The 121,896-nt window shown below is 43.5% G+C and overlaps 9 protein-coding genes, 2 non-coding genes and 2 pseudogenes across 17 annotated transcripts; 4 read left to right on the forward strand and 9 right to left on the reverse strand.

The window, feature by feature from the left end:
* The first annotated feature begins 6,355 nt into the window (after positions 1-6,355).
* On the forward strand, positions 6,356-11,547 carry nlrc3l1 (NLR family, CARD domain containing 3-like 1). Its single transcript, XM_029700642.1, has 7 exons — positions 6,356-6,610; positions 6,728-7,008; positions 7,108-7,212; positions 7,483-7,560; positions 7,772-7,889; positions 8,019-8,259; positions 8,506-11,547. Exons 2-7 carry the CDS (start codon positions 6,806-6,808, stop codon positions 10,119-10,121), a joined length of 2,361 nt encoding a protein of 786 aa, XP_029556502.1. The 5' UTR covers positions 6,356-6,610; positions 6,728-6,805; the 3' UTR covers positions 10,122-11,547.
* Positions 11,548-16,030: 4,483 nt separating this feature from the next.
* Positions 16,031-17,791, reverse strand: LOC115154438 (uncharacterized). 2 transcript variants are annotated; one of them, XM_029700651.1, is made up of 6 exons: positions 17,689-17,791; positions 17,308-17,373; positions 17,127-17,171; positions 16,983-17,048; positions 16,641-16,770; positions 16,031-16,408 (listed from the first exon to the last, which is right to left on the reverse strand). In XM_029700651.1, the coding sequence occupies exons 2-6, from the start codon at positions 17,330-17,332 to the stop codon at positions 16,120-16,122; spliced, it is 555 nt and encodes a 184-aa protein (XP_029556511.1). In that variant the 5' UTR covers positions 17,333-17,373; positions 17,689-17,791; the 3' UTR covers positions 16,031-16,119. The 2 variants fall into 2 exon arrangements, with proteins under 2 accessions (XP_029556511.1, XP_029556510.1); XM_029700650.1 differs by lacking the exons at positions 17,308-17,373; positions 17,689-17,791 and having other exon boundaries at positions 17,127-17,301.
* Positions 17,792-17,930: 139 nt separating this feature from the next.
* On the reverse strand, positions 17,931-26,611 carry LOC115154437 (RING finger protein 121). 4 transcript variants are annotated; one of them, XM_029700645.1, is made up of 9 exons: positions 26,456-26,611; positions 24,924-24,961; positions 24,529-24,670; positions 24,067-24,221; positions 23,466-23,573; positions 23,133-23,253; positions 22,916-23,049; positions 22,100-22,201; positions 17,931-18,791 (listed from the first exon to the last, which is right to left on the reverse strand). In XM_029700645.1, exons 1-9 carry the CDS (start codon positions 26,525-26,527, stop codon positions 18,671-18,673), a joined length of 993 nt encoding a protein of 330 aa, XP_029556505.1. In that variant the 5' UTR covers positions 26,528-26,611; the 3' UTR covers positions 17,931-18,670. The 4 variants fall into 4 exon arrangements, with proteins under 4 accessions (XP_029556505.1, XP_029556507.1, XP_029556506.1 ...); XM_029700647.1 differs by having other exon boundaries at positions 26,340-26,465; XM_029700646.1 differs by lacking the exon at positions 26,456-26,611 and adding an exon at positions 26,276-26,401.
* xndc1 (xrcc1 N-terminal domain containing 1) lies at positions 26,577-32,651 on the forward strand. Its single transcript, XM_029700643.1, has 9 exons — positions 26,577-26,787; positions 27,009-27,150; positions 27,279-27,434; positions 29,071-29,240; positions 30,984-31,069; positions 31,190-31,455; positions 31,552-31,639; positions 31,767-31,912; positions 32,036-32,651. Exons 1-9 carry the CDS (start codon positions 26,743-26,745, stop codon positions 32,275-32,277), a joined length of 1,341 nt encoding a protein of 446 aa, XP_029556503.1. The 5' UTR covers positions 26,577-26,742; the 3' UTR covers positions 32,278-32,651.
* Positions 32,652-43,208: 10,557 nt separating this feature from the next.
* Positions 43,209-49,900, reverse strand: LOC115154439 (ribonucleoside-diphosphate reductase large subunit). The gene is made up of 18 exons (XM_029700652.1): positions 49,749-49,900; positions 49,035-49,123; positions 48,746-48,923; positions 48,386-48,546; positions 48,249-48,288; positions 47,895-48,057; positions 47,575-47,716; positions 47,250-47,333; positions 46,874-47,035; positions 46,609-46,688; positions 46,317-46,518; positions 45,575-45,724; positions 45,229-45,450; positions 45,004-45,080; positions 44,732-44,867; positions 44,483-44,578; positions 44,136-44,324; positions 43,209-43,857 (listed from the first exon to the last, which is right to left on the reverse strand). Exons 1-18 carry the CDS (start codon positions 49,765-49,767, stop codon positions 43,669-43,671), a joined length of 2,379 nt encoding a protein of 792 aa, XP_029556512.1. The 5' UTR covers positions 49,768-49,900; the 3' UTR covers positions 43,209-43,668.
* Positions 43,927-44,044, reverse strand: LOC115155122 (uncharacterized; annotated as a pseudogene).
* Positions 45,874-45,957, reverse strand: LOC115155112 (small nucleolar RNA SNORD83). The gene has a single exon (XR_003868006.1). It is a non-coding gene; the product is annotated as a small nucleolar RNA SNORD83 (small nucleolar RNA).
* On the reverse strand, positions 47,125-47,203 carry LOC115155111 (small nucleolar RNA SNORD83). The gene has a single exon (XR_003868005.1). It is a non-coding gene; the product is annotated as a small nucleolar RNA SNORD83 (small nucleolar RNA).
* On the reverse strand, positions 47,427-47,542 carry LOC115155123 (uncharacterized; annotated as a pseudogene).
* An 11,065-nt stretch (positions 49,901-60,965) lies between the features above and the next one.
* On the forward strand, positions 60,966-68,385 carry slc6a7 (solute carrier family 6 member 7). Its single transcript, XM_029700653.1, has 14 exons — positions 60,966-61,229; positions 62,851-63,079; positions 63,640-63,771; positions 63,923-64,130; positions 64,493-64,631; positions 64,773-64,907; positions 65,074-65,177; positions 65,266-65,390; positions 65,652-65,764; positions 65,861-65,998; positions 66,061-66,160; positions 66,334-66,452; positions 66,969-67,142; positions 67,403-68,385. The coding sequence occupies exons 1-14, from the start codon at positions 61,161-61,163 to the stop codon at positions 67,595-67,597; spliced, it is 1,980 nt and encodes a 659-aa protein (XP_029556513.1). The 5' UTR covers positions 60,966-61,160; the 3' UTR covers positions 67,598-68,385.
* A 415-nt stretch (positions 68,386-68,800) lies between these two features.
* Positions 68,801-106,109, forward strand: rb1 (retinoblastoma 1). Its single transcript, XM_029700654.1, has 27 exons — positions 68,801-69,113; positions 70,275-70,395; positions 70,601-70,704; positions 72,688-72,822; positions 73,070-73,108; positions 73,294-73,343; positions 73,603-73,713; positions 73,953-74,098; positions 77,108-77,185; positions 77,895-78,004; positions 78,117-78,191; positions 79,419-79,506; positions 79,641-79,757; positions 80,240-80,296; positions 80,389-80,420; positions 80,579-80,655; positions 80,938-81,155; positions 94,133-94,248; positions 102,302-102,447; positions 102,569-102,714; positions 102,825-102,929; positions 103,098-103,211; positions 103,352-103,500; positions 103,787-103,817; positions 103,919-104,061; positions 104,935-104,981; positions 105,195-106,109. The coding sequence occupies exons 1-27, from the start codon at positions 69,007-69,009 to the stop codon at positions 105,263-105,265; spliced, it is 2,733 nt and encodes a 910-aa protein (XP_029556514.1). The 5' UTR covers positions 68,801-69,006; the 3' UTR covers positions 105,266-106,109.
* LOC115154442 (lysophosphatidic acid receptor 6) lies at positions 90,578-92,961 on the reverse strand. The gene has a single exon (XM_029700655.1). It carries the CDS (start codon positions 92,112-92,114, stop codon positions 91,014-91,016), a length of 1,101 nt encoding a protein of 366 aa, XP_029556515.1. The 5' UTR covers positions 92,115-92,961; the 3' UTR covers positions 90,578-91,013.
* Positions 106,110-109,840: 3,731 nt separating the features above from the next.
* LOC115154443 (uracil phosphoribosyltransferase homolog) lies at positions 109,841-121,528 on the reverse strand. 3 transcript variants are annotated; one of them, XM_029700659.1, is made up of 8 exons: positions 121,403-121,528; positions 114,609-114,651; positions 114,406-114,475; positions 114,208-114,270; positions 113,816-113,977; positions 112,947-113,045; positions 112,718-112,805; positions 109,841-110,510 (listed from the first exon to the last, which is right to left on the reverse strand). In XM_029700659.1, the coding sequence occupies exons 1-8, from the start codon at positions 121,492-121,494 to the stop codon at positions 110,426-110,428; spliced, it is 702 nt and encodes a 233-aa protein (XP_029556519.1). In that variant the 5' UTR covers positions 121,495-121,528; the 3' UTR covers positions 109,841-110,425. The 3 variants fall into 3 exon arrangements, with proteins under 3 accessions (XP_029556519.1, XP_029556516.1, XP_029556518.1); XM_029700656.1 differs by lacking the exon at positions 121,403-121,528 and adding an exon at positions 115,198-115,718; XM_029700658.1 differs by lacking the exons at positions 109,841-110,510; positions 121,403-121,528 and adding an exon at positions 115,198-115,714 and having other exon boundaries at positions 110,592-112,805.
* Between the last annotated feature and the right edge of the window lie 368 nt (positions 121,529-121,896).

A 121,896-nucleotide genomic window follows, 5' to 3' on the forward strand; every position in this document is an offset into this window, starting at 1 on the left:
TTACAGACTCAGTCAGGGAGAGGTTGAAAATGTCAGTGAAGACACTTGCCAGTTGGTCTGCGCATGCTTTGAGTACACGTCCTGGTAATCCATCTGGCCCCGCGGCTTTCTGAATGTTGACTTGTTTAAAGGTCTTGCTCACATCGGCTACGGAAAGTGTTATCACACAGTCATCCAGAACAGCTGGTGCTCTCGTGCGTGCTTTAGTGTTGCTTGTCTCGAAGTGAGCATTCAAGGCATTTAGCTTGTCTGGAAGGCTCACGTCACTGGGCAGCTTGCATCTGGGTTTGCCTTTGTAGTCCATAATATACTGCTCAAAAAAATAAAGGGAACACTTAAACAACACATCCTAGATCTGAATGAAAGAAATAATGTTATTAAATACTTTTTTCTTTACATAGTTGAATGTGCTGACAACAAAATCACACAAAAATAATCAATGGAAATCCAATTTATCAACCCATGGAGGTCTGGATTTGGAGTCACACTCAAAATTAAAGTGGAAAACCACACTACAGGCTGATCCAACTTTGATGTAATGTCCTTAAAACAAGTCAAAATGAGGCTCAGTAGTGTGTGTGGCCTCCACGTGCCCGTATGACCTCCCTACAACGCCTGGGCATGCTCCTGATGAGGTGGCATCCGCCAACTCCTGGACAGTCTGTGGTGCAACGTGGCGTTGGTGGATGGAGCGAGACATGATGTCCCAGATGTGCTCAATTGGATTCAGGTCTGGGGAACGGGCGGGCCAGTCCATAGCATCAATGCCTTCCTCTTGCAGGAACTGCTGACACACTCCAGCCACATGAGGTCTAGCATTGTCTTGCATTAGGAGGAACCCAGGGCCAACCGCAGCAGCATATGGTCTCACAAGGGGTCTGAGGATCTCATCTCGGTACCTAATGGCAGTCAGGCTACCTCTGGCGAGCACATGGAGGGCTGTGCGGCCCCCCAAAGAAATGCCACCCCACACCATGACTGACCCACCGCCAAACCGGTCATGCTGGAGGATGTTGCAGGCAGCAGAACGTTCTCCACGGCGTCTCCAGACTCTGTCACGTCTGTCACGTGCTCAGTGTGAACCTGCTTTCATCTGTGAAGAGCATAGGGCGCCAGTGGCGAATTTGCCAATCTTGGTGTTCTCTGGCAAATGCCAAACGTCCTGCACGGTGTTGGGCTGTAAGCACAACCCCCACCTGTGGACGTCGGGCCCTCATACCACCCTCATGGAGTCTGTTTCTGACCGTTTGAGCAGACACATGCACATTTGTGGCCTGCTGGAGGTCATTTTGCAGGGCTCTGGCAGTGCTTCTCCTGCTCCTCCTTGCACAAAGGCGGAGGTAGCGGTCCTGCTGCTGGGTTGTTGCCCTCCTACGGCCTCCTCCACGTCTCCTGATGTACTGGCCTGTCTCCTGGTAGCACCTCCATGCTCTGGACACTACGCTGACAGACACAGCAAACCTTCTTGCCACAGCTCGCATTGATGTGCCATCCAGGATGAGCTGCACTACCTGAGCCACTTGTGTGGGTTGTAGACTCCGTCTCATGCTACCACTAGAGTGAAAGCACCGCCAGCATTCAAAAGTGACCAAAACATCAGCCAGGAAGCATAGGAACTGAGAAGTGGTCTGTGGTCCCCACCTGCAGAACCACTCCTTTATTGGGGGTGTCTTGCTAATTGCCTATAATTTCCACCTGTTGTCTATTCCATTTGCACAACAGCATGTTGCATTTATTGTCAATCAGTGTTGCTTCCTAAGTGGACTGTTTGATTTCATAGAAGTGTGATTGACTTGGAGTTACATTGTGTTGTTTAAGTGTTCCCTTTATTTTTTTGAGCAGTGTAGTTTTCAAGCCCTTCCACATCCAATGAGAGTCAGAGCCGGTGTAGTAGGATTCAATTTTAATCCTGTATTGATGCTTTGCTTGTTTGATGATTCGTCTGAGGGCATAGCGGGATTTCTTATACGCGTCCGGATTAGTGTCCTGCTCCTTGAAAGCGGCAGCCTTTAGCTCGATGTAGATGTTGTCTGTAATCCATGGCTTCTGGTTGGGATATGTACATACGATCACTGTGGGGATGACGTCGTCAATGCACTTATTGATGAAGCCAATGACTGAGGTGGTATACTCCTCAATGCCATTGGATGAATCCTGGAACATATTCCAGACTATGCTAGCAAAACAATCCTGTAGCGTAGCATCAGTGTCATCTGACCACTTCCGTATTGAACGAGTCACTGGTACTTCCTGCTTTAGCTTTTGCTTTTAAGCAGGAATCAGGAGAATAGAATTATGGTCAGATTTGCCAAATGGAGGGCAGGGGAGATCTTTGTATGCATCTCTGTGTGTGGAGTAAAGGTGGCCTAGAGTTTTTTTTCCTCTGGTTGCACATGTGACATGCTGGTAGAAATTTGGTAAAACTGATTTAAGTTTGCCTGCATTAAAGTCCCTGGCCACTAGGAGCACCGCCTCTGAGTTAGCATTTTTTTGGTTTGCTTATGGCCTTATAGAGTTGGTTGAGTGCAGTCTTAGTGCCAGCATCGGTCTGTGGTGGTAAATAGACGGCCACGAATAATATAGATGAGAACTCTCTTGGTAGATAGTGTGGTCCACAGTTTATCATTAGGTACTCTACCCCAGGTGAGCAATACCTCAAGACTTCTTTAATATTAGACATTGCGCACCAGGTGTTATTGACAAAAAGACACACACACCCCTATTCTTACCAGACGTAGCTTCTCTGTTCTGCCGGTGCATTGAAAATCCCTCCAGCACTATATTATCCGTGTCGTCGTTCAGCCACGACTTGTGAAATATAACATATTACAGTTTTAATGTCCCGTTGGTAAGATAGTCTTAATCGTAGATCATCAATTTTATTTTCCAATAATTGCATGTTAGCAAGTAGGATGGCAGTGGGAGTTTACTCGCTCGCCTACAAATTCTCAAAAGGCAGCCTGATCTGCGTCCTCTTTTCCTTCGTCTTTTCTTCAGGCAAATGACTGGGATCTGGGCCTGTTCCCGTGAGAGCAGTATATCTTTCTCTTCGGACTCATTAAAGGAAAAAGCTTTTTCCAGTTCGTGGTGAGTAATCCCAGTTCTGATGTCCAGAAGTTACTTTCGGTCATAAGAGATGGTAGCAGCAACATTGTGTACAAAATAAGTTTAAAAAAAGTTACAAACAACAACAACAAAAAAAGAACTAAATAGCACAATTAGTCACGGGCATGTAAATGTCAGCCATCCTCTTCGGTGCCATCTTGATCTTGAAGCACCTTTGACAGCGATTACAGCTTAGAGTTTTCTTTATGTTTGACGCTACAAGCTTGGCACACCTGTATCTGGGGAGTTTCTCCCATTCTTCTCTGCAGATCCTCTCAAGCTCTGTCAGGTTGGATGGGGAGCGTTAGCGCACAGCTATTTTCAGGTCTCTTCAGAGATGTTCGATCAGGTTCAAGTCTGGGCTCTGGCTGGACCACTCAAGGACATTCAGAGACTTGTCCCGAAGTCACTCCTGTGTTGTCTTGGCTGTGTGCTTAGGGTCGTTGTCCTGTTGGAAGGGGAATCTTCGCCCAGTCTGAGATCCTGAGTGCTCTGGAGCAGGTTTTCATCAAGGATCTCTCTGTACTTTGCTCCGTTCATCTTCGCCTCAATCCTGACTAGTCTCCTAGTCTCTGCAGCTGAAAAACATCCCCCCAGCATGATGCTGCCTCCACCATGCTTCACCGTAGGGATGGTGCCAGGTTTCCTCCAGATGTGACGCTTCGCATTCAGGCCAAAGAGTTCAATCTTGGTTTCATCAGACCAGATAATCTTGTTTCTCATGGTCTGAGAGTTTTTAGGTGTCTTTTAGCAAACTCCAAACAGGCTGTCATGTGTCTTTTACTGAGGAGTGGCTTCTGTCTGGCCACTCTACAATAAAGGCCTGAGTGGTGGAGTGCTGCTTAGATGGTTGTCCTTCTGGAAGGTTCTCCCATCTCCACAGAGGAACTCTGTTGCTCTGTCAGAGTGACCATTGGGCTGTTGGTCACTTCCCTGACCAAGGCCCTTCTCCCCCGACTGCTCAGTTTGGAAGAGTCTATGAAGAGTCTTGCCAGTTCCAAACTTCTTCCATTTACGAATGCCACTGTGTTCTTTGGAGCCTTCATTGCTGCAGACAATCCTGTCTCAAGGCTCTACGAACAATTTCTTTGACCTCATGGCTTGGTTTTTGCTCTGACATGCACTGTCAACTGTGGGACCTTATATAGGTGTGTGCCTTTACAAATCATATCCAATCAATTGAATTTACCACAGGTGGACTCCAAGTTGTTCAAAACATCACAAGGATGATCAATGGAAACACGATGCACCTAACCACAATTTCGAGTCTCATAGCAAAGGGTCTGAATATTTAGGTAAATAAGGTATTTCTGTTTTGTATTTTTAATACATTTGAAAACAATTCTAAAAACCTGTTTTTGCTTTTGTCATTATGCTGTAGAATTTGATACATTTATTTAATCAATTTAAAAAAATGTTTCTTTCAAAAACAAGGACATTTCTAAGTGACCCCAAACTTTTGAACGGTAGTATACCTACAAAAGTAAAATCAGCCTTCAGTTTATTACTGTACTCCTGGCGGCACGATTTTGCTAAACTTTGGGAATATCTATTTTTTTAACACTCTAGTGCAGTACAACTGTTTTTCACACAGCATTGCAACCGCCTTTGAAAAAATGTGTGGATAATTTGTGGTATTCTATTGTTATTATTGTTATTATTATTATTATTATTAATTATACCAACATTTATTTTGAAAGTTTACACAAATACTGCTATGCTGAAAGCTATTGTGTAGGTTAGATTTAAAGAAATACACTTTTAACAACATACAAATATATGTCATTGGAATTTCTCAATAGTCTGCAAAAACTTAAATTGGACTCTTGTGTTGGGTGATGGGTTAAATACAGAGTGCTCCTTACTCAACCCACTCCATTCATTGCAATGTACATGGGATACACATTGGGTTGTAGAGAGAAAAATACAGCTGTCTCAGCTAAAGTGGGGTGGAAAATATTCATTAGGGTCTCTACTAACCAAATATAGTTTGTTTTTGAGGGAGGCTGTGTCCTGCTGCTGGCTTTTTACTCCACCCCTTCCATAGCACCCAATGCAAGACACTATATATTAAATACATATTGGGTTGTAGAGAAAACTTTTCTACCTGTCTCAGCTTTTTTTTTTACCAGGCAAGTCAGATAAGAACAAATTCTTATTTACAATGACGGCCAACCCCGGCCAAACCCTAACCCGGACAATGCTGGGCCAATTGTGCGCTGCCCTATGGGACTCCCAATCACGGGCGGTTGTGATACAGCCTGGAATCGAACAAGGGTCTGTAGTGACGCTTCCAGCGCTGAGATGAAGTGCCTTAGACCGCTGCGCCACTCGGGAGCAAAGTCTCACCTAAAGGGAGAGGGTGGAAAAGTGCTGCTGGATATGTATGACACAGTCCCCCTCCAAAACGAATCATATTTGGTTAGTAGACGCTACTAATTATTTCCCACCCCTTTAGCTGAGACAGGTAGTAAAGTTTTCTCTTTACAGTTCAATGTACTTAACCAGTGTCAACATTGTATTTTTCCATTATTAGTCTTTAAAATAATAATAATTTAAAACCATATTTTGTATTTGTTTTCATAAATTACTTATCACCTTTTCTTGTTGGCACAATACAAGTGGCCATTGATATAACATTCAATACATTTTTAATCAGTTAATGATATTACAATGTGGGCTTTTATTTTGAAGGTTTCATAATTTCATCAAGGTTTCGTCAAGAAAGAAAGTGACGTCATCGTGTTTGCTACTGGCAGAATAGTTTATAACTAAACCAAGATAGACCACAGCCTGTCGTTTCAAATGGGAACAAATTAGCCATGGTGGGCAGAACAAGCAAGGACGTGGGCAGAGCCAAGCATGAACTAGCAAGATCCTATTGGCCCGTTCTAGACAATATTTTCATATTTCCGTTGGGGAACGCCTATTCTGTGAAGTGCGCGTGTGCAATAACTCAATTCGCCTTTGCGCTTCTTCTAAACAACGCGAATTTGTTAAACTTTGGCAAAGGGTAAAGTTCACAAAACTTAGTCCACTCTGTTTATAACAGATTGTAGTTCTGGGAACAGAAAACTTGAGATCAAACGTTTAATCAATGAGTAAATGATTAGAATGTCGGCCAAATGTATCTCGTTCCATCTTCTCCCACTGCTGGCTATTGGGCTTCCTCTCTACCATATTTGGTAGTGAGCGGAAACGTCAACCGGATGCTTCATATTTAAACATCCGGGAAATATCTGTCTCATTGTTCTATCTGTGATAGTACTTTACAGTTCCTGTTGGTCGGTGTCAAAAGTTAGTGCGGCCATGTCTGTGGTCTATATTTAGTATTTTAACCGGGAACATTTGCCGTTTATTAGCTCTAGGGATATGTTACGTGTATTTTGGATGCGTACACATTATGTTTTAGTACAGTGAATCGCCATAAATGAGGCAAACAGGTGAATTTAGTAGGCCAGAGGTTTCAAAACAAGATCGCCTCGGAACAGAAAGCTTGGTCTTGGTAAGAGAGACCTATTCGCAAGTCGCAACAAGTCTGTAATTGTTCTAGAATTACTTATGATAATGGTAAAAATGTGATCGACTGGTATGCGTGTTTTTGTATTTTCTTGCAACACAGGTCTGGCAACATTCTAGTAGCCATTGACGTCAGACTTTGAACTGTGACCCGGAACCTGTACACCCGAGGTCCTCCAGGATGGCTGGGCAAGGCAGTGACGCGATGGAGCATGATGGAGGGGAAACTATATCAGATGTCAGTTTTCCCTTGGGAGAGGGTGTGTCTGGCCGCGGAAGAAGTACAACCTCTATGTCTGAGGGAGAGGAGGCTTTCTATGTGCCTGAGAGGAGACCCTCCCTGGACCTGGGAGATGGCCTGAGACCTATGGACACTACTCACTGGTGAGACACTGACCATACCACAGCACATGTCATGTGCCCAGAATTAAGCTTGATCCTTTCCCCATCCTCAATCATTCATCGTTTGTGTGTGTTTGGCAGGCATGATGTGGAAAGGGCTCAATCCCCGGTACACAGCTACAATTCCGTAAACAGTGATACCCAATTCTGGCCATCGGATGAAGAAACTGAGCTGTCTGCTACTAGGTACACTAAAATATGTTGATTTCTAGACACTCATACACTTACATTAACATACAGTACAATGAAAAGCATTCAGTCACACAAAATACATACACTTGCATTACATTTTGTTTTTCTTTACAAAGTATTAACACGAAACAGGAACACAGACCGTTAAAGGACTACAGTACATCAAGATATTTGTTATATTATGTGGACAACGGCTCCTTGAAGCAGCACTAGTTCATTACTGCTGCTGATTTATTCATTTTCCATGTGATGTTCTATTTACAGAGTCCAGCTGGAAAGAACAGAGTCTTACTCCAGTGGCTACTCCGTGGACAGTGATGACTGTGAGACCAGAACCAGGAAGTAAGACAAGTCATCCATGTTTGATCAGGCACAGACAGGATGCAATCTGTTAGTGTGTTATTAGGGTGTAATTATGCATATGTTTATCTGAGTATTGTTTCCTGAGTATAGTGTGGGTGTTGGTGCATGCATGTCCATTTGTTTACAAATGGTCAAATCTGTGGATAGGCTCATGCACTAGTATGTGTAGCAATAGTTAATCTTCCACCAGGTCTCAAGGGGCTGCACCTAAAGAAGAGGGTCCTGCAGTGGAACTTCCAAGACCAGAGCTGATCAAAAACCCAGACGAGAAGAGGCACCCTGCCCTGACAGTAGACTTCACTTTCAAGGTGGGCTCAGACTTCACTCTAGTCTAGGTGACTGTATGTTCAGCAACAAATGTCAACATGTCCCTAAAGTTAAGTGTAGTGGATGAGAATTGCTTTTCTCTTGTTTTAATTGTATTCTGTGGACCCCAGGCCATCAGGAAGACCCTGGAGAAATTGGGGAAGGAGGATTTGAGGACATTTAAGTTCACGCTGTGGAAGCGTTACCCAGAGTCATTCAGCTCTCCTCCCCAGGGCATGGACATGGTGGACCTGGTGGATAGACTGCTGGAGTTTTATGACCTAGAGGTGGCCCTGCAGCTCACCAAGGCCCTGCTCAAGGACATGGGCCTCAAACGCCTGGATGCCTACCTCACGGACCTCTGCAAGAAAAGTATGCACGTTGGCTTTATTTCATTAGATTCATGTAATATAATGATTAAAATAACAAAAATGTATACTTTGAGTTATGATAGGGTAATAGTTGAGCTATGCTCATGATGCATTTATACGTTATACAGTACTTCAAGAACCAATGGGTTATACACCAAAATTGGTAATTTAAATGGCCATTGAACAGGAAATATACTAGATTGTGCCTTTTTTTTATGTCTGTGTTTTCCCTGTTCTCTCTGTGTAGATGAGGTGCGTTATGAGCTGAGAGACACTCTGTTGAGGAAGTATAGCTGGATGTATGAGGGCTTTGCCCAGCAGGGAGAGCATAAGGCCTTTGACAGTATCTTTAATGAGCTCTACATAACAGACAGAGGCAATGCTGGGCCCAACATCGAGCACGAGGTCAGAAAGATCGAAAAGCTGTCCACCAATCGCAAGGAAGAGAAGCGTATCACCTGTAGCCAGATCTTTGACCCCAATGTGATCTATGAGAAGCATGTGAGCCATATAGTGACCAACGGCATCGCCGGGGTAGGGAAGTCTGTGGCCGTGCAGAAGTTCATCATGGACTGGGCAAAGGAGCGCGAGCACAATCATGTCTACTTCCTGTTCCCACTGCCCTTCAAAGAGCTCAACCTCATGCTGAACCTGAAGATCAGCCTCCTGGAGATCGTCCACACTCTCTACCCCGAGACCAAGGTGCTGCCCACCTTCGAGTGCGACGAAGGCAAGGTCATGTTCATCTGTGACGGGCTGGACGAGTATGCACATTCCCTGGACTTCCACCGCACCGAGATTTGGTGTGACAGCACTGAACCAGCCGCCATGCACGTGGTGGTAACCAACCTGATTAGGGGCAACCTGCTCCCCTCGTCTCTCCTCTGGATCATCTCTCGCCCCCTCACCTCTAGTCGGCTGCCCCCAGAGTCTGTGCACCAGGTGTTGGAGGTCCGTGGCTTCACCAACGAACAGAAGGAAGAGTACTTCAGGAGGAGATTTCAGGACCCGGCTCAGGCTGATAAGGTGATTGCCCACCTGACCTCCTGCAAGACCCTCCACATCATGTGCCATCTGCCCATGTTCTGCTGTGTGGTGTGGGAGGTTTTCCAGCGCACGTTTAGGGAAAAGGGGCCGGATGCAGAGCTGCCCAAGGGGCTGACCCTGATGTACACTCACCTGCTGCTGGTGCACCTGCATGTGCGTGGTGCCAGGGGCTCAGCCTCCCGCACCCCGGAAGAGGAGAGGGAATTCCTGATGAACCTGGGCAAGCTAGCCTTTACGATGCTGGAGAAAAACCAGATGGTCATTGGCAAGGCCGCCTGGAAGGACTGCGGGGTGGATGTCGCTGAGGCTGTCACCAAGAGCGGCCTGTGTATTGAGTTCCTGATCGAGCAGTTTGTCATGTACCAGGAGAGGATCCAGACCTTCATCCACCCCACCATCCAAGAATACCTGGCTGCCCTCTACGTGTTCCTCACCTGGAGGTGTACGGGGCAGAACGTCCTGCAGCAGCCACGGAATAGCAAGTTCTCACGCATGTTCAAGGACCCCGGGCTGCTGGACATGCACCGTAGTGCTATAGAGAGAAGCTTACAGAGCCCCGATGGAAACCTGGATGTCTTCCTGCGCTTCCTGTTGGGCATGGCCCAGACGGCCAATCAGGAGCTGCTACAACGCTTCCTACCCGATAAGAACAAATGCTCGTCGGCCTCTGAGGAGACAGCCGCCATTATCAGGAAGAAGATTAAAGAGAACCACCACCCTGACAGGAACGCCAACCTGCAGTGCTGCCTGGACGAGCTTGGTGTTAGTGCTGAAGCTCCCAGAAGGAGCCGCTCGAACTCTTTGAAGAACCAATGACTGACCTATACTCTGACTACAGTATTTATAAAGATGTATATATTAGGTTTGAAATATGGGTTGTATAGTTAGACACACTTTTATAAGGGAATTGGGGAAGAAAGATATGGATACTTCAGGGTTGCTTTGTGACAATACTCAACTGTGGTAGTAAGTGGAAATATGTAATGAGAAAAGTAGCCACAAGGTGGCAGGAGCATTACACTACTATACTACTGAGACACAGGCAGTAAGTCACTCAGCTACTGTGAGGGGTTATAAAAAGAGTAAAGGGGATGTGACAAATTACATATTTATAGGCAGTCACATGTATTGACTGTATACTTATTGATGTTTTACACCAGGTATGTGCAAGTGATGGGGGGTGGGGGTCACAAAATCTTAACTCACGACAGGCCGCAGTAGCGCGCAGGTCTGTGTACCCACAGCCATACCCACACATGCAGTCAGAGCCGACCCCAAGCCTTTTGCGGGCAAAACATTTTAGTGGCCCCAAGCCTTTTGCGGGCAAAACATTTTAGTGGCCCCCTCGACAAGGAAGAGAAACAATTTAATTTCCTGCAATTCTACACATTTTGCCATGGGGCTTAGAGCAAATGTTAAAGTTTTAAAGCAAGTTTTCTTCAATTCTACACATTTTGCCATGGGGTGGAGAGAAATGTTAGCAGGTTTTTTATATGATATCTGAGTGAGAGTTACTAACAAAATCAATAGGGGCCCCTGGGTGGTAATTTGACCATGATTACTACAACATTTACATTTTAGTCATTTAGCAGACGCTCTTATCCAGAGCGACTTACAGTAGTGAATGCATACATTTCATACATTTGTTTTTTTTCCTGTGCTGGCCCCCCGTGGGAATCGAACCCACAACCCTGGTGTTGCAAACACCATGCTCTACCAACTGAGCTACAGGGAACTTTAGATAGCTGGCTAGACTTACTTACCAATCTAATTAAGTGACTGACAAGAGACATTTCAGATGCACAACCAAATTTCAAAATGGCACCTTGCAGGGTTGGGTCAATTCCATTTAAATTCAGAAAGTAAACACAATTCCACATTTTCCTCATTGAAAAGCATTAGAAGATAATTGGAGTTGGAATTTCATTGTACTTCCTGAATTGAAATGGAATTGACCGCACCTTGTGTATTCTACTATTCTAACTCTCAACAGCAAGTTGAGATCCCGACTGAGTTTCTAAAAAAAATCAATAATACAAAAACACTTGGAAATTGATTCGCAGGCCTACAGAAGGGGGGCCTCCCAGCTTTACACAATGGTGAGCTGATATAAATGCATTATCAGTGTTTTATATGTGCTTACAAGGTGCACACAAATGACATGATGCAACCTTATTTGCCATGGCAGTCTACTTCCAGAACAGTTGTGGTCTCACTGTCAAATAAAACACAATTGAATCAATTTCTAACAGATGTGAAAAAACAAGGGCAGATGAGAAGTTCCCTCTGAACTAAATTGTCTTTAATCTAAGTTACAGAGTCCATGGCAAAAGTCAACAATAATGTATTTATCTATCCCTATTATGTGAGTCCTCAAGATCGCATTAGAATCCATATTTGACTATTATCACTAGATGGAGCAATAGAAATGCTCCGTGGTACAAAAAGTACCCAATTATCATACTTGAGTAACTTTCTATTAAAAGGTAAAAGTCAGCCATTAAAATACTACCTGAGTAAAAGTCTGAAAGTATTTGGTTTTAAATCTACTTAAGTATCAAAAGTAAATGTAATTGCTAAAATATACTTAAGTATCAAAGGTAAAAGTATAAATCATTTAAAATTCCTTATATTACGCAAAGCAGACAGCACCATTTTCTTGTTTTTAAAATGTATGGATAGCCTGGTGCACACTCAGACATTATTTACGAAAGTTGCATGTGTTTAGTGAGTCTGCCAGGCCAGAGGCAGTAGGGATGACCACATGTTCTCTTGATAAGTGCTTGAATTTGACCATTTTCCTGTCCTGCTGAGCATTCAAAATGTAACAAGTACTTTTGGTTTTCAGGGAAAATGTATGGAGTAAAAAGTACAATATTTTCTTTAGGAATGTAGGGAAGTAAACGTTGTCAAATATAAATAGTAAAGTACAGATACCCCAAAACAGTACCCCTTTGAAGTATTTTTCTTAAACATCAACACCACAAGGGTTTTGTTATTCACCCAATGTTTGCAGGTCTGATGGACCCACAACATTATTGGGTTAAAACAGCCATAACAATTTGTAAAAATACTTAGTAGACAGCATACATGGTTAACATTTGCCATTTACCTCTGCTAGATCACACATCATTAAAAGCGTAATTCGTTTTTTATATATTAAAGTGATTTTTGTGAATAAAAAATAAATGATCAAGACATGGGTGGAATAAATCATGTTGATCTTGAACAAATAATAGTGATAACCTTGTTTCATTTGAGGTTTATTGCTTTGAACTGAACCAATTGGAAGGATACATTTTACATACAGTATTTTATGGAAATTATAAATGAGCCCCATTGAACACATTAAGGCCAGTCTACACACCACGAGGGACAGAGTTTTACTGTGTGTGTGTTGCAAATGTATTTCTTGCACTTGATGCATGTGTACTGTCTTCCTGTCCTTGGGTCAACACACATTGCAGCGCTTTTACTTGTTACTACCGGCTGCAATCTAGAATGATGAAAACACTTAGTTCAGGAATTTTACTAACATCTCACTCACATACATAGTTACAGCAGGCCAAGGTAGGAGGGTCAGACACACACACATGCAACATCACCACTCACACTTCCGGTATTGGAGTTATTGTTTCCGTGGGTCGGGCAGATGGGGCACCAGCATCCTCCTGAATCCTCCTCACAATGGCGGCAGCAGCTGGGGTCCTTGGGATATGTTGCGTCCTCTGGATTTGAAGTCTTACCAATGCCTTGCCCAGCTCCTCGAGAAAGAGTCTCCTCTGGAGCTTCCCTCTTCCAATCTGGGTTCAACGCCATCCAGATGACCAACGCATTGTACGCCAAGATGTTGAAGAACACAAGTGGCCAGCAGAGAGTTCTTCTTTTGCAGCTGTAGCCAGTCACCAGCTTGTCTAAATTGTCCACCCCTCCTTTTGTGGCATTGTAATCCATTATGATTTCTGGTTTTTCATGTTCCTGGCCACAGATTTTCCCATCCCTAAGCAGCGTACTCATGAGTACCACATTTTTGCCTTTGGCACATAGTACACTAGAGACGTGTCGGCCGTGAACACAGAGGAATTGATAGGCCTGTTCCGTGTATTCAACAACTGAGGTGGGAGCTCTGGCTTGTTTTTTTCCATACTGTTCCTACCATCATCAGCTTCCTCTTGAGCTCCTGTCTCAGCTTGTGCAAAGTAAAAAAGTTAGCGCATGTGATGTGGCCACAGAGTCCCTGTATCTCATCCAGGACATCCCGCATCCCTTGGTTCTTCTCAGGTGCTCCTCCATCTGGCCTCCCTGTATACACTTGCAAGTTCCACGCACACAATGAAGCAGCAGCCCAAATCTTGATTCCATATTTTGCGGGTTTCACGGTATTTACTGCCTGAAGGGGCAGCGGCCCCTAAATGGCATAATCTGCTCATCAACAGTAATGCTGGGCCCGGGGTTGTAAAACGGGAAGGCGGTCCACCCACTTGTCCCACACTGACCTGATTGCAGCTAGCTTGTCTGGTGTCTCGGTTATCAAAGCGGATAATCCTGGAAATAATGGTGTTTTCCAGAGATATTGTTGCAAGTAAAAGTTCCCTGACAGTTTTTGCATCCCACAGGGATTCCTCATTGGATCTGAAAACACCAGCAAAGGAGAAGAACCCCAAAGTATGCATGTAAATGAGTTTGGTCCATCTCGCTCCAAAAACACACCTCCCTCTAAATTAGTGCAGTCCAGAATGATTTTCTGGATGGTGTCTGGGATGAACAGTTGAAAAGAAGACTATGTCCTGCACATGAGCAGTGGCGATTTTAGCATGTAAATCTTGGTAGGGCAAAAAAAAAAAAGTGGGATGCATGCCAGCAAAGCCACAACACTAAACAATACATTAATTGCACTATAACGGTGACAAACGGTGCCCACAAACTGTTAGAGCCTTCAAAAAGCTGTTCCAACAGCAGTCCCAACACCTTACACTGCTACACCTGGCCATCAGCGGAGACTTGTCTGGCAGTGAAACAGTTAATTCAGCCTCATTTACTGCCTTTTTAAAAAAACATAGCTGATATGGCTGACTTGCTTAAACAAATGTGGTTCCTACTGACAATTGTGATGTACAAACTATGGCATAAGAGGACAACAAGCAGATAAGAGGCAATCCTTAATTTCGTTTGATATTAATGAATGAGCTAGGACGGACGTAGTCAATAGAACTATTTGTTCAGCACTTTTGAAATGTACAGCGACAGAATTCAGAACATGGGCCGTTCTTAGTGTTCTTTCTCCCTGTACACCAAGTCAGAACCGGCTTGAAGTTTCTAGCTCTACCCTTAGACTTGGCAGTGACAGAACACTGACCAATCATGGCGCAACACTCCGTATTTTCTGCTGGCTTGCCCCACCACCACAGAAAGCACTGAGCTAGCCTGAAACACCTGCATTTTGGAGCTGCCTTACTCAAAAAAAAGAGACCTTTGTTTGTATGTGGCTTTATTAACTCAATGATATATATTTGGTACATTGTGAAAACTGATGTGACACGTATTAATGCCAAAATAACATGCAAAACAGGCAAGCCTGTTTTTTTTTTTGCTTAAAATATGTGGCTCAAAACACAGTGTAACAATGGAGGCTCTGCCTAACCTGCCCTGAATGACGAGTCGCCACTGCACATGAGTAACCGCCATTCGCGTTGGCCCTGGTTGCATCCTTATCACACTGGCAGCCATGCTGGGTGGCTCATTCCGTGGGCAAGACTATTCAACTTCAATTTTTTTACATCCACATTTCTCCTCCTGCAGGCTGCTGATGAGCTGGTTGCTGACAGGCTGGTCCTGGCTGCTGATGGGCTGGCTCAGGGTCAATCTCATCCTCTTCTTCCAACTCACTGTCAGACTCCGTATTGACAGACATGATACTCATTCTGAAAATTATTCATCTTCCAAAGTTGAAGACGCTCGGTCCACACTAGCTTCTCTCTCTGCAAAAATATTTCCTAAGGCCCTCTGATCAGAGATTATTTCTGCCATACTGTTTGATTGTGGAAAGGAGCCACACATACAAAGCTATTTATTTGAGATTTCCCTCCCCCAATTTGCACCTGGCTGGGGTAGTGTGGGAAAACACTGCATTTTTTACAATGTATTGAAATAACAATGTGGAGGTTCCCGCAAGACAGTGTAGTTTCACACACTACAAAGTGTAAAGAGTGTGAGAAAAGTGGGAGATATTCACTGGACCCGAGGGTAATAAAAGTGCCTCGAACACCACATATGTAATATAAATGTGTAGGGGGGTCCAGAACACCACATATGTAATATAAATGTGTAGAGGGGTCCAGAACACCACATATGTAATATAAATGTGTAGGGGGGTCCAGTGGACCAGAACACCACATATGTAATATAAATGTGTAGGGGGGTCCAGTGGACCAGAACACCACATATGTAATATAAATGTGTAGGGGGGGTCCAGTGGACCAGAACACCACATATGTAATATAAATGTGTAGGGGGGTCCAGTGGACCAGAACACCACATATGTAATATAAATGTGTAGGGGGGTCCAGTGGACCAGAACACCACATATGTAATATAAATGTGTAGGGGGGTCCAGTGGACCAGAACACCACATATGTAATATAAATGTGTAGGGGGGGTGCACAGTGTGCACTCAATGAAAGTGTTATTTTACATGTTCTTCATAGAAAATTAGCCAAGGACAAGTCTCAGGTTGAAAAAAATAATTAAATTGTATCATTAACCCACACAAGGGTTAAGTACTGGACTAAAACCATCCATCTAATCTCATTTCTTGCTAGCGTGGTTTTGTTTTTTTCCCCTGATCCTTTTTGCTAGGTTTCTTCTTAAATTCCTTTCTCGGTTTCCCCTGGTGTTTTGAGTTGGGAGTGAGTGAAGGACGAAGGGAGAGGACATGAGGTAATGAGGGAAAACTAGCCTTGTGATTGGGCATCAGTGTGACAGTCCTTCGGTCAAGCCCAGCTAGGCTGCTTATTACACAGGTGAAAGTGGACTTAAAATCCTCTGCAGTCACGTTCTTTAACACCAGACTCCTCTGGATCACCCTGCCGTCCTCTGAGGCTGATCTGAAAGCACCACATTTACAACTCTTAGCCAACACTCCCGCCACAGTATATAGTACACCAGCTCAACAGAACTCACACTGTGGACTTTGCCTACTCTACATGTGTGGTTGAAATATAAAAACAGCAGTACAGTATTAACAGCATGGTTAAAAGAGAAGAAAGTAAGGGACATGGTTTAGTGTGGCTTTCAAAGCTTCCAATAAAGTATGTGAAGACAAACCCCAGTACTTACACCTCTGTTTCTGATACTCTGCCATCAGTGAAGGCTACCTCTGGGAAGGTGCTGTTGACCAGCCAGTAGACATGGGTAAAGTCATCAGGAAGGCCTGGGTCTGCTTTACATTCAATAATCAACTGCTCTCCTGTGTATGACAAACAACACATCCTGTTTGTTAAAAATGGTGGTTCCTAACCAACACCAGAATAGAATTATCTGACCGCACACCCAGCACACAGGAACACTGGAGGTGAAGACCAGGTAATCCTCGAGTTCAAACACTCAAGAGTATCCATGATTAATGAGCCACTTTCATGAAAACTCAAAAAGAATAACTGAGATGGCAGAATTCTTTACCTTTAACAGCTCTTATTTTGGACCTATGGGGCTGGAGGATTCTGGGTGACGGCACCTCTGTGGAATCTAGACAATATCAACTGAAGTTAGAGACACTTTGAAACATAAAAAAATGTATGCAGGAAGATAGACGGACACACACACCTGCAGCGGCCTCTGAGCGCAGGACCCCAAAAAAACCCGCGAAGGCTGTAGAAGAGATGGAGCACACCCTCAGCCATTGCGTAACACAGGCACATACACACAGAAATGTAAATACATATGCAGCAGAAACATCCACATACATCAGTGAACGTGTGTGTGAGAATGTTAGAGGATCTCTTACCTGTGAGAAGAATCGTCAACTGCATACTGGCTTCTGTCCGACTACTGTGCGAGTTGGTCAACAAAGCTAGTTGTAACAACACCGTCTCATTTACTTAGTATATGCACAGTTACTTCCCCTTAACCCACCCACGCTGACCAAGAACACACAAGGGAATTCCCTATCAAGTTATTTTGCGTATTTATGTTAGACACAATCAAGACTAAATTAGTTACTAGACTCTTTGACCTCAAATGTTACTTTCACATTTGCAGGTCACATTTCTCATGTGTAATATACCCTCTACCATATGACTTAAGTGCGACTCATTTAACACATGGACATGAATCATATAAGAAATGTGAAATATTGTGGTGAAATACACATATTTTCACTGCTTACCTGTATTCTTCACAAGAGCAGTCTAAAAGAAGAACGTCATATTTCAATGGCCACACCCAATCCTAGTCCAGGGTGGCATGACTGGCATCAGTCTGGTATCTTTCTTCATATGACGAGAACTATACTGCATCTTAACGGAACAGGAAGTATAATATTCTGGAAATGATACCCAAAATCCCCCAGGTCATGAATGGTCTATACTAGTGGATCTGGTCTGAATTAAGTAAGGTCTACACCTGATCTTGACTGTGTCACGTTTAATAACAGACAATCAAAAGAACAAAAACATGACAAAAAAGTAAATAGACAATCAAAATGATCAAATTATATTCACCTTTTTGCATAGTCTTTTACGGTACCTATTTCTTGAGAGTCATCTGGGCTGAACACAGACACGTGCGGCCGTCTGAGGGAGGCGTGAGGGGGACATATTGAAGTTCCCCTCTTAAAGAGATGAAGTCTGTAGTAGGATAGGACACACTGTCTTGAGCCCAGTGCTCCTGAGGGACTAGAAACCCTCACCCCAGCAGCTACATTCAACCAGGACCTCTACTTACAAAAGGTGCAGATTTAACACACAAAACGAAGACCGGCACTCTACAACGCTCCACTCACATATCTGGGCCATGTTAGCCACTCATTACCGTAGAAACCAAAAGTTAAGACAAATTACTTTTGAAAAAGCATCTCCAAAAAACTGAGGACCATTTTACTAAGCAATGAAATATACACTGCATTTGTTTAAAAACTTGTGATTGACTAAACAAAAATACAATAAAACAGACATCCAAACCCAGGTTACTAGTCAAATTCTAATACATCTTAAATACAGATACTATGTGCCTATAAATATATACAAATAGTACATGTATAGACACAATTTATAATAGATGTTCTTATAGTCCATGGTGAGGCCTCCTAGTCAGGCCAGTGCATTATCTACCATCTCCATATGGCTTGTATGCTTCTCCACTCTCCCAGGTCACTCCAGCCCCAGGATGTAGTTGATGCCTTGCACAAGTCCAATGATTACTGGTTGCCAAGCGACAAGGTAGCGGAGCCAGTCCAGGAGTTGTCCATACATGACATGTGGCCTCTCCCAGCTTCAGATGGGTCAAGGAGGCAGATAATTAAGTGACTACCCCACCCCTGATTCCAACCGATCTGACCCAACCAAACCTTAACTAAGCAATTCATTTAGAGTTGTAATAAAACACATCCAGCCTGTGACAATATGATTATTATAGATCCTTCAGGACACTACTAGAATCAGGCTGGATATTGGGGAATGGATAACATCTTCCCAATACTACATACAGTGCATTCAGAAAGTATTCAGACCTCTTCCCTTTTTCCACATTTTGTTTTTGCAAATGTATTCCAAATTAAAAAATGAAACACCTTATTTACATAAGTATTCAGACCCTTAGCTATGAGACTCGAAATTGAGCTCAGGTGCATCCTGTTTCCACTGATCATCCTTGAGATGTTTCTACAACTTGATTGGAGTCCACCTGTGGTAAATTCAATTGATTGGACATGATTCGGAGGACCTGAGCCCTAGGACCATGCCTCAGGACTACCTGGCATGATGACTCCTTGTTGTCCCCAGTCCACCTGGCCGTGCTGCTGCTCCAGTTTCAACTGTTCTGCCTGCGGCTATGGAACCCTGACCTGTTCACCGGACGTGCTACCTGTCCCAGACCTGCTGTTTTCAACTCTCTAGAGACAGCAGGAGCGGTAGAGATACTCTCAATGATCGGCTATGAAAAGCCAACTGACATTTACTCTTGAGGTGCTGACTTGTTGCACCCTCGACAACTACTGTGATTATTATTATTTGACCATGCTGGTCATTTATGAACATTTGAACATCTTGGCCATGTTCTGTTATAATCTCCACCCGGCACAGCCAGAAGAGGACTGGCCACCCCTCATAGCCTGGTTCCTCTAGGTTTCTTCCTAGGTTTTGGCCTTTCTAGGGAGTTTTTCCTAGCCACCGTGCTTCTACACCTGCATTGCTTGCCGTTTGGGGTTTTAGGCTGGGTTTCTGTACAGCACTTTGAGATATCAGCTGATGTAAGAAGGGCTATATAAATAGGCACACACCTGTCTATATAAAGTCCCACAGTTGACAGTGCATGTCAGAGCAAAAACCAAGCCATGAGGTCGAAGGAATTGTCTGTAGAGCTTCGAGACAGGATTGTGTCAAGGCACAGATCTGGGGAAGGGTACCAAAAAAATGACTGCAGCATCGAAGGTCCCCAAGAACGCAGAGGCCTCCATCATTCATAAAATATAAGAAGTTTGGAATCACCAAGACTCTTCCTAGAGCTGGGCGCCCGGCCACTCTGAGCAATCGGGGGAGAAGGGCCTTGGTTAGGGAGGTGGCTAACAACCTGATGGTCACTCTGAAAGAGCTCGAGAGTTCCTCTGTGGAGATGGAAGAACCTTCCAGAAGGACAACCATCTCTGCAGCACTCCACCAATCAGGCCTTTATGGTAGAGTGGCCAGACAGAAGTTACTCCTGAGTAAAAGGCACGACAGCCTGCTTGGAGTTTGCCAAAAGACACCTAAAGGACTCAGAACATGAGAAACAAGATTCTCTGGTCTGATGAAACCAAGATTGAACTCTTTGGCCTGAACTCCAAGTGTCACATCTGGAGGAAACCTGGCACCATCCTTACGGTGAAGCATGGTGGAGGCAGCATCATGCTGTAGGGATGTTTTTCAGTGGCAGGGACTGGAAGACTAGTCAGGATCGAGGGAAAGATGAACGGAGCAAAGTACAGAGATCCTTGATGAAAACCTGCTCCAGAGAGCTCAGGACCTCAGACTGAGGCGAAGGTTCACCTTCCAACAGGACAATGACCCTAAGCACACAGTCAAAACAATGCAGGAGTGGCTTCGGGACAAGTCCCTGAATGTCCTTGAATGGCCCAGCCAGAGCCCGGACTTGAACATATCTGGAGAGAACTGAAAACAGCTGTGCAACGACGCTCCCCATCCAACCTAACAGAGCTTGAGAGGATCTGCAGAGAATAATGGGAGAAACTTCTCAAATACAGGTGTGCAAAGCTTATAGCGTCATACCCAAGGAGACTCGAGGCTGTAATTGCTGCCAAAAGGTGATTCAAATAAGTACTGAGTAAAGGGTAATGAAAAAGTCAAAGGGTCTGAATACTTCCGAATGCACTGGATATCCTAACCCTTTCTTAACATCAAATAACAACTCTGCTCTAGGGCAGCCGTTCTTAAAGTATAGTCGCGGACATGTTAAATGGTGGGCTGCAACATGTCAAAGGAAGAAATGATTGATATATCAAAACATTTTGGGGGGTGGGGACTCAGTCGTGGTCTCAACTTCCTGTTGAGAGTTAGAATAGTAGAATACACAAGGTGACATTTAGAAATGTGGTTGTGCACCAGCAGTTTCTCTCTTGCTATGTCAGTCACTTACAATTTTTAGATTGGTAAGTTAGCTGGCTAGACTAACTAAACTTATACTAATCATGGCCGAATACCAACCGGGCACGTGCCCAGGGGCCCTGATCGCCATGAGGCCCCTGGGGGGCACAAATCTCGCTTCGGGCCCCGAAAAGGGGGCATGTTTTCATGAGCTTGGGACACGGGAAAACAGCCAATTTCTCATTTGAGTCCCAGGCTGAGAAAGTTTTAGAACCCCTGCTCTAGGGTGTCATTTAATAAAAATGGTGTGAAATTAAATATGGTATGTATGCTGTTGGTCAAAAAAGGATTTGTGTATTGAGTGTTTGCAATGGAAACCCCGTCCCCTAAAGCAGAAATGGCAGAAAGCTGCGTCTGTTGAGTTTTTACTGCAGCAAAAGAGGAACTGGAACTACTTTATGCAAGGTCTCCATGAAGACAGCTATCAGACAATGGTTAACCTTGTTTTCAGAGGACTTCACCTGAGGTCCCTTCCCATAATATCCTGTTCCAGTTTGTGTTTACATATCAATGTGGGTCAAAAGTCCCATGAACAACATCACTGTGTAAATGTGCCAATGCTGCAGCATTTACAGGAAACAACTTATTCCCATCACAGCCAAGGAAAATAACTCGGCCTCAACATTTGCCATCTTATGTGCTCTGGACTGTGCGAATTCCAGTCATGCTGACAAACAGAGGGAGAGTGGGTGAAACAAAGGGTCACTGAGTGAGACCATCTGAATGTTAAAAACACACACAACACAAAAAGGTACCACTAAGACACACTACAAGAGATGTAGGATATTACTAAACCTGTGTCTTATATGTGCTGTGCTCGCTCCCTGACAGGTCGTCATTGTAAATAAGAATTTGTTCTTAATTGACTTACCTGTATAAATAAAAGTGAAAACTAAATAAACACACAAACATGTCATATGAGAGCAGAAGAGTAAAGGATACGGGTTACTGAACATCCTTTTCAGGTCCACCTTCTCTTTGCAGTACGGGCATATCTGCTTCTTTCCCACGATGCACCATCCTCGTATGCAGAATTCATGGAATCTGAGGCAGAGAGAGTTAAGGGAAAATTCCACCCCAAAACAATATTTTGGTATTTGTTTCAGTAGCCCATTGTTGACATAGTCCCAAAAGGTTTTGCTTGTCAGCAATCAAGTTAAGATGTATAACTTTCAAAATACAGAAATCATGTGTATGTATTCAACCCTAAAAACATGAGAATAACTGCAAAATGAGGCCAAATATGAAACAATAGGGGAAATTGGGTCAAATGCTGTAGGCATAGTAAAAGGGCATACTGGAAAGTTTCTTCCTACTTCCCTGTGGCACACTAATAACCATATCAGCAACATCACCAGTAAGCTATTCAAATCTGATATCCTCAAAATGTGAACATAGTTACCACAAATGCCATAAAACGTGACATTTCACCTCATGGAAGACTAGTACAGGCAGTCAATACAGGAGATGACATAGGGCAACATTATTTACAGAAACAGGAAGTGAGACGGGATCATGGTACAGTGTTATTGAGTCATACGAACAACAGTCACATCTCAGAAATAAAGTTCATGCACACGTTTGTTTGGTCAATTTCCCTTTGGTGTTTGTGTGCGTACACCACCTGTTTTCCACGACTGACTGCCAGTTACGGCTTTTATGCAACAGATAAATCAGTTCTACCACATCAAGCTCCTATGTGTTATTCAAATATGTTCATATTTATCTAGAGCATTTTTCTTAGATGAAAAAGAATACACATGGTTGCAGGATAGTCTGTATGTGTTCTCGATGATTCCCTCTTCGCTGACATCAACCAGTATGGGCTGGCCACACACAGCGCAGATACTGTCTGAGAGGTGCTTGGTGGGCATTCCAGACGCACTGTAGTACTAGAGAAGTCAGAGACACAATATAGTGTGGCTGGACAGATTCACAGCCTTTTCTTAAAAAAAACAAGTACTTGTATACTCACCCCCACTGTCGATGCCATGAAGTCTGCACACATTTCGGCAAAGTCCCTACCCAGGACGCCATAGTACAGACCATAGAACAGCAAGGACACGCCAAAATCCATTGCGTCCTCTGGCTTTATTCTGGAAATAAAGCCATACAAAAGCATCATCAATACTATTAGCATGATCAACATGTTACTACTTCTCAAAGAAAGCTCTGGCACCTCCTCTAAAAATCTAAACTTATTTGAAGGTTTTAGAGAGAAAGTTACTAACTACACAAGCACGATCCTTGTAAACCACTGGTATTGTCCATAAATACACAATTGGGCCTAGAAATAACCAGAACATACCTAAATATCAAGTTGATGCCAAACAGTGTAAACATGACGACAGTGTAGCCCACTATCCCTGTGGCATAGCTGATCTTGTAGAGGAGGAGGAACCATTTGTAGACCAGCCTGTCCAAAGAAACACAAGGGAACATTCAGACATATTTCAGCTAACTGGCAGAGGTAATGTGAAGAAACATAGATCAGTATTTTGCCTAGAGCAGCACTGGCTGCATGACAGGTTAGATTTGGGACTTTGGATTGGTGGCCTTCTTACCATGACCATTCTATCATGCATCACCTAGGCATTCGTATAAAATAATTAGGTGGGTGCTTACATTTCTCCTATTCACACATGTACAAGTGCAAATGTGTTTTTTTTGCATATCCCACTCCCCCTGACACACCCTCGAAGAGTGGTGTCAGAGCAAGGTATCAGCTATTATTGGACGGCAACCCTGGAGCAATTAGGGATAAGTGCCTTGCTTAAGAGCACATGGACACATTTTTCACCTTGTCGGCTCAGAGTTTTGAATCAGCTACCTTTTGATTACTGGCACAATATATGAGGTGTTATATGGATGTGTGTAGACACTACCTGGGCTTGTGTATGGGGCCTTACCTGGGCGTGGTGCACGCCAGGGGCTTGCGTGTGGCACGGTAGGTAACGTATGCAGTGACCACAGAGAAGATGAACCACGTGACCAGAAACCTCCACCAGTGAAGCTTGGTGGTGAAGTACAGAGGAACCACCCACATCTGGAACAGAGTCACCAGCTACAAAAATAAAAAGAACACACATTTTAAAGTACAGACACACATAAGGTAAATTTGAGACTGAATAACACTGAGAACCAGACTGTGTACAGTGGAAGAAACTGGTCTGTGGACAGTTTGTCTATACAGTATGTGAAGTGTGATATGTATGATTTGCCTGCAGGCATGCTGTGTATTCCCTCTTTCTGCCCATAAGAGAGCATGTGTTTGTGTTTGTGTCTGCACAGTCATGCATGAGCATGAGCATGAGCATGACTGTGCAGTGTGTATGTGTGTGGGTGTGAGAGAGAGAGTGAGATTATTTTACATTGTAGGACTTGGGGTGCCTCTGTTTCCATTGCACAAGGACCAGCTGGGCGATGACCAGGGTGACAATGAGGATAAGCACCATCTCAGCGTGCATGGACTCATGGCCCTTGTGTTTCACATGCATCCTGGCATGCTCCAACCTACAGTATGGACACACACACAACAATCAACCTACTGCTCAGGCCTGGGTATCTGGATAGATTCTTATAAATCGACATATTCATAACACATTACCAGTTTTCATTGGAAGGAAACATTGTTGAAATACTTTAGAGCCTTTAGCTTATCAATTAGGCGTCATGATCATGTTCAACTTCACTTGACTTTTGTGATTCAACGTGTGACACAAATCTAATTTGCAGCCAGAATGAATAATTGTGTGAAGAGACTGACCTCCACTTCTCCTCCGGTGACAGATGGGATAGGTCGACCTGAAGTGAGAACAAGCCAAACAGACAAACACGACAGTTCCAAAGGCTTCTAACTCCATTAGTAATGTTCTACATACATGAACATACATTCATTTAGAACCTTGTAGATAAACTGTCACAATTAATATACTAAATACAATGATTGCATGCATAAAAAATGGCTATGTTAACAAAACAGTCTGTAATCTGATCAGTGATCATGTGGATTGGGAGGCAGTTGATAGTGGACAGATGTGAACACTAAAAGAAATTAACACTGCTGTCCAACAAAGAGAACATGCACAGTTTCTGTCCATTAGTGCTAAATGGTGAAAGAAATTGGCCTCTGGTCCAAAGCATTGATTAGAGAGCTCGAGCTGCCAGGATATGACCTGTGACTCAGACTGCCACATCAACGCTTGTATGGCATGCCATCTAATGAGTGCTAGCTAAAATAGGGTTGTCACGATACTAGTATGCAATACTCAGCGGTATCTTGGCCATGAAACAAACTACTACATTTCCTGAGGAAAGCAGTCCTAATGTTGGAAACAAGCAGCCTTGTGTGTCACCCAGAATCACATGTTTCTTTTCCAAACTATAGCACCCAATATTTGATATACAGAAGTTTTTTTTAAAGGACCAAAAAGTTTAGTCTGCTTTGTGTTCTCCTTTATGTGTCATGGAAAATAAGCTATCGCGATACTGGTTTCCTGACAACCCTAACGTTGCTACATCATTGACTCACTTGCTGTTGTAATATGAGAACAAAAGGGTTGTCAAGTAAAAGTAGCGAATTCGGGGCAGGTAAACCAGAATGATCCATTTAACTATCTGTGGCTACCTAGCGTTAGCTACCACGTAAAGTACAAGGCAAGGGCGTGAGGGTGGGTATACTGTGTTACATTACAACAGGAATCTGTTCCAAAAACTTCGTAAAGTACAAGGTTGCCAACAAACAACGCATACAAAGTAGCATGATACATTCACCTAGCTAACGAAAAGGCTTCAACTCACCACGTAGCTTATTCTTAATGTTTGTCCATAGGCTACCAGAGTGAGGACAGACATTTTTCGGAATAAACGTGGTGAGTGAAAACCTTAATGAAATAGCCCACTCCTACCCGGTATCTTATTCTGCCGCTATACAACTTTGTATGCGTTGTTTGTTGGCAACCTTGTTATTTACTTAGTTTTTGGAACAGATTCCTGTTGGAACGTTCCACAAATTATACCCACCCAGGGCGTGATGATGGTCCTTGTACATTTGTCTTAGCTGACTGCACTATAATTGGATATATACTTGGTTTCCTAATGCACTCAATGATAGCCTACCTGTCTGGCTAAAATGGGAAGACAACTGGTATGTTAGATAAAACTAACACCGTATGACGCTTACTCGCCGGTGAAAGAGACAGGTCTATTCCTTATTGGCAGCAACGTGCGCACTTTACAATTCACGCAATTCTTTTTTTTCTTCTGATTCTACAACCGTAACACCTGTGGCACCCTAACCTGATTTGGTTCATCGTGGTGTCCATGATCGTGTTCTACACCATCAACCTCCACCTCAAACACCCCCGCCATCTTCGGGAGTGCTGTGAATTCCTAGCGCATGCCATTTCCGGGTTGGAAAACCGGAGGGCCAATCTGAACACTGCCGGCGAGTTCCTTTTCCGTTTGTCAACACTCACAGCGGTGGTTGTTTTCTGGTGGCGGGAAAAAAGTACGAGTAACAAACTGTTCAGCGGATAATCTCCTGAATTTTACATAAACAGACAGCTAATTCATTTGATCATAATATGGCCCCAGTGAAAATTAAACACGTCGTTTCATTCACGTCACAGGTAAGTTCGTGTATTTAACTGTCAACTAACTTGGCTTACTGCAAGTAGACTAGGGCTAGCTAGCAATGAGTAGCTAGCTAACTATAGTTAGAAACTCAGTAACGTTAGGTAGTTAAATTATCTAGGCAGCTAGCATTTGGCATGATGAGAAAGGTTCAGCTACTGGGTTGCATCAGTAGCTATACATGTCGCTCCTAGCTAATTGTATTGAAATGGTGCAGGACCCCAAGAACGGTGTGGAGAACCTGTGTGTTGTGGGTGGAGACAGCAGGTCGTGGCTGTGCAACCCCCAGGACCGAAGTGGAGTCCTCAGAGCAGAACTGCAGCTGGAGCGAGCCTCATACTTTGGATACATCGATGTGGGTAAGGCTCATCAAGATTGACAACGAAGTTTATGTATTGTAGTAAACACACAATGGGACACTTATCGTTTTGTTTTGATGTTCCATACAATTTAATGACCGTTTCCCAACTTGCTGTGTTATTTGTAGGGAACTGTGGATCTGCGTTCATTCAGATTGATGTCGGCCGGTCCTCTTGGCCCCTGGACCAGCCCTATATCACCCTGTTGCCAACAGCAACACTGATGAGTCCAGCAGAATCCCGACAGGGCACTGGGCTGACAGGAGTGAGAATGTTCAAGAAAGGTGAGACCAGATAGACTGGATGGATCTCAGCCCTATGACAATAGTAGGACTGATATGTCATACAACATAGATAAAGGGAATGAGAATCAGTGTCCGAAGATGCTTCTTTAGTAACCCTCCTTTAGTCGGCAGACTTAGTAGCCTTGGTTTCTCAAACGATTGCGTCGCCTGGTTCACCAACTACTTCTCTGACAGAGTTCAGTGTGTCAAATCGGAGGGCCTACTGTCTGGACCTCTGGCAGTCTCTATGGGGGTACCACAGGGTTCAATTCTTGGGCCAACTCTTTTCTCTGTATACATAAATGATGTCGCTCTTGCTGCTGGTGAATCTCTGATCCACCTCTACGCAGACGACACCATTCTGTATACTTCTGGCCCTTCTTTGGACACTGTGTTAACAACCCTCCAGACGAGCTTCAATGCCATTCAACTCTCCTTCCGTGGTCTCCAACTGCTCCTAAACACAAGTAAAACTAAATGTATGCTCTTCAACCGATCGCTGCCTGCACCTGCCCGCCCATCCAGCATCACTTCTCTGGACGGTTCTAACTTAGAATTTGTGGACAACTACAAATACCTAGGTGTCTGGTTAGACTGTAAACTCTCCTTCCAGACTCACATCAATCATCTCCAATCCAAAGTGAAATCTAGAATTGGCTTCCTATTTCGCAACAAAGCATCCTTCACTCATGCTGCCAAACATACCCTCGTAAAACTGACCATCCTACCAATCCTCGACTTCGGCGATGTCATTTACAAAATAGCCTCCAATACCCTACTCAACAAGCTGGATGCAGTCTATCACAGTGCCATCCGTTTTGTCACCAAAGCCCCATATACAACCCACCACTGCGACCTGTATGCTCTCGTTGGCTGGCCTTCACTTCATCATCGTCGCCAAACACATTGGCTCCAGGTCATCTACAAGACCCTGCTAGGTAAAGTCCCCCCTTATCTCCGCTCACTGGTCACCATAGCAGCACCCACCTGTAGCACGCGCTCCAGCAGGTATATCTCTCTGGTCACCCCTAAAGCCAACTCCTCCTTTGGTCGTCTCTCCTTCCAGTTCTCAGCTGCCAATGATTGGAACGAACTACAAAAATCTCTAAAACTGGAAACACTTATCTCCCTCACTAGCTTTAAGCACCAGCTGTCAGAGCAGCTCACAGATCTCTGCACCTGTACATAGCCCATCTTTAATTGAGCCCAAACTACTACCTTTTCCCCTACTGTATTTATTTATTTTATTTATTTTGCTCCTTTGCACCATATTATTTATATTTATATTTTAACTTTAACTTTCTTCAAACTACAAATCTACCATTCCAGTGTTTTTTTTCTTGCCATACTTTATTTACTTTGCCACCATGGCATTTTTTTTTGCTTTTACCTCCATTATCTCACATCATTTGCTCACATTGTATATAGTCTTACTTTTTTCTACTGCATCATTGATTGTATGTTGTTTTACTCCATGTGTAACTCTGTGTTTTTGTATGTTGTCGAACTGCTTTGCTTTATCTTGGCCAGGTCGCAATTGTAAATGAGAACTTGTTCTCAACTTGCCTACCTGGTTAAATAAAGGTGAAATAAAAATAAAAATAAATAAATAAAACAATTGCCCCCCCTCCTCCAGGTGATTTCCTGTCAGAAGGTGCAGAGGACAGCTGGGACCGGTTGAGAGTAACCTGCACTCAGCCTTTTAACAAGCGCTCTCAGTTTGGCCTGTCCTTCCTGCGCATCCGCAGCCCCCTGGAGGAGAGCGAGGAGGGCTCCACACAGACTGGCAAAGAGAGCCAGGGTCAGGTGTGTGTGTATAGACTGAGGGCTTGGCAGTGAACTCTTCAGAGAGAAAGGTACAGTAAATCGCAGAGAACACCTCTGGGCCCGGTTTCCTGATAGCAGTAGACCTTGTTGCATCTTTCTTACAAAGGCCAAAGATATAACATGCGTTTCCCAAACACCATGCAGAGCGAACGATCACTAAGTGCGTTGTTAGAGCGTGTGTCGATACTGATAGGATTAAAAGAAAGGGAGCGCTGCTCTCGGGTCAGCTTTCTCCACTCAAATCTTACCTTAACATTAGAATTATTTCACAATACTTGACGACGGAACAGCTACTAGAAAGATATTACCACCTACGGCTGCAAATATCGAGGTGGCTTATTCTAATGCTTACCCTATAAAAATGCACTAAATCACCAATTTGTCACATCATTGCCCACATGTTAGACTACACATAAAATATATTGAGACTTACAGACCGTAGCCTACAAGTAGCAGAATATAAATAAAATGATTGAACATGAGTCTATAGCTTACTGTTAATATTTTCATTTGAAGTGTCTTTTTATACATGACTTTGTATCAATTGCAAAGACATTGGCAACTTTGTATTGTAGTCAACTTTTTTCTGGTCATTGGTGGTCACAGAGAGACGGATAAACCACGTGATTCTATGTTTAGCGGAGATCTTCTCTGTATAAAGTGACATAGGAGGGCAAAAAGCATCTTAACAATGCACTTGGTTGTTCTACGAGTGGTCTGAGGCAGGGGTTACATCACAAGCGTTTTCAAGTTCAACGTTAATAACGATGGTTTTGGGAAACAGCTGAGGGATTTAACATAGCTCCTATGAAGGTTCTAACAATGAACTTAGCCTTAAGATGCTTTTGGGAAACCGGGCCCAAGTCTCTTGGTCCACCCACCCCTACGGGAGGTCATCTCCCGCTCAGCCCAGTCCAAGCTCTTCTCTGTCCTGGCACCCCAATGGTGGAACCAGCTTCCCCCTGATGCTAGGACAGCAGAGTCCCTGCCCATCTTGCGAAAAAGTTTGAACCCTACCTCTTCAAATAGTATGTTCAATAAGCCCTCTGTCTTATTCCCCCCCCCCAAAAAAATGTTTTGTTCTGGTTACAAGCATCTGCTAAATGACTGAATTATATTTAAAACAGATAAGAGTTGTAGATTTGTCTTATGTGGTTGTTCCATATGATTGTAATCACTTTCACTTTTACCCTTTTACCCTATTCAAGAGTATACTGTGTCTCAACTGATAACGGGCACAACACAAACACTTTAGATGTAAGGGTTTAAGCTACAACATTTGTGAAAATCTGAGTTAAGGTGATTGAAATCATATGGCACGACCCTATGGTGATGGATTTGGACTGTTATGAGATGAGGTAAGTGTGTGTATTCTTAAGCAGTAAGGCACAAGGGGGTGTGATATATGGCCAATATACCACAGCTAAAGGCTATTCTTATGCGCGATGCATCGCTGAATGCCTGGACACAGCCGTGGTATATTGGCCATATAGCACAAACCCCTGAGGTGCCTTAATGCTATTATAAACTGGTTACCAACATAATTAGAGCAGTAAAAATAAATGTTTTGTCATACCTGTAGTATGTCAGCCAATCAGCATTCAGGGCTCGAACAACCCAGTTTATAATTTGGGAATATACAATAGTATTATTGGTAAACATCAGAGGCCAGAAGTGTTTGTGCTTGTATTCTCACTCTCCTTTGACCTTCTCTCTATTCAGACAACCCCAGACAAATCGGCATCAGGCGTGAGAGAATGGCTGTCCAGCCCTGCTGTGCAGAGAACCTTCTTTGGGGGAACGAAAGGGTAAGTGGAGGAATTTTGAGTTTTGTATGAGGCACTGTCAAACAGATTAGACGGCATTGAATGAATAAATACTTTTACAGAAAAGGACTTACACCTTGGTTTGTCTCCCCCTGCTGTCAGGGAGGGTGTGGTTCTGAGCCGGACAGCTCGTATGGTCCTCACAGCGTCCCAGGCTGCCAGGCGTTCCCTTCCCCTTCCTTCCACTTCCTTGTCTCCCAGTCACACATCATCCTCTGGCACTCAGAATACAGCAACCTCTACCCCTCCCACAGCCAAGCCAGATGCAACTACCCATATCCCCAACCAGGGAAAGCCAGGGGCTCATACAGCTACACCCAACAAAGGCAAGCCTGTTGGAAATATGGGAAATATACACCCTCACACAGGTAAACACCTCAGCTCTCAGAAATACCATGCATTTTGCTTGGTAAATTGTTTGGCAACACTAAGCTTGACAAATGATAAGTTGTGATGTTTTTCAGCTTCAATAGCTTGTTTAAGAACAGTTCGCAGCTCCAAGGAAAATACTTCTCAAAGACACCTGAAGAGAAAACCAAACTCCAAAAGCAGGTATTCCTCTATACTCCACCCCATGGATCATTTTGGGAGGGTAAGCTTATCCTGGATCTGCACATAGGAGCAACTTCTAGCTCACAAGTATCTCTCAGCATGAATCTGTCATTTACCTCCCTCCCAGGCAGAACCAGCTGAATGGCACCACCTCTAGTAAGCAGGGAAAACCTGCAGTCAGTAAGAGGCCTATAGCTACGCTACAACACACTGCCACAGCCCCTCATCCTCAGGACACTGGTGACCTTGAGACCACATGCCCAATATGCGGAGGTGTGTTTATGTTGGCTTCTTATTCTGTCTCTTCATGGACTGTATGACATACTGTATATTGATTCACTGTTACAATCAACAGTAGTATTGACACCCGTTGTCTGTTCTTTCCCTATGCTGCAGTGTTCTTTACTGCAGAGTACCTGCCGCTCCACGCCGCCTCCTGCCAGCGGTTGGAGACCAGGAAGCTCCCTGGGGGGATTGTGACCCCTGTTCCCCGCCCCTTCCCTGTCTCTCCTGCCAGCCCAGAGGAGTCCATGGTGCCCTGCCCTCTCTGCTCCTTCAGGTTCCCTCTGTCCCACATCCAGATGCATGCCAGCACCTGTGGAGACCCCGTGGACCCCCATGTTATCTGGGTGGACTAGGAAAGAATGCATTGTATAGTAACACATTTTTGCTTTTGATCAGTGGGCAGTGCAGCAAACGTGGACAATCTTTTGTTTTTAATATACTATATGTATATTTGTATTTTACTGACTTGTTCTGTATCTATATACCTGGAAAAATAATGAATCTCTCTCTGCCTACCTCTATTCCCCACTCTGCTCTGAGTGATTGGTTCTCTCCTGAGGTCATTGAAGGCTGTATGTTCTTGCACTGTTTACACATGCTATGACCTAATGATGACCTATAATATATTGTATACTATAAACAGCATCAATCATAGACTGTGTTCAGTACATCTTTTTTTGGAACTTATCACATAATTGAAATGATCAATTAAATTAACTGTGATTTATTTTGCCTTGTTGGCTGTTCCTTGTATTTTTTCACCACTGAACTTGTTGCACAGGGAATATTAATTACTCCTGCTACCTGTTAACAGCGTCTCATCTGCAGCGTTTCCACTGGGGAGCATTTCCAGTGATAATGTTAATAGAGGCTTGGTATGGAAGGCAAGGGCCACTCCCTGGTTTGGGCCTTGCCATGCGTGTAACACTGAAATGGTTGCTTTTTAATTAGTCCTGTCCCAGGGGAGTAGAGCTGTGTTATTTAGTTTGTGGCAAGACATTCTAACCAAGCTAACCTGTGTAGTCAGCCGAGAGCACATTACCACAGTGAGCCCAAACAGCAGTCAGCGGATGTCATTGCCGTTCTCTCCTACCAACCTCTTAGCCTCAAGAATAACCAGGGTGCTTGGATTTCCACCGATTAATGTGAGGTTACCTTCACACTACAGACAACAATTACTGTCTGTCACTTTCACTAAAGAAACAATGGGAAACCTCAAGGTTAGTGTATTTGAAACAAACTTAGCAAAGAAAAGATGTTAAAATAGATTGAAATATGATGTAAAATGTGTCACAAATGCATGAATTTTGTAGTAGAATGTAAGTCAATTTAGTTTATAATACTGCAATAATAAACTTAAATTGTAAAGCTTCTTTCATACATTATTTGCAGCTCAAAGTGCTTTACAATGAGACTACAAATTATTTAAAAAGCAGTAAACAAAATACATACAATGAAAAGAAATGACAGGAATGAATATGAACAGATTTACTAGATTAGAAACCTATTATTGCTGATGGTCTTGATAGTATCTTGCAATTTCATCTAGGGGTGGTCCTCATAGTAACATTACATTTTGTCTACTTATGTCTTCATAATGTTTATTCCTGATAATTTCTCAGATTATAATGCTATTTTGTCCTGTCATACCTTGATACTGCATGGTACTCACAAATTCCCTTTATGAATATCTTAATGTTCACATGTAGACTACCCAGTGCAAACAAATTATTTAATAGTGATTGTATCATATTGCAGTTTTACTCTAAATATTTGTATTAATTAATGGTTTGGATTCAGAAATTTCAAAGCAATGAACTCTCTGTGTCTCCTTGTGGTTTTAGCTGGAGCAATGGCAGGAGATGGTGAACAAGAAGAGGCGTGGATCAGTACCATCCAGGATGGGAACATAATGATGGTGTGTGGCCTGCTGAAGCAGGCGACGGCATCATCCGTCAGCTGGAAGCCCTCAACCTGTCCATCCACCTGGGCAACAAGTTTGACTTCTGCCAGATCCATGAGGCTCTGCTGGTCGCCGTCGACACCAACCAGCCCTGTGTGGTGAAGAGGCTCCTCGACTGCCTGGACCAGGAGAAGGGCAACAAGATGGATGTGCAATCCTTCTCCCTGGCCATCTTCGACCACTCCGTTGATGACTTGCAGTTTGTCCCCGGCATGATCCCGCTGACCCTGGCCTGTCAGAAGGACCTGTATGAGATTGTCACCATGCTGACCTAGAAGGGCCACGGCCACACAAGATCACCTGTGCCTGTCTAGAGTGCTGGAATGGGCAGCAGTATGACCTGCTGAAGTTCTCCCTGTCTCAACACCTACCGTGGCATTGACAGTATGGCCTACCTGTCCATCACCTCATACAATGCCATGTTCAGTGCCTTCGGCCTCGGAAGGGAGATCAGTAATCTTCCAAGAAGGAACGTGAGCTCAAGGTCAGATCCTGTTTGTGCTTATGCCCATATAGTCACTATGCACAAAGTATGTGGTGCATTACCCTGGAACTAATCTCTCTTGGACAGACTATATAAAAATAAAGTATGCAAGATTTAAATTCTGGGTAAACCGAGATTACCCTGGAACAGGAATATAACTATACTGGGCAATGAATGTTTCAATTGTGAGTAACTATAACTTGTTACCATACTATTATGTGTGTGGCTCAGTTGGTAGAGCAGTTGGTAGAGTATGATGTTTGCAACGCCAGGGTCGTGGGTTTGATTCCCACGGGGGACCAGTACGGAAAAAGAAACGGAAAATAGAAAATGTATGAAATGTATGCATTCACTACTGTAAGTCGCTCTGGATAAGAGCGTCTGCTAAATGACTAAAAATGTTTTAAAAAATTATTACCATTTTATTCCCTGCTGCCCTATATACATAGACATGGACATGGAATCACTGGCCACTTTAATAATGGAACACTAGTCACTTTAATAATGTTTGCATACTGCTTTACTCTTCTCATATGCCTTCAGAAAGTATTCAGACCCCTTGACTTTTTCCACATTTTGTTATGTTACAGCCTTTTTCTGAAATTGATTTTTTTTAAATCCTCAGCAATCTACACACAATACCCCATAATGACACATTGAAAATAGGTTTTTAGAAATGTTTGCAAATGCATAAAAAATACCTTAATTACATAAATATTCAGACCCTTTGCTATGAGACTCGAAATTGAGCTCAGGTGCATCCATTGATCATACTTGAGAGGTTTCTACAACTTGATTGGAATCCACCTGCGGTAAATTCAATTGATTGGACATGATTTGGAAAGGCACACACCTGTCTATATATGGTTCCACAGTTGACAGTGCATGTCAGAGCAAAAACCAAGCAATGACGTTGAAGGAATTGTTCGTAGAGCTCTGAGACAGGATTGTGTCGAGGCACAGATCTGGGGAAGGGTACTAAAAAATGTCTTCAGCATTCAATATCCCCAAGAACACAGTGGCCTCCTTCATTCTTAAATGGAAGAAGTTTGGAACCACCAAGACTCTTCCTAGAGCTGGCCGCCCGGCCAAACTGAGGAATCGGGGGAGAAGGGCCTTGTCAGGGAGGTGACCAAGAACCCGATGGTCACTCTGACAGAGCTCCAGAGTTCCTCTGTGGAGATGGGAGAACCTTCCAGAAGGACAACCATCTCTGCAGCACTCCACCAATCAGGCCTTAATGGTAGAGTGGCCAGACGGAAGCCACTCCTGAGTAAAATGCACATGACAGCCCGCTTGGAGTTTGCCAAAAGGCACCTAAAGACTCTGACCATGAGAAACAAGATTCTCTGGTCTGATCAAACCAAGATTGAACTCTTTGGCCTGGAAACCTACCACCATCCCTACGGTGAAGCATGGTGGTGGCAGCATCATGCTGTAGGGAAGTTTTCAGTGGCAGGGACTGGGAGACTAGTCAGGATCGAGACAAAGATGGACGGAGCAAAGTACAGAGAGATCCTTAATGAAAACCTGCTCCAGAGTGCTCAGGACCTCAGACTGGGGCGACGGTTCACCTTCCAACAGGACAACGACCCTAAGCACACAGCCAAGACAATGCAGGAGTGACTTCGGGACAAGTCCCTGAATGTCCTTGAGGGGCCCAGCCAGAGCCCGGACTTGCACCCGATCTAACATCTCTGGAGAGACCTGAAAATAGCTGCACAGCAATGCTCCCCATCCACTCTGACAGAGCTTGAGAGGATCCACAGAGAAGAATGGGAGAAATTCCCCAAATACAGGTGTGCCAAGCCTGTAGCGTCATACCCAAGAAGACTCAAGGCTGTAATCGCTGCCAAAGGTGCTTCAACAAAGAACTGAGTAAAGGGTCTGAATACTTATGTAAATGTAATTTCGACTTTATTTTTTTAACAAATATTTCAAAAAAACTGTTTTTGCTTTGTCATTATGGGTTATGGTGTGTAGATTGAGGAAAAAAATACAATTTAATCAATTTTAGAATAAGGCCGTAACCAAACAAAATGTGGAAAAAGTCCAGGGGTCTGAATACTTTCCGAAGGCACTGCATGTACTGTATTCTATTCTACTGTATATTGCTCGTCATAATATTTATATATTTCTTAATTCCATTTTACTTTTAGATTTGTGTGTATTGTGAATTGTTAGATACTACTGTGAATTGTTAGATACCACTGTTGGAGCTAGGAACACAAGCATTTCGCTACACCCGCAATAACATCTGCAAGTGATCAATACAATTTGATTTGATTTATTCTGTGCTGTTATGTGAAGTGTTATTAGGTTGTTTATCTGAGTGGTTGTTTGTGTTATCTCTCCCACAGCCTCAGTACCTGTGTCTGGAGGAGCTGTGCCAGGAATTTGTGGTGGAGCTGCTGGGGATTGTCCTTAACCAGAGTGAGGTCACCACCATCCTGAACAGCTGTGGAGACTGAAACCAGGACGCCCTTGACCAGCAAGTGTTCGAGGACGGCATCCCAAACCTGACCCGCCTGAGGCTCGCCATAAACTACAATCAGAAACAGGTACAGCCACAGTCATCTATAACCAGAAACAGGTAGAGCCCAGTCATCTATAACCAGAAACAGGTAGAGCCCAGTCATCTATAACCAGAAACAGGTAGAGCCACAAGCAGCTACAGAGCTAGTAGATTCTGAGTGGTGTTATTTGGGGTGCTGCTGTCATTGATTTACAGTATAATGAACATGTTCAGTGAGATCGTGTATCCCTCTCTATATGTCCTGTTTGTGAATTGTTGCCACTCTTTCTCTCTCTCTAGTTTTTGGCACACCCTATCTGCCAGCAGGTGTTGTCCTCTATTTGGTGGGGGAACCTGTCTGGCTGGAGGGGAAGCAGGATGAAAGCTGCTGGTGTCTGTGGGGATCTTCTTCCCCATGCCCCTCCTCTGCCTCGTCTACTGGATCGCATCCAAGTCCAAGCTCAGATGTCCTGAAGTTCTGTAAAGGTGGTGAAGTTCTATGGGCCTTGTGTGACTCTGCTCGGGTCTGTCTTGGGCCTGCAGATGTATTTGCTCTTGGCTATGTTTATACTCCAGTGGAGGTTGCTGAGGAGAGGACGGCTCATAATAATGCCTGGAATGGAGTAAATGGAATGGCATTAAACACATGGAAACAATGTATTTGATACCGTTCCACCTTTTCTGCTCCAGTCATTACCACGAGCCTGTGCTCCCCAATTAAGGGGCCACCAACCTCCTGTGATATATTCTACTGTGTCTCTCAGGTGGGAAACATACTTTAGATTTCAGTGATTAAGTTTCTTCTTCACTCGGCCTCCTATATGTGGTTCCTCATCACGTTGTTGGGAGAGTCCATCACCATGGAGTTGTATAGAGACCAGTTTGCTTCGCGTCAACAGAATATTCTGCACTGCTCATTCCATATGGTGTGGTTGGTCGGTGGGTTAGTTCATTGGTTTACAGAAATGAGTCTCTTCTCTCTCTACCTAGGTTCATGTTCATATTCATGATAATTGGAACAGCTTTCCTCTATGGTATCAATGACATCTATGTTCCTTATGTCGCCCAATTATATTTTGGAAGGTAAAGAAAATGTTGAAGTACACTACTACCTAGCTTCATTCTTGTTAGATCACTCATGATAATCATAATCCTCCCAACCCTAACTCCATTCCATAGGTTTAATGAGACTTTTCGTTTCCTTTTTCTGGACCATGTTTGGGGTGGCAAACCAGGACTATATGGACATGTCCGAGTTTGTGGTGGCATGATCCTTTACGGCATCTTCACCCTCGTCATCGTGCTGCACAATATGCTCATTGCCATGATCACAAACTCCTGCCAGAAGATTGAGGTGAGATCAGATTAAACTCAAGAAACCTGGCTCTTAGTTTGTCTACCTCAAGGGCAGGATAATGCCTTTGAATGGAAGAAACTGCATCCCAATGTAGCAGATAAAAGTGTTTCAAAGCTCAAATTCTAGACCTTTGTGATTACACAGTAAAGTTTAGGAGAGATTCTAGGATGGGCCCTGACTGCTGCTTACCTGTCTCTCTCAGGATGTCGCTGACATTGAGTGGAAATTTGCCCGATCTAAGCTCTCTGAGTTACTTCAGAGAAGGTCTCACCATCCCCTCCCCTAAGGCCTTTTTCTACCTCATACAGTAGGTTATACTGTGTGTATGTGTGTTATACAGCCAACTTCCTCTACCAACAATAGAACAACCTCTATCTCAAAGGTCAGTTTCATCTCATATTTCATGTTTATCCCAGGGGTATTTTTTGTTGGATCTGCTGCTGTTGTACTTCAAACTCGACATCAGACTGTCCCTCCCATAACCTCCATGGTAAGAACTCCACCTCAGCTCATTTGACATTGTCTTGTCATACAGACCAATGAGAATGTATCTGTTCCCTTTGTTGTCGTCCAATGGGAAGAAGACGGTGGCGGGTCAGGGGAGAACCAGATACCTTAACGCCAGCAGGTGATCCAGGCTCTGGTGCAGCGTTACAGCCTTAGGGCCTTCAAGTCTTCAGTTAAGACACGTTTCTGTGTTAAGGTCACAGTTAAACAGAGAGGAAGTACTGACTTGGCCTCACACACGCACTCTGTTTAGTACTGTATGTATGTAAAAGCATTGTGGTGCATTCAGTGTCATTGGTTTGGTCTATTCTTAACACCACAGACGTGGTTAATTGGATCACAGCTAACAAGGTAGTGGGCAGGCTGCATGCTGTGATGAAGGCCAACATGCAGGTTCTGGTGGGCTCTGGCCAGGCTGCAGGATACGACCCCAACACTGATGGCTCCTCCATCCTGGGGAAATACATCATGGGAGCCAAGAACAACTTCAGGGGCTTCAACAGGCTGGATGACAAACACACACCTTTACTGGTGACTGTGGAGATGGAACATGACAGAAAGGTGGAGATAGAGAGGGATGTAGCAGTGGTGATAGCAGAGGAGGGAGGAATGGAGACAGAACAAGCCAGAAGAGTGGAGATAGGAAAGGAAGGAGGGATAGTGGTCAAACAGGAGGTTTTTCTTTACTTTTTTATTTGATCTTTATTTAACTAGGCAAGTCAGTTAAGAACAAATTCGTATTTACAATGACAGCCTACCCGGCCAAATCCAGACGACGCTTGGCCAATTGTGCACCGCCGTATGGGACTCCCAATCACAGCCGGATGTGATGCAGTCTGGGTTTGAACCAGGTACTGCAGTGTCTTAGACCACTTCGCCACTTGGGAGCCAAATCCACTGGATTGCCCTTTCCCTTCACCTTCTTCTCCATCATCTCATTGGCGCTTACCTTTTTATATCTGGCGCCAGGTTAAGGTGGGACCAGATGGAGCAGAACAGGAGGTGGAGGTGGGGCCAGTTGGAGCAGAACAGGAGGTGGAGCCAGATGGAGCAGAGGGTGACGAAACAGGTAGGAGACATGGATGTTGTGACAATGGAGGAGGGAAGAGTTGATGGAGGGAAGGGAGGGAGAGAGAAGGGTGGAGGGGGGTAGTGAAAGAGTCAGAGCAGAAAATGGAGAGGAGACAGTGAGGGGAAGGGGGAGATTCGGATATAAAAAGGTAAGCACGAATGAGATGGTGGAGAAGAAGGTGGAGGGAAAGGGCAATCCAGTGGAGGCAGAAGTAAGGATGGAATAAGGTAAAGGGAAAAAGGTAGATCGTAGTGTGGATAATACAATTTGGTGGAAAGGACTTGTAGGAGGTGACAAAAAAGTGAATGAGATGGGAGGACGTGGGAATGAAGGGAAAGTAGACATGGGACTGGGAGATCTGAAAGAGGAAGGTCAAGGTGAACTGAAGGAGAAAAGAGTGGTGGGGAAAATCAACATGGCCGAGTGGTGGATTAAGGGCCCGGCGAGGGCGTTGGAGAATGTGACTAAGAAGAAGGCTGCCACGGCTAGCATGGTGGTGGTGGAGAATACTGCCAGGGCTGGGGCAGCAGCTCACAGGACACTGGCTTCGGCTCGCAGGAAGGGGAGGGGTCCATCAATGGAGGACCAATGAGAACTGCACATCTGAGTGCATCATCTTCAGATTAGAAGTGTCAGCCAGTTAGCATTGTTTCAGTCAACTCCATAGTCCCTTAATCAAAGCAGCAATATACACTTGTAGTAGGTAGCATAGAACTATTTTGCTGTAAAACGAGCTACAAATCATTCAAAGGCATGCATATACACGCAGGGTTGGGTAGGTTACTTTCTAAATGTAATCCGTTATAATTACTAGTTACCTGTCCAAACTTTTAATCAGCGATGTCATTTTTTTAATATGATTACTTTCCCCTTAAGAGGCATTAGAAGAAGACTAACAGTATCCATCAAACACATTAGGTGTATCATCATAGTGGTCTCTGACTTGTGGTCAGACTCCCTCATGTGGAACAAACTTAAACTTGCACCTTTTTTCAATGCTGAATTGAATGTCATTGAGAAAACAGAAAGGTGTCAATGTATTTATTCACAAAGATCCTTTCTGAATTTAGTAATCTAGTTTTTCAAAGTATCTGTAATCTGATTACAATATTGCTGCTGGTACTCTGATTAGTTTTTTGTAATCAGAGTACATGTAATCAGATACTCCACAACCCAGTATACAATATTGTTAAGTGATGTTGCCAAATGAAACTTGATCTGTGAACACCCAGTGATACCGATGTCTGCTCCCATTGGACCACCTGTTTGAGACCGGTAGTAACTCTTATTCATTGTAATTATAGACATTCCAACCTAACAATTAGAAAGGATAGAGAATTACCTTGAAAGTGAATTACAATTTCACTTTGAATACATCTTTTCAAACCAATATTAAAATAACAAAAATATATACAATGTTCATTATATAAAGTAAATAATTTGAGTAAAACTGGCTATACTGTTCTGACAGTCTCTTCCCTGTTGGTCAACCTGGTCTCAGAGCATTTCGTATTATTCTGTATGTAAATCCGAAGTACTCCGTTTAGTATGGTGTGTTACGGTTATATAAGACAGATGGTTTACTTAAGGCAAAACAACCTGGAACTCTGAGCATTTTGTATTATTATGTAAGTAATTCCGAGACTCTCCATTTCGTATGTTACTTTTCAAATGGTATGTATTAACTTGTGGATATCCATCACCCATTTCAAAAGTCAAAATATCAAGCGTGAAAGAAGCCCGATCTTCCTGATACAATTCCCATCAAGTACAAAATAGCATCACCTTGTGCCTTGTACTGTTATTGCTAAACTACTGTATACCTTGACAAAAGTACCACAGGACATTGCATGAACACAATTAATTACAATGGGCCTCCCGAGTTGTACGGTGTTTCCTCCGACACATTGGTGCGGCTGGCTTCCGGGTTAAGCGAGCAGTGTGTCAAGAAGCAGTGCAGCTTCGCAGGGTCGTGTTTCGGAGGACGCATGACTCTAGACTTTCGCCTCTAGCGAGTCCGTACGGGAGTTGCCGTTATGGGACAAGAATAACTATCAATTGGATATCATGAAATTGGGGAGAAAAAAATGTATAATAATAATTACACTGAACAAAAATATAACTAACACAAAAAACGCTTCTTTCTCAAATGTTATACACAAATTTGTTTACATTCCTGTTAGTGAGCATTTCTCCTTTGCCAAGATAATCCATCCACCTGACAGGTGTGACATATCAAACTGATTAAACAGCATTATCATTACAGGTGCACCTTGTGCTGGGGGACAATAAAAGGCCACTAAAATGTGCAGTTTTGTCACACAACGCTACAGATGTCTCAAGGGAGCATGCAATTGGCATGCTGACTGAATGTCCACCACAGCTGTTGCCAGAGAATTGAATGTTAATGTCTCTACCATAAGCCGCCTACAAACATTGTTTTAGAGAATTAGGCATTACGTATAACCGCCCTCACAACCAGACCAGGTGTAACCAACCACAGCAGCCCAGGACCTCCATATCGGTTTTTCACATACTACATCGCTTGAGACCAGCCACCCGGACAGCTGATGAAACTGTGGGTCTGCACAATCTATCAGAAACCGTCTCAGGGAAGCTCATCTGCGTGCTCATCATCCTCACCAGGGTCTTGAACCGACTTCAGTGGACAAATGCTCACCTACAGTTCATCCATGATGAACATTGGAAGTGTGCTCTCCACAGATGAATCCCAGTTTGTACTGGGCAGATGACAGACGTGGGCGAGTGGTTTGCTGAGGTTAACGTTGTGAACAGAGTGCCCCATGGTGGGGTTTATGGTATGGGCACACATAAGCTACATACAAATGAACACAATTGCATTTTATTGATGGCAATTTGAATGCACAGCGATACCGTGACAAGATCTTGAGGCACTTTGTCATGCCCTTGATCCTCCTCCATCACTTCATGTTTCAGCATAATGCACCCCCCCATATCGCAAGGATCTGTACAAAATTCCTGGACTGAAAATGTCCCAGCTCTTCCATGGCCTGCATACTCAGACATGTCACCCCTTGAGCATGTTTGGAATGCTCAGGATCAACAAATACGACAGTGTGTTCCAGTTCTCGCCAATATCCAGCAACTTCATGCAGCCATTGAAGAGTGGGACATTCCACAATCAACAGCCTGATCAACTCTATATGAAGATGTCACGCAGCATGAGGCAAATGGTGGTCACACCAGATACTGACTGGTTTTCTGACCCATGCCTTTTTTTTTAAAGGTACAGTATCTGATGAACAGATGCATATCTGTATTCCCAGTTGGGTGAAACCCATAGATTAGGGCCTAAGAAATGTATTTAAATTGACTGATTTCCTTATATGAACGTTATCTCAGTAAACTCTTCAAATTGTTGCGTTTATATTTTTGTTCAGCATACAAAGCAATTTTAGTTTCCCCACACGTCAAATACAAAAAATACTTATAGTATACACTGTTTTTGAAGTTCATTCAGCAAGTTATGAGATCTTTAGATTTACATATTAACAATGGAGTAGACAAAAAGTTGGGAAACTCAATCCTATACTAAACAATCAGACAAACAGATCCACACAGATAAATAGAAAACAGCTTACAGTTAATAATCTGGTATTAGCAGACAGAGCACTATAGTTAGGCTACATTAGCATGCCCACAACACAAACATAAGAGCCTGTTCTATTAAGAGTCTGATCTGACATCAGGGCAGATTACTGTATAATGTTACCTGACCTAAAGGCAATAACAGTGGGGTTCAAAGATCCTGAGGACTTCAGTGGTCCACTGCTATGGTTAATTAACTAAAGAGCGGGGTGCCGTCTAAGAGCCACACATCAGGCAGTCGTCGCGGTTCTCCAGGGAACACACCATAGCGGCTCTGTTGAGCTCCTTGAGCGCCTCCAAGTTCTTAGCCGACTGAGACTCCTTTAGCTTCTCCTTGTTCAGGGTGAACTGGATGGGGTTGGCTGCAGGCTTGGTCCTCAGGTAGTACATGCCCGTCTTCAGACCCTGAGGAGCGGAAAAGAGGTTAGTGGTATTTAATATTTAGCGCTACTTTGATCCTCATAAGTTGCCTCCCTAGCCAATCACGCCAAGTTCCCATCGTTCTGGGTCCTCGGCGTAGACCTGTCACTCTCCGCCCCTCATGACACACGCTCAACACTTTCAGTCGGACTGCAATGCTTCAAGGGGCAGCATCAGCCAGCCATTTTAACACCAGAGTTACGGATGGCCCTGGGCTAAGAAAATGCAATCTTATAGAAACTTCAATAGGCAAGCTGACTCACCTGCTTCCAGCCGTAGAAGTGCATGCTAGTGAGCTTTCCGTAGTTGGGCTCAGCGATGTGGATGTTGAGAGACTGGCTCTGGTCTATGAAGGCCCCGCGGTCAGCAGCCATCTTCAGAATAGTCTTTTGGGAGATCTCCCACACAGTCTTATACAGCTCCTTCAGGTCATCGGGGATCTCTGCAATACCCTAAAGACAAGTAACAATAGCACGATGACAACTACCAAAAAAGGATAGCGCTTTTAAAATCTAACAAAAAGTTAGACATGACCTTCACAAAATACAGTCAAAAGGGCATAATTGCACTCTGATTGGTCTTCATTGATTGTGATGGTCTGGGTTCTCACCTGGATGGATCCGTTCTGACCAATCAGCTGGTTCTTCATCTCCTCATTCCACAGCCCTCTCTCTGTTAGGTCCTTCAACAGATGGGGGTTCACAATCTGCAGGGAGCGCAAAGAACATTAGTCCTCACATACACACAACTTTAGCTTTTTACACCCCCAAACTCAGAGCCTTCTAGTGTTTGAGTATGCTGTGTATGTGTTTCAGCAGAGGTCTAACTGTCTATGGAACCCACAGAGAGTGGTACTGACCTGAAACTCTCCAGAGAGGACTCTGCGGGTGTAGATGTTGCTGGTGTAGGGCTCGATAGACTCGTTGTTGCCCAGGATCTGGGCTGTAGAGGCCGTGGGCATGGGGGCCAGCAGCAGACTGTTCCTCACACCATGCCTGGAGACGGGGCAGAAGGGTGAGTGAAGTGGTGATGCAAAAGGCGACAACATTTAAATCCACTTGGTTGGTCATGTATGTGTTGAGACTAGCTGTAGTTGGGTTGGTAAAATAGAGGACAAGGTTGAGAACTTACTTGGCAATATTTTCCTTGAGAAGTGTCCAGTCCCACAGGTCAGTTGGGGTTTTGTCCCACATGTTGTACTGAAGGATCTGGGGAAAATAACCATTTAAGCCTGAGACCCACACCAGAACATTCTCCTTAATCCAAAATGAACTATTGACAGGTTAGTTACCCTAAAGAAAAACCCTACACAGGATATCTAACATCTCAGTTAGGTGTAAGGGTGGTGGTACTCACTCCTTTGCTGACAGGGGAGCCTGGGTAGGTCTCGTAGGCACCGAGCTCAGCAGCAAGCTCACAGCTGGACTCCAGGGCAGCGTAGTAGATGGTCTCAAAGATCTGAGTGTTGAGCTTCTGGGCCTCGGCGCTCTCAAAGGGGAAACGCATCAGGATGAAAGCATCAGCAAGACCCTGCACACCGATACCAATGGGCCTGTGGCGCTTGTTGGAGTTCTCAGCCTGGTTAGAAAGGAGGCGAGGCATGGGGCAATCAGTTATTGGTCCACATGAAGATATAACCTGTAGAATCATCAGTCTTGCTGATCATATTATTAGTATCACTAAGTTGAACGCTAGACATTACCTCGACCACAGGGTAGTAGTTGATCTCAATGATCTTGTTGAGGTTCCTGACGATGACCTTGGTGACGTAGGCCAGCTTGCTGAAGTCAAATGTTCTCTCTGGGGTGACATACATGTTGAGGGCGATGGACGCCAGGTTACACACTGCCACCTGAGATTGGGAAATAGGAGCCAGATAGATTAGCATCACACTTAGGCCATTTAAACATTCTTTGGTGTGATCCAACATTTATTTTCAACAATATGCAAATCAAAGGATGCCATTCAAACAGCTTTGGGATTTAGTATGCATGTTCTCAGAGCCATCAGACTTGGGTGATAGATACAGTAGTGGGTCATCTCTGCGTTGAGCGCTAATGCATATCTATGAGGTCATCCTGTGGCCAGAGTCAATAACACATTTACATTTTAGTCATTTAGCAGACGCTCTTATCCAGAGCGACTTACAATAGTGAATGCATACATTTCATTATTTTTTTTATCCGTACTGGTCCCCCGTGGGAATCGAACCCACAACCCTGGCGTTGCAAACACCATGCTCTACCAACTGAGCCACACGGGACCAAACCGAGGCTGGTCTCGGGTTGCGTCCAAAATGTCAACCTAATCCTTGTATAGTCCACTACCTTCAACCAGGGCCCTGGATACAGGGAATAGGTGTGGACTTGGTCAAAAGTAGTGCACCAAATATGGAATAGACAGCTTCAGTAGTTCAAACAGTTTAGGTAATCGATTGCCCTCACCTCATCATGGCTGGTGTACTCTACAATTTCGGTACAAAGGTTACTGGACTTAATGGTGCCCAGGTTCTGCTGATTGCTCTTCCTGTTGCATGCGTCCTTGTAAAGCATATAGGGGGTGCCCGTCTCAGTCTGGGACTCAATAATGGCATGCCACACCTGCTGGGCCTTCACCACCCGCTTGACCCGACCCTCCTGCTCATACCTGACGAGACAGAGACCGGTACAGTGAGACATTGCACAGGGAGTAGACTGGTATGGAGCAGTTATACCGGGTCAGGAGCGCCGGTCTTACCTGGTATAGAGCTTCTCAAACTCCTCCCCCCAGCACTCGTCCAGTCCAGGGCAGTCACTGGGGCACATCAGGGACCAGTCCTGTGGGTACGATACACCATTGAGTACTGATATCTTTCAAGAAGATATTCATCTAAACAGAACCACTCCTTATTCCCTTCTTTAATTCAACCTTGAGGAGCGATGTACAAAATATACTAGAGCTTGAATTTCACTAAATTCCATATCTGGTTTGAATACTTTAGTTGATAAATGTTGCTGCATGCCTGGTTGCTCTCCACTCTCTTCATGAAGAGGTCAGGGATCCACATGCCGTAGAACAGATCTCTGGCCCTCTGCTCTTCCTTCCCTGTGTTCTTCTTCAGGTCCAAGAAGTCAAACACATCAAAGTGCCACGGCTCCAGGTACATGGCAAACGCACCAGGTCTCTGAGGAGGGCAATGAGCGGGAGTTAAATGCCGGATGATGGTACAGTAAACAGGCCACAGAGTCTGAAAGACCGTATGCATGTTCTCAGAGCCATCAGACTTGGGTGATAGATAGTGGGTCATCTCTGCGCAGAGCGCTAATGCATATCTATGAGGTCATCCTGTGGCCAGGGTCAATAACAAAACCGGTATTAAAATCTAATTTCATTCTCACCTTGTTGCCTCCCTGGTCCACATAGCGTGCTGTGTTGTTGTACACTCGGAGCATGGGAACCAGCCCATTGGAATTACCATTCGTCTTAAAAACAAAGAAGCCTCAGTAAATGAGTGACTCGCCAAGCTTCAATGAAACGAGTCATTTTTTTCTCATGTACAAACTTTCCCCATGATCTGTCAGAGCCATCAATCACGCCAAGTACCCACTGTTCTGGGTCCTCGGCGTAGACAGCCCCAGCACGCTACACCCCTCCTGACACTTAGTCGGACAGCAACGCCTCAAGGGGCAGTCTTATTTATGAACGTGATCATGTGATCCTCACCCCAGCAATGTAGCTGCCCGTGGCTCTGATGCAGCTGACTGCCACACCGATGCCCCCTGCGGATTTAGAGATTAGGGCACACTGCTTTAGGGTGTCGTAGATGCCCTCAATGCTGTCATCCTTCATGGCCAACAGGAAACAGCTGAAAAGTCAACAAGGACAACTAATTTAAAACCGATCAAGCTCTTTTCTGGTTTGCACTTAGAACTGTCAAAGGTGTAAGTATTTTCTGCAATTCAGTAATCATAGCCATTACACTGAGGAATGGGAATGGCTTCTAGTAGAATGGCATAAGTAGATCCAAAATATGAAGTGCTTACCTGGACAGTTGTGGGCGGTTGGTGCCAGCGTTGAAGAGTGTGGGCGAAGCGTGGGTGAACCACTTCTCTGACAGCAGGTTGTAAGTCTCGATGACAGCGTCAATGTCAGTCTGATGAATCCCAACTGCCACCCTCATGAGCATGTGCTGGGGTCGCTCGGCAACTACACAAAAACAGAACAGGTCAGCATGAGGGATGGAGCTCATCTGAACCACACACAAAAAAAACAGCTCTGAAAATGTGCCTGTTTGGCCAGGTGCCACTGGTGATGAGCCCTAATCCAGTGTAGCATAGGTTCGTATCATGACAAGATGTCAATTCTTACATGTACGTAATTTATTTAAGCAGACTCACCTTTCCCATTAATCTTCAGAAGGTACGACCGCTCAAGTGTCTATGTAGAAAAACACAAAAAAGTGTTTACTTTCCAACCATTGCAGAATTTACTTTTAAGTTATTATGGTTTATAAACCATGTACTGTAAAAATGACCTTGAATCCAAAGAAGTTGTAGGAGAAGTCCCGGTCGAAGATGATTGCAGAGTTGAGGCGATCTTTGTTTTCTAGGACAATGTCAAGTGTCTCCTTGGCAACCATGGGAGAGTGGCATCTGTTTAGAGGGTTGACATAGTTGTAGAGATCCTCCACCACATCTAAAGCATTGACAGAAAACATCAAGAGGGTTTAGAAATTACTTTTAGGTACCAATTTCTTTAGTTACCAGAAGTGCGATTGTCAGCTCACTGGCAAATTCGACATCTGTGCCACTGAATGAGTGGACTGGCTGAATCTTGGCTACTTTGAGTGAGCCTGATAATGGAGCAATATGCATAACTTGCAAGAGAGACTTACCACTGAACACCTTCTTGGTCTCCTTGTGCAGGTTAGAGACGGCAATGCGGGCAGCCAGGATGGCATAGTCGGGGTGTTTCGTTGTGAGGGTGGCAGCAATCTCTGCAGCCAGTGTGTCCAGCTCCACTGTAGTGACCCCACTGTACAGACCCTGGATGACCTTCATGGTGATCTGGGTCTAAAGGTGGGACAACAGGCAGGGTAAAGGGTGGGTTAGAGAAACACAGCACACAGAAGCACTAGAATTAACCAACAAAGGAAATACATTGAACATAAAATATCGACTCACTGGATCTACAAAGTCAGAGTTGAGTCCATAGCACAGCTTCTGAATGCGGGAAGTGATCTTGTCAAACATGACACGCTCTTCGCGCCCATCTGAAAATTATGTAATGGCGGAAGTGTTAAGCAGAAAATCAACAATAAAATATATGTGCGCGCCATGGAAAAGGAATTTACAAGTCAGTGTCAGTACTTGACACAAAGCTTAAAAACAAAGTTAATTTAGTTATGTAATTGATGGGATAGTCCCGGACTAGCCAACGTCCTGTTGTGTAACCCAGAAAGCTGCTTTGGGACAAAAAGTAACATTTTCAAGTATTTAAATTGTAACTAGCTATATGATTAATTAATTGATGGGATAGTCACGGATACTTCCAATCAAATGACCTAGATAGAAGCACCTAGCTGGCTAGCTAAACTACAAAACGTTGACAAATTTGGCGCCAAGTTTGACAAAGGAACATTGCTGCAAGACTGTCAACCTGTTTTGATCGTCCTTATTAAACGACACGACAGTGGTCTTTATCTAGCTAGCTAACGCATTCAATAACAGTAGCTACCTAACTAGGCAAAGTCATTCAACATGATTAATGACAGTACAGTGGCCAACGATATAATACACGTTTAAAAGCTTGCTTGCTTGTAAGAAAAAAAAGACAAGAGTCAGTCAAATTACAAAGTTAGCTAGCTTTTGCTACTAATCCTACTAGAAATGACCTACCTCGCTTTATCACATGCATGTTGACAAGGGTTGTTGCCTTTCCAGAAAGTACGAAAAATAAGAATACTGATATATAGCTTAGAATATACAGAGAGAGTCTCACGCTAACAGCCGTCGAAGACTTCAAGTGCGGAGGATAAACCGCGAATAACTACTTCTTCTTCTATGAAGTTTAACAGCGGTTGGCATCCAATTTGTTGTATTACCGCCACCTACTGGATTGGAGTACAACTTCCTTATACTTTGCTTGAAAAATAAAAATAAATACCCTCCCATCTAACACTACACTCACTAATTTCAAAATTATATAAAATACAATTAACACCACCCTACTCCACTAATTAAATGTATGTATTCCTACCTCATGCAATCATCCTGAAAGGATGGGACATCACCACTTAACACACCCTGTAACTCTTCTGATGTCAAATCTTGCACACCCAAATACCTCTTTGCAGCTGCCACCCCAACCTCAATTTTCTGTGACTTACATTCCATCCCTGCTGTACAATTGATAACATTGCTATAAATGCTAAAAATCCAATCTTACTGAAACTTATATCACTTTTTGGCCTATCCCTCTGTACTGGTATATCTCTACTACTCTCACCGCTCCTCCCCCTTAACCCATCTTCCTCAGCATATGACAACTTCTGCACTACTCTAAACCTGGAAACCTCAACCTGCCTCTCACACGGGACATTTCTGATCCCCAGCCACATGGGCACCCCTACAATTAACATATACCACTACTTTCCCCAATGCTACACATTCCTTTGTCTCCTGCCCTTCTGCAGACTTCTCACACCTATGAACCTCCCTCTAACACACTGCTGCCACATGCCCATAAGCTTGACACCTGTAACAACATAATGTATTCTGCACAAAAGCTCGTACAGGATAACTGATGTATCCCAACATCACTTTCTCAGGCAAAGACTCATCATCAAAACTCAAAAGAACAGACAACGACTCTTCTGTTTCACCAATTACGCTACCCTGTCTGCTTTGCACCAAACGACGAGCATCACAAACACTGGGAATCTTCCCCTTCAGTTTGTCAGGTTTTACATTTTCCCCTACCCCCACAATTCACATCTCTTGCCCCCATTCGTTTAATGCAAAGAGCCTGCTCCCTCTGACCAGCAGAAACACAAACAATTATCACAAGACCACTTCTGGTTACACTCACCGATTCCACAGCACCCAACTCTGTTTTCATCTACCCTGAAACCACAAATGGATCAGCCAAAAGGCAAGGGTCTACTTTTTCCAAAAACTTCACTCCTACTGTCACAGACTCATCTTTATGCTGACCCTCGTTGTAAGCCTTGGGCTCTGAGAAATTCACCACAGCTACCACCTACGATACTCCGATATATAAACTCAGCAAAAAAAGAAAGTCCTCTCAATGTCAACTGTGTTTATTTTCAGCAAACTTAACATGTGTAAATATTTGTATGAACATAACAAGATTCAACAACTGAGACATATTTATTATTATAAAAAAAAAAAATGCACCTTTATTTAACCAGGTAGGCTAGTTGAGAACAAGTTCTCATTTACAACTGTGACCTGGCCAAGATAAAGCAAAGCAGTGCGACACAAACAACAACACAGAGTTACACATGGAATAAACAAGCGTACAGTCAATAACACAATAGAAAAAAAGAAAGTTTATATACAGTGTGTGCAAATGGCATGAGGAGGAAATAAATAGGCCATAGTAGCGGAGTAATTACAATTTAGCAAATTAACACTGGAGTGATAGATGAGCAGATGATGATGTGCATGTAGAAATACTGGTGTGCAAAAGAGCAAAAAAGTAAATAAAAACAATATGGGGATGAGGTAGGTAGATTGGGTGGGCTATTTACAGATGGGCTATGTACAGCTGCAGCGATCGGTTAGCTGCTCAGATAGCTGATGTTTAAAGTTAGTGAGGGAAATATAAGTCTCCAGCTTCAGCGATTTTTGCAATTCGTTCCAGTCATTGGCAGCCGAGAACTGGAAGGAAAAGCAGCCAAAGGGGGTGTTGGCTTTGGGGATGACCAGTGAGATATACCTGCTGGAGCGTGTGCTACGGGCTCACTATCGTGACCAGTGAGCTGAGATAAGGCAGAGCTTTACCTACCATAGACTTATAGATGACCTGGAGCCAGTGGGTCTGGCGACGAATATGGAGCGAGGGCCTGCAGACTAGAGCATACAGGTCGCAGTGGTGGGTGGTATAAGGGGCTTTGGTGGCAAAACGGATGGCACTGTGATAGACTGCATCCAGTTTGCTGAGTAGAGTATTGGAAGCTATTTTGTAAATGACATCGCCGAAGTCAAGGATCGGTAGGATAGTCAGTTTAACGAGGATATGTTTGGAGGCTTTGAAGGAGTGAAGGAGGCTTTGTTGCGAAATAGGAAGCCAATTCTAGATTTAGTTTTGGATTGGAGATATTTAATATGAGTCTAGAAGGAGAGTTTACAGTCTAGCCAGACACCTAGCTATTTGTAGTTGTCCACATATTCTAAGTCAGAACCGTCCAAAGTAGTGATGCTAGTCGGGCAGGTGCGGGCAGCGAACAGTTGAAAAGCATGCATTTGGTTTTACTAGCGTTTAAGAGCAGTTGGAGGCCACGGAAGGAGTGTTGTATGACATTGAAGCTCGTTTGGAGGTTAATTAACACAGTGTCCAAAGAAGGGCGCTGTGTTAAACTGAACAAGTTCCACAGACGTGACTAACAGAAATTGAATAATGTGTCCCTGAACAAAGGGGGGGTCAAAATCAAAAGTAACATATTGTGTGACCACCAGCTGCATTAAGTACTGCAGTGCATCTCCTCCTCATGGACTGTACCAGATTTGCCAGTTCTTGCTGTGAGATGTTACCCCACTCTTCCACCAAGGCACCTGCAAGTTCCCGGACATTCCTGGGGGGAATGGCCCTAGCCCTCACCCTCCGATCCAACTGGTCCCAGACGTGCTCCATGGGATTGAGATCCAGGCTCTTCGCTGGCCATGGCAGAACACTGACATTCCTGTCTTGCAGGAAATCACACACAGAACGAGCAGTATGGCTTGTGGCATTGTCATGCTGGAGGGTCATGTCAGGATGAGCCTGCAGGAAGGGTACCACAGGAGGGAGTAGGATGTCTTCCCTGTAATGCACAGCGTTGAGATTGCCTGCAATGACAACAAACTCAGTCCGATGATGCTGTGACACACCGGCCCAGACCATGACGGACCCTCCACCTCGATCCCGCTCCAGAGTACAGGCCTCGGTGTAACGCTCATTCCTTTGACGATAAACGCGAATCCGACCATCACCCCTGGTGAGACAAAACTGCGACTCGTCAGTGAAGAGCACTTTTTGCCAGTCCTGTCTGGTCCGGCAATGGTGGGTTTGTGCCCATAGGCGACGTTGTTGCCGGTAATGTCTGGTGAGGACCTGCCTTACAACAGTCCTACAAGCCCTCAGTCCAGCCTCTCTCAGCCTATTGCGGACAGTCTGAGCACTGATGGATTGTGCGTTCCTGGTGTAACTCGGGCAGCTGTTGTTGCCATCCTGTACCTGTCCCGCAGGTGTGATGTTCGGATGGACCGATCCTGTGCAGGTGTTGTTACAAATTGTCTGCCACTGCGAGGACGATCAGCTGTCCGTCCTGTCTCCCTGTGGCTCTTAAGCGTCTCACAGTACAGACATTGCAATTTATTGCCCCGGCCACATCTGCAGTCCTCATGCCTCCTTCAGCATGCCTAAGTCACGTTCACGCAGATGAGCTGGGACCCTGGGCATCTTCCTTTTGGTGTTTTTCAGAGTCAGTAGAAAGGCCTCTTTAGTATCCTAAGTTTTTATAACTGTGACCTTAATTGCCTACTGTTAGCTGTTAGTGTCTTAACAACCATTCCACAGGTGCATGTTCATTAATTGTTTATGGTTCATTGAACAAGCATGGGAAACAGTGTTTAAACCCTTTACAATGAAGATCTGTGAAGTTATTTGGATTTTTACGAATGATCTTTGAAAGACAGGGTCCTGAAAAAGATAGATAGACAGACAGACAGACAGACAGACAGACAGACAGACAGACAGACAGACAGACAGACAGACAGACAGACAGACAGACAGACAGACAGACAACAATATATATATATATATATATATATATATATATATATATATGGGAAGCAGGCAAATGCCTTTCACTGAGTTGTGCAAAAACAGACTGACAAGGGTGAGACAATTCATTTTAATTTATCTTAATGTTCTTTTGTTGTTGTTTGCAAGTGCATTATCCTTCTGACCCTATGCAGCCAGGTTCCATCTACTTTTTAATTCCTCACAAATGTGGCTTGTTTGGTGTCTGCTGTGAAGGAATATCACAACAAGTCAACTACTTGATTGATAAAGGCATGTCATCCAGCAAAGGCAGCAGCACATTCATCAACTACATGCACCATTTCTTCACCAACTACGGAGTTGGGGGAAACACATGGACCTGAATTGTGATAACTGAAGTGGCCAAAACAATAACAAGTTTGTGCTCTTCCTGATCACAGGCCACACCAAGTTTGCCCCCGAAAGGTGCTTCGGCCTCATCAAGCAGCGCTTCAGAAAGACCAGAGTGAACACTTTGTCCGAGATTACTGGTGTTGTGAAGGACAGCAATGTGACAGGAGTGACCACAGATCAAGCAGTACCAGCACTTAAGGTGAATATCATTCTCATTGCATTGTATGCAGTGGCAACCCGTCATTTAGGGCAGGTGGGGCAGAGCCCCACCTGTTTGGAGCCCCACATTTTTAGATCCATTTTTTTGGGGGGGTGGGGCTTGCCTGTTTTGCATGTTATTTTGGAATTAATACATGTCACATATCAGTTTGCAAACAATGTAAAAACATAATCATTGAGTTAATAAAGCCACATACAAACATGGTGTCTTTTTTAATTTCTTGAGTAACAGGCTGACTACACTGCTCACGTCGCAAAATAAATGTAGAAATCTATATTATTCAATTATTGCACCCACACTGCTCACGCGTGCCAACAAGTGTCTGCGTTGCCAAGGGCTAAATAGAAGTCAGTTCTATTTGTGATGCAGATCGCGCTGCAAGTCCTGCCTCTCCCACCTCTCATCTCCTCATTGGTTATACCCACGTGGGTGACTGAAAGACGAATGAGGTCAGTGGCGGTAATGCACCTAATTTATGAAAGTTGCCAATCGCAATATAAAGTCAAGAGAAGAAAAAGCCTAGAAGGAGGAGAGATGACTAGAAACGATTCGGTTGACCGTTTTATGTGTGGATTAATTGTAGGAGTAGAGGACCTTGTGCATTTCAGGTAAAATACTCAATGTTTATATCCCAGGACAAATTAGCTAGCAACAGCAAGCTAGCTAAATAGGACAAATTAGCTATCAAGTGCAAGCTAGCTAGCTAAATTGCCATAAATGTTTAATGCTTTTCAACCTGTCCCCAAATTAATGTAATTGTCACGTCCTGGCCAGTATAAGGGTTAATTGTTATTGTAGTTTGGTCAGGACGTGGCAGAGGGTATTTGTTTTATGTGGTTCAGGGTGGTGTGTTAGTTAGGAGGGCGTTTGATTTATTATTTCAGGGTTTTGAGTTGTGGTCTATGTTTATGTATTTCTATGTGTAGTCTAGTGGGTGTGTTTCTATGTTGGGTTAATTGGGGTGGACTTCAAATTGAAGGCAGCTGTTTGGTGTTGCCTTTGATTGGAAGTCCTATATTAGTTGGGTGTGTTTGTCTGTGCATTTGTGGGAGATTGTTTCTTGTTTTGCTGAGTGAGCCTTTCAAGACTGTTTCGTCGTTCGTTTTGTTATTTTTGTATGTTCATTTTGAGTAAATAAATGTCAAGATGAGCGTACACATACCTGCTGCGTTTTGGTCCTCCATTTCCTTCACCAACGACAACCGTGACAGTAATTGGTTCAGAGTTTCTTTTGATATTTTAACCTGCGTGTCGTGATCGCGTTTGGTGTGGGGGGACAAAATAAATGTATGCATGATGGCGCACCCGCGCAAGCCGGTTTGGGTTCCGTGTAAGGCAGCTCCAAAATGCAGGTGTTTCAGCCTAGCTCAGTGCTTTCTCTGGTGGTGGGGCAACCAGTGGAAAATACAGAGCGTAGGTGTTGGTAATGTTCTCTAGTTGTGCCGTGATTGGCTCAGTATTCTGTCACTCGTGGGGACACTACGTCACCGCCAAGTCTAAGGGTAGAGCTAGAAAATTCAAGCCCCTTGGTTGCTGCCATAGAGTTACATTAGAAGTGCCCATCCAAGAAGGCTCTATGTCATTGGCCACAGATAAAATGATGTCAAATCGCGTTATATCTACAGTAGCTTTGATTGGACATGTCAACATCATACTTTCAGAATCTTAGCTAGCAGTCATCATCATGAATCAAGTCGACAATCTACTGGCAAATCCTTTTTAATCCTTGTCATATGAAGAGAAGTAATGAAGAGAAAGAATAGATAAAACCTATCCGTGCTCATCGGCCATTGGACATAAACATTACACAGCATGTTGGAAATCGCAAATTCAACAATAAGTAGTTTGGATGAAATCAGTGGCTAACTGCAAGCATTGCAAAGCCATCACTAGCCTGCTATTCAGTGGGGTGGCTGTATGGTCCTAAGTCTTGGATTAAAGGTCTCTTTTCCAAGCATAAAATTAAAAACATTCAACATTGGCCATGCTGTCAATCCAGCATCATTTGTGCCATGCTCAAAACAACTGTTAACTCTGAAAAACGAGCTCTGACCGGAGAAATACATTTTCAACGGTCATCCAACTCGGAAGTGTAAATCCGTAACTCGGGCCTCTTTCTAGAGCTACGACATGAAAATCACTGACATCATCATAATTCAACCTTGTTTATTTCAGAGTTCCCAGTTGTCTTGAAAGCACCATAAATACAGAGAAAGCTAGGCTTTGATGACAGTTTGATGACAAAATTTGCCCACGAAGGACTGCCGCACAACCTTTCTGTTCAAGTGAGCACAGCACAAAAAGGTGAGTCCAAAAATGTCTTGTATGCTTCTGCATAAATTATGTTATATGCCAGGGAGATATGTATAGTGTAGCTAGGCAGTAATACTAAGTGTATGTTGTGTAGTTAGTTGTTAGTAGCCCATGTGCCTCACCCTAATTTTCCCCTCTTAATTTTGCCTTTTGTTCTGACTTGGTGGTGCACATGTAGCCTATAACCTGTTTTAGAGAAATGTAATCATGAAATATTATAAGAGATTTCATTGTCTGCTTATATGCCCCCTTTATTTATCCGACGGTTCTGACTTGGTGTACAAGGAGAACACTGTAAGAACAGCCCATGTTCTGAATTCTGTCGCTGTACATTTCAAAAGTACAAATAGTCATATTGACTACGTTCGTCCTAGCTCGCTCGTTAATGTCTTAATTGAAATTGCGGATTGCCTCTTATCCGCTTGTCATCCCCTCATGCCATAATTTGTACATCTCAATTGTCAGTAGAAACCACATTTGTTTAAGCAAGTCAGCCATATCAGCTATCATGGTTTTTTAAAAGGCAGTAAATTAGGCTGATTGAACTGTTTTGCTGCCAGACAAGGCTCTGCTGATAGCCAGGTGTCGCAGTGGTAAGGTGTTGGGACTGCTGTTGGGACTCTGTGACAGCTTTATGCAGGCCCTAACAGTTTGTGGGAACCGTTTGTCATCGTTATAGTGCAATTGTTGTGTTGTGTAGTGGCTTTGCTGACATGCAACCGACATTTTCTTTTTTTTCCCCCACCAAGATTTACCTGCTAAAATCGCCCCTGATTGTATGTGGTTATTCTTCTTATTAAACTTGGGATGTGAATTGATGTCATGCAAGGTTGTAATGTTTTCTAAAATTTTTTTGTTATTTCCTGTTTTACAGCTTCGATGCTCTGGAGCCTAGTGTTGTTGTCACCAAGGAGCATTCGGACTCAGTCAGGACCAGGTTTTAGCTGCTGCGCAACGCTGACTTCCTTCCTCCCATAGATTGTCTGCCTGTACAAACACCACCTGGACTGGACACAGCTAAACAAAGTTTTGCGACGAAGAAGCTATGGCTATCACATGCCCTGCAACAAAGTCAATGGCAGGACAGAAACAGGCTCTCTGAATATAGATTCCCTTGTTCATGTGTGGTTCACACGGACCAGTCATCAGCACTATCTGCAGTCTCTACTCAAATGACTCTCTCCTTACACACACACCATATGTTGCTGCTACTATTTATTATTTTATCCTGCTGCTTAGCCACTTTACCACTTATTGTATGCATATTACTACCTGATCTATCACCAGTATCACTGATATGGTTATTGATATTGTTCTTGTACATACTGTATATTATGTAATTCTTTCTCTACTGGCATTGACACTTGTTCTTTTTTTTATATTGACACTATCTATTTTTAATATTGCTACTATGTCACCAAATATTTATAACATATTTTTATCTGGACACTTTCAGTTTACCTGGAATTTTTCCTTACTGTAGGCTACTACTTTTGCCACTTATAGTCTTAATCTTTACTACACTACTCACTGTTTAGCACATTACCTCACATGTGAATCCTTGTTGGGTGGGGCTGGCTTAAGAGGCTGTGAACAATGCTGAATGGGTGTAGACAAAGAAGAGCTCTCCAGTAGGTGTACCAAAACATTCATGGGCCATTTTCTCAAAAGTGGGGTTTCAAGTTCATCAACTTTCAAAGGATAATTACTTTCCCATTGTTCCTCAAATGCAGTGTATGTTACCATTTTGTAGCTCTGTGTTGCTACATAAGACCGAATCAAGGCGGTCAGTCACATATAATACATAAATAATAATATAGCCATCATAAGCACATCCTCTACAGAGTAGGCGTGCTGATCTAGGATCTGTCCATATAATATTATTCATTATGATCTAAAAGTCCAAACTGATGCAAGATCAGCACTCCTAATCTGAGACGCTTTGTGGATACGGGCCCTGGGCTATTTGGACTAGGTGAGCCCTATCTGGTCATGAACTCATGCTCAAAAGTCATTCTTGGCCTTTTCTTCTTCGTCTCTGCTGGCTGTCCCCAACAGAGGATACAGACTGGTAGCTGGTGGGTTTGGCCCCAGGGTTCATAAAGGCTGCATCTCTGCCAATGTCGCTTACCTTGGTGTGAAGTGACTGGGATTTTCCTGTGAAGGTTTCTGTAACAAGGGTTTTCCAGGTGGCACATTCTTTTTGATGATAGTGATGATATCAGAAAGCACAGCATTGATTTTCACTGTTATGCTGACAATACACAACTTGACATTTCTGTGTCACCAGAGGATTTTAGCTCCACGGATACATTTTTAGACTGTATTAGTGATTTAAATACTTGGATGGCTCACAACTTCCTACAGCTAAATCAAGACAAGACCGAGGTACTTATTGTTGGAGCCAAAGCACAGAGAGTGAATCTAGCTGCACATTTTAATTCACAGGCAACAAAGATAAAACACCAGATAAAAAACCTAGGTGCTATTTTAGATTCTGAACTCAATTTTGAATCACACATTAGGAATGTGACCAAAATGGCTTTTTACCACCTGAGGAACATGCCAAGGCGAGGCCATTTCTCTCTCAGGCTGATACAGAGAGACTCATCCATGTTTTTATTACAAGCAGTCTTGACTACTGTAATACTCTCCTGTCTGGTCTACCCAAGAAAGCCATTGGTCAACTGCAAAACATACAGAATGCTGCAGCACCGGTCCCAAGACCAGACAGAGAGCACACATTACACCGATTTTAAGGTTTCTGCACTAGCTGCCTGTGAGTTTGAGAATTAATTGTAAGATTGTTCTATTGGTTTTTAAATCAATCCATGATTGTGCACCCCAATACATGTCAGACATGCTTTTAAGTTATGTACCCAGTAGGTTCCACAGGTCTTCTGGCACTGGCCTTTTAACCATCCCAAAGCCTAGGACCAAGAGGCAAGGAGAGGCAGCCTTTAGTTACTATGACCCCAGCCTCTGGAATAGCCTGCCAGAGAACCTGAGGGGAGCTGAAACTGTGGACATAATCAAAAGTGATCTTAAAACACATGTTTTTGGCTTTGCTTTTCCTTGGAGTGCTTTTTAGCTGTTCAATTTGTCATTCTTTAGTTTTTTATGTTATGTTTGTTGTGTAGTAAATATTTTAGCTTTTATTTTCATTGTTTTTTATTAGTTTTTTTCCCTGTAAAGCACATTGTGTTGCATTCAGTGTCTAAAATGTGCTGTATAAACAAAGCTTGATTTGATTTGAAGTTATGTCCATGGACCATAGCAAGCCAAGATGCCATACAAATGAAGACATTACCTATTTTTTCCTCGTTTAGCCACTTTGTTCATACGGTCTGCTGTTAGATTTTTTTTTATATAGATCACCATGTAGCCTATTATCATATTGCATGTTACATACACAATTCCATCTTCTTGGCCATGCAACAAAACAGGGGATCTTAATATGTGGTTTCTCATTTCATAGAAATAGCAACGGCTGCAATTTCCTGCTGTTGCAGTTGGTTTCCTCTACTGATGCTCTGAGCAACGCTTTCTCGGAATAGAAAAAAGACAGTCTTTGAAGAAGCAGGGTTTGATTAGACGTGCTGTAGCTGCTCAATAACCTGATGAAAATAGATTGAGACAGACAGACTGATACAGTAGACAAAAACATTTGTGAAGGAGTGCAGTTGTAGAAAGGGTGTGGTTTACCAACAGTAAAGGTGTTTTAAAAAGAGGGCGTGTTTTCCCCCCCTTTGTTCAATGGGCGGATTAGATTATGCTGAGCTGCGGGGCACCCGTCTATGGCCGATGACGTGACCGGGCAAAAGCAGTGAGACAGGAGCGCCCTTCTCAAATGAACAGTAATCTGCGCAGCTCCATCATGTTGTCAACAAGGCAGTATGGTGCATCATCCAGAAACATACATCTCTTTTCCATAAAATATATGTTTGAATTTTCAAACTAATTTTAACTGGGAAGGCGGATAAAGCGTTTTTATCAAAAGCAATCACTTTTACATGTGAAAATACAGAATCCTACTCGTTACTCCACGTGCTTAATTATGTCACTTTTGTTTTGGGCCAATTTTGCTGTGGGCTTTGAACGGGCTCACACCCGGGAGGCAGCTCGGTTCCAAAACGAATGCAATCAAGCTTCACCCGGTGTAAAACACGACTAACGGGCGCCCGGGCCAGATTAATCGAATCCCCTCAGTGACTGCACCTGCGCTCTACTGTAATTTCCCGGTCATTACCAAAAGTGCCGATTTCAATCATCACTGACGAACATTTCCGTCAAAGCACGAATATATTACCATTAACTTTAATCGGAACAATGTATCGAACATCCAAAGAAACCAAGTGAATCTTTCCCCGGGAAAATGCCGAGCGAGCAGACAAAAACTGCACCTGGGAACATTACAGAGAAAAAATCAACACATCAACAAGGGGTAAGCAAGAAAACAACCTGTTGTTAGTTAATAGGAACTTTTTAAACGTCGTTAAAAGGTCTAATTTCACCTCTTTGTGAATATTGGATTGTTTTGGAATTTATGGAAAACGAATGGAACCACCGTTCTTTGTATTTGTAGTTCTATAAAGTAACCTAACCCGTCTGTCCTCATTCCTCTGACATCCAATGTAGTGGAAAGTGCAACACCCTTCTAGCCTATAGGTCACCATTGTCACCTCAGTAAAATTAGTTTTGTACTGGATATTCGGTTTTCTCTCCTTGATAGCTATTGAACCAAGCATACCATGACTATGAAGATGGTGTATTCTGATAATGAAATTGATCAATTCTGAATCGGAACAGGATGGACAAAGATTCACAGCTATTTTTGTTCAAATTACATTTTCTTTTTGGGGGGAGGATTTAAATCTTTAATAGCACTAACACAAAGCATGCCATGACTATGAAGATGGTATATTCTGAATCAGGGAAGGATGGACAAAACCCACAGCTTTAAAAATAATCTTTAATAGCTCTTACACAAAATATGCCATGACTATGAAAATGATATATTCTGAATCGGGGGAGGATGGATTATAAATCCATGGCTTTTGGAAATTCTGATTTTGTTTTTGGAGGGGAGGGGGGTTCAATCTTCAATAGCTCTTACACAAAGCGTGCCATGACAATGACAATTCTATATATAATTGTCATTGTCATGGCGCGTTTTGTGTGAGAGCTATTAAAGATTTTTTTTAAAGCTGTGGGCTTTGTCCATCCTTCCCTGATTCAGAATATACCATCTTCATAGTCATGGCATGCTGTGTTCAAATATCCAATATAAAACTATGTTGGGTATAAACCTCTCAATGTTTATTTCAAAGACATAATCAAAGTTTTAAGACTATCAACATTTCAGTTGATACAGACTTAACATCAATCCATCGCATTGTTCTCATTTCATTGTTTGTTTTTCATAACCTATTGTATAACAACTACCTGTATAACAACTACTCTTTCTACCCCTTTGATGACTTACAATGTGTCATGATGATGATGATGATGAGGCAGGCGGATGGTAGTGGCCTAAATCAAATGAATGGCAGTTCTCAAAACTGAACTGCCATTTTCACCTGACCTCCGTCCTCTTGGTCTCCTTAGTTCTTCTCTTTTCTGTCTGTTTAGCCGACTAGTCCACTGACAACGCACACAAATAGAGGCAATAGTTCCTATTTTGTTGTGAGTTAAATTGTTTGCCTTGCAGGGGAGGAAGGAGAATGAGTGCTTGCACCAATTGCACTGGATGGCACAACAGTGACACAGCTCTAGAGGTCACACGCAATGGTTTACAAAGACTGCATGACAATGTCATATTTCCTGATGTGTGAACCACACCCATATCTGTAAACCTGGACTCCATAGCTATGCCTACCATTGTCACTGACTGTGTTCACCTTAAACAATGTGCAGTCCCAGTGTCTCATACAAGTTAAAATAAAGGGGGAGTACTTTACTTGTGACATGGAATCCAACTTTTCAACATTAAGGCATGACATCGTTATAGGTTATTCTGATAGAGGATCTGTCTGACAGTTTTGAATGTGTTATATCTGTTCTAGAGTCCAGCACAGCTGAATGGGTTTAATTTAGCTCATGATGTCACCAATCCCTCATCCCAGCCACAGTTTGATTCCCGCCCCCCATCCCCTGCACCCCCACCAGACCCACCTATTCTCCCAAGAGAGCAGTGGGGTGGGAAGTATGAGTTTCTGCTGTCCTGTATCGGCTACTGTGTGGGACTGGGGAATGTGTGGAGGTTTCCCTACCTCTGCTACCGCAATGGAGGAGGTGAGTAACCCACAGCCAAGCTGGCTTTTAGCCCTCATACACTTCACACTGCCCCTCAAACTCTAAGTATGAATGAAGCTGTATTACTGTATTGAAATGGATGTGTATTTTGTTACCGTGGCCTTCAGGTCTGCACTGTCCTCTCCCCTCTGTGGGTTGTGCTGCAGAGTTCATCTGAGAGCTGAAACCAAAGCCACGCAATCACAGGCAGCCAGTGGTGCTAGAAAGCCAACACACACCTGTGCACAGAAAAACACACCTTAAGACAGTCTACTGAATGGTTCATTCAAAACTATAGTACACAAACTTCAGCTCCCCATGTGAAGCTAGCACATGCTGAGACTTCAATAGTTGAGGGATAGAAAAACCCTCTGCTGGCTGGCAGCTTTCCAGATGTAGTAAGTGATTATATAGCCATAGCGCTGTTTGTCGGACATACCCTTACATGCCATGTATCCGTGTAGCTAGCAGCTCAGTGTTATAACAATGAAATTAATGAGGGATGTCGCCTCTTGTATTATCCCATTTCCTGTTTGACCTGTGGCCTCCTCTGTCCCCAGGTGTGTTCCTTATCCCCTACTTCATCATGCTCTTCTTCACCGGTGTCCCCCTCTTTCTCATGGAGCTAAGTCTAGGCCAGTATGGAGCTGCTGGACCAATCACAGTGTGGAAGTGCTGCCCCCTCCTTAAAGGTAAACCCCCATGACCCCCATGCCTCCATTGTCCTCCCAACACTCCATAATTGTCCACCAACACTGATTGAGGCTAATCTTATGTTCTCCAACATCAAAAGCTCCCTCATCTGGACTACACACATCAATCTGCCTGGTTGTCTCTTTATAGGCATTGGCATTGGGATGCTTTGTGTGTCTATGCTGGTGTGCCTCTACTACAACGTGATCATAGCCTGGACCTTCTACTACCTGGGCAGCTCTTTCCAGAGCCCCCTGCCCTGGTCCTGTGATGCCCCAGCCAATGCTTACCTCTGTGGAAACGCCACTGTGAACAGCTCCTTTGGCAGAGCCCTCAGCCCCTCAGAGGTCTTCTGGAAGTAAGGGCTCTTCCACCACTGTAGAGTGTTTTTCGCTAAAAATGATTGAATGTCCTTTGCATGATTGAATTCAGATTAGGATTGGTTTATCATGGGGGAATTAGCGTCATGCTGGCCCTCAACTGTATTGAAATATTGACGACCATGAAATGCCTGAAATGTTTTCCTTCAAAAAGTCTGTGCTGGGTGTACACTGTGCTGTATGTGTTCATGTCCTTAAGGAGATGAGCTGACTTCACTATATGATGTAACATTATCTCCTGTTCAAAATGTCTCTGTTTGCTGTGTCTATCCAACTAGTTTTGGCTAGAGGTCTGAATACTCTGTGTGAGTGTGTGTTTGCTCGGTGTGTTGTGTTCCAGTGAGCGTGTTCTGGGTGTGGTGAACAGTAAGGGCCTCCATGACCCTGGTCCTGTCAGGTGGCCCCTGGCTCTCTGCCTCCTGGCTGCCTGGGTCATCATCTTCTTTTGCATGCTCAAGGGCATCCGCAGCTCTGGCAAGGTGATATAACACACACGTCATCAGAATACACACACACCTTTAAACACAGACATACTCATGTTACGCAAACATGCTCTCAAAACAAACATCCTTGCGCTTGGTGTTGCTATGTACTTAAGAGCTGTTACTCTCACTTTGTAGGTGGTTTATGTGACTGCGACGTTCCCGTACTTCGTGCTGATTGTTTTGATCATCAGGGGTGCTACACTGGAGGGGTCACTTCAGGGTGTGGCCTTCTACCTCACCCCTGACTGGGGCCGGCTGGCCAGTGCACAGGTAAACTACATCCCCTAGTGGAGACAGGCTGGTAGAATCTCTAGAGTAAAGTCAAGTTAGTTTGTTTTTGTGTGTATGTGTCTATCTGTAATGATGAGTGTCAAGGCCCTTGGTGCTGGCCAACAAAGTAGACAGCATGTCTTAACTGTCCCCGTTCACCTTGTAGGTGTGGAACGATGCTGCCTCACAGGTCTTCTACTCTTTGGGGATTGGTGTTGGGGGGCTGCTCTCCATGGCCTCCTACAATAAGTTTGACAACAATGTCATCAGGTCAGTTGTACTGTACTCTACTACTGTTCTCGCTGAGGCTACAGGCATGCTGGGAAATGGAGTCTATTGAACATTGTGTTGCTTTCAGGGATTGTCTGGTCATCACCATAGGGAACTGCAGCACCAGCTTCTTTGCGGGCTTCGCCATATTCTCAATCCTGGGTCACATGGCCTGGAGGAAGGGAGTGCCTGTTGGCGAGGTGGCAGATACAGGTAGCTCTCGATGAGCCAGTCTCTCCTCTTGTATTAACAATCAATCAATCAAATGTATTTTTAAAGCTGTTTTTACATCAGCCGATGTCATAAAGTGCTATACAGAAGCCCAGCATTGAACCCCAAACAGCAAGCAATGCAGATGTCGAAGCACATTTCTGTTATGGTTATGACATGGTCATCACAATATATCCAGTTATTATCATGGCACTAAAAAGCTATTTTATGGCAAAAACAAGCTCATTATTGTTCTTACTCCAGGTCCTGGTTTGGCGTTTGTGGCGTACCCAGAAGCCCTTGCTCTACTGCCAGGCTCGGTGTTCTGGTCCATCCTCTTCTTCCTCATGCTTTTCATGCTGGGGGTCGACACTCTGGTAAACCACAACCTTGTTCTGTATTGAACCCCCAGCTCTTTGAACTAACCAAACATATACATCTAACATCTTTCTGGCCCTGTTTTCTCTCTGTAGTTTGGTAACATGGAGGGTATCACCACGGCCGTGCTGGATGAGTTCCCACAGCTCAGAGCTAACATGAAGCAGAAGTCTCTGTTCCTGGGACTGCTGTGTTTCGGCTTCTATCTAATGGGACTGCTGTTGATCACTGATGTGAGTTTGTGTGTGTGTGTGTGTGTGTGTGTGTGTGTGTACTGATATCTGTCTCTCCATAGGGAGGGATTTACTGGTTCACCCTCATCGACTCCTTCGCCACTAGCTTCGGCCTCATCATCATCACCCTCTTCATGTGCATTGGCATCTCCTTCTTCTATGGTACACATCACCATGCAACTCTAGCTCCATACCCTACATGCTACATTCCACATACTAACTAAACATACTAACCACTGTTCAGACATGCCACACACTTACTGTATGTCAATAGTGTCTTCAGATACTTTGACTAATAAGCATGCATGTGTGTCTGCATTCCGTAACATTCACAGGAGTGAACCAGTTTTGCCAGGACATCATTGACATGATCTGTCTCTGTCCTCCCTGGTGCAGCAAAGTGCTGCTCTACTTCAAAGCATGCTGGGTATTCTGCACCCCATTTCTCCTACTGGTGAGTCAGACCCTCTACCTTTACATTATGTCTCTAAAAAAGCATCCCTCTGTCTAAAATCCACCCTTTGTTGCACCCTGACAGTGGTGAATAATTTAAAGAGACTGACATTCTATCCCCTTTTCCCCCGGCTGTGTTCTCTATGGGTTTATTTTCAGTCACCTCTCATGTATGCACAGTATGTCTGATATTTGAATAAAAAGGTATGTAGTAGCTGTTGAATAGAAACATAAATGAGTGAACTAACCACGTGTCCTGAGCCAGAAAGAGGGAATGGATAATACCATAGAGGCTCTGCCTGGATTATCATGCAGACGTCTGTTTAAGAGTCTGTGCATGCTCAGCCGCACTCTGCTGCGTCTGTCTGGGTGTTGGTCTATCTCTCCAAAGCTACTGTGAGTTTTTGATCACTGCTTTGATTCCATGGTTGCTGTTAAACTTTCTTAGTGTAGATGCTTTTATTTCTGTTGCCTTTGTTTCACATGCCCCTCTGTTTCTGTGTCCCTGTCCATCCAGTTCATTCTGACCTATATCTTCATTGAGATGTACAACACCCCGCTGCAGTATGGTGCCTATGTGTATCCTCGCTGGGGCAAGGCACTGGGCGTGTGCATGGGCGCCACCTGCTGTCTGCAGATCCCCATCTGGGCCATCGTGGCCATTAGCAAGGAGTCTGGGACACTGAAAGCCGTCAGTACTGTCCGCCCCATTTTCCCCCTGTCTGTCATTACACAAGCCATGTTACATGGCTATAGGAATTGCCCTAAGGGGACAAATAAAGCTGTATTGAAATGACTTGAATACTGAAGACACACTAAGAACACAAACTCTTGATAGGTTAAAGGCTGCCAGTGTGCAAATAATTTAGGGGTTACATCAGTTATGAAAATAAACAGTCACATGCCATTCAGTTTAAAAATCTCTTTATTAATCTTTCTCCCTCCATTCAGCGTTTTAAGAAATCCATTCGACCTCTAAATTCCTGGAGGGGGAACAACTTGAACAACAGTGGAGGAGGAGAGGAACGAGTAGAGCCGGAGAGGATGGAGGCACCGTTCACAGTAAACCTGACAGACAGAGACACTGTCAACCTTACCGAGGTGGATTTCACAGCTATAGCCTGGGAAAATGGGACAGAGGCATGACCCTTCCTCACTGGTGGAGGTGAAGAGTATATCATCACCTGCAGAACTTTGTATGAAGAGAAAGGAAGGATGTCACTGTCCAGGCATCATGCCCTGCCAGCCAGAAGGATACCATTTTGCCATTTGCTATACTGACACTTTAAAGATACATTTTCTAAGTAGTCTTTGTTTTTAAAATTATCGGATTGTCCTTCAGGACAATGTGAATTGGTGGTTTTATTTATGCTTTAAAAATACATTTTACATTGTCTATTTGCAATTTTGCTAGAGTGTGTATATAGCCTAAAGGCCATGGCTGCAGCATGCATACACAGAGACCACGGGTGTATTCACTAGGAACTAAACAGAATGAAACGGGGAGGGACCTACTGGAATTGCTCCAATAGATACTAGTTTTTACTGCAAAACATTTTGGTCTACGCTCTTATCCAGAGCGACTTACAGCTTTGCTCAAGGGTACATGAACAGATTTTTCACCAAGTCAGCTCAGGGATTCAAACCAGTGACCTTTCAGTTACTGGCCCAATGCTATTAACCGTTAGGCTACATTTTCCATTTGAAATAAATTGTTTCCGTTGCAAAACGTTTTGGTCTAATGATTACACCCCGTGTTTTTCTTCCTGAGAGGACAAATGTAGTGGTGCAGGGCAGGGCTGTTTCAGTGTCCTCTAACAAAGAGACGTGCTATAGGACGATAATCACTGTGTGTGGTCTTCATCTCATCTCTATTCTGATCTGTAGCTCACCAGAGGACTAGCAGTGCAAAGGAATAAAACATATATAATTTTAATATTAGGCTACTATACATCTGTTTTAGTGCTGGTGGAGGGTATACACAGAGGGCAGATCTTTCTTGACTGTATAGCTAGGTGAAACTTTGACTACAGAGATCTATTTTTTAAATTTTAACCGTTATTTAACTATGCAAGTCAGATAAGAACATAGGACAAAACACACATCATGACAAGAGAGACACCCACAACACTACATAAAGAGCATGGCAGCAGCACAGCATGTTTGGGGTCTCTTAAACATAATTATTTTGTGTAGTTTTAACTAAGACATTTATTTTGCCCCAATACAAGGCAGCTCGTCCCTGGCACAATGTATAAATTGCTCTGGTGGTGGTACAGTAGACCTACACACAGATGGCGCCAAAGACGAATGTCAGATTGGCGCGGAGATGACGTCTGGCGGATGTCACGTATGCGACATTTTCCCGCGGTTTCTTTCTTCTGAGAATCGAAGACCTGAATCCGTAGTAGGATTACAGGAAGCTGACAAGTAAAAACCGGGGTTTGTTCGGGACAAAATTGGGATATAAACGAAGTAAACTATTAAAAAGGCTATAAAATAGAAAACGGATACATTTTAATAATTTAGGTTTAATAATCTGATAACCCACAAAGATGCCTCCCAAAAAACGCAACTCTGGAGCAGCACAGAACAAGGAAATGAAGCCCAGCATAAAAAATGCCTCCCCGGACAAGGAGAATCCAGATTTATCAATTGAAAAGTAAGCAGCCCGTCCATCCATCGTATTTAACAAGATAATTGTTAACATATAACGTACCCGGTTATGTTACTGACTACAATATAACGTTATTTTCTTTCCGTAAAACGATCGTTTGCTAACTATTTGCTAGCTAACGTAACGTTACCAACAACATCCCCCCCACGAAAACAAGTCAAGACGAACAGCTGGGAAAACATGCTAACTAGTTATCAATCAGTAGCTAGCTAGCTATTATTTGGGAATATGTGACATGCCCGTTGTCTTATTTGTTACAAGTTTACTTTTTAAGCTAAGTAACACCAAGCTGTTATTTCCCTGCTAGTTAGCCATTGTAGGTGGCTATATAGCTAGATTCGAAAACAAATTTGTTCAAGTAGTTAGCTACTAGCTAGCAAAGCATCTTGCCAAATGAGTTAACTAGCTACTATAGCCATCTCACAACAGTCATCACTTTCACTAAGGGGGACAGAACTTTCATAGAGCCCCTACTGAAATGACTCCAGTCCATTTGATCACAGTTCATAGATATTATTTCCCACTTCAGAAATCGTGTTTAACGTTAGTTAGTAAGAATGGACTCCGCAACATTTGGGTCTGAATTACAAGGCCTACCATTGAGTGTTAGAATGATGGTGTTAAAGCTAGAGTCCGTAGTTGAAACAATAACAAAGGGGAACCCCTTGCCTCTGTTTTGGTAAAAAGATGAGGGATGGGCCGAAAATATCTTTGCTCTCATATTCATAAACAGCTATGGATGTAAGGACTGAACATCCATGATATCAATAGTATAGTTTTAAGCATGTTTCGAGGCTATATCGTTTGTTTACATTTACGTTATTTATAAACATTGGAGGAAAACAAGCTTATATTTGGGGTTCTGATGGAGTGCAACAATTGAACTAAGCTCATGAGGCATTTATACTTTATTTTCTTTAAGAATCAATGGGTATATATCATTCATTTATAAGTCCAAAAATGGATGTAGCAAGACAATGACAAAGCACACTAACTAATTCTACATCAAAAACTACATGTACTTATTGCCTCCCTCACAAATCATGACTGTCAAAAGTGATTTTGTTACTATTCTGAGTGCACCATGTCCAAACTAAGTATGGTTAATCTAAATGTCTGAATTTTTTTCTTTTTTTGAATTGTCAGGCACCAAGAGAAGGATGCAGACTTTATGACTCTGTGTCAGACTCTCCAGGTGACAGATGAGGTGTGTGATCGTGCTTGGACAATATGGAAGGCAGTTCAGGCCTCAGTGGACAAAGTTCTTGTACGTATCCACCCATTGTCTCCAAGTTACTAGTAGACTATACAATGTGTTTTATCAACTGATACCCTTTCTGTCTGCTCTGATGATGAAAAGATTATAGTGAATAAACAACTGAACCATAACTCTTTGTCTCTGAAATAAACTGTATTCAAGGCTATTCACACAGACTGACGATACATTGTTTTTCTTCTCTCTGTCGACACAGGACACTCAAAAAAGGCTTTGGGCTGCTTGTCTGTTTGTGGCTGTGATAGACTTGGAAGTTGCAAGTTTTACCTTTACTCAAATCCTGAAGGCAGTGGATCTGAAGTAAGTACTAGATTCAGGTGTTCCAGTAGGGACTTTGTCAGTTCCAGTTCCCAGATCAGTTGATGTTTTCCCCTGGCAACACTCTTTTGAGTCGCTTACTCACTGGCCGGGTTGGGTAGATTACTTTCTAAATGTAATCCTTTACATTTACTAGTTACCTGTCCAAAATTGTAATCAGTACAACTTGGATTACTCAAACTCAGTAACAATCTGATTACTTTAAATTACTTTCAGATGACTTTCCCCTTAAGGGCATTAGAAGAAGACAAAAAATGAATATTACCAATTGAACGACATCTATTGCAGGATAAATCAATATTAAAGTTTACATAATGACCATCATTGGATGTTCCATTTTAATTTATGGGTTGGTTATGTACATGGGTTTCTTCTAACTCATTGCTTTCTACTACAGATAATAATACAGTTAGGCTATATCTTTACATTATTAACCAAAATCTGTCAGATTTACTGTCATTACAATTCATTTAATACCCCTTGATCTTCAAGAATAGGAATTTGAAAAATGGAATTATTGATTAGCCAAATTGTTTTACCTGAGCATAACCCAAAAACGAAGGACTTGTTAGCGTACTCTGTTCTTAATTTTGTTGTCATGAACGACTGATTGGACTCATTGCTTTGAGTTGAAAAATAAATCCTGCTTTCGGAATGGTATGCTTTGAGCACTACTGAAAAGTGCTATTTGCATGTGAAATATGTATGCCATATGCTGCATTTGTTATAGGTCTATTGATTATGTTTTTGTTGGTGACATTTTGATATTTAGATAATCAAAAGTTTGAGCATATGTCTGTTAGGCCTATGGACTTTTTTGTTGCATAAATTAGATGATAAATAAAAGCCCCACTCGTGGTCTTCTTAAATGAAGCCAGTTTTTGATAGTATGGAGAACAAAAAGAGAACGTCCTCAAACTTTTATTCTATAGGCTGGGATCCGCACTATGCAGGTGGTACAAGAGTGCATTTTTCACTGGCTGTCCTGGTTGCAAAAACAAGGATTGCTAGGCAGCTTAAACTTCAATTATTATTCGGTTAAAATACACGTACATTTGTGAACAGCCATCCATAACTACAATCTGTAAGGCGCAAATATCTAAATGAGAGAACAGCAGTGTGATTCACATAAATGCGCTTTGTAGCTATATCAATAATGTAAATCTGTATTGCCCGAAGGCTTCACTGCTGTTGCCCTTACCTCAGAACCTTTATTGAAATTGGATAATCTTTCGATGCCGACAGCAGTTGCACCATTGAAAGACAGCTTGAACTTTAGCCTACAAAAGCCTATTCCTGCTCGTTTCCCACGAACCATGGAGTTGTTGATGCAGCCGCTCTTCTGTTTTTCTGCCTCTTTATGAGGCGTGCATTAGACAAACTGGCCGGATATTGACGATGTAGGCTAAATCAAGTATATCAAACGTTAATTAAATGTTAAGCTACTGTGACAGTATTGTGGATATTTAAACTAGTTAGCTAGCTACAGGGACTTGCCTGGTGACCGCATCTCTCAAGCCATGCATGTTTGGATACCGGGAGACAGACTGGAAAACGGGCATAACCAGGTGTGCGAGCTCCGTACAGGACAGATCAACCAATGGACAAGGTGGGGGATGGCGAACTTGACGATGTCACGATTACTTGCAGACAGTTGGCTATGACACCAACAATGACAAACCATTTATATAAACACATTTTGGGGGGGGGGATTGTACTACCACCCTAAAGGGAACTTTGGAGACTGGAAGGACAAAGGGGCATGTGCTCTGCTCCGGTAGAGCCCTATCTGTGCACGTGCCTGCCTCTGTTATAATGAGGAATGCATATATCAGCCCAAATCTCCCTATTGAAAGTTCAGGCCTTAACGCAAACATAACAGGTGTTCAGCCAAGTGAACACATTCCAATTCTTGTTTACAATGAGATGCAGTTTTAGCAGTTTCGTGTGTCCTCTTGTGTGCAGTGTGAAGCAGTTCCTGGGCCTGCTGAAGAAGATGGATGTGAACCTGGACACCATCAGCACCAAGGTGAACTCAGCAGTGACACGACTGGAGAAGAAGTATGACGTGTCACGGGCACTCTACCAGAGGTTTGAGAAGTGCGTGGGAGTATCGTAACGTCATGTTTCCTAATGGCTAGTTTTGATGTCTAACTGTGCTTTACCTCTAGATGGCAGTGTAGTTTCTCTGGACCCTTTTGTCAGCTTTTATTGTTATCCAACTTTAGATTTTCACAAACATGCAAACTTCAGAGTACACAACCTGAATTTGAGCTGTTTAGTAATGTAATTATGTGCCCACATTGTATTTGAAGTGCAATATTTATCACCACGTATCTTGCTTCAGGACATGCAGCACAATCTATGCAGAGGACTCAGAAGCAAAGTAAGTGAATATAAAGTACAGAAATACCACTAATTTGAATGATAATCTCTGCCACAATGCTGATCATCTTTTAAACCGTGTCTTCACTCAGTCCCGTTTATCCAATAGTAAATGAGGGCCAATGTTGATATTGGGGAGTTTGCTCCAAACATGTAGTGTAATGTCAATAATGTTCTCTGTTCCAGGGGGAAAGAAATCCTGCGGAGCTGCTGGACAATGTTCCTTTTGGCTAAGGGTGGGTCAGCACTTGTTGATCACTAACGTTGTAAATGTTTTTTTCCCAAGGCGAAGAACAACATACACGTTTGTAGATGTAGGGCTCTGAGATGGTTTCCATCTTCCACTTGTTATGTTTTCCCTCTCAATGTCTACTCAGAGTTCTGGAGAGATAAACAGCAGGTTTCTGTTCATCGGTCTGTTTCTCCCATGACGCTGTTAAGACTGTCCAATGTTATGATACTGCTCCTGATGTGCGTTGTGTCTACTGTCTGCAGGAAGGGCTCTGCAGATGGAGGATGACCTGGTCATATCCTTCCATCTGATGGTGTGTGTTCTGGAGTTCTTCATCAGGCGTTGCCCGCCCAGCCTTCTGCAACCACATTACCGTAAGACAGACTCCTTTCCCTCAACTACTGCAAGTCTCAGGCCCTCGGATAGACATGCTCTTACATTTGCATCAGTCAACTGCCCCTATGAATATATTATCACTCTCATTATTCAGCTAAAAAAGTGAAAGTTACCTTTTTAACATAACACATGCGTTCAGTGTGTTATATTACCACAGGTCTGTTGCGTTCTGTAGATGAATGGTTATAAAATCAAACCTTTTAACCCCTGCCCTCAGAATCGGTCATCAGCACAGCCCAGAGCCCCCCAACAAGAACCTCCCGTCGCAATCAGAGCAAAGCCAAGCCCCGCCAAGCCCCGCCAGAGGTGGATGTGCAGCTCCTGGAGAGCCTCTGCAAAGAGAACGACTGCAGCGTGGAAGAGGTTCACACAACGTTTTGACTCCTTTACACTCATGGCTTGTCAGCTTGTTGTAGCTTTAGATCCCAGTCCCCCAGTCGTCAAAATTCACTACCCCTTTAGGGTTCTAAATAAAAAATCATTGGTAGCACTGGTGCCCCCAACTTAAAATATTTTTTACATTGCTTGAGAAACGGCCTATATGAATTCTAACTACTTTTAATGCACATGTTGTGCCCTAGACACTAATATGTAACATCAAATACATTCGTTTTTTTTAAATAAAAGCTAAAATGTTGATATCAATACCTTTCATTGAAATTACAAAGTCATTTGTGGAATATTAGGTTTCTAAATTGTGTAAAAACACTTTTCCTATTGAGGTGCATTGTGCACAATTTAACATAATCTCTTTAAAAACATCACATTTGTGATGATGACATGCAAGAGATCTGTCATTTATGTATTGCTATGGTCATTGATCTCCTGAAGAAGAAGCTATACCTTTCTTTCGGTGTCCCCAAATATTTGTATATACTGGTGAAGTTGCCAGGTTGTTAACTAGCTAGCCAATAAGGTAACATTGAAAAAAGTGTAAACGAATGGTTAGCGGTTAGCGACGTTGACGCAAGGGTTTTAGAACTGCCCACGAAAGTAAAATGGTCCCGGCGATCCGCTATAGGAAGATACAAATGTTGGTATTATGGGTCAGATCATATGAACTTGTCGGGCTAGAAGCAAGCCGTTTTTGCTGTAGTAGTGGCGCAACTATGACGCTAACGAATCTGCACTCGCTTGTTTCTCTTGGGCACTTGGAAACAACGGTACACCGACGCCTTTTATTACCACAGCTATTATCTGGGAGATTATCACAGTGCTCCCAAAATAAAACTCCTGGTCGCACAGCAAAATATATGATATTGGTCCTACTTTTGAGCCCTGCCTCGTTTGTATATTGTTGCATTTTATGTGTGTGTGTGTGTGTGACTGTCCTGGTCTAAGTGTATCAATATTTTGTTACTTGTGGACCCCAGGAAGAATAGCTGCTGCATCTGTAAAAGTTAATGGGGATCCAAATAAACAAACACCCAATCTACTTAAGGACAACATTTCAAATAAATGTTTATTAGTCTCACAGTTTAGCAGATGTTATAGCTGGTGCAGCGAAATGCTTGTTACTAACAGTGCAGTCAAACAAGTAATAAAATAGTAATAATAATAAAAAATATAAACAAGAAATCACGAATGTCAGCGTGAATTTAGTTAACCCAAACAAAACTGTATCAGTAATCCAAATGTAATCTATGCTTATATACACCAGAAAGATATACTAAGAATGATATGTACAGTAGTAGATGTATTAGAATGAGCTATGTGAAGAATACAGTGACTTCGGAATATATTCAGACCCCTTCACTTTTTATACATTTTGTTACGTTACAGCCTTATTCTAAAATGAGGAAAATTGATTTAATCCAATCTACAGACAATGCCCCATAATGACAAAGCAAAAACAACTTTTTAGAAATCTTTGGAAATTTCCAACAAAACAGAAATACCTTATTTACATGAGTATTCCATGTTTCCATTGATCATCCTTGAGATGTTTCTACAACTTGATTGGAGTCCACCTGCGGTAAATACAATTGATTGGACATGGTTTGGAAAGGCACACACCTGTCTATATAAGGTCCCACAGTTGACAGTGGATGTCAGAGCAAAAACCAAGCCATGAGGTCGACGGAGTTGTCCATAGAGCTCCGAGACAGGATTGTGTCGAGGCACAGATCTTGGGAAGGATACCAAAATACTTCTGCAGCATTGAAGTTCCCAAAGAACACAGTGGCCTCCTCCAATCTTAAATTGAAGAAGTTTGGAACCCCCAAGACTCTTCGTGGAGCTGGCCACCTGGCCAAACTGAGCAATCGGGAGAGAAGGTCCTTGGTTAGGGAGGTGACCAAGAATCCGGTGGTCACTCTGACAGAGTTCCTCTGGAGATGGGAGAACCTTCCAGAAGGACAACCATCTCTGCAGCACTCCACCAATCAGGCCTTTATGGTAGTGGCCAGGCGGAAGCCACTCCTCAATAAAAGGCATATGACAGCCCGCTTGGAGTTTGCCTAAAGGACTCTGACCATGAGGAACACGATTCTCTGGTCATGAAACCAAGATTGAACTCTTTGGCCTGAATGCCATGTGTCACGTCTTGATGAAACTTACCACCATCCCTACAGTGAAGCATGGTGGTGGCAGCATCATGATGTGGGGGTGTTTTTAAGCATCGGGGACTGGGAAACTAGTCAGGATTGAGGGAAAGATGAATGGCGCAAAGTACAGACATCCTTGACGAAAACCTGCTCCAGAGTGCTCAGGACCTCAGACTGTGGTGAAGGTTAATCTCCCAACAGGACAACGACCCTCAGCACACAGCCACGACAACGCAGGAAAGTCTCTGAATGTCCTTGAGTGGCCCAACCAGAGCCCAGACTTGAACCCTATTGAACATCCCTGGAGTGACCTGAAAATGGCTATGCAGCGACGCTCCCATCCAACCTGACAGAGCTTGAGAGGATCTGCAGAGAAGAATGGGAGAACTTCCCAAATACAGGTGTGCCAAGCTTGTAGCGTCATACCCAAGACGCAAGGCTGTAATCTCTGCCACAGGTGCTTCAGTAAAGTACTGAGTAAAGGGTATGAATACTTATGTAAATGTGATATTTCTGTTTTTTGGGAACATTGTCTTTATGGGGTATTGTGTGTTGATGAGGGGGGGGGGGGAACAATTTAATCAATTTTAGAATAAGGCTGTAACTTAACAAAATGTAGAGAAAGTGAAAGGGTCTGAATACTTTCCGTACACAGTGTATAAAATGGCTTAATGTCTCTATACTTGGGACAGCCACGTTGGCTGTTAGTGTGTATGATATTTTTGTTACACAGAATGGATGTGGTTCAGCCTGTTCATTTACATGGCTGTGAAGTCTGTTTGTTTGGGTGTCATCTCATTGGTTGTCTGTTGTATTTGTGTTCAAGGTGAAGAGCGTGTACCAGACCAGTTTCTCTGCTTTCCTGGACTCCATGAGCCTCTCTGGGACTCGGGACCTTCCTCAGGTAGGAACCACACACTACATTGAATGCTGGAGCTTATTGCTATGACCCAGGTTATATAGAAAATAAGTCCACTAACAATGGTGTCTGTTCAATAATCAGTGGCAATTTGCTAGTAGTAATATCTCTAGCAGCCCCACCATATTTCATAACTATATGACAGCCATTGGAAAACAGATCAGTGTTTTTCAGGTAGTGTGCGTGTCTGAAAGCTGTTCTGTTGGGATGTGTTTGTACTGCAATGTTTGGCAGCTGGATTTTCATTAGATGTGGTATCTCAGGACAGTATATTACAGGGACAGGTATGGAGAAGAAATAGGGGTTAATATTGACTTTGAATTGACAACGATTTGTTTTAATTCAGGACTATTTCCCCAGTAGCCAGGAAACGGTCACAAGGATTGACAAAGACGGCGGTTTAGTAGGCTATTTATCCGATCTCTGCCAGGACAGTAGCTACATTGACGTGTGATGTTGGTTTGCCGAAACGACTCGATAACGAATGGTCTCCAGTCATGGGGTTTTATATGATTCATGGTGGCAGTCTGCCTAAGTCATCATGGTAGAGGTCTTTTCCACTCCCTCAACACAAAACCATACCTTTTATACTAAAATGCTGCAGTTTCTGTGTAATTGTGAAACTTACCTGGAATATCCATGATGTTATTGAATTCCTGTCAGAGCCTGTCTTGACCTCCTGTTGACGTTTCAGGCGACTGACCTCAGCAAGCAGTATGAGGAGCTCTACTTCAAGAGTAGAGACTTTGACAGTAGGCTGTTCTTGGATAACGATGAGACCCTTCTCACTCCCAAAGTAGAACTGTAAGTAGAACCACAAGTAATGATGTTTACATAATTGTTGAAGTATTTTCTATGACCAATAAAGTCTCGCTATAACTAGTACTTTATAATGTCCCCTCACTTCTCCTCTCAGAATGCCGGTGGAAAGGACACCAAGGAAGAACCTGCCGGAAGATGTTGTTCTCATCCCCCCACAGACGCCTGTCAGGTGAGCCCACTTTGACCTCCACTGGCTAGAACAGCGTGTTCACCTGGACCAACAGATACTGACTCCTATGATGTTTGAGAGTCCTGTCCAGGGGGGTGTACTTGCACATCAACCGCTTCACACTACAGAACAAGGAGCTCCTTGCCCTATGGGCTGTTCTGGCTCAGACAAGGCTTACCTACCTATGATGTTTGGTAGGTAGTTTTGCCTTCTCAAAGCCTTGTGTATTAAGCAGAAACTATTGATAGAAAAACCCTGGCGATATGAAATGGGTTCTTAATTACTTCCACCTCTTCTCTTTATAAATGGGATTACCTGTATGGGTGTGCGTTGAGTCTAAATCTATATGTATCCGTTCACGTGACCCTGAATACCATAAGGAGAGATCTGTTTTGATGTGGCTCTCGCGTGTTTTCACTTGTGGTTAGAGCGTTGTTACCGAAAGGATGCTGGTTCGAAACCCTGAGCCGACAAGGTGAAAAAACCAACACCGCTGTCAATCACTCTGGAGGGTCAGGGGTTGAAAATCACACACAAATGACTCAGTTCATGGCTTTGGATTTTAGTCCTGTGTAGATATTTCACACTCCTTCTAACTTCAGGTTTTCTAAAATTAGTGTTAAATCTTGTTTCCCTAGAAAGGTATACAAGTCACATGCTGGCCACGTTGCAAAATAAATGTACAAGTTATTCAATCATTTCATCCAAACTTCTCGCACACGTCAACGAGCCTCTGCGTAGCCAGATGCTAAAATAGAACTTGTTGGTGATTGAAAGATGAACTGAGGTCCACACTCCAGTCCAGTTGGTGGAGATAATGCACTTTCAAGTTGGTTGCCAACCGCCATAAAACTCCACAGAAGAAGACTGAAGGAGGTGAGATTACTAGAAACTAACTAGGTTTCCCCTTTCATCTGTGGATTAATTGTCGGAGTAGAGAACACACAATTGTGTGACTCAAAATGGGTCAAAATTCTACAACGATCTTAATAACAACTCAATATTTACATTCCAGGACAACTTAGCTAGCAAGATAGTTGGTTTAGAGTTTGTTTTTATATTTCAACCAGTGTCCTGATCGCGTCTGTGGATCGACAAAATGAACATGTGCCCGTGGATGCACACGTGTGCCCATTCTAATCAGCATGTCAGTTGATTCAACTCTTTCTGTCTCGTGGAGTCCTAACGTTATATTAATCATGTGTGTTTCACCCCATGTCTTTGCAGAGCTGCCATGAACTCCATCGCGCAGTTGAGGGTTGATCTCATCACCTCTGGCGACCAGCCCTCTGCCAACCTGGCAGTGTATTTCAAGGTACGTTTCACCACGCCTGTGTTTAAGGGTCAACCTCACCTGCCTTACCATTGAATCATATCGCTCAAGTCATTTTGGGGGCATGTTCCTGCCCTTTTAACGCTCTCCTCCTTCCCATCTTGTTGTTGTGAAAGAACTGCACAGTGGACCCAACAGAGGAGGTGTTGCAGCGTGTGGAGAGTCTGGGTCTCCTGTTCAGCCAGAGGTTTGGTCAGGCTGTGGGACCACGCTGTGTGGGGCTGGGAAAACAGGTACCACCTGGCTTAAATCCAGCACACTATACAGAGGAATGCACTACTTGAGACAAGGGGGTGGTATAAACTGTTGATACAGAGGGGTTTTTCCACTTTGAGACCTGGCAGAAATAATAATCATGCCACCTTGTGAAACTGGTGTATAATGTTTGGTTGATACACCACACCCCATGATACAGTGCAGGCACATCACACTATAGCACACTAGTCATAAACTCACCCCATGATACAGTGCAGGCACATCACACTATAGTCATAAACTCACCCCATGATACAGTGCAGGCACATCACACTATAGTCATAAACTCACCCCATGATACAGTGCAGGCACATCACACTATAGTCATAAACTCACCCCATGATACAGTGCAGGCACATCACACTATAGTCATAAACTCACCCCATGATACAGTGCAGGCACATCACACTATAGCACACTAGTCATAAACTCATTCATGTCTCTTCCTTCTCTTCATCAGAGGTTCACCCTTGGCATCCGGTTGTATTACAGAGTCATGGAGTCCATGTTGAAATCGGTAAATGACCTGGTCTTATTCCTATTTCGGTTCTACCTCCATATTTTCTGAAATGTCTGACAAATTCTGAAAAATCTATTTTTCCCAAATAGGAAGAGAAAAGGCTGTCGGTGCAGAATTTCAGGTATGCAAGAGAACAAAATGTGCTCATCTCACCAGAATGAAAAGGATTTGCTCTTAAATTATTCTCAACAAGCAAACATTTGAATAATCTAGCTGCAGAATTTATACCGCAGTGTACTGCCCATTTCCCTGACCTAAATCATGTGATTTCCATTCCAGTAAACTACTCAATGACTCCACATTCCACACCTCGCTCCTGGCCTGCGCTTTGGAGGTCGTCATGGCAACCTATGGTGGTGAGATTCTTCAGAAGCCACATTCACTCACTGCTAATGGATGCAGTCGTCTGGATGAAAGTATAGATTATTCTACCAGCCTTTCATTTCCATATTCTCACTTCTCATAGGACACTCTAATAGTGTTTAATAGAATTAGCAACATGCATGTATGTTACAATGCCGTCTGTCATTAGTTGTAACTACTTCCCTTTTAATAACATTTCTAAACAGCATCATAATCAATATAACACAGATGAGCTATGAGTCATGATTTCACTGCCTCTGTTGTCCTCCAATCAGGGAGCACCTTCAAGAGCGCTGGCTACAGCAGCGGTGGCGTTCCCGTGGAGACGGACCTGTGCTTCCCATGGATCCTGGACGTGTTCCAGCTGACAGCGTTTGACTTCTATAAAGTCATCGAAAGCTTCATTAAGGCTGAGCCCAGTCTGAACAAAGACATGGTCAAGCACCTGGAGCGCTGCGAACACCTCATCATGGAGACCATCGCCTGGAGGGAGGTAGGTCACACAGCAAGTCTTATCACCACATAGTTACATTATGACATAACTGCAGCACTCAAGGCCAGGTTACATTCACTTTCTATCAGCAGTTTAACACCTCCAAGCCAGTGCTACCAGAGCAGTGCTTGGTTTTGATGTCAGGGGGACTTGTTTCTGAATGTATAGATTATAGATCGTACTGTAATAGAATCGACAATCTCTCTGGGGGCAGCCCCAGCATTGGTCATCATTGGCAGCTGCCTGTGCTGCTGTTGGGCTCCCTATGCACCAGGCTGCAGGAGAAGTAGTAGATGAGCCTGCAAGGTGGTGTCATCAGAGGATGCACTATGGCAACATAACGGTCCACGGCAATGCAGACCAGGAAGAAGATCCCTCCATACACACTGATGTACTTGAGGGTGAAGGTCAGCTGACAGATCATCCCTCCAGGGATCCAGGAGGTGGGCAGAGCCTTGGATTGGGCCTGGGCCTTGTGGTGATGGTAGTAGTAGATCCTCAGGGCCAGGGACACCATGAAGAACAGGTCTGCAGCAGATAGGTTGGCCATATAGACAGCGGTAAGGGTGCGGGGGGGAGAGCCACAACCTGCGCAGGGCCAGCCCGTTGGTGGCTATCCGCAGGAGAAAGATGATGCTGTAGGAGGTGAAATGGTAGCAGGTGTTGAAGGTACGGTTGGGGAGAGAGGGTGGGAGAGGTCCACCACGTCTGTCTGGTTCGTCAAATCGATGGATAGCTTTGGTCTTTCCAGTTGCGGCTCATTGCTTTGTCTCCCTCATGTCTGGGGAGAAAATGAAGGAAAATAGGGCAGAATACTGTACCAGCAGTTTAACATGTGAAAGGTATACCATATATTTAATTAGATAGACTTTCGTCTTTTATGTCTGGTACTTTATGGTATTTAAATATTTGCACATTGGTGATTTTGAGAGCGGTGTGCAGGCACAGCTGTGCTGAAAAGTCTACAGCTCACAAGCGCACACACATGGGTTATTTCAGGGTCATTTCCATCCCAGTAACTGTTCTCCCTACTAAAACACACTGTGCCTGTAAGGTGTGTAATTAACTTGAATGTCCTGTAGAAAATAATCATTCCTTTTGTTAATGGTTGATTTGCATTTTAATTTCCATGATAATCATCTGTATTGTAAAGGGATCACGTGTCTACCTGTAGGACTATCTGGAGTTTCTCAGTGATTTACTGGGAAAGAAGATGGCAGTGAAATTCCTCCTGTACTATTGTGTGTCTGTCAGAGATCCTGAAGCACATGCTCCAGGCAGAGAGAATCTTTAGAAATGCTGATGTGGTTACTCCACGTTAACCTGGAGAACAACCGTTATCCTAAGTGTCTCTCCTTCCTAGTTCCTTGGAAAAGGAACTCTTACACAATCCTTACAACCTGTATAGACTACAACCTCTACAGCCTAATATTCTTAGCTGTGCAACATCTCAGTAGTTTCCTCAGATGTTATTTATATTTGTATATTGTAGTTATTATAAATCCCATGCAGGAAAACAATCTTGAATGACATTTTCATTTTTTTTGGAGGCTACAAGAATTGTGTGTGTAAAGAGTCATCTTTGAGCAGATATTGGGGAAAGGAGTCCATTTTACCGTATGTTTCAGAAAAATTATGATCCAAATTCTCTAACTCCATTAGACTGATGGTCAGTGGCGTATTGGTGTCCAGCCTCTGTCCTATAGTGAAATTATGCTTGGGGCAGCAATGCAAATAGTCTGGGTAGCCATTTGATTAGATGTTCAGGAGTCTTATGGCTTGGGGATAGAAGCTGTTTAGAAGCCTCTTGGACCTAGACTTGGCGCTCCGGTACCGCTTGCCGTGCGGTAGCAGAGAGAACAGTCTATGACTAGGGTGGCTGGAGTCTTTGACAATTTTTAGGGACTTCCTCTGACACCGCCTGGTATAGAGGTCCTGGATGGCAGGGAGCTTGGCCCCAGTGATGTACTAGGCCGTTCGCACTGCCCTTTGTAGTGCCTTGCAGTCGGAGGCCGAGCAGTTGCCATACCAGGCAGTGATGCAACCAGTCAGGATGCTCTCAATGGTGCAGCTGTAGAACCTTTTGAGGATCTGAGGACCCATGCCAAATCTTTTCAGTTTCCTGAGGGGAATAGGTTTTGTCGTGCCCTCTTCACGACTGTCTTGGTGTGCTTGGACCAGAAGGATAGCCCTGTGTGTCTGTCAGATAGGGCACTGGGGGTTAACAACCAATCAGGAAAGCAGGGACTGTTTGTTGCTCACACTGACTGCATGGTGCTCTTACAGCTGAGAGCAGTGTTGTAACCTTCGAACGGTCTCGAGACCACATCGAGTGTCTCGGGGTCAGATACGTTTTTACTCAGTCTTGACTCCGTCTCAGACAATGAGAACACGTCATTTCTTCCCGAGACCAGCGGAGTATAACTCATACAGTAATTATCAGCTACCATTCAGTCATCGCATAAAACCATTTTGCCAGGCCGCATATATATCTTATCACTTATTGAAACCTGGACCTCCTACTTAACTCATAACATTTAATGTTCTTTACTTTTTGTCAAAAAAATATCCTCAAACTTTGTCATGCTCGTCAGAATTTCCTTGGTTAGCTGGTAGAGAAGAGTGGGGAAATGATTTGAAAGTTGCGCGCTCACTATTCGTAAGGGGAGACCGAGGGAAATGGTCTATCTATTGTAGACATGTTTGTGTAGTGGTTAACTGTGGCTATTAGACCTTCAGTGGGGAAACATGTACCAAAATTACAAAAAAGTACAGAAACATAGCATCACTTAATGTACCCAACTGAATCAAACCGACCTGAGGCTGAGCCGAGCTTCGGGCTGCCACTCAGAGATGGCCCCCACATGCATAATGCTACCCACAACCACACTATGGTAGCCTGAAGCCATCACTATCACGAAAAGCAACAACAGTGACATGTCAAAGGATGTGTGTGAAAGCGATTGTAATACCAGCGCACTCCATGTAGGAGAGTGCACTTTTTGTAGAAAGCCCTCAGTCACACACAGCATGATGTTAAAGGAAAAGCAGCTCATTCACTCAGACATAAAAAGCCAGTAGATCCTAATCATAAGAAACCAAAAACACAACCATCAGGCTATTACAACCATTGCAGCGAATACTTCCCATTGCAAAAATAAAATCACATTCAGCACACAAAGTAACCAGTGAACTAAAGTTTTAAATGCAGCGATGTTACACACAAATCATTTTCAAAGAGAGTTAACAGCAAGTGAGCAGCAATAAAAAAAAAAAACGGTTCCACTCACCAGGTGATTATTAAGTTATTCTTGTAAAGGGTGATGCTAACAAATTAGGAACAACATCCTCTTCGATAACACCTGCTGCAGCCGCTGCAAACTAGCCTACAACAAAAGCTAGCTAGCTAGACTGTGGGAGAACTACTGCTCGCTTTTGCCAGAGACCTGTTGGCCTTCAAGAAGGCAGAAGTTTCCTTATGTTTTTGTAAAAACTGTCCCACCCATTACAAGTCAATGTGATTGGTTGATTCCACTGTCACTCCAAAATTCTGCCCTAATACTGTTGAATGGCAGATGCCTTCTATCTAGCTTCTGATTGCCTAGCCAATGGCTGATTTAGCTCCCCAGAGACCACCGAAGAAAAATCCTTATTGGACCTTTTTTTCTCTTCAGTGTTAATCCTTAATCCAACAACAAGATATTAAATCAGAACATCATTGAAAGTAATATAATTAGTATTTTATAAATCCTTAGCCGTTCTCTGAATGCATGTTTGGGTTAGTAATAATGTGTAGAGTGGTTCTATTTTTCCTCAGCAGCATTTTCTCACTATTCTGAATGTCTAAAGGAAATATGAACACAGAAATACTTGTGGTGTAGATTTGACAACATTACAATCATGGTCTTGTATTGAATTTTCTTGTCTTGACTTTGCCTCGGACCCCTTGTCCCCCTCTCGGTCTTGACTCGGACGCCCCCCTCCGATCTTAGTCTTGATTTGGACTCTAACACAACACTGGCTTTACTATAAGAAGATATGTTTGTCAACGTACCATGCCAGTGTTGTGTTCGAGACCGATTTCAAGACCGGGAGGGGGACGAGGGGTCAGTAAAAACCGAGACCAGAAAAATGTGAGTCCAATGCAAGACCATGATTGTAATTAGTTGTACATTTAGATTAGGAAATGCTTAGCCTAATGGTTGTGTTTGTATTCTTGTGATTGGGACCTAGTGGCAGAGTGAATGGACTGCTTATCCTTTAACATCATGCTGTGTGCGACTGCTGTCTTTCCATCAGCCCTATGCAGTGGTGCCTGGAGAAATGGGTATTCAAACATTTTTCCTATAATTTCCCAAACAGCCTCCCCGGTGAAGGAAAACACCCTGTGTGAAAAATCCAATTTTCACTTTATTTCTTCTCCCAAGTCCACAACAATGCTTAAACTACACCAGGATAACATTTTGGAGGTCTGGGAAGAGTTTATATTATTTTTGCCAAATCTGGTTGGGTGGGCCTGGCTCCCCAGTGGGTGGGCCTGTGCCCACCCATGCCTACGCTTCTGATGCAAACCAGGCATGATGACTGAATTGGACATCACAAATAGCCTACTAACCAAGATTTAGGACTAAACTTTTTCAATACCTGGTTTGCATACCCATTGTTGCCTTAGTTTGCAATTACTGGTAAATATCGTACGTTGAAACGTCTTTCATAACTACCCCACCAGCTACCAATGTCATTCTTCTGTGAGCTGCTCCATGCCAAAACCAGTTGAGCGCTCTTGCTGCCTGCAGATGATATTCCGCAGAAACGAGGCCGTGTGCGGCACACGTGAATATATTTCATGCACTTGCGATTGTGTAGGTTACTTTGTGCATGATTTCTTTAATGTACTACATAATTGGTAAGTCATATACCTCCACTACACTACTTTGATGTGTATCAGTGGGGATTAAGTGAGTATATGCAATGCCCATAACAAAAAGTTTTTATACCTGCGTATAGCCTCCAATACACCACTGGCCCTTTTGTGTTTTACAAAAAGTGCAGTCTCCTACATGAGTGCACTGGTATTACCGTTTCATTCGGAAGGTATTCAGACCCCTTCACTTTTTTGCACATTTTGTTACGCTACAGCCTTATTCTAAAATGGATTAAATGAAGAAAAAAATCCTCTTAACTCTATACACATTACCCCATAATGACAAAGCGCAAAGTAAAAAAAAACTGAAATAACTTGATTGCATAAGTATTCAGACCCTTTGCTATGAGACTCGAAATATAGCTCAGGTGTTTTCATTGATCATTCTTGATGTTTCTACAACTTTATTGGAGTCCACCTGTGGTAAATTCAATTGATTGGACATGATTTGGAAAGGCACACACCTGTCTATATAAGGTCCCACGGTTGATAGTACATGTCAGAGCAAAAATCAAGCCATGAGGTCGAAGGAATTGTCCGTAGAGCTCCGAGACAGGATTGTGTCGATGCACAGATCTGGGGAAGGGTACCAACACGCTTCTCCAGCATTGAAGGTCCCCAAGAACACAGTGGCCTCCATCATTCTAAAATGGAAGAAGTTTGGAATCACCAAGACTCTTCGTAGAGCAGGCCGCCTGGCCAAACTGAGCAATCGGGTGAGAAGGGTCTTGGTTAGGGAGGTGACCAAGAACCCGATGGTCACTCTGACAGAGTTCCAGAGTTCCTCTGTGGAGATGGGGGAACCTTCCAGAAGGACAACCATCTGTGCAGCACTCCACCAATTAGGCCTTTATGGTAAAGTGGCCAGACGGAAGCCACTCATTAAAAGGCATATGACAGCCTGCTTGGAGTTCGCAAAAAGGCACCTAAAGGACTCTCAGACCATGAGAAACAAGATCCTCTGGTCTGATGAAACCAAGATTCAGCTCTTTGGCCTGAATGCCAAGCGTCACATCTGGAAGAAACCTGGCACCATCCCTAAGGGAAAAGCATGGTGGTGGCAGCATCATGCTGTGGGGATGTTTTTCAGAGGCAGGGACTGGGAAACTAGTGAGGATTGAGGGTAGAATGAATGACGCAAAGTACAGAGATCCTTGATGAAAACCTGCTCCTGAGTGCTCAGGACCTCCGACTGGGGCGAAGGTTCACCTTCCAACAGGACAACAACCCTAAGCACACAGCCAAGACAACGCAGGAGTGGCTTCGGGACAAGTCTCAATGTCCTTGAGTGGCCCAGCCAGAGCATGGACTTGAATCCGATCGAACATCTCTGGAGAGACTTGAAAATAGCTGTTTAGCGACTCCCCATCCAACCTGACAGAGCTTGAGAGGATCTGCAGAGAAGAATGGGAGAAACTCCCCAAATACAGGTGTGCCAAGCTTGTAGCGTCATACCCAAGAAGACTTGAGGCTGTAATCGCTGCCAAAGGTGCTTCAGCAAAGTACGGCGTAAAGGGTCTGAATACTTATGTAAATGTGATATTTCCGTTTTTTGCAAAAAGTTCTAAACCTGTTTTTGCTTTGTCATTGTTGGCTGTAGATTTGAGGTTTAAAAAAAAAAAATGTAATTCATTTTAGAATAAGGCTGTAATGTAACAATTTGGTAAAAAATTATTGAACAGAACTACCCAGTTAAAACCCAATCTATACTGATCAAAAATATAATCACAACATGTAAAGTGTTATTCCCATGTTTCATGATCTGAAATAAAATATCCCAGAAATGTTCCATACGCACAAAAAGCTTATTTATCTCAAATTTTGTGCACAAATGTATTTTCATCCCTGTTAGTGAGCATTTCTCCTTTCCCAAGATATGCCACAACTGTCAGGTGGACGGCTTATCAAGAAGCTGATTAAACAGCATGATCATTACACAGGTGCACCTTGTGCTTGGGAGAATAGAATGCCACTCTAAAATGTGCAGTTTTGTCACACAACGCCACAGATGTTTCAAGTTGAGGAAGAATGCAATTGGCTTGCTGATTGCAGGAATGTCCACCAGAGCTGTTGCCAGAGAATTGAATCTTAATTTCTCTACCATAAGCTGCCTCCACCGTCGTTTTAGGGAATATGGAAGTACGTCCAACCGGCCTCACAACCGCAGACTACATGAAACCATGCCAGCCCGGGACCTCCACATCCGGCTTCTTCACCTGTGGGATCGTCTAGAGAAAAACAGAGTCATCACCTGGACAGCTGATGAAACGGAGGAGTGTTTCTGTCTGTGATAATGCCATTTTGTGGCGAAAAACTAATTCTGATTGGCTGGGCCTGGCTCCCCAGTGGGTGTCCCTGGCTCCCAAGTTGGTGGGCCTATGCCCTCCCAGGCCCACCCATGACTGTGTGCCTGCCTAGTCATGTGAAATCCACAGATTAGGGTCTTATTGATTGATTTCCTTATGAACTGTAAATCAGTAAAATTGTTGCATGTTGCATTTTTATATCTTTGTTCAGTATATGAATAAGATGTTGATGCCCTAAAATACAGCATTGAGCTGTTTTTCTTTTCCATAATCATTGCGTGTTGAATAATTGTTGAATTCACTTTGGTTGACTTTGGTACATTTTGGCCACCTACCACTGGCATAGTTAGTCAGTTTCACAGGTTTCACATACCTCTGTTTTCTGGCTGTATAACAGCCCAGATGTTTCTCACATTTCCCTCATGGCTGATGCTGTCGAAGTACAGTTTTCTTCAGGTAGCAGCCCTTGGCTGTGGTAGTCTAGCTATTCTATGTTGCTCAACAGGGCCAGAATGTGTTTATTGCATTATTCTCTTTGGTTTTCTCAAATATACATTATTTCAATTTTTTGTTGTAAAATAGCCACCCAGTAATCCATTAGATCAGACTTAAATCTACTTTCTTACTCAGTTTGTTTTTGTTTCACCCCCTGAACTCAATGTTATGGTCTCGAAGGCGAGATTTAGTTATGGTGTGACACTCCAACTTAATTAAACAATAATTCAACACATACATGATGAACTGTATCAACAGCAAACAAATCCTTCTTAACTCAGTTGTCATTAGCTAGCCAGACGTTCTTTGTCATGCTTGGCAATGGTTTGAGGTGGTTTCTGTGTGCACTAGCTATTTAGTCTTTCAGTTGTACGATTAATATGAGCAAGGGAGAACGTTATCGCTACGCTAGTGAGGTGGTACCATAAACCTGAAGGACTGATAACCACATGTCTTTGTAAAATGCCCTAAATATCTCACTCTGTTTATTACCCACAAATCAATATGTGGCGTGCAAAGGTAAACCTGGGTAATATCATACATATTTACCACCGTCTGTTCACTTCTGGTGACTCAACAAAATAGATGAGGACTTGTTTGCTTTCATTATTTTTTTATTGGTGTCACAATCACTGTTGGGGGGGGGGGCAACTAAAATGTGTTGCTCTCTAAAGTGCTATTTCATTATTTTAGTTTATACAATATTCTGTACTTTAAAGTTGCAGGGAAAATACTGACCACTGCCTTGTATAAAGTCTTTCAATAGAGCCACATTTAGACACCTCAGTCACTGTTTGACAAGTCACAAAGTGTGTTGTGGGTAAATGTTCACACTTTTTGTTTTGTAAATCTGTAGCACCACACTCCAGGGTCCCCCCCCCCAGACCTGTATCATGTAGGACAATCCTGACAGCCAACATCGCTATTGATGCAATACTTAAGGGCAATTCCATGGTAACAGAGGGACATTGAGACTCATATTTTTCACTTTCAAATGTTTGTCAAACAAAAACCAATGATTGCCAAGTTAAACAAACCATACAACTCTATGCACAAGGACTACTTTTAACAATTTCCACCGAACATTTTACAAAAACACATTTACTTGAAGAACCGTGCAGATACAAAGTTTGGTAACAGAATGACGGACTGTGGTGTGTGTCGTCATTCTGCCAATTTTTTTCTTTTTTTTTTTCTTTTTAATATGTTCATTCGACGTGGTGATCTTTTTCTGTCTGTAAAACTAATTATACAAGAAATGGCAGTGGAAATGCCTTCAAGCGCAAATGTTTATATAATAACCATATCGAAGTAAACTTGGAGTCGCGATAATATGGTGTGTGTGGTCCTCCCACTAGGACTCAGGAAACCATGCAGTTTTATTAGGCTACAGATGAAATAAATGATTAACTTCAGTGTGGTGAAAGTGCACCCTGATCTTCACGCTTCTTTCCAGTAAATATCGCAGCTCTTATTCTGGTGACATGATGACTGTTGCTTGACTGCCGTTATTACAAAAATATTCTCGCTCTTATCCAGAATAATCTCATAGACTAGCCTACCCGCACAGCCTAACCGCACTTTCTGTGAGCTGTTGGCTGGAGCGCAAGTGCCAAGACCAGAGTAGACACATTTGCTATTTAACGCAACAGTTTTTGTGACCACTATCGGTAGAGTTGAAAATGCGATGGAAACACTTTAAACTTTTTAGATTTTTATTCAGTTCATGAATATTAAGAGAAATTACATTTTGTGTGCAGTATGGCATTACAGAGAGATAGATAACTATCTATCCACCAGTTCATTTGGTGGAAACGCACCACTGGTGGGAAAATGTGCAGATGTTTCGAATATTTGCATAAATCTTTCGCCAATTGAATGGAAACCTGGTTAGTGTCACTGTTACCGTGGAATTGCCCTTAACACGACAACACTCAGAGCTGAGTCAGTGGACTTAGTGGGTACCCTTAATGCAACTGCACTTGCTTCCTGTGATGCCAAGGTTCTTATAGAATCCACTCCAGACCACCGATCTCCCATCTTTTGCTTTAGATCATCTGGGTGTGTTGCACCAACAATTGAGTCATCTGAAATATTGATGCCTCATCAAGGTGGCACCTTCGGGTGGTGACGTCACACAGTGGATTCGTTGTGAAGTACTTTTTCTCTCAGAGTTGTCAGGTTGTTCTGCATGGTGCTCTGGCTCTTCAGCGTGTCCGTCTGAAGCCCCACTGACATCCTATTGTTGCGAACTGCCATCGACTTCCGTTTGATGGAGTTCTGGATGGTCTCAGATGTAAAGTAGTAGATGACTGGGTCGAAACAGCAGTTGGTGACCGCAATGCAGAGGGTGATAGGGTAGATTGTCCTTACCACTGACTCCACAATGCAGCCTTTCAGCAGCTTGGTGCGGACCAGTGCATAGAACACCAGGTTAACATTATAAGGGATGAAGCAGAAGCAGAAAATGAGGAGATGAACCACGATCATCCTCAGGATCTTTGTCTTGTTGAGCTGGCCGCCTCGGCTGATGGCCTGGGGCTGGCGCAGTGTTTGGAGGACCGAGACCGAGCAGAAGACGTTGAGTAACAACGGAATCAGGAATCCCACTGTCTCAATAAAGACCACCACCTTGGACAGACTGGACTGCCACTGCTTGTTGGAGAAGTTCTCGAAGCAGTAGTTGACGGAGGAATTGGAGTTTTCGTTTCTGAGCGAGGTGGTGTCCAGGAGGAAGCCCGTCGGCAGGCTGCCAGACAGCACCAACACCCACACGGCACAGCAGGCAAGCTTGGCGTTCCGTTTTGTCCGCAGCGCCTGTGATCGGAATGGGTAGACGATGGCCAGGAAGCGGTCCACGCTGATGCAGGTGAGGAAGAGGATGCTGCCGTACATGTTGGTGTAGAAGAGGGAGACAGAGAGCTGGCAGAGCACCCTGCCGAACGGCCAGTCTCTGTTGATGAAGTAGAAGATCCTGAAGGGCAGGGTGAGGACGAAGAGCAGGTCGGACACCACCAGGTTCATCATGTAGGTGGTGGTCTCGTTGCGCAGCTTCAGGGTGCAGGCAAAGATGTAGACTGCGACCATGTTGAAGAGCAACCCGACTATGAAGACCAGGCTGAATACTGAGGTGTACATGGTGTACTTGAAGCCATCACTCTTAATGCAGCTCATGTTGTTTTGGCTCAAGCCCAGAGAACTGATGCCATCAGTCTCTAGAGTGCTGTTATACATCTTTCGGGAGGAGTGGTGTAGGGTTTGGACGATGGGAGTGTTGATGAATGTCAATACAAAAATGGGGAAAGTTTCTGTGGAAAGCAGAGATCACTTGTACAAGATAATTCCAAAGAATAGAGTACAAAATAAGTTTCCTTATTTTCAGGGGTACACATCTGTTGATGTTATCTATGTAATTTCCAGGTAAGCTTTAGCCTCATCCCCAAGCATAAAAGTACACCATCACTTTCATTCTTTCCAATGGTTTTTAAGCATAATAATGTGCTCTCATGCAAATACCCCCATCAACTTGCTTTTCCAGAAAGCCCAGCGTTTTAAAAAGAACAGCAAGTAACTCCGTCAATACCTGTGCTAGTATCCAAAAAGATAAGTCCTCTCAGTTAATCCATTGGCAGGAGTAAGATGTATCTAGTGTCAGATCCCAGGTCTGTTTTTATGTCCTGTGGTCTTCTTGTGAACAGCCTTGAGGTTGTCTTTTCTGAGTCTGGAGAGTTTCTTCTCTCGCTCTAGAGTCAGTGGTGTTCCTTGCTCCAGTGAAAGAGGGGTGAGTCATGTGCCTCTCCTCGGGTCTGTGAGCTGAGAGGCTTTCTGCTGCCCCTCTGGGTCCCTCCCTCTCTCCCGGCCTCCTGCTTTGCCTCTGGCAGCCCTCTTCCAGTCTCTTCCTGCTGCAGCCCTTGGGGGCATGGTGTTCCTACTGACCCTACACTTGGAAACGGACAGCGGCTCTGCTGCAGCCTGCCTGTCCACCAGTGATGCAGCCTTAAGTTCAGTGGAGTCACTCTTCTGTTCTGAAGCTCTACCTTTAGACTGAAGCTTAACCGACTGCTTGCTTACACACTGGGAGGAGTAGGCCACCACGCCTCCGAGGCCGGCCCACATCTGACAGCTTTAGCAATGTAGGCCCCTTCACCTACAGTCTTTCTCACTCACTTTCTCTCCCTCTTTCTCGTTCTCTCGGCTTGATGTTTGTTTTGAAAATGTAATCTTTAACCCTTTATATCCTCAGGCTGAAGTAACTCTAGATATGTGTTAGCTTGTTTTTTGTGCCCTTAGCATTCTGTCAGGATCTCATGAAAATATCACATATATATCAAGCAATGAAATGTAAGTAGGGTATTATTTTGTCTTTATTTTGTTATATCTAAGAGCATGTCTTCATTTGGTTCTGCTTGGTGAAAGGAATCAGTTAAGTCATACTCTCCTGTCAGCCCCAGAGCCCAGTGTACTTTCTTGAGCTGTTTTCGAGTCAGTGGCGTCACCGAAGCAGCTGCCTCAGAACGACAGGAAGGGGAAGGTTCCATTGATGGCAAGCCTGAGCCTGCAGACTAATGAGATGAGGCATGGGACTAGGTGCGGCTTCACTGACTCGATACAGAGCTGTGCTGTATGCTTCTTATTTGTGTGCAAGTGTGGGCGTGCATGTGAGTGTTCAATAAATGTCATACCTTTTGGTTTTGACCCAAAATGCAGCTTGACAAACAGCCACAGGAAGTTTGTGTGCCTTTATGTTGCATATAGCATGGGGAACAACAAAGTGTTTGCTGTGTAGTTCCTGGTGAAGTCTTAGCGTAAATAACCATGTAGGCCTGCTTTCATAAACACACCCACCCTTTTGTACAGATATGAATATAGTTGAATTGAATATTACGTGTGTCTGATAAGATCTAATACATAGAGGCTTAGGGAGTGTCCATGTTCCAAAGGTCAAAACCAATATCACCAGTGGCATGAGGATGGGATGTTAACCCTGTAGCAACTGATGTTATAAAATGCCAATAATGTAATAGCTGCTGATTAATGTAATAACTTTTGCATTTATAATGTAATACATTGCCAATAATGAAGGTATAATGTAATAACGTTTAGGTACATTGTGTTGATTATGACATTATGAGCTTTAGGAACAAGTTCCATGAAATTGGTATTACTTGGTGTTGTGTTTGTAGTGCTTCGGTGCATGTGTGAAATGCTGTAGTGCCTGTCTAATGAATGCTGTTCCATGTGTTTCTCCCCAGGACTCGCCACTGTTTGAGCTGCTGAAACGGACCCGTGAGGAGGGTCCAGTGGAGCAGGCAGAGCCCCCTGCCACCCTCAACCAACCCCTACAGCACAACCACACTGCAGCTGACCTGTAAGTCCCCACCCTCATCTGACACCTTATTCACGGTCCCCATTGTGAAATATGATGATATCTGGGGAGACTGACTGTTAATATGTAGTTTACAGAGCCTATAAAAAGTCTACACCCCAGACATTGTTGTCATGCAGGAAGGTGAACTTCTGTCCCCGTTTCAGCTTTCTTGCAGAGGGTAGCAGGTTTTCCTCAAGGACCTTTCTGTAAATTGCTCCATTCATTTTCCCTTCTATCCTGATAAGATGATGAGAAACATCCCCATAACATGATACTGCCACCATCATGCTTCACGGTAGGGATCGGGTTCTTTGGGTGATGTGTTGGGATTGCGCCAAATGTAACGCTTTGCATTTAGGACACAAAGTTCCATTTTAGTTTCATCAGACCACACAACTTTTTGACACATGGCTACAGAAGCTCCAGTGTTGTTTTGCATAATTCAAACTGCATTCACGGTGGGCTTTCTTGTGTAATGGCTTCCTTCTTTCCACCCTACCATACATGCCAGATTTGGTGGAGTGCTTGGGATATTATCACATGCACATTTTGACCAGTCTTGGCAATAAAAGCCTGTCTCTCTTTCAAAGTTGCCATTGAACTCTTGGTAGCCTCTCTGATCAGTCTCCTACTTGTTTGGTCATCCAGTTTTGACAAACGGCAGGGTCTTGGTGGTGCCATACACCTTCCACTTCTTAATTTAAGGCCTTTTGAATCTTTTTATACCCAACCCCTGATCTGCCTTTCCACAACTTTGTCCCGGAGTTCTTTTGAAGGCTCCGTGTGCTCATGGTTGAGTGTTTGCATATATATATATATATATATATATATATATATATATATATATATATATATATATATATATATATACACACATACACACATACATACACACACACACACACATACATACACACACACACACACGGGGGGGGGGAGTATTTGATCCCCTGCTGATTTTGTACGTTTGCCCACTGACAAAGAAAGGATCAGTCTATAATTTTAATGGTAGGTTTATTTGAACAGTGAGAGACAGAATAACAACAAAAATATCCAGAAAAATGCATGTCAGAAATGTTATAAATTGATTTGCATTTTAATGAGGGAAATAAGTATTTGACCCCCTCTCAATCAGAAAGATTTCTGAATCCCAGGTGTCTTATACAGGTAACGAGCTGAGATTAGGAGCACACTCTTAAAGGGAGTGCTCCTAACCGCAGCTTGTTACCTGTAAAAAAGACCTGTCCACAGAAGCAATCAATCAATCAGATTCCAAACTCTCCACCATGGCCAAGACCAAAGAGCTCTCCAAGGATGTCAGGGACAAGATTGTAGACCTACACAAGGCTGGAATGGGCTACAAGACCATCGCCAAGCAGCTTGGTGAGAAGGTGACAACATTTGGTGCGATTATTCGCAAATGGAAGAAACACAAAAGAACTGTCAATATCCCTCGGCCTGGGGCTCTATGCAAGATCTCACCTCGTGGAGTTGCAATGATCATGGGAACGGTGAGGAATCAGCCCAGAACTACACGGGAGGATCTTGTAAATGATCTCAAGGCAGCTGGGACCATAGTCACCAAGAAAACAATTGGTAACACACTACGCCGTGAAGGACTGAAGTCCTGCAGCACCCGCAAGGTCCCCCTGCTCAAGAATACACATACATGCCCATCTGAAGTTTGCCAATGAACATCTGAATGACTCAGAGGACAACTGGTGAAAGTGTTGTGGTCAGATGAGTCCAAAATGGAGCTCTTTGACATCAACTCAACTCGCCGTGTTTGGAGGAGGAGGAATGCTGCCTATGACCCCAAGAACACCATCTCCACCGTCAAACATGGAGGTGGAAACATTATGCTTTGGGGGCGTTTTTCTGCTAAGGGTACAGGACAACTTCACCGCATCAAAGGAACGATGGACGGGGCCATATACCGTCAAATCTTGGGTGAGAACCTTCTTCCCTCAGCCAGGGCATTGAAAATGGGTCGTGGATGGGTATTCCAGCATGACAATGACCCAAAACACACGACCAAGGCAACAAAGGAGTGGCTCAAGAAGAAGCACATTAAGGTCCTGGAGTGGCCTAGCCAGTCTCCAGACCTTAATCCCATAGAAAATCTGTGGAGAAAGCTGAAGGTTCGAGTTGCCAAACGTCAGCCTCGAAACCTTAATGACTTGGAGAAGATCTGCAAAGAGGTGTGGGACAAAATCCCTCCTGAGATGTGTGCAAACCTGGTGGCTAACTACAAGAAACGTTTTGCCACCAAGTACTAAGTCATGTTTTGCAGAGGGGTCAAATACTTATTTCCCTCATTAAAATGCAAATCATTTTATAAAATTTTTGACATGTGTTTTTCTGGATTCTTTTGTTGTTGTTCTGTCTCTCACTGTTCAAATAAACGTACTATTAAAATTATAGACTGATCATTTCTTTGTAAGTGGGCAGACGTCCAAATTCAGCAGGGGATCAAATACTTCCCCCCCCACTGTATGTATGTATGTATGTATGTATAAAAAAAAAAAAATCTGAGTGGAAAAGTTATTTTACTGTAAATGAAAACATATTTTCCATATATAGACACACCCTATGTGTTTAAATAAAATCAACTATATATGCATTGAGCTTGTCTGATGGTTTAAGCCCACTGTTTGATGAAATAAGACACAAATGACTCAAGAGGGAGCCAGAGATCAAGATAACCAGAAGAGTGAGAACTGAAGATGTCCCGACCATTCTCTTCCCACTCCTACTGGCTTTTGTAGATTCTGCCATTACTCTCCTGAAGTTGCCGGTAATAGGCTACACAAGGAGTCGGTAAACTTTCTCATGTGGAATGCCAATTTATCTTACCATTTCTACCGATATGTGTGCCAGTTATGGTTTTCACATGCACATTTTCGTGGAACAGTTTCATTTCATTTATAATAATGTCTTTGTATCTCAATCAATTTCATTTGGTTAATCGATCTATTTCCAACTATGTACAAATAGCCTATAAAGCCAAGAAATAAAAACATTGCAGCCTGCAGGTAAAAAAAATATCCTGATTTAAAAGAAGAAAATAATTCTATAAATCCGATTGGCTACGCATTGCCTGTCTGCAAGAAACTTGAAACATTGGATCAACTATTAACTGAGCCCTCAGTTTCCTGTGCCAGTGAGCTCGGGACTGACAACGCTGTAGGCTATTTGCTCAAGGGATAAGAATTAATCAAGTAGGCCTATGTTATGTTTCCACTAGCTCTGAGCATTACATTGGTTATCGAAAGGAAAGATTTTCCAAAAACATTGAGGAGCTATTGTCATTCTTGGTTTCTCAAATGACTGACTCGCCTGGTTCACCAACTACTTCTCAGAGTTCAGTGTGTCAAATCGGAGGGCCTGTTGTCCGGACCTCTGGCAGTCTCTATGGGGGTGCCACAGGGTTCAATTCTCGGGCTGACTCTTTTCTCTGTATACATCAATGATGTCGCTCTTGCTGCAGGTTATTCTCTGATCCACCTCTACGCAGACGGCACCATTCTGTATACTTCTGGACCTTCTTTGCACACTGTGTTAATAAACCTCCAGACGAGCTTCAATGCCATACAACTCTCCTTCCGTGGCCTCCAACTGCTCTTAAATGCAAGTAAAACTAAATGCATGCTCTTCAACCGATCGCTACCCACACCTGTCCAGCATCACTACTCTGGATGGTTCTGACTTAGAATATGTGGACAATTACAAATACCTAGGTGTCTGGCTAGACTGTAAACTCTCCTTACAGACTCAAATTAAGCTTCTCGATTCCAAAATTAAATCTAGAATCAGCTTCCTATTTCGCAACAAAGCATCTTTCACTCATGCTGCCAAACATATCCTCGACTTCGGCGATGTCATTTACAAAATAGCCTCCAACACTCTACTCAGCAAATTGGATGCGGTCCATCACAGTGCCATCCGTTTTGTTACCAAAGCCCCATATACTACCCACCACTGCGACCTGTATGCTCTTGTTGGCTGGCCCTCGCATCATATTCGTCGCCAAACCCACTGGCTACAGGTTATCTACAAGTCTCTGCTAGGTAAAGCCCCGCCTTATCTCAGCTCACTGGTCACCATAGCAGCACCCACCTGTAGTAGCACATGCTCCAGCAGGTATATTTCACTGGTCACCCCCAAAGCCAATTCCTCATTTGGCCGCCTTTCCTTCCAGTTCTCTGCTGCCAATGACTGGAACGAATTGCAGAAATCACTGAAGCTGGAGACTCATATCTCCCTCATTAGCTTTAAGCACCAGCTGGCAGAGCAGCTCACAGATCACTGCACCTGTACATAGCCCATCTGTAAGTAGCCCATCCAACTACCTCATCCCATGTTATTTTTTGTTGTTGTTGCTCTTTTGCACCCCAGTATCTCTACTTGCACAGTCGTCTTCTGCACATCTCACTCCAGTGTTTTTAATTGCTAAATTGTAATTACTTCGCCACCATGGCCTATTTATTGCCTTACCTCCCTAATCTTACCTCATTTGCACACACCCTATATAGATGTTTTCTATTGTGTTATTGAGTGTACGTTTGTTTATTCCATGTGTAACTGTGTCGCTTTGCTTTATCTTGTATCTTGTTCTCAACTGGCCTACCTGGTTAAATGAAGGTGAAATAAAAAAATTCTCAATGGTTGTAAAAACAGACTTTGCTTGCTGTTTGAGGTGAAGAAAACATTACTTTGAGAAGCTCCACAGCTCATTAGTGGTGGTGCATTAAGCCAATCAGAAATACCATCATATCCCCAAATGGACACATTTATTTGCCTACATTTGTGCGCAGACCAGGTATTCTATAGGTCTACTTCTATGCATAATCAGGTGCACGTCCTTACTCATCATTGACAGGAGCGCTCCAAACAAAATACAATGACTAAATTGACCAAACTCCTCAATTGACCAAACTCATAAAAATAATGAAATAAACCAAAACTTGTTTCTCGCAGGTGTAGCATAGGTTGTGCGCTCCTGCAAACGTGTCCACTCCCTCTGACAATGAGAACGCTAAAAGGAATAATATAATATATTGAATGCATTAACAGACATTACCGTAACCAAACAAACATTGTAGATTAGGAATTAGCATTAAATCAAACGCAAACAATTCACACAATGAAGTTATGAAACAATGAATGTGCACAAATTGGTGGGAGAGTGCATTCTGGAGGGAGACATGCATTATGCAGCCACACTCCCTTGGACTGTGCCATCCCCGCAGCCTCTGCAATAGATTGGTCTCTGCCTCATCAATGGATTAGTTCACTGAGATGGCCGTGAATGAGATGGGTCTCTCATAAAATATATTTTCGGTAATGCTCGACTAAAACAAATCTTGGTCGACCAACAGCCTATTGACCAAACAAGCGACCAGTCGAATAATTGGGGTCAGCCCTAGTCCCATGGCTACGTTACGTTTTTAGGCTATTCAAACTAGAGGTCGGCCGATGTCAAGTTTTCATAACAATCGGTAATCGGCTTTTTTGGATGCGAATTATGGCCGATTTACATTGCAATCCACAAGGAAACTGCGTGGCAGGCTGACCACCTGTTACGTGAGTGCAGCAAGGAGCCAAGGTAAGTTGCTAGCTAACATTAAACTTATTTTAAAAAAAATCTTCACATAATCACTAGTTAACTACACGTGGTTGACAACATTACTAGGTTAACTAGCTTGTCCTGCGTTGCATATAATCAATGCGGTGCCTGTTTAATTTATCATCGAATCACAGCCTACTTCGCAAAACGGGTGATGATTTAACAAAAGCACAATCGTTGCACAAATGTTCCTAACCATAAACATCAATGCCTTTCTTAAAATCAATACACAGAAGTATATCTTTTTAAACCTGAATATTTAGTTAAAAGAAATTCATGTTAGCAGGCAATATTAATTAGGGAAATTGTGTCACTTCTCTTGCGTTCATTGCAAGCAGAGTCGGGGTATATGCAACAGTTTGCAACGAGCCAGGCTGCCCAAACTAATTTGCCAGAATTGTACATAATTATGACATTGAAGGTTGTGATATGTAACAGCAATATTTAGACTTAGGGATGCCACCCGTTCGATTAAAATACGGAACGGTTCCTTATTTCACTGAAAGAATAAATGTTTCGTTTTTCAAAATTATAGTTTCTGGATTTGACCATATTAATAACCTAAGGCTCGTATTTCTGTGTGTTTTATTATAATTAAGTCTATGATTTGATAGAGCAGTCTGACTGAGCGGTGGTAGGCAGCAGCAGGCTCGTAAGCATTCATTCAAACTTTACTGCGTTTGCCAGCAGCTCTTAGCAATGCTTGAGGCACAGCGCTGTTTATGACTTCAAGCCTATCAACTCGAGATTAGGCTGGCAATACTAAAGTGCCTATTAGAACATCCAATAGTCAAAGGTATATGAAATACAAATGGTATAGAGAGAAATGGTCGATGCGTCATAATAACTACAACCTAAAACTTCTTAACTGGGAATATTGAACCTCCAGCTTTCATATGTTCTGAGCAAGGAACTTAAACGTTAGCTTTTTACATGGCACATATTGCACTTTTACTTTCTTCTCCAACACCTTGTTTTTGCATTATATAAACCAAATTGAACATGTTTCATTTTTTATTTGAGACTAAGTTGATTTTATTTATGTATTATATTAAGTTAAAATAAAAGTGTCCATTCAGTATTGTTGTAATTGTCATTATTTGTAATATTATTATTTGTAATAATGACAATTACAACAATACTGAATGAACACATTTATATTTTTTTTATCTATCTATCTCGACCAATTAATCGGTATCTGCTTTTTTTTGGTCCTCCAATAATCGGTATTGGCGTTGAAAAATCATAATCGGTATACCTCTAATTCAAACAACTTCTTCAGATGGAACTTAGATTCATTGTGAGAAAGCTGTTGTGGAAATTCTTACACAGGAACATTCTAAGTCAATCTTAAATTAATAATTGTTTGTCAGCCCGCTGGAGAGGTTCCAACAAACTTAATGCACCATAGTGAACGTCTGTCAGACTTTTGAACGGGGCGGTCCCGTTCCCTTATACTGCAAATAAGTCAAATTTGCATGATTTAGCTTATTCATAATTGGTTAACGTTTGCTTCATTCATGTGATCGACCAATACCTCACGAGGCTGCTTCTCTCTATGTTGAGACCTTGAAACTGATAGCTTTTGTTCTCAAAACAAGGTCTGGGCTTACTGCCAAATTGCAGATACTGATAAGTGAGGATTCATTCAATCAGTCGCTTGCATGAACACAGAAATTGGTACAATTTGTCACTTCTCAATGTCATCATCGACGATGTATGTCAATCATCATCAATAGACGATGCTATCGTAATATTGCCCAACCCTAATTGGGTCATACACTCACAACCTTTCGTTGACCGTTGTTTTGTTACAATGTTTATGTTACAAAGCTGGAGTAAGATCCGGTCAAGCTGTTGAGCATGGATGAGTGCCAGAGATATGAGTAGTAAATGTTGTTTTGTTTTTCAAATGGCATCCCTTTCAGGCTTGGGAAGGCACGCAAGGGTTGTAATTCTGCCCAACGGATTGATAACCACCGATTTGAGGTTAAAAAGCTGGATTGGTATGCTCTTGCACTTGAATGCTCACAAAAAGCACTGTACTCTTTCAGCCTTGTCCTCTTGTAACTGCATTTAGCAACAACATGCATCTTAACAAAGTTGTTTTGCGGAACCCTGACAAAGCATAAACTAAGTCGTTGTGGAATGTTAAGTCTGTGACTGGGTGAAGTGAACAGGGTGAAGGATAATGGGCTTGTCTGGCCACATGAACACTGACCAACTGTAACCGATATCAAAGCCCTGGGCTTTGGGAAAGACTGGTCAGAGGTTAGGTTGAAAACCTGTGAAGTTCTCTCCAGGATATTGACCATTTAACCTTTTTTTTAGAACATAGTTTAATAAATAAATGTGCTTCACTGATCCATCTCACTGCTTGAAGCTTGTACTATTGTTTTTCTAATATTGCTTTTCCCCTGGCAGGTATCTTTCCCCTGTGCGGCCTAGTAGCCGTACCCTGCCGGCCCCTGAATCTACAGCCCCACCCTCCTCTCAGCCCTCTGCCCTGGCGACCCATCAGACCCCTAGGCACCCCAAGTCCAACTCTCTCAGCCTCTTCTACAAAAAACGTAAGATTTCAATAGATGGTAGTTGGTCTACTGTCGTTGTCTGTGGGTTGTTGTTTGTGTATGACTGGTTGTCTGTCTTTGTAACCCGGTTTCTAACTCGTTCTCTGTGTTCTTCCTGTAGTGTACCGGCTGGCCTACATGAGGCTGAAGATGCTGTACACACAACTTTTGACCTCTCACCCTGAGCTGGAGCCAATCATGTGGACCCTGTTCCAGCACACACTGCAGAATGAGTATGAACTGATGAGAGACCGCCACCTGGACCAGGTACTGTGCTGTGTTCACACACGTACTATGATGCAATTTGGACATGCGATCAAAACACTATACATGATCATGTACAACTTTGACACCTGTGGCTTTTTATCCCCAAACAGTTGATGATGTCAGCCATGTACGCCATATGCAAGGTGAAGAACGTGGACTTGCGTTTCAAGACCATCGTCACTGCTTACAAAAACATGCCCAACACCAACCAAGAGGTGAGTACACAGGGGTACGAACAATCTACTCCTGCTGTGGAGCTGTAGTGTAGACACGAGGGACTGAAAAGGACTTGCTCCATATGGCTGTGGCATGCTTTATTAAGTCAGATGAGAGGAAGGATTACCACAGATGCAGAACATTTCATCTCCCTGTCTTTCTTGCAGACATTTAAGCACGTGTTAATCCGGGAGGGCCAGTATGACTCCATCATCGTCTTCTACAACCTGGTGTTCATGCAGAAACTGAAGACGAACATCCTGCAGTACGCCTCTCCCAGGGTGAGACAGTCAGCTTCCCCATGTGGCACTGTAACGTACTTCACATGGTTCTGATCTCTCACACGCAGGTTCAAAATGCTTGCCTACGTCATGTTCTAGTATTCTGTACTGACACACTCCCTCCGGTCTCTCTCCCCCAGCCCCCCACACTGTCTCCCATCCCACACATCCCCCGCAGCCCCTACAAGTTCCCCAACTCCCCCCTGAGAGTGCCTGGCAGCAACAACGTCTATATCTCTCCCATGAAGAGCCCAACACGCATGTCTCCAGTCATGACCCCACGTACCAGGCCAGTACCCTACCACCCATGAACCAGGCTGATTCAATGGGAGGACCTTGTTTTGTATGCGCTTAGTAATGAACCGATTTTATAGCTGAGGCACATCTCATTATCTGGATGTTTCAGTTCCAAACTGGCAAAGATATTAGCAAATTTTATGTGAATTTTTCTCCTATTTTGTTATGTCTGTAAAATGTATGCGTTATCAATTAGTAAATGTAAAAAAATTAAATATTCTGTAATGATATGAATCATTATCTTTTTATTTTTTCCCCCTGTGTTTTGTTCTCCACAGAATCCTGGTATCGATCGGTGAATCGTTTGGAGTAAGTGATCATTTTCATCAACATAGTGGAAAATATTATTTCCTGAAATGGGCATTGTGTCCAGTGCACTAAAATTATGTTCTGTCTTCTTTCCTCTGCAGACCTCAGATAAGTTCCAGAAGATCAATGCGATGGTGAACAGCAGTGATAGGTCCTTGAAGAGGAGTTTGGATATGAGCTCTGCCCCCAAGCCCCTGAAGAGGTTGCGCTTTGATGTAGAAGGACAGGATGAAGCTGATGAGAGGTAGGAGATACCTACCGTAAATTCCGGACTATAAGCCGCAACTTTTTTCCCAGGCTTTGAACCTCGCAGCTTAAACAATGACGCGGCTAATATATGGATTTTTCCCGCTTTCAAAAAAAAAAATTATCCAAAAAAACATTCTGTGACGTGCTCAGTTTTTTGGCGGCATGAAGCTTTCATTACACCAATGAAATTGCCGAACGGGTTAAGGTCAAACAACTTTTTTGTTTACTGTTTAGATTAAATCGAGCGCTCTCAAATACGGCAGTCATTTTGTCACCCTCATCATGGCAAAGACACGGAGAAATGCATATGATGCAGCTTTCAAGTTGAAGGCGATTGATCTGGCTGTTGGAAAAGGAAATGGAGCTGCTGCACGGGAGCTTGGTCTTAATGAGTCGATGATAAGACGTTGGAAACAGCAGCGTGAGGAATTGACTCAGTGCAAAAAGACAACTAAAGCTTACTGCTCTTTTTTTTTTTTTTTTTACAAGCCATGTTTCGTTAAAGCCCATTTATTTTTGTTACAAGCCGTGTTTCGTTAAAGCCTATTTATTTTTGTTTCAAGCCGTGTTTCGTTAAAGCCTATTTATTTTTGTTACAAGCCGTGTTTCGTTAAAGCCTGTGTAAAGTTCATTTGTTTCAATGTACCAGTAGGCACCTGCGGCTTATAGACATGTGCGGCTTATTTATGTTCAAAATAATATATATTTTTTTAATTCAGTGGGTGCGGCTTATATTCAGGTGCGCTTAATAGTCCGGAAATTACGGTACCTTTTAATTTTGGTTATACTAGGCTGCAGAATGTTGTGTTCATGCAGAGGTGAGGCATGGTTCAAATAAGTTGCTGATCTCATCTTGCTCTCCTCACAGCAAACCTGCTGAAGATTCGAGACTGATACAGAAACTTGCAGAGATAGGTACGTTTGTTTCTGGCTTTACCTGAATTCTGCTTTCATCATCCTTCGTTTCATATATTATCAGTTCTATTTTTCTTTTACCATACCTCAAACATTATAATCCAATAGACTTTGCTTTTATCTACCTCAAGTGCTGTAGTCTGTCTTTCTGTTAACTGTCTATTGTTCTGTATGTATGCCATGAAACTCAAGGTTGTCTCTGTTTGTTTTCAGGCTCCACTCGGACCCGCATGCAGGAACAGAAGATGAAGGATGATGCAGAATCCGAAAAGGACAAGCCTTGAATTTCACTGAAGGACTTACTGTCCAGCAGCACTGTTTGAGTGTATAGGTGCCAGAGACAACTCCTTACCCCTGACATCCTAGACCCCCAACCATCCCTTGATAAAAGGAATACATTTTTTTCTCCATTTGTTTTTTATATTTTAGTTTTGCCTGTTTTTATATTTAAGAGTAATTTTTGAGAGTAATTTGTGAATACAGAGTAGTCTTTCTCTTTGTTTAGTGTGGATTCTTTAACGGTGTGTTTTTTTTTTTTTTAAGATCAAGTGAGTATTACCATGTTTTATAGAGGGACACTAGTTTTAAAGGTATGCTATAAGAAATCGTTGTTTTGACTTGGTCTTCTGGAGTTAAAGTCAGGGTGGTTGATGCAATATGATTACATATCTCTTCTATTCCTGGTCTATTTTGAAGTAGGAACCAGACTTGAAATAACCTCAAGGATTCTGAACAGGCAGACCAGCGTGATGTTTTTTGACAGAAACAATCAACACACCTTACCTTCATTGACATCTGACATGTTTTCAATCTTGTGATGTGACTATATAACCTGGAACTTAATTTGCTTTCGGAAGCATTAAAGATGTGACAGTCTTGTTATAGTATCATTAGTAACAATATCTTTTCATTAGATCAAATCCATAAACTTGTATTCATATCTCCTCTTCACATTGACTGTTGAATGGCTACATAGGAATGTTTGGTTTTTGTATTAAGGACATTCTTTACAGTTCAAAGGGACTCGGTAGCACTTTATTTTACAGTACAGAAGAGACCAGGTATTTACTCAAATGTTATATTGGAAGTTATCCCGAAGAAACCAATAAAGAACATTTTGGGTAAATATGAATTGTCAGTTGAGTACTTTATAATAGCAAACCCAGTAACATTTACTACCTAGGTATTTATACTGAACAAAAATATACATGCAACAATTTCAACGATTTTACGGAGTTATAGTTCATATCAGGAAATCAGACAATTGAAATAAATGAATTAGGCCCTAATCTATGGATTTCACATGACTGTGCAGGGGCACGGCCATAGGTGGGCCTGGGCATAGGCCCACCCACTTGGGAGCCAGGTCCACATTCTGGGGAGCCAGGCCCAGTCAATCAGAATTAGTTTTTTGCCACAAAAGGGCTTTATTACAGACAGAAATACTCCTCAGTTTCATCAGCTGTCTGGATGGCTGGTATCTCGACGATCCTGCAAGTGCAGAAGCCGGATGTGGAGGTCCTGGGCTGGCATTTTTACACATGGTCTGCGGTTGTGAGGCCGGTTGGACATACTGCCAAATTCTCTAAAAGAGCTTATGGAAGAGAAATGAATATTAAATTCTCTGGCAACAGCGCTGGTGGACATTCCTGCAGTCAGCATGCCAATTGTAGGCTCCCTCAAAACTTGAAATGTCTGTGGCGTTGTGTTGTGTGACAACTGCACATCTTAGTGGCCTTTTATTGTCCCCAGGACAAGGTGCATCTGTGTAATTAAGGATCATGCTGTTTAATCTACTTCTGGTATACCACACCTGGATAAGGTGGATGGCTTGTCTTCGCAAAGGAGAAATGCTCAATAACAGGGATGTAAACAAATGTGTGCACATAATTTGAGAGAGAAGCTTTTTGTGCATATGGAACATTTCTGGGATCTTTAATTTCAGCTCAGGAAACATGGGAATAACACTTTACATATTGCGTTTTATATTTTTGTTCAGTGTATATATGAAATGTTTATACTTTGTATTGTATGTCATAATACCAATTCTGTTCACTGCCAGGGGGCCCTACGCACAGTGCATTCGGGAAAGTATTCAGACCCTTGACTTTTTCCACATTTTATGTTAGTCTTATTCTAAAATTGATTAAAAACCATTTGTTTCCCTCATCAATCTACACAACACCCAATAATGACAAAGCAAAACCAGATTTTTAGCAATTTTAGCAAATGTATATAAAAAAAAACAAATACCTTTTTTACATAAGTATTCAGACCCTTTGCTATGAGACTTGAAATTGAGCTCGGGTGCATCCTGCTTCCATTGATCATCCTTGAGATGTTTCTACAACTTGATTGGAGTCCACCTGTGGTACATTCAATTAATTGGACATGATTTGGAAAGGCACACATCTATGAGCAATCGGGGGAGAAGGGTCTTGGTCAGGGAGGTGACCAAGAACTTGATGGTCACTCTGACTGAGCTCCAGAGTTCCTCTGTGGAGATGGGGGAACCTTCCAGAAGGACAACCATCTCTGCAGCACTCCACCAATCAGGCCTTTATGGTAGTGACCAAACGGCAGCCACTCCTCAGTAAAAGGTACATGACCGCCCACTTGGAGTTTACCAAAAGTCACCTAAAGGACTCCCAGATCATGAGAAACAAGATTCTCTGGTCTGATGAAAGCGAGATTGAATTCTTTGGCCTGTTTTAGATAAAAATTAAACTTAAAAATACACCTCAATCTTGCTTTCATCAGACCAGAGAATCTTGTTTCTCATGGTCTGAGAGTCACGTCTGGAGGAAACCTACCACCATCCGTACGGTGAAGCATGGTGGGGCAGCATCATGCTGTGGGGATGTTTTTCAGTGGCAGGGACTGGGAGACTAGTCAGAATTGAGGGAAAGATGAATGGAGCAAAGTACAGAGAGATCCTTGATGAAAACCTGCTCCAGAGCTCTCAGGACCTCATTCACTAAACCTCAACTAAATCTTGTAATGAATAATGTGGAAATTGAGCAAGTTGAGGTGACTAAACTGCTTGGAGTAACCCTGGATTGTAAACTGTCATGGACAAAACATATCGATACAACAGTAGCTAAGATGGGGAGAATGTCCATAATAAAGCGCTGCTCTGCCTTCTTAACACTATCAACAAGGCAGGTTCTACAGGCCCTAGTTTTGTCGCACCTGAACTACTGTTCAGTCGTGTGGTCAGGTGCCACAAAGAGGGATTTAGGAAAATTGCAACTGGACCTTAAACATACACAGAGAGCTAACATTAATACAATGCATGTCAATCTCTCCAGGCTCAAAGTGGAGGAGAGATTGACTTCATCAGGTATTGACATGTTGAATGCACAGAGCTGTCTGTTTGAACTACTGGCACACAGCTCGGACACCCATAAGACTTGAACCCCACAAGACTTGCCACCAGAGGTCTGTTCACAGTCCCCAAGTCCAGAACAGACTATGGGAGGCGGCGAGCTTTACACCACTCCAGCTGACGCTTGGCATTGCATTTGGTGATCTTAGGCTTGTGTGCGGCTGCTCGGCCATGGAAACCCATTTCATGAAGCTCCCGACGAATAGTTATTGTGCTGATGTTGCTTCTAGTGGCAGTTTGGAACTTGGTAGTGTTGCAACCGACTACAGACAATTTTTACGCGCTATGCGCTTCAGCACTTGGGGGTACCGTTCTGTGAGCTTGTGTGGCCTACCACTTCGTGGCTGAGCCATTGCTGCTCCTAGACGTTTCCACTTCACAATAACAGCACTTACAGTTGACCGGGACAGCTCTAGCAGGGCAGAAATTTGATGAACTGACTTGTTAGAAAGGTGGCATCCTATGAAGGTGCAGTGTTGAAAGTCACTGAGCTCTCCATTCTACTGCCAATGTTTGTCTATGGAGATTGCATGGCTGTGTGCTCGATTTTATACACCTGTCAGCAACAGGTGTGGCTGAAATAGCAGGATCCACTATTTTGAAGGGGTGTCCACATACTTTTGTATATATAGTGTAATTCCAGAATGCTATTAGAAACTCAAACTGCAGAGGAAGCCATTAATTGTAATTTCACTGTTTGTCACCTCTCTCACTCCTGTTTTATCCCCAGGTTGAACAACTGTGTAGGATTCTCCAAGTTCTTTCTGCTGTTCCTCACCTGCAACAGTGTTACTCAATTTTATTTTTAAGTACTAGGTGGTGAGTGATTGGAGGACGTTTGTCTGAAGGCAGAGCAACCGTTTCATTAATATCATCTACGGCTCTGTGTTGTCGTGTTAATGGCTCTTTCTTTTTTCTTTTCTCCCTCTGTGTTTCTCTCTCTGAGGGGGCTCCCTAATAGGCCTGCTAAGTTACATGTTCTCTTCCTCATGCTGGTAGCTCTGATGTTCTTGGCGACTCTGTTCATGTTTGACAATGACAACATACCTTGGTGGTGGTCACGGAACCAAAAAATGACTGCATATAAAAGCAGTCTCCCATTGGTGAATATTTAAAGCTATTCTAATGGGCCTTTGTCTTGATTGAATCTGATCCCTTGTTTTGGGAAATCACCATGTCCGTTGTTAATGTCTAATTCATCAACGTAAATGTATGACTACCAGCAGTCCAGTAACAACCACACTCACTCATTGACTTGTGAGGTACGTATTGATATAAACTAATTACGGGTACTCACTCAGTCATTGTAAAGACACACCACACGTTTGTTCACTGGTGTATCTATTGGTAATCTACATGTAATAGCAGTCCTGAAATAAGATAGGTTGGTTAGTATGACAGGCATCCTTGCTAAATGGTCTGTGGATGAGACTGCTCTCTCAGCACTTGGAAAGTACACTCTTAGATTTGATTAATTGTTCAAATTAAGTGTTTATTTTCCTCTCGCTTTATCCCAGACAGACTCCTTAGAAGTCAAATTGTCACAGTGCATGAACTGACTGGTGACTGATTAAAAACAATCATGCTCTCTATCTTTGCCACTTAAAGACTTAAGAATGACATTCAACACAATATAATGTGCATGAAAATCATGCCAGGCCACCAGAAAGTGTGCAGGTGTAGTGCTACCTAGTGGCCATAAGGTTTATCATGGTGAGCGCTTGACAAAGTGCATAATCATTTCTCAGAAAACAAGGAACTGGGGGACTGAAATGTGTTTGCAGAGGTATTGTGTTGTTTCTGTCTGTGTTTGGAGTATTGACATTTGATCTATTGCCTGATTTCAGCTCCTCTGAGAGACCTCCCTGACGTCAATAAGAACAGAGCCAGTGAGTCATGGGGAGAAAGACATTCCATGAAGTGGGATTGGTAGAATCTGGTGAGGGACTTCTCTGTCAGTGTCAATAATGTTTTATTCTAAGTATTTGCATGATATGAGGAATATGTTCAAAACTTTACTTCTTTGTGGTTATTAGCTAGTAGTAACTTGTTTGTCTCAACAGCATTTGGGCCAGGCAGGCATATGTGAAGATGACTCTTCTTCCCATACAAAGATGATACATTCCATCCTCAAACTCACTCTGAAAGAAAAGGGGTATGCTTTGTCAATACATCCAAGACTGAATCATTTATCAGAATGTAGTTAATCATTTACTGTTGTATATGGCTTTTCTGTGTATTCTTTATTTTTTTCTTCAATAATACAAAACATACAAACAGCATACAGACACACAGAAACCTCAACGACATCACACCCCCATCGCCCACATCACGGCCTCAAACTGCACCATTTTGTTTCTCTGTCGCCCACGCACTTTCAACATTTAGATAATAAAGCATTTGACCTTTCCATTGTGTTAACGATGGAGGATTGACGATTCCTTGACTACACATAGATGTCATAAGGGCAATGTATTTCTGAGCTTCTTTTTCTAGCCTTTTCCACTCTGAAATGTCCAAATTCCGCTTCAGATCTGGTCAGAGTTTCTCTTGATTGGTTTGTTTCTTTTCAGTGTTATGATACATTAAAACTGTTTGTGGCAATAATAATAACACTAAAAACAATTTTTAAAGACAAGACAATAGAATCAGAGTATGTGAGCGGAGCGTGCCCTTTTGACTGGAGCGAGATTCTCAAAGGCTGGAACGTCAGCCTTCTCGCCCGCTCCAATTTCGCTCAAGTAGCGCTCACTTCAAGGACATGGCTGGCCTAGCATGCATTTGTAGTCTACTTGTGTGCAGCTATTGCTCACTAAATATTTTCATAAAGAAACTGATAAAACACACAGGTGCAAAATCAAGGTGACTTGATTCAAGGTGAATCAAGATGATGACCAAGAGCAAGAGAGGGAGTGCGGTGATGTAGTGTCCATAACTAAAGAATCATTGTGGAATCTGAAAACGTATCCTGAAAGCATGATGGTGTACTTATTAAGTGCACATGCTAAAAGAAAGGAATTAAGTGTGTCATTGTAGCAAAGCATTTATAAACTAAAAATAAGGTCGCTTAAAAGTTTAGTTAATTTTTGTTCTGTAGACATACATCCATCTCTATACACACACACACACACTAGGCCATAATTGATTTTGGCCCAATAAGCCTAGCATATTCCAACATTCAAGGAGCTTTCTGTTTTGATTGGGTTACTTTGCCTAAAAACCTTTAGACCTACCAATAGAAAAACATATACACAACTCTGCATCACTACCCAGCCTGGCAAGTGGCCAAAAGGGTGTTTAGCATCCCCAGTGGCTCTGCAAGTGCAGAGAGGATATTCTCTGCTGCTGGCCTGCTCTCCAGGCATCATCACATGAGCGTGAAGCCACAAACTGGCCAAACTGATTTTCTAAAAATAAATTCAAAGGCACTGTAGACTGAGCCTAATAATGTTTTCATTTAATTTGTATTTAATTCTAAGTCACAGCCTATATGCACAATTTATAGACTGATTGAATACAACTAAACGTTGTTTAAATGCTGAGCGCTTTGTCCCTACCAGCCTATTGTGTCGCACTCACAAATGCTTCACAATGTATTTCTTTGTAGGCTATAGCCTTGAAATAATATAGCCTAAATAATTTTTGTTTGTTCCTTCTTAGGCTCCTGACCTTTAGAGTGTTTATATGCTGTTTAATATGACATGTAAACTATTTCAAATGATGAGCGCTTCTTACATTCTCCTTTTCATTCAAATCATATGGTTTGGTTTCAATACTTAAAAACCAAATGCTAGATCCAGGTAGTCAAAAAAATAGATTGGTGTTGGTTAAATGCTGATTTTAATAAATGGAGAGAATTTGGAGAATTTTTTTCCTGTGAGTGCAGAGAGGTCTTTAGCACAGTGGTTGGAAAGGACATGGAGCACCGCTGCATGAGCGACGAGCAGGATTTCCGACTGCTCAACTCCGCTCACATACTTTGAATAGAATATATTGAAAAAAATCTATTTTAATTATTTAGACTTTCTAATGAGGAAAAACAACCTAGACTGAACTACCATTACTGAATAACTAAAACGGCAGCAGTACAAGCTCGCTAGACTAGTTCCTAAAAGACCTACATGGAATGTGCTTTTTTTGTTTCCAGGAAAATCTTTGCATTGTTTTTGTCAGACTGAGGAGCACACGTTAAGGCGGCGTACACAGCAAAGCAAGAATCTTCAGCAGGGTAACAACTCCTTTTGAAATAAGTGGACAAACTGACAGAGGGACCATTCAATGGTTGGTTCTCATAGTATGGTGCCCCATTGAATGGCCCTGGAGGGCTAACTAGTCTGTCCCAAAGTACCTCTGGCCAAAGTGTGTGGGAGCCACAGGGTGCACCTCGGTGGTCAATATGGTGATTTCTGGGAACTCTTGAATGATGGATTTGGCACCTGGTGAGATGACACAACCATTAGACTTGCAGTGCTTTCAATCAAACTGAATGGAAAACAGGCTGTAGTATGAAACCCCAGAATGTTGAACATTACGGAATCTACTTCGATATTAAGCAAGGGACTGTAGGTGAGGCATACCGTGAGGGGTGGAGAAGAGACTCAGGAGGATAATATGTTTGGGCTGAAGACCATGTTCAGTCAGAACTCTCACAGCCTCAATCACTGTGTTACCTGTACCTGAAGGCAGAACATGTATAGATAGCATAAACACAGGACAGACATCACAGTGACTTGACAGAAGAACAGGCAACATTATAGAAGTATTGAAGAAAAGTCTGCCCTTACTAGCCTTGTGATCATTAATATGACTCATCTGCTGCTACTTTCTATAAAATAACAAAATGTAATTTTGATTTCTCAAGGCAGTTTTTCATCCTTTCAGAGAGGGATGTTAGTTAGAGGACAAAAAGATGAACATTACTTCTCTCGGTGGCTTCATTTGTCCTATTTATCATTTTCATGGCCTTGCAGTGAGCTCTATGGTTTACCCCAAGCCGATAAACTTGTAATTATTTTCTTGGGGTAAATGATGCTGAAAAATATGCAGCATGCTAACTACTAAGGTCATTATCAGAGCCGAATAAAAGACACCTACCCACAATTATCTTAGAGGATGCCTATGATTACACTATTGTCTTGCTAACGGGAGCAATTAAGTCTTCATTTCTGGTTCATTAAAAAAGTGACAGTTCTTCAGGCCCAGGGCAGGGCAACACTTCACCTGAACTCTTTGTCCTGAAGAGGAGTTAGTACTGTATTGAGACTGTCTATTAGTGCTTTTCCACGGCAGGGTTTTACAACGTGCTTGGCCTAAAGACATGTAAAGACATTTGTTGTTTACATGCGTGTAATCCCCCTGGACTATGATTAAGGATGGGGAATGTGAGTACTACTCTCTGCAGACTCACTGAGAATGGGGCACACAAGTGCTGTATATCCATACTCACTGAGAATTGGGTACATAAGGAGGACTTTCCTCCTGCTGATGTCTGGGGGGAACTTTGCATAGTAGACTTTGGCCTTCTGGGTGTCCTCGTCACTCTGGATTAGGATCTTACCGATACGGATGGACCGGCAGCAGTCTCTGAGGCCCTGCTCCATGGCCTCGCCTACACACACAGCAATTAATAGATGTTGAATTCAACTCAATTCATTCAAGGGAAACCTCATACAAGATGTAGTAATGGTGAGCAAGTCAAACAGTCAAACTGATAAGTAAAACAGTTGAGTGGATAGCACTAGGTATGTCAGGTATAGGCAAGTCAACCAGCCAGGGATTCTATTCAGAGACCAATTCAGATTCATCTTCCTTTAATATCCTATATGATCAGTGCCTTACCACTTCTCATAATGCTGACACCGCAGTTGCCTTTTTCAAACTTGACACCATCATATTTATGCCCTGAAGAAGAGGGGGAACGAGGGAGCGATTTAAATCGACAGTTCCGTTCTTGGTGAGAAATTTAACAGTAATCCTGTAATATAGTATTCGCCCAATTTCTATCATTTCTCACGAATTTCATCTAATAGGTCTAACCTGTAGGAGTGGTCACTGTACACTCGCTGTATGGCAGCTGATTGAGTCCCTCTTCAACCACTAGTCTGATCTGTGGACAAACCGAGTGGGTCAAAACAATACAGTGTGCATTATACAAATGAGTCATTCAATTAAAAACATCATATATTAGTATTTAACCTAGAGTAAAAACAAGTGTCAATTGAACCAAGACAGTTTCTTACCAATCTATCAGCACAAAATACAAAATCTCCCCTGCTAGTAGACCTGTAAAAGAACAAGAATAACATGTAAGCTTACAGTAAGGGTTACATAAGAGGAAATCAATGCATGATCCACTTTCACCCCCCAAAAATGTAGGCCTATTCGTGGTATCGCCTTACAACAGAAACTCAAATTGTGATTAGTGTACTCATTCAATGTTCTGTTATCAGTATTGTATATTGTTGTCAGTAGGTCTAACATTATTTGTATTAAACCTCATGCTAGACAAGGAAGTTGTGGCCACGTTTAGGCTACTACCGAGTAATGGGGCAGACTATAATGACATTTCGCCTACATCTTCATAGAAATAACCAGGTGTATGTACAGTTCTGGGTAACAAAGATCCCAGATAACGCTACCGTAACCATATAAGTGCAGTGTAATATGACAGTTATAAATAGTAACATGGCGTCGATTGGCCATTCACTTGGTTTACAACGCATCATTCAATTCCACATTATTAGACAGTTATCTGGTGCATGATAATACAGGTCCATTATCTGTCAGATAATGTGGTTGCTATCTTTTTGACAAAATATGATGACTCACTTGTCTCTAATGATAGTCTGTAATTCTCGTATTTGGTCATTCAAAGGAAGCAGTTTTAATTGCGATCCGATCTGCCTCTGTAGTTCACTGTTGAATACATTTTCACAAGTTTCGGCGACTTCTGCATCTCTATTCGACTCTGTCAGAACGCTGTTTCCGCAGCTAGCAAACCGAACCTGCTTGGTGCTGCTCATTGCCGCGTGTTCTTGTCTGTCATTGTTGTTCAGCTGCTGATTTTGACAAGGCATTTTGATTTCCGTACCAATTCCGCTCTCAAAATACGTTTCCATAGAATTAAGAAAATGCTAAATAGTTGAGCAGTTTAAGGCTCTGAGGTTTTGCTATTCATATAGCTAGCTAAATGTCTTGTTGGGCATTTTTGTCTTCTCTGATTCTGGGTGGCGGCCATTGAGTGGCTGCAGCAAAAATCAGAGAGGAAGAGGCGAAACGAGAGGGTTCACTCTCGCCCAAATCTGTTCAATAGAAGCCCTTAGCGTTTCTATATGCTTATTTTGGACCTTGTCGCCTGCCTTCCCGCTTTTGGGACAACGACTCATTGTTAGGGCGGAGACAAGAGCATCTCGTCATTATAAACATATCTATGTTAGTATAAACCTACAGGAACATAAACTTTGTGACAGGAAGTAACGTCACATCTGATTCTCGCCTCATAATGGCCAGAAATGATGTAGGTCTAGTACCGCTTGAGAGCGCATTGATCGACACTAGTTAACACAGCCACAGAGTCATATATTGCATGAATGAGTTCTTATGTGAAAGTTTGACTGTGCTATCTAGTGGAAACCGGGAGCATTCTGTCAGCGCTTGAGACTATTTTCAATGCCTAGGCTACTACATGATGATGGACAGTCAAGTGCCATTCTTTAAAGAATTATCACCATTCACAAACCCCTAACAGAGCTCCCCAGCTTGTAGTCCTAAAAAACGAAAATTAGTTACCTATGGTTCATTCAGTCATTCCTATGGGTTATGTCTAGAAGGGTACAGCTTTTGTCAAAATTGGCTTTTCGTAGCAGGTTAGGATAATTAGGTTACGGTTAGGAAAAGGGTTGGGCTTAGCTAAAATGCACAACAACAAACAAATGACACGTTTTTTTTGAAAAGCTGTATCCCATCTAGACAGGACCATTCCTATGGGGGGAAAGAATGGGGTTTGGGATAAATGCTGAAAATAAGGTTTTAGGTTTACACAGTTTAGGAGATTTTACAAGTTTTGTTCTATGAGATGATATCAGTCCGTTAACCTGACCTTTATGAATTATGAAGCCTTTATGTGCTTGTTTTGATTACATAAATGCTTCAACATTCACAAAAAGTGATATTAGCTGATGAAGATTATATCATATAACAAAACATAGATCTTCTAAGCATGTGTTTACTGACCACATACCTTATTTTCGGCGTTTATCCAAGAACCCTCCAAAAAAAACGGTTAACCACGGTTATGTGAGCTATATGGATCACTCCAATATATTGGTATCACTCCGTGGCCGAGGGATACATCCGAGGTGAGGATTTGCAGATTTACTCCCGTGTTCACCTGTGTCACAGCTGGGGTCTGCCCCTATATATAGACCTCATGGCCGCGACACACATTCTCTACATCAAACCAACCGCAGAGGGAGGGAGGTGCCACATTTACCCGATAGTACCTAGCAAAGGTGCAAGAGGAGGCCCAGCTGGCCGCAGCACAGATATCAGCGAGGGGCACTCCTCTCAGTAGAGCCCAGGATGCAGCCACACCTCGTGTTGACTGTGCCACCACAGATCCCAGCACTGGCCTGTCAGCCAGGCGGTATGCTGTCGTAATCGTGTCCACGATCCAGTGATAGAGCCTCTGCTTTGATAACCCAGCCCCCGGGACTCTCTCACCATAGCAGACAAAGAGCTGGTCTGTTGTTCTCACTGACTGTGTCCTCTCCACATAGGCAGCTAGTGCCCGCACAGGGCACAGCATGCCAGAGGGAGGCCCAGACTCACCCGCCACTGCCGGGAGGTTGTAAGCAGACAGGATAAAAGGGATGTTCACATGCCTGTCTGACAGAGCCTTCGGGAGGAATGAAGGGTCCTCCCCCCAGGGTCCATCCGGTAGCACTCAGAACTTACCAAAAGAGCATGGAGCTCACCCACCCTCTTCATGGAAGCAATCACTACCAAGAAAGCCACCTTAGAGAGGTGTTTCAGGGAGGCAGACTCCAACGGTTCGAAAGGCAGCTTTGTCAAAGCTACCAAGACCACATCCAGATCGCCATTGAGTGGATCCTAGCTGGACACAGGCGACGAACCCCCTTCATAAACCTGGAGACCAAGGGATAGCGCCCCACTGGCCTGTCCATCCACCCCACATGGCAGGCAGATATAGCGGCCAAATACCCTCTCAGTGTAGAGGTTGCCAAGCCCTCATCCAAGAGAGACTGCAGGTATTGGAGGACATACTGCACCCCACATGACTCGGGCACAACCTCAATACCAGTACACCAAGAGCAGAACCGCCGCCAGCGCAACTGGTATGCCGCCGTTGTAGCCGATCTGCATGGTGTACATTACACCCTCCGGTAGTCCTAACATGGACCATTGGTGCCATTCAGCGGGTAAGCCCACAGACTGAGGCAGTACGGTCTTGGATGCCACAAAGTTCCCCCGGCCTGAGACAACAAGGTATCCCAGACAACAGGGACAGGAGAAGGCTGAACCAGGGTCGTCTGGGCCAGTATGGGGCCACCAGCAGCAGACGATGCTCCGTCATCCTGGTTCTGTCCAGCACAGCCTGGATCAGGAGAAAAGGGGGGAATGCGTAAGCTCCCGCTCTGGCCAATCGTGAGCCAGAGCATCCAAGCCCAGAGGCCCTGGTGGCTCCGACATGGAGTACCACAGGGGCAGTGTGCATTGTCCAGGGAGGCAAACAGGTCCACCTGTACCCTCCCGAACTTGTCCCACAGGTGCTGCACCACCAGGGGATATGGGCTCCAGTCCCAAGGTGGCAGGCCCTCCCTCGAGAGCATATCCGCTGCCAGATTCAGGATGCCAGGTACGTGCGCTGCGTGTAAAGACACTAGACGGCCCTGAGTCCAGAGAAGGAGCTCCCGTGCCATAAGATGGAGGTGGTGGGACCTCAGTCCACCCTGATGGTTGATGTAAGCCACCACTGTTGTGCTGTCTGTTCTCACCAGGACATGTCTTCCCTTCAGATATGTAAGGAAAGACTGCAGGGCCAGCAGTACTGCTCGGAGCTCTAGTGTATTTAATGTGCCTGCCGCTCCAAGGGGGTAGCCAACAGCTGCTGGCCGGCCTGCCCTTGGTCACACCCCTCCAGCCGATCTGGGAGGCGTCTGTGCTGACCAGCTCCCGGCGGCACATCCTCAGCATCTCCACCCCACTTGAGAGAAAGGAGCGACAATGCCACCTCAACAATGCCCTGATGCACAGCTGCACTCGCAGCTGGCGGTGACGGTGGCGCTTCGGGTGCAGCCGGTGGGAGTTGAACCACCGTTAAAGAGGCCGGATATGGAGCAGGCCCAGGGGAATCAGCAACAAGGCCGCTGTCAGCAACCTCAACAAGCGTTGGCAGGTCAGGGTGTATACCACTCCGCCCTTGCCGAAAGTGGTCGAGGCAAGATAAGATCGCCTGGAACCTTCTGGTGGGCAGGCATGCTCTCATGAGGACTGAGTCCAGTTCCATGCCGATGGCCACCCTCTGGGTGGGCGTTAGACGACGACTCTTGTAGTTTACAGTAATGCCCAGCCCGCCAATGTGGGTCAGGGGCATCTCTGTCTGATAGGATCTAGGTCCTGGTCGGGGCACAAATCAGCCAATCGTCCAGGTAATTGAGAATCAACAGTCCTCGGTAGAGTTGCCAGGACAGCATCCATGCACTTTTTGAAAGTGCAGGGTGCCAAGGAGAGGCCAAAGGGAAGAACCATGAATTCATAAGCAGTCCCTTTGAAAGCGAATCGGAGGTACTACCAATGAGCTGGGTGAACAGGAACATGGAAGTACGCATCCCTCAGGTCCAGCGTCACAAACCACTGGTCCCTGTACATAGCCTGCAACACGCTGGCTGGGGACAGCATGTGGAACCTCTGTACCTTCAAGTACCCATTGAGGTTGCGGAGGTCCAGAATCGGTCGAAACCCTCCATCTCTTTTTGGGACCACAAAATAAGTGGAGTAGAACCCACCTAGTCGTTCTGATGTCTCGATCCTGCGGATGGTACCCTTGTCCAGGAGTGAGGAGATTTCCAGCCACAGGGTTTTCTTCAGGGGGTTGGCCACCATGGTGACATGATGGCCCCTGAAGGACGGGACCGGAATTGAAGTCGGTACCCCTCGAGCATTGTGGACAGCAGGGGACTCTACACCCTCCTCCAACTTTGCCCTTTGAGAAGAGGCCAGGGAAGGGTGTGTCAGGGGTCCTGCCATAGCCCACCTCTCCTCTAGGGCCCTGAGCGCCTGGGCCCCCCAGGCATGTCCCTATGGCGGTGACGGTTGACAGGTTGTTGCTCCACCGCACGCTGTGCCCCTCCCCGCTGTCGTCCCTCAGCATGAGGCGATGGGACAGGAGAGGGACCCCACCATCGTTTGGGTGCAGGTCGGTGGCAATGGTCCGTCTGCCTTGGACCCGGGGCCTGAACCATCTCATGGTCTCCCGGTCCTTACGAACCTTATCGGTCTGCTCCAGAACGTCATCAACCCCAGAACGTCATCAACCCCTGGGTCAGTCGCCATGGCAGCTATCATGGTGTCCATGGTCAGGTACTCCCAGAGGCCGAGTGACTCTGCGCCCGCAACATAACTCCATGGTCCAGTCTCTGCTGTGAGTCGGAAGCGTCCCCTGGCAGAGGCCCAGCTCTCCTGCAAGGCCTTGTGGAACTCAGCAGAGATGGGGACAGATGGAGAGTTATCACTGTCCACCAGTTTGATGACCAGGGCAGTGGCTACCTGAGTGAGTAGGCTCCTCATAGCCGCTGGGGGCAATGAAGCCCCGCTGCCGGCTTCTGATGGCCTGCCAGCCTGGTAGTCCCACTCACGGTGGTGAACAGGGCCAGCCTCGTCCCCCAGGAACAGCCCATCACTGGCCAACAGGGAACAGCTGTCGTCGCCATCGAAGCTATCAACCTCCTGACGCAGGGCATGCGCCCTCCGTTCAAGGTGTTCCAGCGGTCTGACTCCTGCCCCCGTCCAGGACTGGCAACAGATGGGCTCTGACTACGGTGGCTCCGGCCATGTTTCCTGGGAGGGGTACTGGGCCCGGTAGAGGGACTAACAGCTCGTTGGCGCACCACTCCTGAGGGAGGGAGCTCGTCTGGCCAACCCACTTGCGCATGGCCTCCAATCGCACCAGGTGCCAAACAAAACAGGCATCCAGTAGGGCGCTCCACTGCCCTCTCCATGTGGCTCAAACCCAGGCAGTGCATACACGAGGTATGCGGATCCCCAGGGGGATGCCACCATCACACCTGTCACAAAGGGAAGCCAGAAGCTCAGCCAAGCCTACAAGGCCACGGAGCAGGGGTCTGATGCCCTGGGAGAGCTTATGTCGTGACCTGCCTGGAGGAATAGGAACCCGGTGAGGGATAAATTACCCAGTACCTCTGAAAAAAAAACCGGGGAAGACCCATGCGGAAAAAGCAGGCAGACAAAAAAAACAGCAACCAGCTAATGGATTTGATATATTTGTTTTTTGTTTTTGTTTTACGCCAAATGCGATATCACCTCCGGTTTAATATCCAAGCAGTAAAAACAGCACCATATGATGGAGTAACTCTGTTATGGAACTCCAAAGTTACTGTCTCAACGTAGTGGAAAGCCCACCATGATACTCTTACACTCTGCAGTGGAAAGAACAAGAAAAAAACCCTGCAGGGTAATTAGCAGAGAACCCGCGCCTAAGGTGCGGAGAGCAACATGTTAAAGCAATTCACAACACACACATAGAACAAGCCAGTCGACATGTTGTGTAAGGTAAATTACAGTTTGTGGCAACAAGAGCCACCATACTAATGGATGCACACAGAGTCATAGTCTAACGCTAACGAAACACAAGTACGACAAACCACGGGCAGAGGATACAGATCAACCTCGCACTGTGAGTTGAGCACTCAAGAGGAGGGGCTGGCCATGTGGCCAGCTGCTCCAGGCTGCAAACAGTCGGGGAGTATACTTCCACACAAGATATTACACTTACCAGTGACTTACCAAGCGAACTTCAGAAAGTTTGTACCTCAAACCATACGGACGTCCGCAGAGAAAATGAAAGAGAACGTGTGTCGTGGCCATGAGGTCTATATATAGGGGCAGACCCCAGCCGTGACACAGGTGAACACGGGAGTAAATCTGTAAATCCTCACCTCGAATGTATCACTCCGCCACGGAGTGATCCAATATAGTGAAACATAACATGAATTTCCCCAGAGTTGGTGCCTTCAAAAAGACGCCTTTACTATTGCTCTCTATATGCTATTTTCACATGCCCCATAAATCACAAATTCAAACCAATCTTCAGGTAATTAATATTTCCAGAAATGAAAACTAAATACCAGAACATGTTTGAATATGCCAACTTGTCTTGTCAATAAATGCTTTAGAAAGAACCCATTACATTAGAAGTTTATCAACACAAATGCTTACTATTGAAACAACTCAGTATTTTTTTAACATGGTTCCAATAATGAAAATAAA

The sequence above is a fragment of the Salmo trutta genome, chromosome 19, assembly GCF_901001165.1.
Source record: "Salmo trutta chromosome 19, fSalTru1.1, whole genome shotgun sequence".
In the NCBI taxonomy this organism is placed as follows: domain Eukaryota; kingdom Metazoa; phylum Chordata; class Actinopteri; order Salmoniformes; family Salmonidae; genus Salmo; species Salmo trutta.

Excerpts from the sequence above, each read along its gene's own strand:
- nlrc3l1 (XM_029700642.1), top strand. The coding sequence starts at position 6,806 with ATGGCTGGGCAAGGCAGTGACGCGATGGAGCATGATGGAGGGGAAACT. Across the intron at positions 7,213-7,482 it reads ACTGAGCTGTCTGCTACTAG|AGTCCAGCTGGAAAGAACAG; the intron begins GTACACTAAAAT and ends TTCTATTTACAG. Across the intron at positions 7,561-7,771 it reads TGTGAGACCAGAACCAGGAA|GTCTCAAGGGGCTGCACCTA; the intron begins GTAAGACAAGTC and ends ATCTTCCACCAG.
- LOC115154438 (XM_029700650.1), bottom strand. The coding sequence starts at position 17,268 with ATGTATGTGGATGTTTCTGCTGCATATGTATTTACATTTCTGTGTGTA. Across the intron at positions 17,049-17,126 it reads GCGCTCAGAGGCCGCTGCAG|ATTCCACAGAGGTGCCGTCA; the intron begins GTGTGTGTGTCC and ends GATATTGTCTAG. Across the intron at positions 16,409-16,640 it reads AGAGTATCAGAAACAGAGGT|ATCAGCCTCAGAGGACGGCA; the intron begins GTAAGTACTGGG and ends TGGTGCTTTCAG.
- LOC115154437 (XM_029700644.1), bottom strand. The coding sequence starts at position 25,766 with ATGGATCATTCTGGTTTACCTGCCCCGAATTCGCTACTTTTACTTGAC. Across the intron at positions 23,050-23,132 it reads TCATGGCATCGACAGTGGGG|TACTACAGTGCGTCTGGAAT; the intron begins GTGAGTATACAA and ends TGACTTCTCTAG. Across the intron at positions 18,792-22,099 it reads AAAAGGATGTTCAGTAACCC|CTGGGAGAGGCCACATGTCA; the intron begins GTATCCTTTACT and ends ACCCATCTGAAG.
- xndc1 (XM_029700643.1), top strand. The coding sequence starts at position 26,743 with ATGGCCCCAGTGAAAATTAAACACGTCGTTTCATTCACGTCACAG. Across the intron at positions 26,788-27,008 it reads TCGTTTCATTCACGTCACAG|GACCCCAAGAACGGTGTGGA; the intron begins GTAAGTTCGTGT and ends GAAATGGTGCAG. Across the intron at positions 29,241-30,983 it reads GCAAAGAGAGCCAGGGTCAG|ACAACCCCAGACAAATCGGC; the intron begins GTGTGTGTGTAT and ends CTCTCTATTCAG.
- LOC115154439 (XM_029700652.1), bottom strand. Across the intron at positions 48,547-48,745 it reads GACCAAGAAGGTGTTCAGTG|ATGTGGTGGAGGATCTCTAC; the intron begins GTAAGTCTCTCT and ends TCAATGCTTTAG. Across the intron at positions 48,289-48,385 it reads ACAACTTCTTTGGATTCAAG|ACACTTGAGCGGTCGTACCT; the intron begins GTCATTTTTACA and ends TTTTCTACATAG.
- slc6a7 (XM_029700653.1), top strand. The coding sequence starts at position 61,161 with ATGCCGAGCGAGCAGACAAAAACTGCACCTGGGAACATTACAGAGAAA. Across the intron at positions 63,080-63,639 it reads CTGCTACCGCAATGGAGGAG|GTGTGTTCCTTATCCCCTAC; the intron begins GTGAGTAACCCA and ends CTCTGTCCCCAG. Across the intron at positions 64,908-65,073 it reads GCCGGCTGGCCAGTGCACAG|GTGTGGAACGATGCTGCCTC; the intron begins GTAAACTACATC and ends TTCACCTTGTAG.
- rb1 (XM_029700654.1), top strand. The coding sequence starts at position 69,007 with ATGCCTCCCAAAAAACGCAACTCTGGAGCAGCACAGAACAAGGAAATG. Across the intron at positions 80,656-80,937 it reads CGTCATGGCAACCTATGGTG|GGAGCACCTTCAAGAGCGCT; the intron begins GTGAGATTCTTC and ends TCCTCCAATCAG. Across the intron at positions 81,156-94,132 it reads AGACCATCGCCTGGAGGGAG|GACTCGCCACTGTTTGAGCT; the intron begins GTAGGTCACACA and ends GTTTCTCCCCAG.
- LOC115154442 (XM_029700655.1), bottom strand. The coding sequence starts at position 92,114 with ATGTATAACAGCACTCTAGAGACTGATGGCATCAGTTCTCTGGGCTTG.
- LOC115154443 (XM_029700656.1), bottom strand. The coding sequence starts at position 115,487 with ATGGAAACGTATTTTGAGAGCGGAATTGGTACGGAAATCAAAATGCCT. Across the intron at positions 114,476-114,608 it reads TATTTTGTGCTGATAGATTG|ATCAGACTAGTGGTTGAAGA; the intron begins GTAAGAAACTGT and ends GTTTGTCCACAG. Across the intron at positions 113,978-114,207 it reads TGTCAGCATTATGAGAAGTG|GCGAGGCCATGGAGCAGGGC; the intron begins GTAAGGCACTGA and ends CTGTGTGTGTAG.